We start from the raw sequence: 144,179 nt of genomic DNA, 5'->3' as shown, positions 1-144,179 counted from the left end.
TCCCCACGAGTGAGGAAATCCATAGGACCAGAGGCATGTACCCAGTTTGAATCAGTGTCTCTGAACCCCTAGATATCTACAGATATCAAAAATCAGGGAATTTCCTGCCCAAAGAGCTCTGAACCTGCTTCCAGACCTTATGAAAGCCTCTTCCCTGCTTCCATTTATCCAAGAATAGGCCACACGGCCAGTTGTGTGCACCACTAACCCTCAGGCTTGGCTAAGGAAGAGCTGTTTTGGGGGAGGGTTTAGATGAAGCCACACATGCATGGGAGTAAAGTTCCTTCCGCTTCAGACTAGAGCCCAGCGTGGAAAGGGAGAACAGGGCTCAAACTGATGACTAAGGGCAGGGGTTTGGCTTCCTTTCACCTTCATTTAAGGGGGAACGCTAAGGAGCACAAGAATTCTAACTTCGAATCTGGTTTTCCAGGACATTATAAGGGAATATATGTCAAGGTAGAAAGATAGAACTTGGTTTTATTCCACAGCTTATTAACAATGTATTTTGCAACTTTGAAATATTTAGTTGCTATTTGTCATTCTGCCCTGGGTTCTGCAAGTGTTAGGGGCAGATCTAGAAGGGAGTGGGGAAAAGGAGCATTATTTTAGTTCTGGAGCACTGTGGTCAAGGTTTATCAATGAAGGGTTTTAGAAATGTAAAGGCATATGCACCAGAGTTGAAAGACAGGAAATAAAGTGTCCAGAATCTGAGTTCGGTTCAGAAAGTAAGTTGTGAATGTGCCGTGGGGATAGTTTTTTTGTTTTTTAAATATTTATTTATTTATTTATGGCTGCTTTGGGTCTTTGTTGCTGCATGCAGGCTTCCTCCAGTCACAGAGAGAGGGAGCTTCTCTTTTTGCATAGCATGGGCTCTAGGCACGCGGGATTCATTAGTTGTGGCATGCAGGCTCAGTAGTTGTGGCTCACGGGCTCTAGAGGGCAGGCTCAGTAGTTGTGGCACACGGGCTTAGTTGCTCTGCGACATGTGGGATCTTCTCGGACCAGGGCTCGAACCCGTGTACCCTGCATTGGCAGGCAGATTCTTAACCACTGCGCCACCAGGGAAGTCCCAGGAATAGTTTTCTTTATAACGTTTTCCTAGATCTGTGAAACCAGATCCTTGTGTGCATTAAGGCACAGAGAGGCAAATGAGCTTTTGTATGTTTCCATACAATTCTTCATCTTCCCTCTTGCCAACTCTAGACCCCAACGTTTGCTGCCAGCATTTACTCCTAAATGCCTGATCTGTTTTAGAGAAAGAAACTCAGATAAGTTGGCACATGGAGATTTGAATCACAGTAAATCGAGATAGGTGATTAGAATTAATTGATCAATTTGAAGAAGCTAGATCAAACTCAATTCAAAGATAATGTACCAAAATAAGCTCTCCTCAAGGCAGGCAGGAATCTAAAACTATTGAAGAGGGACAGGATGAAGGGAGAGGATGAAATGAACTGTAAAAGTATTTTCTGAAAATAGTAGTCAGTGAAGTTTTTATGCATATAGGTTTTGTCATGGTATGCTATAAAATATCTTTTTCTTAAATTGTAGACTCATCCTCAAGATCCAAAAGTCCTTGGTGATCTATTTAATAGTCTGCAACATAAGGAGAATTTGGGTGCATAGATAGAACATTCAATCTCACTTTTCCCCTAGAGCTCAAATGACATAGGACATCCCAGTAGTTAAACAGTATTAAAATGTAAACAAGCAGAGTTTTAGAATTTAAACAGATTCTACTAGCACGGAAAACATCTATGCAATTAGAGAAATAGCAGGGTTTTGCCTGACTCTGAGGTGCTTCATTCATAGTGTTCTATGATCTATGATCTTTAATAGAAGAAATATCTAATGATGTTCTTCCTATTGGACAAGAAGCTGATATTTACTGGGTTTTGTAACTTCACAAAATTTAGTGTTAGTATAAAATATAATTTTTATAACACATAATTAATTTTATTCTATATAATTTCATTCTTAAAGAAAGGTATTGAGTTACTAGGAGTATCAATTTGCTTTGATAAATGGCTGAAGAAAATCCCTAGTAAAAAGGGGTCTTTCTGTAATTTCAAATGGGAGCCATTTTCATGTTCATGTTATTCACTGTAATCATTCACAAATATTCCCTCTTATGTGTGTAATTTTATGTACTCTGAATTATGTTAAGTATGTGTTACATAGGTTTTATTTATTCTATTTACTTTGCTTACTGAGGTCCTGAAAATCTTTTGATGCCACATTGGTAGAAATATAGTGTCTTAGTCAAAAAATGAAAGTGTTGTATGTATAAATCAGCCACTGCAAAACGTATTAGCCATATTTAATAAAATTTTAAATGCAGGATCTTTTTTTTTTCTTTTAGCCTTTGCATAGTATTTGATTCATTACTTAAAACTGAATACAAAGCCAAAGAGAACTTTGGAATGCATACCTTGGAGTATTAACAAGTACTCAGCTGTTGATGCAAATGTCAGAGAAAAAAAGAAAAAGTTCTGATGAACTCTCTATTGGTGAAATACTGAATTGTTGCTGAATAGAATTATAAATGCCACTGAGATAACGTTTCATCCTAAAGCAAAATAATTTTAGTGCCATTTACTTGCTATGTGAATTTTTGCTCAATAATTATAAAATATTGCTCTAGAAGTAATTTAGGAGGGTGGTACCACCGTGTAACTGTCCAGTTCACTCTTGTGTCATAATGTCTTAGGTTAGAAATTGTCCAGGAAATAATATGTTTTAACTATTGGAGTCTTTTTTCCCCCATCAAATTATAGCATCATAAGTTTTCATTTTCAACAATGTCTTTTCTGCTATAATAATGGCTTGAGGATTTAAATCCTATGCTGTTATTGTGACTTCAAAGACTTAAAACTGCAATTGAATGAGGCAGTTCATCTGTCATTATTCAAATATGAAGCAATTATGATGAAATAAAGATAAAATTCCATTGAGAAATACTCCAATCAATTTTCACTTATATTTAACTAGAAACATAAAACGATGCTTAGAAGAGTAAGTTTAGGTAATAAAATTGAAGAATAAAAAAACATGAATTACTGATCTATAACTGAGTCATTTGTGCAGATTGTGGGGCATGTAAATAAAATGTGTCACCAATATTGAGTGAAAGTTTGGTGCACGATAAAAACAAAACAAAACAAACCAAAAGCAAAAAAACCCAAAAAACAAAAAAACAAAACCCCTCTTATTACTTAACTGGTCAAAACAGTACCTAAACCTATGTTACCCACCAAAAGTCTTGCAGAATATTTATGTTTTTTATCAAATGTATCCCAACCAGTCAATACAAATTCAGTGAACTTACGTGACTTTTGTTTTCTTAGAAAATATGTTAAATTCAGTGAAAGACACATGCCATAATATCAAAAAATTGAACTTTTTATTTTTTTAATCTGACTGAGCATTTTATGTTCCCTCACTTATACAAACTTCATTGTTTTATAACTCTGTCTCTGTTATCGTTAACTTTAATATTTCCTCTTTAATCTAAATTTCAGTATCCCACTTAATTAATTAAATTAATAAAATTGACCCAAAGAGTCATCCAATAGAATGCTCAGCTATGTTCTAAAAAGAGCTCAAAATAGAAGAAAACTAAAATGTATAGCATTATGTCAAAAATTTGTGTCTCAGTTATATGAAGTTTCCTACATTAAATTAATAATAAATATTATGAGTATATCTAATATTTCAAGTGAACAAGGGTTCTGTGAATGCCTACTATGTTCCAGATCTCTGTCCAATACTTAGTACATGAGGACCAATACAATAGATAGGGGTGAAAACAGGGAAGTACAAAACTGCAATGGAAACACAGATAAAGAAGAACTTAATTTTGCTGAGAATATTTAGATAGCTCATGTTTCCCTGCTATGGGATGTAAGGATGATACCCATCAGCAACAGTTTCACTAGCAAGTTAAGTAAGACTCAGCCGAGACTTGAAGGAAGAGTAGAATGTAATCAGGGGACAAGGCATAAGGAATGTCTTCTAAGCAGAGAATGGCAGATAGCACAAATCAAGAGAAAGCACAGTTAATTCTAGAAGAGCAGTTTGGAGGAACAAATGAATGATGAAATATGAGGTCATGGGCTTCCCTGGTGGCGCAGTGGTTGAGAGTCCGCCTGCCGATGCAGGGGACACGGGTTCGTGCCCCAGTCTGGGAAGATCCCACATGCCGCGGAGCGGCTGGGCCTGTGAGCCATGGCCGCTGAGCCTGCGTGTCCGGAGCCTGTGCTCCTCAACGGGAGAGGCCACAACGGTGAGAGGCCCGCGTACCACAAAAAAAAAAAAAAAAAAAAAAAAAAATGAGGCCTGAAAAGGTTTCAGAATCAGATATGTATTCTGTCCCCAAATTCCTGGAAATAGTGACATTTTAAAAAGGGATCTAAATAGAACCTATTTGCCTGTTATATTTTTGGCTATAGTGTAGAGAACTCAAAAGGTAGGATGTACCTCAAGATGGGGAAATATATAAGAGGTTTGTTTTCATGAATCCAAGGCAAAAAAGAAAGATATCTACTAAACTATGATTCTGACAATGGGAGTGGAATAAAATGAAAAAAGAATTCTAGAGGTAGTAGGAGATAGTAACAGTAAAATTTGGTGATTGATTAGATGTGGGGCCATGGCCCCACAGGCCCCTTGAGGCTTGAGGAACAGTCAAATGAATAGCTGGTAATGCTGTTATATGACATAGAGGACAAAAGAGGAAGAGCAGAGACAAGGTTTATTTGGGGCAGTTGGAAAGACAGTAAACTTAATTTCAACCATGTTGAGAGCGAGATGTCAGAGTTTCACTGTAGACTTGTGTAAGGATAGGAGAGGTAGCACAGGAAAGTTGTGTGGATGCACTGGGTGATAAAAAGCCCTTAGGTGTTTGGAGGGTAAGGGGTGTATAAAAAAGTGGGGTGGAAACCTAAATGTCCATTGACAGAGGAATGAATAAAGAAGATGTGGTACATATGCACAATGAAATACTAATCAACCACAAAAAAGAATGAAATAATGACATTTTTGACAACATGGATGCAACCAGAGATTATCATACTAAGTGAAGTAAGTCAGACAGAGAAAGACAAATATCATATGATATTACTTATATGTGGAATCTAAAATATGGCACAAATGAACTTATCTACAAAACAGAAACAGACAGACACAGAGAACAGACTTGTGGTTGCCAAGGGGGAGGAAAGGAGGGAGAGGGTTGGACTGGGAGTTTGGGGTTAGTAGATGCAAACTATTACATTTAGTATGGATAAACAACAAGGTCCTACTGTACAGCACAGGGAACTATATCCAATCTCCTGGGATAAACCATCATGGAAAAGAATATTAAAAAATGAATGTCTATATGTGTATAACTGAGTCACTTTGCTGTACAGCAGAGATTGGCACAATATTGTTAATCAATTACACTTCAGTAAAAATATTTTAAGAAGTGGGTGGGAGGACATGGAGATCAATTTGGCATTTGTTTACATTTTCTTAAATGACTGGCCCAATATGAGGAGTATTACCTTTAAATCAATTTAGTTGAAGAATACAGGAAATTTGTTTAAAAGGTTCTATTAAGAATGCTCAGCATTTTGATAGGAAATAATTTCAACAATAAGCAGCTTTCAGTACTCACTTTATGATCAAAAGAAAGGCTCTTTCCTTTTATTACTGAAATCAGACCCACTAGGCTCCAAAATCTGTTCCTAACATTTGATCTTTGTCCTTTGACAAGTTCCTTAACTTCTTTAGTGTCTCCACAACAATAGTAATAGATAGCGGTTGTGCAACAAATCTTGGCAGGTTATTAAAAAGCTTGAATGAAATAAAGTGTGTGTTACTTTATTTCTAGTGTATTACAGAACTAATGCCTAATGCATAGAAGAACTAAAAAATATACATTTTAAAGGGTTCATTTTCTTCTCCCCCGCCAAGAAAATATCTCTTCTAAGTATTATACTAAATAACAAATGTGTTCCTTTTTTTTTTTCCAACGCTTTGCCCCATTCATTCAACAACTCTTTTTGTAGCACCTTCCACATATAAGGAGTGATGTGGCATTCACCAAGGAACTCCAAACGGTGCTTCAAACAGCTTATTGTATACTTGGTAATATAAACTCTGCAAAGATGAAATAGTAAAACAGAAATAAAAGGTCATTGGTGGAGATAAAAAAAGGATGGTGAAAGAAGTAGTGGACCACCTGTGTAACAAGATCTGGATAGTACACTTTACACTGATCACCTCTTTCTTGGTTGCCTAGAGTATTTAGAATAGAGGTTTAAAAAACAACCCTTGTAATCCATCATATCTGGCTTTAAATTCTAGCTCCACAAGCATTAGCAACATAACTATGGGCATAATTTAGCAATATGTTATATAACTAAGTAATAACTTGTGGTCTTGAAGCCCTGGTTCTGAAGTGGAGATTACTATTAGTCATCACCTAGCATTGTTTAGAGTTTTAAATAGATAATATTAAATCCCTCTTGTGGGATCTGCCCTATAGTGAAAACTCAATACAAGGTATTAGTAGTTGTAGTAAAAAAAAAAAAAATCACAGCAACACTAATTTTATTACAAAGAAATTTTGCATATATTATCTAATTTAGTGTTCACAACAAACTTGTGAGTTGTATCTTATTATTCTTATTTTGTATTGAGGAAAATAAGGTTTGATGAAATTGTTCTCAGAGAAGGGAAGCAAGAAGTTGAAGAGCTTAGGGGAAAGGATAACGTTCACAGAATGACCTTGGAAATTACGGTTGAATAATAACACACAGCCAGGAGAGACATATGGAATTAGTTTGATATAATTTTCATATCTCCTCAGTTTATAGAGTACTAAGATAATGTGAAATCCTTCAAGCTCATGGGTCTTTAGACCTTGAATGGAGACACGTGTCCATAGAAAGAAATGCAAAGTCAAATTTAATTCCTTGGTGTGGATTACAGACCTTGTTTCATTTGAAAATTTGATAATGATGAGACTTAAGTCTAAGAAAATGGTCCAAATGTCTACACATTTTAAGTTAGGAAGACTGTTGGATCCTCTTTATATACATGGGAAATCCATCAGAATCCCAGATAAGGATCCATTGCTTTTTGGTCAATATATTCTGGTCTCTAAGAACAAGGAAAGTGAAAGCAATTCCAAAAATTTCATGGGAAGGTAACCACCAAAAATGAGTTGGGTGACATAATTGTTTCATGATGTGCAGCATTTTTTTAAACTTGGGAAGGTTTAAAATTAGTATTAAAATGTTTTAGAAAATCACATCTATGACATTATTATTATTTTGCCATCTTTCTTAAGTAAATTGTGCACATTTGGTATTTTAAATATCTGAAATGTTGTGGAGAATTTAGTATATTAGGATGGGTCAGACTTGTGACTCAAGTTTAAAATATGCAATTGTGAAATCAATTTCATCTTGAGATCTTAACTTAAAATCTCAGTAAGTTCATATACAGTAGTAGAATGCCTTTTGGCACAGGTTTATTCTATTTTGAAATTTAATTTAGTAATTTTACGGAATTTTGTAAATACTTAAAATTTTTTTCGGACAATGTAAATATTTAAAGGTATTTAAATGTAAATATTTAAAAAATGAAATCAAGTATTAAATTCACAACTGTAGTTTAAAATGTTTAGGGGCTCTTATGTTTCTAAATGGGACCAAATATTAATGAAATACTTCCTGTTTGAAACTTTTTTCCCCAGAAAATTTAGTTATGTATGCTAATCAAATTTTATTTTTAAATTATTACAAATTCTAAATTGGACAACTTTTAGCTTTCTCTTTTCATACACACACATACACACGCACACGCACATACACACATACAAACATATATGAAAGAGTGGTAAGGTGTCATACACAAAAAGGGAAAAAAAGATGTCTGGTGAAAGATCATTGAACTCTTTGACTATCATTTGGCTGAGTGGGGTGACAGCTGGCTTCCCAGAAGAGGTCTTAATACCATTAAAAGTTTATCTGAAAATTGCTTTAGCAGTTTATCAAGAATGCTAATTTCTTCCCAGAAGAAGGTTGTGAATTAAAAAGTCTGTCCCAGACCATGTTAGGGACAATTTTCCCTTTATAAATCTTTTAAATTATTAAATTTATTAAATTTTATGGACACAGATAAAAAATAAATTTTGTGAGCTGATTCTAGTAGTTACAAAAGAACTGGGTTCTTTTCTTTTCTTTTTTTTAAACAAAAGCAACTTCAGATTAGACTTTTAGTTACCCCAAAACCAGCTTCAAGGACACTCCACACCCCAAAAAACTATACACACTTATCAAGCAAGGTTAGCTGTTTACACAGATTTCTGAATATATGTGTGTTTCCATGTGTATGTATACCTGTGTATATATATGTATATATATGTATATACTCACACATATGTGTAAATACATATATATGCATATGTACACACATAAAAATGGTTCATTTATATTTGATAACATTTCTACATTAAATGTGAAGTTTTGATGGTTTATCATAAAATACACATATATAAACATGTACCCAGACTTATTAGTTTAAAGATAAAAGATCAGGAACCATTCAGGGAGAGGGGGGATCAATGTGGCAGGCGGCAGGAATGAGATCACTACCCCTTTTCTTTTCCTGATAGCTGAGCCCCACATCTCCCATACACCTGTGCATACAAGCTACAAGAAGTAGAAGTGATTGGTATAGGAAATACTAGACTATCCCACCTCCATTTGATCCCAAATCTTTGATCTTATTTTCCTGACCCAAGTGTCATCTTTGTTCTCCTATTTCAAGGCCAATTTCTTACTCTTTAGCTGCAAAACACTCATTCCTCAAAACAGTTTTTACTGGGATTGTTGGGGACAGACATTTCTCGGTGAATTTCTGTGCCTAGCCTGAGGTCATGCCTGCCCCTCCTTCACTTCTCCATGCCCTAGTTTCTTGCACCTATGACAAGGATGTTGGAGCCCCATACAAGGGACCTCAATTGGAGGGCAATTCTCAAGGGTCATCTTGGTCCAGACTCCCTGTGGGATTGGTTGAGAACTTTGTTATAACTGTATTAAAGTTCATTTTCTCCCATCAGCACAGTCCTGCTTCCTTCGCTGTCCCCCAACCCCATCCCCACGTACACATGTTCATCCCAAGAGCATTTCCAGTAAAACTCCTGCACATAAATCTCCATCTGAGTTTGCTTCCTGCAACTAACAACTTCAAAGAGAGCATAGAGGAGCGCTCTAGAAGCCTACCATCCAAGGAAATATCTGCCTTTGGTTACTGAAAGGTTGTAGAAAATGGAGGCAAAGCACTTTAGGGTAAAAAGGCTTCAGGGATTCTACATGGGAGCAAAGCCAAAGTAGGAGAGAAAGGGAAATGCTCAGAAACCAATGGTGGTGAGCAATATAATAACCCTTAAAGATGTTTATGCCCTAATCCCCAGGAACTATAAATACGGTGCCTTACATGACAAAGGGACTGTGCAGGATGCAAAATTAATACACAATAATCTGTTGCTTTTCTATACACTAATAATGAACTGTCAAAAAGAGAAGCTTAAAAAAAAATCCCATTTGCAATTGCATCAAAATGGATAAAATACCTAGGAATAAATTTAGCCAAGGATGTGGAAGACCTGTATATTGAAAACTACAAAATATAATAAATTTAAGAAAGAAATATATGAAAGAAATTGCAGAAGACACAAGTAAACGGAAAGATATTTTGTGCTCATATTTGGAAGAACTAATGTTGTTCAAATGTCCATACTACTCAAAGCAATATATGGATTCAATGTAATCCCTATCAAAATTACAATGACATTTTTCACAGAAATAGAACAAACAATCCTAAAATCTGTATGGAACCACAAAAGATCTCAGATAACTAAAGTAATCTTGAGAAAGAAGAACAAAGCTGTGAACATCATGCTCCCTGATTGTAAACTATATTACAAAGCTATGGTAATTAGGAATGGTATTGGCATAAAAACAGACACATCAATTAGTGGATCAGAATAGAGATCCCAGACATAAACCCATGCATATGTATCAATTAATTTACAACAAAGGAGCCAAGAATATACAATGGAAAAAGAGTCTCTTCAATAAACGGTATTGGGAAAATTGGACAGCCTCATTTGAAAGAATGAAACTGGACCACTATCTTATACCATACAGATGACCCTTTTTAAAAGTTACTTTTAGTTTTGTTAATTATGAAATCTAGAAAGTATGTAGCTATTGAGAAGGAAGTACTATTTGAGATAAATTAGACAAGTTACTCCTGTGAGAATATCAGGTAATGGTTAAGGGAGAAGGCATTGTTTTTTGAACATCTAATATTAATTAGATTAATAATTTATTATAGATTAGATGAAAGTTGGTGGTTAGAGTGTGATTACTGTTTCCCCTAACTTCCTGTCTTTACGTTCATTCAAAACTTGGTAGGCTACAAGAAAAAACTGTCCAGTGTATTCCTAAGGGTTGAGGGGTTTTGACCTGGAGAACTAAGGTACAAGGGGGTACTGGTACTCAGAGAATGTTTCCCCTTCTCCATAGGTTTCAGGAGGTGGGACTAAGTTAGTATCTAGTATTTTCAATGGTAAAATGTTAGAATTATTGTTTACTTATCCTCCAAGTTAGTGTGAGAGCAGTGGAAACAGGTATGGGAGAGAAAAAACAAGGACTCCTGCTGGTGGTACACCTCTTCCTGGCTGAGATGGAGGTTCGTGTATGGAAAGGGTTGCTCATGAACTGCCTACAAATCAATGGATAGATCTTGCTGTCCCTGCTGAATCTCTCATATTTGAAATGTGTGTAGTAACTGAAGCCAGAGAATCCTCTGAGATGCTATTCTGTTTTCCAACAGTAGAGAAGCGGGTTTATGGGGACACTTAAGCAGCAAACAGAATCATCAGCAAGCCCCATTTGTTATCCCCACGGAGAGGGTTGTGTAGCAACTGAGAATTGTGGAATCCTCACAGAAATAGTATAGAAAAAGGAGGAAAAAGTAACATGCATAGAGTGAAAACTTCAGGGTTCTAGTGCTTGACTGTGCTGGTCCTGAGTTTCTACATCTGTAAGATATGGGTATGTAGGATGGATGTAAGTGACCCCTAAGCAAATTGCAGATCTTCAAAGAAGGCAACATCTTGGAGACCTATATTCTTTAAGTAAGTCCAGTGTGAATAGTTTTTCCTCCATTATTGGAAAATGAGATGCTTTGGTTGATTCCTAGATAAAGTTTATGGCTTATGTTTTGGAAAAATAAATACTTGGAAATATTTATTAAAAATAGACTTCATCTAGTCTTCAACACTAGAATCACATCTGGTGTGGGTCATGCTTATGTCCTGAGAGGCATCTAGAAAGTGAGGAGGGATTGCTGTCAATCTTGTCACATTCTATCTGGGTCCTCACCTCATTCTGTAGTGCTGCATCAGTCACCCAAACAATTTAGACTGTTTCTTATGTTTAATCTTTTTTGATTGAGCATAATTTAGTTGAGTTTTTGAAAGTGAACCCTAGTATATGCAGCGCCACTGTACTTACATGACACTGTTTCCTCCCTGACTTACTTGCTTCTTGCATTAATGATAACCCATGACGTTGGGACTTTTGGAGAATTTCAAGATACTATAAAAGAGAGGAAGTTTTCATTTATTCCCCTTAGGCGAGATTAAAACTCTCCTTCCTCTTCACTTTCATAAAACTTGGTACAGTAAATGCACTTCTGTTTAGCTCTTTCTGGCTTAGATTTAATCGTATTAATATCTATTTCTGGTTTTTACTTTTGTGGAATAGCAATAATGTTTTCACTATTTCAATATCTATTTACAGTGTTGAATGTACTGCATTTTAAAATATTTAAAAATTCAGAATTTTTAATGATGGCCTAATTAAATTAGTCCCTTATAGTTCTTCATTTAAGTTGATTCTATTTTTCTATCTTTATAAATAATATTTGGATAAGCTTTCCTGAAGATATGTTTTGTGAACACATCTCATTTGATTGTGGGGAGATTAAGGTGCAGAGACCAAGTAACTTTCCCACGATTGCGTTCAGAGTTGAAAATTGAACCGAATACTATGACTCCTAAAAATGACATGTTCAACTGCCACATAATACAGGCTCTCAAAACTTTATTTGAAACTTTTGGGTCCACTTATGATTTAGAATTTAGAATTTTTCGGAGTTTATAAAGTAATATAATATATACATCATGTAATACATAATACTTCCAGTGGGGTCTAGGACAGTATCACTTAAGTGCATTAATATAACTGTAACCAAATATATGAATATCCACACTAAGTGTAATAAATAAAAGCAATATATAGTCTTATGTAAATGCTGATCAAATGAGTTTGGACCAGATCAGGTTTTGCCGTCAAATAAGTTAATACCCTTATTAGCAGGCTTGAGTCCCTCCCACACCTACTCCCAGTTGCCTCATAGGGCTTTCGAGCAATAGACTTTTTGGGAGTGGGAGCTAAGAGTGTTATATTTTTTTTTTCTCGATTGGATAGTAATGTTTAAATTCTTACTCTTTCACTGTGCCGCATCTGTTGTCTACAACATTGAGGATTGTCCCAATTGTTCTAATTATCTCTTGGTGTTTAACAAATCACCTCAAAATTTAGAGGCTAAAATTAGTACACCTCATGAATGTTTTGGTCCATAATTTGGTAGAGCTTCTATTCTTTGTGGCTTCAGTTGAGGGTACAGTTATATTCAGCTGGCAAATGGACTGGTGTAGATGGGCCACATTTTAAAGAGATTTCTTAGTAGATATCATAAAGAATATTTCCATAATACAGAAACCAAAAAAAACAAAAACAATAGAGCAAGCATTATAACAAAGTTGAAATTTTCCAGTGAAAATGCTGTCTGTAATAATCCAATACTTTTTCATATACACACACTTACTAAATATTATGTAAAATACTGACACCTAATGTTAACTTTATGTATTATAATGTCAGAAAAAATTTCAATATCCTAAAATAGAATTTAGAAAGCTACCAAAAATTAAGATTAAACAAAAATCATATAGTTTTTCAAAATAAAATCATTTGATTGTCTAGTATGTTAACGAGATACTGTTCAGAAAATTAAAGGTAGAAAAAGCAGCTCATACACATTTAAAGCTTATGATAAAGCCATGGGCACACAACTGAACTGAAGATTAGTGGCATGAATGTGTTACTGATAACACCTCAACAAACTAATGTTTTAATGCAGAGGTCAGTAAACTTTTTCTTTAAAGGACCAGTGAGTAAATATTTGTGGAGGATGGTCTAAATGGCTTTGTGGATGATAAGGTCTCTGTCCCAACTACACAACTCTCACCTTAGAGAGTAAAAGAAGCCATAGATAATACATGAACAAATGTGCATGACTGAGTTCTTCCCCCCTCAAAAAAAAATAGTTGGCAATGAAATTTGAATTTTATGTAATTATCATATGTTTTTAAATATTATTCTTTAAAATTTTTTTAGCCATTTGGAAATATAAAAAACATTCTTAGCTCACACACTGAACAAAAAGAGATGTTGGATGGGATTTGGCTCATGGACCATAGTTTGCTGACCCTGGTATATGACTTGTAGTTGAATTGTCAGTGTAGGACAAAATAGAGAAACACTTATCTCCCTTTGGGGTGAGAACTGATTAAATAAAAGGAACATTCAAAGATCCAATAGATGTTTTGGTTCAAAATAATTACTACTCACCTCAGATTGATGTTGCCCTGCAGGTTATTTTATAGTCATTGGGTTAGCCACAGGAACACTCAAACTCATTTTTAAAAATACATTCACAAATTAATGTGTTTTTTCATTGTTGTTTCATCAAATTATATAATAAAAAAACTGGAAAAAATCTTTAAAAACTTAGAAAAAGTTTTTGAACTTTTAAATAGGAAATCTTGCCTATTAAATATGTTTCTCAAAAGACTGAAGCTTGTTTCTACATGAAGCCCTTTCTAACCTCATGGACTTTGTTTAGAATACTCTTTCTCTGCCCTGCATTCCCTGTTTCTCATCCTCCAGGTCTCATTTAATCACTTCCTCAATGGAAGCCTTCCCTGACCGACGTATAGGTGAAAATTTTCCCTTGGTCAGTCTTCCATTGCACACTCTGTCCTTTTTCTTTACAACCCTTACCAGAACTCTACTCCTTTACTATCTGGAGTACGTCTACATTATGGTGGCTATCTCCCCAGACTCTGAGCTCCCTTGGCTGGGATGATTGCCCTTTTTCTAATCTCTGAGCCTAGCATGAGGAAATGTCTGTAGTCAGGGCTCAGTTAACAGAGGCATACCTCGGAGATATTGTGGGTTCAGTTCCAGACCAGTGCAATAAAGTAAATATTTCAATAAAGTGAGTCACATGAATTTTTTTGTTTCCCAGTGCATATAAAAGTTATGTTTACACTATAGTGTAGCCTATTCAGTGTGCAATAGCATTATGTCTTTAAAAAAGTACATATTTTAATTTTAAAGTATTTTATTGCTAAAAAATGCTAACCATCATCTGAACCTTCAGTGAATCATAGTAGTAACATCGAGGATCAATGATCACAGATCACCATAATAAACATGGTAACAATGAAAATGTTCAAAAGATTGTGAGGATTAACAACATGTAATCAGACACAAAGTGAGCAAAAACTGTTGGAAAACTGGCATTGATAGACTTGCTCGATGCAGGGTTGCCACAAAACTTCAATTTGTAAAAAAATTCAATATTTGGAAAACACAATAAAGCAAAGCACAATAGAACAAGGTATGCCTGTACCTCTGAAGGATGAGTATGTGAATCAGACCAAATCATACTGTCTTTGATTGAAGTGAGCCTTTTTAGGGAGGTGAAGTCTGGAAACTTAATATAATTAGGACTACATTAAGAAATAAAAAAGATGACAGTTGAAAAGGTATAAGGCAGGGACATGACAAGATGACTTTAATACAGAAAAGAAACCAGAGGATATCACTGCCTGTGACAAAAGCCTTATGATAGAACTTCAGAGTTTACAAAATGCTTCCTTGTTTATTTTTTTGAGAAGTGAATGGAGTAAGTAGTTATTTTATCTTGGTTTACATCTAAGGAAATGGACTTACAAAGTTAGTATTTTATGAGTTTACCATGCATGTTATGAAAGGTGAGAAAGCTGTGAGCAATTAAAATAATCCAAATTATCAGTGTGCTTCAAGAGAGGAAATATTGCATGTTGGCTAAGTACGTGATCCCTAGATACAGACCGCCAGATTTGGGTCCCAACTCTACCACTTTCTAGTTGTTTGATCTTAACACAATACTTATCCTTTCCTTCTTTATCTAGAATGTGAACAAAATAATAGTATTTATCTCATAGGGTTGGAATAGGGATTAAATATAAAGTGTTAAGACAAAAATCTGGCATACATTAAGAGAACAATTAACTCTAGCCTTTATTGAACTATTATTTATCATGATATCCATTAGATACCTATTAGACTAAATAATGAAACCGATTATAAAAAAACTGGAAGTTTTTAACTTCTAAGAACTCAACCAAAATGAATAAGAGAGAAACAAAAGTAATTCTTGGTTGGACAAGAGTTTATTTTCACTAATGGAATTCTCATTTTTTCAGATAGTCTCCATATCTCAGAGATTGATCATTTGTCCTACTATGATTCACTCATTCATTCATTCAGTATTTAAGCTCTGTGTTAAGTCATTCCCAAGTGAATGACTATATTGTGGAAGATACTCAACTTGGCCTAGAAGGAAAATCTTCCAGGCAAAATAAAATCTTTATTGATTGGTGAAAGTGAATTAAAATTAACTAAAGAGATAAAGGGAAAAGAGCAGTATTCCAAGGTATGGATATACCACAGTTTGTTTAACCATTCATCCACTGAAAGACATTTGAGTTGTTTTCAGTTTTTCTCTACTATAAGTAAAGTTGTTATAAATATTTTTGTACATTTCTTTGCAGTAACATAGGTTTTAATTTCTCTGGTATAAATTTCCCAAAGTACCATTCCTGGGTTGTATTGTAAGCACATTTTCAGTTTTAGAAGAAACTGCTAAACTATTTTGCAGAAGTAGATATATCATTTTACATCTTAACCAGCAATATACAGGTGATTAAGTTTCTCTGCAGCCTCGCCAGCAGTTATTATCTCTATTTTTTTAATTTTAGCCACTTTGTACATATTTTTGCATTAACATAGGTTACACAGCTTAGGTATTCAATATATAGTGGATATTATAAAAATACCTACAGTATACAGGATTCTATATTAAGAAATGTTTCTCTACTAAATTCCTAAAAATTATAAAATGAATTGAACTTTCTTTATGACAAATGTTTCAAAAGAAAAGAAGCAGTTTACTTTCTCAATCCTTTAAATCCATCTTCCTTTCTTTTTTCCTATATTATTCTTTTCTTTCTTCACTTTCTCTATGTAATAAAACTGTGAATATGATTTTAAAGTATTCACTAAGCTATAAATAACTAAATACACTATGAGTTGAATGAACAGAAGACTATAAAGATTTTTTTTTATCATACGGTTTTCCTGTACTCAAACTTTCCTTAGTAGAAATGTCATTAAATGTTGTCATATGTTTGATAGCAATGACTGGATTAAGTTTTGTCCTTCAGTCACTTCTCTCTTTCAGTCATCACATACACTTATATACAAACTCACTCAATTTAATCTTTTTCATAAAATGTATATTATTCAAAATTTTCAGGATGTACCTAGATTTGCAGAGATAATGTCTCGTTGTGATTCTTCCTTGAGTTTCTGATATTCAGAATAAAAACATTTCTATTCCTGTGCTAGATGTATGATATTGTACATTATCATTCCGTATCTCTCCTCTTTTTCAGATTATGTATGTTAAACTCATAAAGGGAAGAGTAGGTTTCTATTTATACGACACCATACCTCCTCAACTTGCTCAAGCTTGGATTACAGTATGTTGTCTAGCTTCTCCAGAAACCTTCCTTTTTCGTTTACAATAATAAAAATTCAATTTTTTGTCCACATGTTTAAAATGTTTTAAAGCTGCCATTCACTAACAGCCTTAGTTTAGTTACACACAAACTGTTTGAATGTCATCGGAACTTCTTAAGTTACAGCTTTCTTCCAAATTATGAGCCATACATTATTGTCTATATCATCTATGGGATAAACAGCTTTTGTGCTTGCCAAAAGAATATCTGGAGGTATTCTAATTTACATCGCGTGTTGAAAATATAAATAAAAACAAAAACATGGTTTACTATATGTTACAATTAATAAAACCACCTCAGTCAACACATTACCTGTTGTTTCCCCACTTAATAGCATCTCTTTAAACACAGTTCATTTTTGAAAAAAAAAAATGTGTCCTTAATCTCTACTGAGGAGAAAAAGAAAAATCAGTATAGTTTTGTTGAAATTTTGGACTCACTAAGTGTATATGAAAGAGTAGTGACATATCTTAAGATATATTGAGAATTGAGGATTTTCTGAATATTAAGTTGAAGCATAGAGGGCATACCTGATATTATGTGAAAATATCAAAGCAGATATAGGACCAGTGTTCAGCCAAAAAGAAGAAATATTTGCATAAATATTAATTAGCCTTCTGACAAGTTTTTATTTTATTTATTTTATTTTATTTTTTGGCTGCATTGGGTCTTCGTTGCTACTCATGGGCTTTCTCTAGTTGCAGCGAGTGGGGGCTTCTCTTGTTGTGGAGCACAGGCTCTAGGTGTGCAGGCTTCAGTAGTTGCGACACATGGGCTCAGTAGTTGTGGTGCGTGGGCTCAGTAGTTGTGGCTTGTGGGCTTAGTTGCTCTGTGACATGTGGGATCTTCCCTGACCAGGGATCAAACCCATGTCCCCTGCATTGGCAGGCAGATTCTTAACCACTGCATCACCAGGGAAGTCCAATGAATATTATTATCAATTTTACTCTCTTCATTTCTTTCAGTGAATGAGCTTCTGATTTTTAGAAGCCAATTTCAACTCATATCTTATGCAATATGTTCATATACTGATAGTTACAATAGATACAAATTAATCTTTCATATGAAGCATAATTAATGAAATGCTCTTGTTTAGATATTAAACAGTAAGAAACATACTTTAGTAGTTTAAGGTAGTTTTATTCCATTGATGGCAATTCATCAATTTTTAGTTTTTAAATATAATGATTCTTATTTCTTGACTAATTTCTACGTATTGCACAATGTGTTGTGTTTTCTTTTGAATATTTTTTTTACCAGAGTAACTCATGTAAATACTTAACAGTTACCTAGAACTGCCAGCACTAGTAATGTGTGCCACATACTATTTAAATGATTTTGTTTATTGAACTACTTAATCTGTAAGACAACCCTGTGAGGTAACACCATTATTATCTAATTTTACAAAAGGGAAATGGAGGCACTGAGCATCTATGTCACAAGATCATATAACTAGTAGGTGGTAGACCCAATATTTGAGCCCTGTATCTTGGTTTCAGAGTCTGTGAACGTAACTCTTACAGCATACTTCTCTGCATGTTTCAACTTTTACACCCAAAACAGTAGTCCTCTGACCCACCCACACCTACCTTTAATTCCTGCTAACCAAAAGGCGACAGCTCTCAACTATTTTAGCTATTTCTATCTATATTTAGTCCCATATTTTTTTTTTTTTTTTTTTTTTTTTTTTTTTGCAGTGCGCGGGCCCTCTCACTGTTGTGGCCTCTCCCGTTGCGGAGCCCAGGCTCTGGACGCGCAGGCTCAGTGGCCATGGCTCACAGGCCCAGCCGCTCCGCGGCATATGGGATCTTCCTGGACTGGGGCACGAACCAGTGTCCCCTGCATCAGCAGGCGGACTCTCAACCACTGCGCCACCAGGGAAGCCCAGTCCCATATTTTTAAATAATATTAATTTATAGCTATTTCTTCATCTTCAAATTTGCAACATTATTTTTTCCTACTGTGAAAATTGAGGATTTAGTTATCATAGATCTCCCTCTCCCCCATGGCCCACAGACACATACATACAAACAAATACATATTCTCTTCCCCTATCCTCCACATATAGTGAAATCATTATTTAGATTGCCTCAATACTCATTGTTTGCATGTTTATAACCACATAAATATTATTTACAGCTGGTGTTGTGTGGATATGAAAGAATCAGGACATATGTTAAAATATATTGAGAACATAGCATTTTTGTAATATTAAACTGAGATATAGAGGCTATGTCTTTACACCGCATGTTTTACTCTAATCATGTTTCTTTTATTGTACAATCTTATGTTTTAGACTTAATAATTGCCTTCTTTTACATTTGCTCAATATTGTTGTCTGTTTACTAATTTGAATTCTCAAATTAGCTCTGACAGAATTTAAAACTTATCAGAATAATGAAAAATATGAGGCATTAGGTATTTCATCAGTTTGTGTGTGTGGTGGAGGGACAGAGAGAGGAAGTAAATATCCACCTCCTGGAGCCCTCTGAGGATTTATTCCAGTCCGGAGTGGTTCTGCTCTAGGGCTGTTGGCATGAGACCTCTCTTCATGCCCTCTTGCCTCAGTCTTTTCCAGTAGCTTCTGAGAAGTAGTACATAGAAAGTAAACATTCTAAAACCTTGCTCACCTGAAAACATCTTTATCTTCACATTTAATTGATAGTGTGACTTGTAGTCAAAGTCTTAAATGGAGATAATTTCCCATCTGAATAACGAAAGTATCTTCCATTGTTCTCTGTCTTTCAGATTTTGTAGTAAGAATTTCTTCATCATTATGGTTGCTGATTTTAATGTAACAATTTTTTCTATAAAAGTTTTTAGAATCTTCTTTATATCCCCAGTGTCTTACATTGTTTCCCATAATGTGATTTATATTTTAAAAAACAAAACAAGTTGATCATGTTTAGTACTTACTAAGCCTCTTTCTTCTGAAAGCACATCTTTGTTTTGGGAAAAGTTCTTGGGAGGAGTTTTCTTTTTTGATAATTTTTCGATTGGGTTGTCCAAGATGTAACATGAAAAAACCTGAACGAACTTTTTGGCCAACCCAATATTTTCTCTGCTCTTTTATTTTGCAGCCACTGTTAGATGGGTGTTGACCTTTAGAATTAACCTCCTAATTATCTAATCTATTTGTTCTCCTTTTGAGACAGTTCTTCAATTTTATATTCCAAATTTTCCTTTGAATTATTTCTGATATCATATTTGTTTTCATTTTCAAGAGCTTTTTCTTGTTCTCTGAACCCTGTTTAATTGTATAGTATTCTTGTTCCAAGATTTTTCTTTTCTCTTTGAAGATTTTTAGCTGTAGCTTTTTTTTTCCTTTTTCTCCTCTTTTTCTTCCTTTTTCATTGTATTACTTATTTCCTGTTTGTTCTTTTGGATTATATCCTGCATTTTAAATGTTATTGTTCAACGTATGGTGATACTCCATGTCTATTCATTTTAAACTTGGAACTGTAAAAATCAAGTGCAAGTATTTTGTGCAGGGGTGGAACTTTTTGATTGGTGGGTGGCACTATACCACAATGAGACCCATGTAAAGATTTGTAGTTCGTATCAACTGGACTAGACAGTTTTCCCAGAGAGAACTCTATACTCATATTCCTGGGGTGGGCTGGAGGGGAGGTGGACATGGACCTAGGCACATGCATAATTTCTTGGGAGACAAGTAAGGGAAAGGAATAAGGGCTTTCACCACTTATAATACAAAATTTTGCTAAATCATTCATCATTTAGTCAAATGGCTCATCCATCTCCTCAGCTGTCCTCATGGCCCCACGTCTAGAACTACACAAGTTCATCCTTTCTAGAAAGTGAACTCTTGTCTTTGTGGGTGTGGGGAAGGTGTAACATTCCAGTTGCACAGGCTGAGGAAAGGATCTGTGGTCCAGCTGCGAATTATATATACTTTCAACCATTTATTTCCCGTCCCACTGTGCATCCTGATCTTCAGAAATAACAGGTACCTCCAATTCCTAAACATTTCAATGGCTTTGACCTGAATTAGATTAATACTCTTTGATAGCTTCCCCTCTCATGTTGGCAGTTATATTTCAGTTTTCTTTGTCCTGCTAAGTCAGTTTACTTTCCAGTTTTGAAAGTGTATTGACATCTTCCATGCACTCTTGACTCTTGTCATTTTGGGGGTATTTCTATGTTTATGCCACATTTATTCATATACTATCATTTTTTGTGAGATAGATGACTAATATTACCTGGAAATATAGATTAGTATACAGTAAATTTGCTCCCCTAAAATGATTGTCAACTTTCCCAGAGAAATTAATTTAAAGCATTTAGTTTTCTTTTAGTCTTATTTTATTCTTATGTTTCTGACACAAATACACATTGAAATATTTAAGGAAGATGAAATTTTCTGATGGATAGGTAATCACACAGGTACTGGATATTGAACTGCACAGAAGTGCATAAGTTGATCACAATAAACGTGCCAAATTTGGCTGGATTGAAAGTCATTCAAAGGAAGTGTTCTCTAAGCTTTGATATGCTTTTCTTCAATCCTCCTAAGTATTGTTGAGAGAAAGATACATAAGAAAGAGAAAGATAACAGATATAGTATGTAAAAATATATGTAACAAGTTTGTTACAAAGTAAGTTAATATGGCCATCAATACAACCAAATAACAGTTATGAAATAGCAATATTACTTAGAATTCAGTGAAAAATGTGACATTTGGAGTCAGTTACCAGTTTCAAACAGTCTGGTTCTGTTGTTGCCACCTAAAAAAAGACTGTCTGTGATTCTCTCTTTCTGTTCTTTTTTTTCCTCTTAATTGCCGTTTTTTCCTAGACCAGCTGTAGCATCTACGTCCTGACTTTGATCCAACTACTTACTTTAACCCATAGAGAAAATGTCTCCCATAGACTCTGCATATATCATTGCAATGTCTCCATTCTTGACAAGCTTGCTGTTTTAGCACAATAGAGTGCAAGGAGAGCTGCATGAAATGAAGCTCCCACATACTGGGAAAGAGTAAATTAAGACCTCTGTTTAGTAAATATTGGCACCCAAATGCAGTTCTTTTCACCTAAAATAATATTATGAGTATATGTGATTGAAATTGAAACTGAGGCCCAGGAATCCAATGTTAGTTAGTTTCTTTGTTTTTCATGAGAAGTCATGCTTTAAAACACTATTCTCATTTGATTTAAGATATTAAATAGGAAGAAAAGACAAATATGCAAATAAGCATAGGATATATTGTTCCTTTCAAAATCCGTCATAAGGAAATCATGGAAACAACTTTTTGACACGTGAAGGCAGAAGGGGTTGTTTCCATCATAAAAATATGTAGTGGGAAATATTATATACATGATATAATAAGAAACTCTTTCTATTTTTTTGGGGGGGGAGGGAGGGAACAAAGGAATTTTAAAGCAAATTCCAGACTTCATCATTTTATTCCTATGTACTTGGTATATATACCTAGATATACTAACATCTTCTTACATCCACAGTAGCTATCACAGCTAACAAATTGAATAAAAATTATTTTCTCATTCAGATGTTCTCAGTTCTCTCAGCAATATATTTTTATAGTTGGTCTGTGAATCAAGATCCAAACTAAGTACACACGTTGCATTTGCTTGCTGTCTCTTCAGCCTCATAATCCAGAATAGTTCCTTCTCCCTCAGCTCTTCCCTATCTTATTCATGCTATTGACTTGTTGAAGAAACCCAACCAGTTGCCATATAGAATGGCCCATATTTGCTTCTCTGTGGGGTCTGTGGGGTCATTTAGCTTGTTCCTCCATTCCTCACATTGTTATAAACTGGAAAATAGCCCTAAAGTTTTATTGGATTCAGGTTTATTATATCCTTAGTAAATAGCCTGCATCACAGGCACATAGTTACAGGTTGCTCCATTTTTACTGGTATTAGTGATGATCAGTGAGTTTAGGCGGTAACAATCCAATGCCCCCACTATGTACTTTCTCGTCAACTCTTCCTATAATGTTTGATCTTTGCCTGAACCAATTATTCTAATAAGAATTGAAAATGAATTATTTTCTAATTCTATTATTCCTTAAGTATTAACTATAATTTTCTATAAAAGAATGTTTTTCCAAAGTGGAAGCAAGTATTTGTAACATGCTACTATATTTATTATATATTATATAAGGAAGGAGAGAAATATACATATATTTACCTATATTTATAACTATATCTATCTATCTATATGTAAAGTAAAAGAAAGGATAAACCAAAGCATGAAAAAAAATGTATAAATAGTGGGAGGAAATAGGATGAAGGGAATAGGGACAGAATCTAGAGTTTTCTGAATATACCTGGCTTGCAGATTTGAAGTTGAAATTGTCCAATTATATTACACAATTCTGAAATAATTTTTATATCTAAAATGAAATTTATAAAGATTGAAAAGATAATTCCAAAGTACTGAACCTAAATATGTATACAATTGGTGATGGAACCATACAGAGAAGAGTTATTACAAGTGCCTTTAAAACACAGTAATCTGACTTACTATTCCTAGTGAGATGTATTCTAAGGACAAAAAGAAGTTTCCAAAAGATCTTAAACTGTTTTCATCATATTGTTTATGATAGCTTTAGTATTACTAATTCTAAAACTATATATATAATATATATGCATATATATGATAGTGTATATTATATATGATAATATTATTAGAACAAAGATTTTCAGCACGAGATAAAAATATAAAATAGATAAAGTTAAATTAAAACTCTGTTATCCTAAATTAAATTGAAAAGATGAATATGAAATAAAGATATAATTTCTCATAAAAATATATATTTCCTAATGCTTTTACTGAAAATCGTGGAAATAATGATCAACCTAATTATAATGAGCACTCTTACTGTTAAGATTATGGTTTCTAAATGCCACTTTTCTCCAAAAGAAATTGCATATTCTTAAAGAAATGAGTGATGTCAAGTTTGAGGTAGGAAATATACAAAGTAAGCCTACATCTCGTCAGACCAAAAGCAATGAAGCTATCAAAAAATAGCTGAGGTAATGTCAAAAGGACTCAGGAGCCACTTTAAAGAGTCAAAAATCAGAATACTAGATCATTAATAAAAAGAATAATTGCAATAAGCCAAAACCACATCAGAAATGTTTAAATCCATTATAGTGATCCTCTTTATCATTTTGTCCTTTGAGAGTACATCTTGCCAAGATTAAAAATACTACTACTAGAGGGCTGGGTACATATCTTTGAGAGTACATCTTGCCAAGATTAAAAATACTACTACTAGAGGGCTGGGTACATATCCTGTACCTTTCTCAAACACATAGTGCAGATGCTAATGGCCCACACAAGCATCAAATCCATCATCTCAGTAATAGGGTGCCCTAATCCAGTGATTACCATGTTGTGCTTTATAGTGTGCTTTCAGGGTGTTTGCAGGTTTCTTTCTTAAGATTATGCCAAAATCCATTTACTTACAAATCAATGCTCTAGCAACTTCAATTTGTGAAACAAAGACATAACAAAATTTGAATGTAAACCCGTATAGTTTTGAACTCAAGAATAAGTAGAAAGTTATTGCGCAGAAAATAGCTGTAGAAAAAGTTTATTTATTTAATTTGAAAATAAGTTATTGACTTCACATCCAGCCTTTTCTCCAGTAAGCTTTGTATAATAATTTCACAATTACACAAACAGACCTATGTATTACAATAGCACCCAAGGGCATCGCTATAAAAGAATTGATATTTATATAGATGTGCATGAGTTACTGAGAAAGTGCAATTCATTTTTCACACATTCTACTTAAGAAAACAGGAAGTATATATATATATATATATATATATATATATATATATATATATATATATATATATATATATATACATATATATATATTGTTTTCAGTCATAAACCATTTCTTGACAGTTTAGCATGTTGTAGGGGATTAGATACCAGAAAGAAAAAAAAAAAAAGAATGACAACAAAAAAGCCTTTTAAAATGAGATGGCACAGAAGTGAGAAATTCTCAGAACCCCAAAATGAAATAAAAGCAGGAAACTGGGAAGTAAGCAAAGATCAAAGTAAGCTTAGGATCAAGGCATGGCTTTCATCCTCAGAATTTCTGCTGAATCCCAGAGTCACTGAGCTTCAGTGTTGATAACTAAATAGGACATGAGACAAGCCTAGGATTGGCCAAGGTAAGTAAGCTGATAGGAGAGCCTGGCATAATGTTGAGAACCAAAGACTATATAAAGGATCAGCAAGAAAAATTAATAACTTGTGAAGATTTGTAACTATTAATTGGTCCTCACATGGATTAATATATCCAGTTGCATGCTGTTCATGTGAGTTGAAAAACCTGAAAACAAGTCAGAATTGACCCTCAGCAACTGGCAGAAGCAAATGTGAATACCTTTCAAATAACACACTTTAACCCAGTTCCCAAAGAATTCCACAGGGTCAAGATAAGCGAGCACTTTAAAGTTAAGAATTACAATATATACAAGGAAACTAGCATTATATGTGAAAAGCAACAGAAACAGAACTGTAATTCATCATATCTTAGATATAGAATATAAAATACTTATGATTATTAAGACTAGTAAGGAAATGGTGTCTTAGATTTGGTTCCCTAGGAACTTGAGACAGGAATTTGGATACATATGTTTTACTAAATATGTTTTACACTAAGAATGTTAATAGCAGCATTGTTGCAATATTACAAATATTTGGAACAACTCACATCTTCAACAGTAGTAGAATGAATTATAATTCTAATTATACAATAGAATACTGAGCAGCAATGAAAATGAATGAAAAGCTATGTGTAACACATGAATGAATCTCAAAAAACATGATGCTGAGCAAAAGAAGTAGAAGAATATATACAGTACGATTACATTTATATAAAGTTCACACACAGGCAAATTTAGTTAATATATTTTTATGGGTACATGCATAGTTATAAAATTTGAAAGAAAGTAAGGGAATGATTAACACAAAATTTAGTTCGATGATTATCTCTGCGTTTGGGGAAGGTGGGGGGTGTAAGTGGGAGAAAGCGAGTTTCTTTTTTTTAATTTATTTTTATTTTACTTATTTTTTTATACAGCAGGTCCTTATTAGTCATCAATTTTATACACATAATTGTATACATGTCAATCCCTACCGCCCAATTCATCACACCACCACAACCACCACCCCGCCACTTTCCCCCCTTGGTGTCCATATGTTTGTTCTCTACATCTGTGTCTCAATTTCTGCCCTGCAAACCGGTTCATCAGAACCATTTTTCTAGGTTCCATGTATATGCGTTAATATACGATATCTGTTTTTCTCTTTCTGACTTGCTTCACTCTGTATGACAATCTCTGGATCCATCCACATCTCTGCAAATGACCCAATTTCGTTCCTTTTTATGGCTGAGTAATATTCCATTGTATATATGTACCACATCTTCTTTATCCATTCATCTGTTGATGGGCATTTAAGTTGCTTCCATGACCTGGCTATTGTACATAGTGCTGCAATGAAAATTGGGGTGCATGTGTCTTTTTGAACTATGGTTTTCTCTGGGTATATGCCCAGTAGTGGGATTGCTGGATCATATGGTAATTCTATTTTTAGTTTATTAAGGAACGTCCACACTGTTCTGCATAGTGGCTGTATCAATTTACATTCCCACCAACAGTGCAAGAGTGTTCCCTTTTCTCCACACCCTCTACAGCATTTGTTGTTTGTAGATTTTCTGATGATGCCATTCTAACTGGTGTGAGGTGATACCTCATTGTAGTTTTTATTTGCATTTCTCTAATAATTAGTGATGTTGAGCAGCTTTTCATGTGCTTCTTGGCCATCTGTATGTTCTTTGGAGAAATGTCTATTTAAGTCTTCTGCCCATTTTTGGACTGGGTTGTTGGTTTTTTTAATATTGAGCTGTATGAGCTGTTTATAAATTTTGGAGATTAATCCTTTGTCTGTTGATTGGTTTGCAAATATTTTCTCCCATTCTGAGGGTTGTCTTTTCGTCTTGTTTATGGTTTCCTTTGCTGTGCAAAAGGTTTTAAGTTTCATTAGGTCCCATTTGTTTATTTTTGTTTATACTTCCATTACTCTAGGAGGTGGATCAAAAAATATCTTGCTGCTGAGGGCTTCCCTGGTGGCGCAGTGGTTGCGAGTCCGCCTGCCAATGCAGGGAACACGGGTTCGTGCCCCAGTCCGGGAAGATCCCACATGCCACGGAGCGGCGGGGCCCATGAGCCATGGCCGCTGAGCCTGCGTGTCCGGAGCCTGTGCTCCGCAACGGGAGAAACCACAACAGCGAGAGGCCCGTGTATCGCAAAAAAAAAAAAAAAAAAAAAAAAAATCTTGCTGTGATTTATGTCAAAGAGTGTTCTTCCTATGTTTTCCTCTAAGAGTTTTATAGTGTCTGGTCTTATATTTAGGTCTTAAATCCATTTTGAGTCTATTTTTGTGTATGGTGTTAGGGAGTGTTCTAATTTCATTCTTTTACATGTAGCTGTCCAGTTTTCCCAGCACCACTTATTGAAGAGACTGTCTTTTCTCCATTGTATATCCTTGCCTCCTTTGTCATAGATTAGTTAACCATAGGTGCGTGGGTTTATCTCTGGGCTTTCTATCTTGTTCCATTGATCTATGTTTCTTTTCTTGTGCCAGTACCATATTGTCTTGATTACTGTAGCTTTGTAGTATAGTCTGCAGTCAGGGAGTCTGATTCCTCCCGCTCTGTTTTTTTCCCTCAAGACTGCTTTGGCTATTCAGGGTCTTTTGTGTCTCCATACAAATTTTAAGATTTTTTGTTCTAGTTCCATAAAAAATACCATTGATAGGGATTGCATTGAATCTGTAGATTGCTTTGGGTAGTATAGTCATTTTCACAATATTGATTCTTCCAATCCAAGAACATGGTATATCTCTCCATCTGTTGGTTTCATCTTTAATTTCTTTCATCAGTGTCTTATAGTTTTCTGCATACAGGTCTTTTGTCTCCCTAGGTAGATTTATTCCTAGGTATTTGATTCTTTTTGTTGCAATGGTAAATGAGAGTGTTTCCTTTATTTCTCTTTCAGATATTTCATCATTAGTGTGTAGGAATGCAAGAGATTTCTGTGCATTAATTTTGTATCCTGCAACTTTACCAAATTCATTGATTAGCTCTACTAGTTTTCTGCTGGCATCTTTAGGATTCCCTATATATAGTGTCATGTCATCTACAAGCAGTGACAGTTTTACTTCTTTTTTTCCAATTTGTATTCCTTTTATTTCCTTTTCTTCTCTGATTGCCATGGCTAGGATTTCCAAAACTATGTTGAATAACAGTGGTGAGAGTGGACATCCTTGTCTTGTTCCTGATCTTAGAGGAAATGCTTTCAGTTTTTCACCATTGAGAATGATGTTTGCTTTGGGTGTGTCATATATGGTCTTTGTTATGTTGAGGTAGGTTCCCTCTACGCCCACTTTCTGGAGAGTTTTTATCATAAATGGGTGTTGAATTTTGTCAAAAGCTTTTTCTGCCTCTATTGAGATGATCCTATGGTTTTTATTCTTCAATTTGTTAATATGGTTTATCACATTGACTGATTTACGTATATTGAAGAATCCTTGCATCCCTGGGATAAATCCCACTTGATCATGGTGTATGATCCTTTTAATATGTTGGATTCTGTTTGCTAGTATTTTGTTGAGGATTTTTGCATCTATATTCATCAGTGATATTGGTCTGTAATTTTCTTTTTTTGTAATACCTTTGTCTGGTTTTGTTATCATGGTGATGGTGGCCTCATAGAATGAGGTTGGGAGTGTTCCTTCCTCTGAAATTTTTTTGGAAGAGTTTGAGAAGGATGGGTGTTAGCTCTTCTCTAAATGTTTGATAGAATTCTCCTGTGAAGCCATTGGGTCTGGGACTTTTGTTTGTTGGAAGATTTTTAATCACAGTTTCAATTTCATTACTTGTGATTGGTGTGTTCATATTTTCTGTTTCTTCCTGGTTCAGTCTTGGAAGTTTATACCTTTCTAAGAATTTGTCCATTTCTTCCAGGTTGTCCATTTTATTGGCATAGAGTTGCTTGTAATTGTCTCTTAGAATGCTTTGTATTTCTGCAGTATCTGTTATAACTTCTCCTTTTTCATTTCTAATTTTACTGATTTGAGTCCTCTCCCTCTTTTTCTTGATGAGTCTAGCTAATGGTTTACCAATTTTGTTTATCTTCTTTGTTTATCTTTTTTATTGATCTTTGCTATTGTTTTGTTTCTATTTCATATATTTCTGCTCTGATTTTTATGGTTTCTTTCCTTCTGCTAACTTTATGTTTTCTTTGTTCTTCTTTCTCTAGTTCCGTTAGGTATAAGGTTAGATTGTTTATTTGAGATTTTTCTTGTTTCTTGAGGCAGGCTTGTATAGCTATAAACTTCCCTCTTAGAACTGCTTTTGCTGCATCCCATAGGTTTTGGATCGTCATGTTTTCATTGTCATATGTCTCTAGGTATTTTTTGATTTCCTCTTTGATTTCTTCAGTGATCTCTTGGTTATTTGGTAATGTGCTGTTTAGCCTCCATGAGTTTGTGTTTTTCCCTGTAATTCATTTCTAATCTCACAGTGTTGTGGTCAGAAAAGATGCTTGATATGATTTGAATTTTCTTAAATTTACTGTGGCTTGGTTTGTGACCCAAGATATGATCTATCCTGGAGAATGTTCCGTGCGTACTTGAGAAGAAAGTGTAATCTTCTGTTTTTGGATAGAATGTCCTATAAATATCAATTAAATCTATTGGGTCTATTGTGTCATTTAAAGCTTCTGTTTCCTTATTTATTTTCATTTTGGATGATCTGTCCATTGGTGTAAATGAGGTGTTAAAGTCCCCCACTCTTATTCTGTTACTGTCGATTTTCTCTTTTATAGCTGTTAGCAGTTGCCTCATGTATTGAGGTGCTCCTGTGTTGGGTGCATATATATTTATAATTGTTATATCTTCTTCTTGGATTGATCCCTTGATCATTATGTAGTGTCCTTCCTTGTCTCTTGTAACATTCTTTATTTTAAAGTCTATTTTATCTGATACGAGTATTGCTACTCCAGCTTTTTTTTGATTTCCATTTGCATGGAATGTCTTTTTCTATCCCCTCACTTTCAGTGTGTATGTGTCCCTAGGTCTGAAGTGGGTCTCTTGTAGACAGCATATATATGTGTCTTGTTTTCGTATCCATCCAATGAGTCTGTCATTTAGTAGGAGCATTTAATCCATTCACATTTAAGGTGATTATCGATAAGTATGTTCCTATTACCATTTTCTTAATTGTTTTGGGTTTGTTTTTCTTCTCTTGTGTTTCCCACTTAGAGAAGTTCCTTTAGCATTTGTTGTAGAGCTGGTTTGGTGGTGCTGAATTCTCTTAGCTTTTGCTTGTCTGTTAAGGTTTTGATTTCTCCATCGAATCTGAATGAGATCTTTGCCGGGTAGAGTAATCTTGGTTGTAGGTTCTTCCCTTTCATCACTTTAAGTATATCATACCTCTCCCTTCTGGCTTGTAGAGTTTCTGCTGAGAAATCAGCTGTTAACCTTATGGGAGTTCCCTTGTATGTTATTTGTCATTTTTCCCTTGCTGCTTTCAATAATTTTTCTTTGTCTTTAATTTTTGCCAGTTTGATTACTATGTGTCTCGGCGTGTTTCTCTTTGGGTTTATCCTGTATGGGACTCTGTGCTTCCTGGACTTGGGTGGCTATTTCCTTTCCCATGTTAGGGAAGTTTTCGACTATAATCTCTTCAAATATGTTCTCGGGTCCTTTCTCTCTCTCTTCTTCTGGGACCCCTATGATGTGAATGTTGTTGTGTTTAATGTTGTCCCAGAGGTCTCTTAGGCTGTCTTCACTTCTTTTCATTCTTTTTTCTGTATTCTGATCTGCAGCAGTGAATTCCATCATTTTTTCTTCCAGGTCACTTATCCGTTCTTCTGCCTCAGTTATCCTGCTATTGATTCCTTCCATTGTAGTTTTCATTTCAGTTATTGTATTGTTCATCTCTGTTTGTTTGTTCTTTAATTCTTCTAGGTCTTTGCTAAACATTTCTTACATTTTCTCGATCTTTGCCTCCATTCTTTTTCTGAGGTCCTGGATCATCTTCACTATCATTATTCTGAATTCTTTTTCTAGAAAGTTGTTACCTATCTCCACTTCATTAGTTGTTTTTCTGGGGTTTTATCTTGTTCCTTCATCTGGTACATAGCCCTCTGCCTTTTCATCTTGTCTGTCTTTCTGTGAATCTGTTAGTGTTGGAGGGTCTCCTGTAGAGGCGGGGGGTGACTGTAGCTCATGGTGTGGACAAGGACACTGGCAGCAGAAGTTCTGGGAAGTACTCTTTGGCATGAGCCCTCCCAGAGTCTGTGAGCAAGCGAGTTTCTACTGCTCTTTCTTCACCTGGGTGGTGAGGACAGAGTGCTGATGATGCTTTGAATGGTTTGTTTACATAATTTGATGTAATTTTAATGTGATTAACATGAAATATTTTAGAACTTTAACTGATAAGCACCTTCATATACCTTCCCTTATTCAACCATCTAGTTAATACCCCTAAGATTTTTCTCTCATAGTATCACCGTTTATCTTTCATAGAAGAAGTTACAGTTTGTAATTATATGTTTACTTGGATGTTTATAGGTTTACTATCTGTTTCCCCACTAAGCTACCTGTTACCTGAGAGCTGAAATTATGTCTTTTTTTTTTACCACTGTGATGTTCAAAAACAACTTCTTCTAGATGAAGTCATGTATGGTCAGATTTTAAGGTTTTGGCAATTTTTCCATCTATGAAAGATGAGTTTTGTCAAAAGTGGAGGTGGGAAGGTTTTCTAAAGCAATTATGCAACCACTCAATTAAGTGAGATATCATGTAAATAGAATAGCACAATACATGGTACATGGGAAGTACTCGATAAATATCAGTAGTTGCTGGTGTTGGTGTCAGAGCTCTGCAACTTTTTATTTAACTCTACCACTCAAAGTGGTTGGCTAAGCTAATACCGTCATAGTCACTCTTTCTTGCTGCTTATGTATGCAAATGTAGAATATTTTGCCAGTTCATGAATAGTGGTTATGGCATCAACAGCTGAGAACTAGGGGGATCTTACAGGGCTGAATGTAACTGTTGTGTTTTCATAGTGATTAACAAAGGTCCATAGATTTGGGTTAGAGCTTGAGTGATGAAGCACTTATTTCCTAACTTTAATCCTCAATCACAAGTATCTTAGAGTGATTTATTTCACTATTTTAGAGACATAGTAGCATCTAAAGTCTTTTATCAGGATAATTTCCCATTAAACAAAACCAAGAGATTATGATAACATTAAATAAGGGGACATCCTTGAAAAATGGATTAGGACCCTAGAGTGAGTAAAGAAATCAATTTAATGAGCTTCAACCAACATTAGTTGTAATGAGATAAAATAATAAATATGAAAGCACAAGCAAATAATTTATGCAACTTTTGTTTTTGCTATATATACCATTTTTAAAGCCAGATCTAGGATGATATCTACTCACTATGAAAATCATGGTAATGTCAGGGATGGTAACATGAAAGAATGGCCAATGGCAATTGTAAGAAGCTGCAGAATGAAAACTGAAAGACATTTCTTTTTTACCAGATGTTAACATACGATTAAAAAAAATGTGTATTAGAATCAATGAAATAAGGCTTGTACACAAATTAAACTCTGTTATTAAATGTATCCCTTAGTGTGGATTATGACCAAAATATTTGAAAGCCACTGCCCTAGAAAATGCATTTTCTTTTCCTCAGATTGGAGTTAGATGGAACATTGTAAAAAGCATACATACATCAGATTGTTCAACTACAGTGCCTATGAGAAACTCTTTGGTAAATTGAAATTAACGTTATATTTCTAAAATTGACACAAAATTTTCCACATACATTGTGAAGTTGTCAGTCAAATTATACATTAAACCAACAAAAAACATTTCATTAACAATGAAACATGACAGCTAATCAAGACTGTGTACATAATACTTGCCCTAGTAAAGACTTTGATCCACCGAACACCAAGAAATTGGACAGCCATACAGATATCTCAAGGCCACAGACCCTTAAAAAATTGTCTTGTTTTTCTGTAAAGTAAATAATTCATTGCCAGTTATGTGTAATCAGTTTTGAAGTAATTAAAACTTGAATAATAGTAATAAAATAACCACAGGCTTTCCATATTATTTGCTTAAGTTGCTATGGAAAACTCGGCTATTTTTTGTTTCTGCAGAGTCAAGTGCAGAAATGAGCAGATTGATAAATTTATAAACATCATGGAAAGAATTGTAGAGAGGAACTGGAGCCACTCGAATCCCATTTGGATCCCTTTTGTCACACTGTAGGGGAAACAAAAAGTAAAACCACAATAATGTTGGCATCATTCATATAATGGAAATCCACATTCAAGAGAAACTTACATAAAACATTCATACTGATTTCCCTAAAACTTAATATATAAGCAATTTTTTTCTCTTTAAGTAAAGCATAGTGTTTCTATGTTATTTGAAACTCCCCTCTTAATAATAATTAAAATATTAATGGGTTGGTACATGAATATCCTAAGTACTTTCCTGAAGTCCAGTCAGCAATGATCCTTTTTAAGCAACCAATGGATCGAGTATACAGTTTATCTGTGGAGAGACCCTGGAGAGACTGGAACCCTTGCACACATTTCAATGATTGAGAACCTCACTGAGATCTGGAGAGTTTTAGTTATATTTCCATTAAATTCAGTAATCCCTAATCTCATGAATTGGGCTCAGATAATTCAGCATAGTCTGAAGATCACTATGACTGTCTTTAAGAACCACGCCCTATAGGCTAGACAATATAATAAATGGTTTATGTGTGCTGGCACATTTTATTCCATAACAACTTTTGAGGTAAGTATTTTTGCAGCAAAAATACAGATGAAGGATCTGAAGTCAATAGTTGTTTACTAACTTTCCCAGGAGCACATGGCTTGTAAATGGTAGAGTGTGATTTGGAATGCTGATATTCTGATTTGTGTCTTCAGAATCTGGGGATACCTCTCCTAAAGGTTTGGAAGACTGAATGCAGCAGTTTCTAAATCTGGAAATAGATATGTTATCACCATTTTTCCTGAAATTACTCATTAAATACTTTTTAGTTCTCTTCAAGAGACTAAGAGGGCTACTTAGGCCCAACAGTTAAAAAAAAAAAATCCATACAACATTAACACTCTTAAGCTGTGTCTACATATCTTTCTTGACTGAAGTGAAAAAGTTGAAAATAATTTAGTTCAATCAAACAACTAAGTAAGACTGATTTCCTTTTTCTCCCTTTACTATATTGTATGTTCTTTAATTCCACTTATTCAATAAATATATAATATATTAGGGTTTTCACTAAATTTTTTTCTATCCAAACTCTAATGAAAATAATGGATAAATTACATAAAACTCTTTCCTGCAACCAAAATTTGTGGTTTCTTCCCTTTTATCAGAAATGACAGATCTCCGTGCCCTTCACTTATTTAGCACAGTGCTGAATACTTAGTTGGCATTTAACTTATCCTCACTGACTGATGTGAAATAACATGGAAAAATGAATAAACAAAAAAATTCAAATTTTGTGCTCAACATGTAACCCATAGAGAAAAACCTGGTAACAAAGCAAGAGATATACGTACAACCACTCCTCTTTTTTCTAGTTCTTGGAAAACATATTTAATTGGAATAGAAAATGTTAGGGTTAGCTGGCAGCCACGATCCTCTATACGGGATGGAGTAATTATGTTCACAACTGTTTTCTTGGTTTCTGCTTTATCCTGGCTGAAGTGATGCTTGATCATGTATTCCAGATAACCAGTTAGCAAAATAGATTTTCTCCTCAGTGCTTTCATAGTCGCTTGCCTAAAGATCTGCAGAATAAGAAACAATCAGGTTCACGGTTTCTTGTTGATTTATAAAGAAGCAAAATTTAACTGTAAATCACACATAAAAAAAGGGAAATGCCCAGTTTTGACCTTTCCAATAAAACATCCATTTTAGATAATCTTTTTGTGAAAACATGTCCTCTTTTAAGTGCTTTGCTATTAAAAATTAAACGCAAAGTGTCCATGACAGAAAAACTGTACAAATGTCATTTAAACAATACCTGCAAAAGCAGAAAAAAATAAGTGAACATAATGTTCCTTCAGAGTTATTTTAAATTAGCTTCATATAATTAGTACAAGTAAAACATACCTTAATAAATACATTTAACTGTTATAAATGTCAAAAATTTTCCTCCAAACATTTTATACAATCATAATCAAGATTTTTTTTCTATTCTCATATAAAGTTTGTTTAATCCACAAAATGGTGCAGTAAGAGCTAAATGCTTATGTGGAAGGCAATGTTACCAATATTATTTATATTTGTTTTACCAATTCCTAAATCTCCTTCAGTTTAACAGTATTCAGTTTAACAGTAAGAAAACAAATAGTTAAATAGTGATGCTAAGTTTTGTCAGAAAAGGAAATAATGTTAGATAATGCATGTATTATTACTGAAGCATTTGGTCTTCCTTTTTTTCTTCTTTCATCATTTTCTCCCCTGCTAAACTCTAACACTGGTGTGAAAATACTGCCAGTTGCTGCCTGAGGTGTCTTATATTAAGATGAGTGACAAAAGGGCACAAAATAACTGGTATTGGAACATTAGGGGTCAGAACAGACATGCTTTTCTAGCTTATCTCTTAAGGTCAAGTAGAGTTTAAAAATATATTCTACATATAAGAACTGAAATAACTGCAAACAGAGAATGATGCACTGGCAAGCCACTTAATGTCCCTTTTCTGTATCATGTTATGCCACTGAGCAAACATAGGGTCATTTGGTGATATCTATGCTTTTTGAAGTCTATGAAAATAGTTTTTTCTCTGTATACACATGGCATGTGTGGGCAGGCATTCTACTAGAACTCAACCATTCAGGCATAGATTTTCTTGACCTATTGCATGGAGGCTGTGGATGTGGCTGAAGGAGAGGATGAGAGTTGTATGTAAGGTAATGTCTTGAAGGAAGAGAGGAAAATCAGAGGATAGAAAGCTATCTGCCTCTCTTCCCAACCAGACGTCATGGACTGTGTCTGCAGCCTGGGAAGAGTTCAGCTGCAAATAGAAGCTGAGGTCTTTGAGGTCCATGTCAAAAAGCATCTGACATATTCAGTGCAAAAAAATGCTACTTTAGGCCAGTTACATGGAGTTTGGTAAGAGGCATCTCTTCATTTCCTGTGTAAAACAAAATGTCCATAGATTTGGCACAATGAAGACTCAAGGGAACACCTCCAAGTTTTGGATCAAGAGATCCTGATCCAAGAATCAACATTCTTACAGAGGGCAGGAGCAGGGACAGGTAAGGTGTAGCCCACCAGTGGTTTGGCTGTCAGGTTTGGAATTTAAAAAAAAAAAAAATGTGACAGGAATCTTTACAAATTTCTCTTTGGAGATTAATAATAATTTGAGGACATTTTAATTATTTAAATAATTCTAGTACACTTTCTGGATCCGCTTTGGGCCCCATAAGATGCAGATGGGGACAATGTATAAAGTAGTACTTTTAATGGTATTTCATTTGTATTCATAGGTTAGTAAGACTTTGGGGAATATTAAGTTTATAGGTTTTTTTTTTTAATGAAGTTTTTTCCTCTTGCAGATTTGATAGCAAGCAACCAATTTTTTTTTCATGACAGATATCTCAGTTTTAACATATCATGACTCTTTGTTAATAATAAAATAACTTTTAAATGTAAAACTAATTTCCACATTACAACCACAACAAGAGAGCTGCATTCTGAGGCAGTCTTAAGTTCTTCTCAGAGTGTAAAAGTCTCTACTGAGGCCTCAGATAAAAATATCAAGAGGGGATAATAGGAGTTAACAGTGAAGTAGAATAAATGTCCTTTTTTCTTTTTCTTTCTTTTTTTTTTTTTTTTGCTTCTCATTATTTTCATGCTTTCAGTACTGTGGAATATTTTTTTTTTTAATTAGGAAAAATGAAAAGTGTAGTTTGAAAATATTCAGCTTATAACAGAATTCTTGGCAGAGTTTCCACTATTTGGGTGAGTTTTCTTGCTAATTAAAATAAATGCAAAGCTAGAAAAGTTAGATATGTTTAAATAGGAAAAATAAGTATAGCATGATGTTTTCAATTCTTAAATTCTTAAAATTGGCTCCCTAATAACTCTGAGGAAAGACAGAGTACATTTCTTCTGACTTGCCCTGTATTTTAATTGAATGCTCTAATTTTATATATTTAAGGTATTTATTTAATTGTATATTTATGTACTGAAAAAGTCTAAAATTGTCTACCTAATCACTACATAGAAATATGACTCTGCAAAATACAATATAAATATTGTTTAATTTCAAGTTAGTAATTAGAAGGTTGAGGTGACCTCTGAAGTAATCTGGTCCAAACATCTTCATTAAAAAATTGAGGCAAATGAATTCAAGAGTAGTTGTCACTTGTTGAAGGTCACACTTAGTGTCCCAGTGAGGGATAGAGTATTTGCCTCCTGCTTCCTACTTTATTGCTCTTTCTCTTGATCCACAGTATTTTTTAAATTATTGTACAAAAGATTAAATAGGCAGCAGTATGAAGAAACATTTTGAAACTAATTATAAGGTGCTATTTTCCATGGTATCCATCAATCAATCAAATACACATTAATTGTGAACAAAGCCATAATTAATCTTTTTTAAAAATTCTCTGTATTGCAAATCTGAAATCATATCCATGTACATTGATTCTTAAGTATAGAATCTCTTCTTCAGTTGGCATTTGACTGTGTGAGAATATTTTTCGAAAGGGAAGTAGAGATAACAACGAAAGGTAGCTTGATTCATGTATTTATTTCTTTCATTTACTCAAACTTCAGCTACCTATCTCCTATATGCATAACTTTTAAATAAATAAGGTAAGTACTGAATCGGTTAATTCACTGACACTCACATGGCAAACTCAGAAACATCTAGAAAGTACAGTGTTTTAACAGTTAAGTAGAGAATGGGAAACAATGAAATGTATTATTTTGTAATTTCAGAATTTTGCAATTTATAATAGGAAGCAAGAATTTCCAAAACACCTTCTTTAACACAAGGCTTGATTACTTAAAGATAATTTTGGTTAGAACATAGCCTCGACAGTGAATGATTTAATAAGATATCTCCAAGAGGATGCAGGAAACGCTTAAGTGATAAGAAGCTCCAGAGCAGTGTACATACCTCTTCTGTGGCATTTAGAGTCTTTTTCTCAAGTTTAAGTTTGGATATTAAAGGAGAAGATAAATCAGTCTTCATATTCCAGCTGAGAATAGAAACCATGTCTAGGTGACTATAATACAGTGTGGAAGAAAACTATTGGTAGGGAAAATAGGAATAAGACTTCCTGTGGCAGAAGAGGTGAATACCGAACAACAGTCAGTCCACTGCAGAGAATACCAAAGTGATAGTGTCTAAAAGACATTTTCTAGATATGGCTAGGAAGTCATTTGCAAAGATAAAATCAGAGGAAACTTTAAGTACTAGTTTTTCCTAAGGTATTCCTTGGTGCCTTGTTTTTTCTTACTATAATTCATCTTCTCCCTGATATAAACTTTCAAAATAAGCAAAACGTTATCTTCTTTTAAAATGTTTAACGGGGGACATCCCTGGTGCTCAGTGGTTAAGAATCCGCCTGCCAATGCAAGGGAAACGGGTTCGATCTCTGGTCCGGGAAGATCCCACATTGCTGCAGAGCAGCTAAACCTGTGTGCCACAACTACTGAGCCTGCGCTCTAGAGCCCGCAAGCCACAACTACTGAGCCCTTGCGCCACAACTACTGAACCTATGCACTGCAACAACTGAGCCCGCATGCTGCGACTACTGAAGCCCGCATGCCTAGAGCCCGTGCTCCGCAACCAGGGAAGCCACCGCAATGAAAAGCCCATGCACTGCATCGAAAGTAGCCCTGGCTCGCCGCAACTAGAGAAAAGTCGGCTCGCAGCAACAAACACGCAATGCGGCCAAAAAAAATAAAATAAAATAGAACAGAATAAAATAAAAATGTTTAACGGAAGTGTTCCTCAGGTTGGATATTTTGAAAGCAAATCAAATATCGTTATTTGATTTGCCGAGTAGATTTCATCACCCCCCTGAAAAAGATTTTTTTAAATATGTATCACTGCCTGCTAAATCTTGTTACTGGGTCTATTTCAACTTAAAAACAAAACAAAACAACAACAAAAAAAACCTGCCCAAAAGTGAAAACAGCACAAGCTCCATCTAGTGGTCATACTGAGTATGTGCTCTTTAAATTGGGATGAAATGAAATGAGTTGATTACTACTATCTAGTGGTGAAGCTGTATAAAAACAGAGGAACGTGACGCTGCTGTCCAGTGGCCAAAATGAGAAACTACTGTGAATGTTCACAGAATTCTAGAATTTTAAGTTTGGAAGAGATTTTGGAAGCCTTTATCCGGTCACTCATGCCAAAATACGCCACAGTAGAATTTCCTAAACTAGATGATTTTAGGAGGCTTTCAATTTTTAAAAAAAACATAAAATCAAAATTTTATTTGAATATCTATATATTTAAAATCTCTATTAGAAACATATATGTATATTTACTTAAAATATATTTTACTTAAATGTATGTATATAAAATATATATTGCCTTAATATATGTATTAATACTATTATTATATAGATATAATTATTAACAATATATATTTACTTAGATAAATTTAGTCTTAATATGAAATTAATGAATATCCAATATCCAAATAATTAGTTAGGAGACATATATATATGCATTATATGTGTGTAAAAATGAATAGATATAGGTAAGTACCCTATTATTTAGGGTGAGACTAATTTTAAGTAGAAGCATGAATGAACTTAAAGAAAAATATTGAGCCAGTAATAGTAGAAATTAAACGTGGCTATAATGTTATAGAAACCCCAATGGGGAAAAAGAAAATCCACCCTACCTCATGGGACAACCTTACTCATCTTTGGTTTACTCTGACTATTCATACTCTCCCCAACCTCCTAAAGTCTTCCTATAGTTTTGTCACATGGCAGTTTGTCAGTTCATTGACTCACAGAACTAGAAGAAACAGAGTCCTCAGTAATCACAACATCGTCCAGCACACAATAATTTCTTAATAAGTAAGTGTTTGAATGAGTGAATTAATCAAGACTTAAATATTGCATGTTTGTTTTGTATATAGAGAGACCAGTAGAAGATTAAATAACTTATTCAGGTTCACACAAATTCTAAGTGGAACTAAAAATGTGTCACCCCAGGTAAGTTTCACTGAACATTTATTAAGTGCCAACAGTGTGCCAAGCCTTGGGTTGGGGGCTGAATATATAAATAAAAAGTGACATTAGCACACAGTCACTGTCCTAATGGAGAACCCTGCCCTTCCTCTGTTGTTTATGCACATTGCATATTAATCTAGCTGATTAATCAGCAGATAAACAACATGTCTCAGGTAAAGATGTGGGAAGGCTGAAGCATAGATCACTTACCTCTAAACTAGCATGTAAGGAACAGACCAGTAGAATGGGAGGATTTGAAATTCGGAATCCATTGACCCCAGGAATTAACTGCAGTTCTGAAAAATTAATATCATGTCATTTTTGTAGAATGTTTGCCTAAAAAGGTGTCCTTTATGGATTTTTTTTATGACAGTAAAGTAGAGAGGAAAAATTTAAGACTTAAAAACTTTTCCTCCTGGGATTTCTGAGATATTTAAGAGAAACGCCATGGACCTAAAATACGGGCATATTTTCCTTCACTTAAAACTTCCATCTCCTCTGCCCCCACCTTCATAGCAGCCTACCAAAAATTAGAGCCCTTAGACACAAGACAAACATAATGTCATCTAGAAGATTTTTGGCACCCCATCCTCTGCCCTCTCATCCCCAAGCCAGCATTCCTTGTTCTTCTCCATGCTTTGCCTTTCTATTATGAAACCATGTCAACAAGGGGAAGATATCAAGATTCGAATGGCTTGTAATTGTAATGTCACCCAAAGGCAGAAATATAAATGAAATGACCTAGGAAGGTGACTTTTAACATTAGGATTACTAGGTCAAGTAGCTTCTCTTGGGAAAGAAGAAAAAAAAAAAGCTTTAAAAAAAATGATCTGCCTAAGTATGATATATTAAAAAGGTAAATTAATAGCAGACATTATCCTAATTATAATTAATTAGATTGAATAGTTGCAAGTTAAATCCAAGAGTTAAAACTGCTAGTTAGAGATAAAGTTATAAACTAATACTGACTAAGAGTGAGAGAATTTTCTGGGTCTTTAGAGATGCATCTAATTAAGGCTAGTCAAACTATATCCTGTGGGTCAAATCTGGCCCACCACTTGTTTTTGTAAATAAAGTTTTATTGGAACGTAGCCACATTCATTCATTTATGTATTTTTGTGGCTGCTTTAGCACCACAATGGCAGAGTTGTGCCACAGAAACAGCATAGCCCCAAAAGCTTAGCATATCTCCAATCTGACCCTTCATAGAAAACCTTTGTCCACCCCTGATCTAATCCAGCTCCCTCATTTACAGATAAGAAAACCCACTACAAACAATTTAAATAACTGGCATAATAACAGAGTTCATTACTTCAGCGGCCAAGATGAAACACAGCTTTCCTGATATGACTGAAGAGCCCATCTTTATTCTTTGCATCTTGGTTGGTGCAAATGTGAATATATTTAAAATCATATCTCAGGGTTGGAAGCAGGCTGAAGGATCAAGTTTAAGTTTAATTCTCACAACATTTAGGAAGTTCTCTGTATCCCATGTGATGGAAGAATAAAGTCACTCAGGAAAAAGAAATAGGGCAATTTGATAACTCCCTGCGCATGGTGTACTTTCATTTCTACCCATTAGGGTTAGTATTTGGTATGTGGTGAAAGCCACAAAAGAAGGAAATTTTGGGAAAATAGAGGGATAAAAATGAACATTTATTAAATAGTATGCTACTTGGTTTATAGCTTAGAATGTGTCCTGCCCTCAAACGAAACCCTGAAATATTATTATTCACATTAGATATGTGAGGAAAAAACCCAAAAAATCCAAAATGATAAATATGTGCAACATCACAAAACTATTAAGCAGCAAAGTGGGTTTGATACCTAAGTCTCTCTGGGTCTGACCTCAAGCCAACAATTCCTTCTGTTTTCCCTGCCTGATGTTTTAGGTACTCCATATTGATGAGATCTGAGTACTTTAGATTTCACTTCTTCTTATTTCCCTATGAAACGATAGACTCAAAATCATGCTAAAATCTATGAACACTTAGTCTTACACTGAAGAAATGTCATTTCTTATTTTAAGAATTCTCAGTGGCATTTTCAAAGTGCACTCTCCATGAGGCATGTATATTACATATCATATAAAGACAGATGAAAATTGAAATAAAGTTAAGACAAAGTGACTTGTGAAGTAAAATTGAATACACTTACTGTTATCCATCTTAAATCTGGTGCTTAATTCATGGCCAAACCATCCCACTAACCTGAAACATAAATAATAACATTTGATATTTTGGTCTATAAAAATAGTCACAATTAGTATAGGCCAAACCATCCCACTAAGCTAAAACATAAATACTAACATTTGATATTTTGGTCTATAAAAATAGTCACAATTAATATAGGACTCTAGGGCCTGTGTTTTAAAATCATTTATGATACAAGTCATCAAATACTTAAGCATATAAATACTATATGATATCATAAGGCAATTAATATTTATAACCTTCTTGAGATTGAGTATAAAATCAATTTATTCTTGTTATTAGTTGTATTACCTTTGCAAAGTTAAATCATCTGGAGACCTGTACTTAATGACCTTGTTCTTATTTAAAATTAACTAAAATGAACAAAAATGTTGTTTTTTTTTAGATATTAAAACAAAGGTGAAAAGAAAGCTCAAAAATAAAGTGATTAATACAATAATGTATTTTTCTTGCAGTAAGCTCTCTAAAGAGAAATGGCATAAAAATAACCTATATAATTTTTGAAAAATTTAAAATAATTTTCTAAAGAAATTGTTACTTTCAGATTTTAATAAGAATGTTAATTAGCCAGATATAAAATACAATATATGTAGGACAAATCATATGTATGTGTGTGTGCTTATTAGATGAAAAAAATTACAAAATATCTAAAGAAAAATATAAAATTTGAGAAAGAGAAATACAATATTCCTGATAATCAATTCTTCCTAAATAAATTGCTAGTTTTAATACTGCCAAAATTAAAAATTCCAAGTATGTTGTTTTTGGATTTGGCAAAATGTTGTTAAGTTTATATAGAATATATGAGTGAAAATAATAAATTTTGAAATAGAAGAGTATAAAGGTGAATATGCTCTATATTATATAGTATATTACAAAATTCGTTAAATGAATGAGCACAATACTATTAAAAGAAGCATCAGGGAGATAAATGGAACATGGCAGAAAATATAAAAAACAGTCCTCAGATCATACAACAATTTAATAAGTGATAATTGTAACATTCCAAAAAATGCAAAGATGAAGAAAATATGTTCATATATTTATATGATTCTTAAAAGAAAAATTTCTAACTATGAAAACCAAAGAAAATATAAAGGAACATATCTATATATTCAGACACATTTAAAATTCTGTATTACAAAGAAAAAACAAATGAAAAACCAAAACAAAAACCAATGATGGGGAGAAGGAAGCTGTTTGCCACATTTAAAAGTTTTCACCAAGAGTTTTTTCATCAGAGAAAGGGCAGTGCCCCCAAAACTACACAGCCACGAAGCAGGGACAAGGCATTTATAAAAGGAGAAATGCATATGCCCCATGAATTCTGGGGGGGGGGGAACCCTCAATCTCAGTAATAATTAAAAATATGAAAAAACAAGAAGATCAGACCATGCTTCACATACCAAATTGGCAAAGTCATTTAAAATTTATATGTCTATTTGCATCAAGAATTTAGTAAAAAGGAAATAAGCTCTTTGTCTAATAATGAATATATAAGTAATAAAGCCTTTATGGAGTACAGTTTGAAAATATAAATTAAATATTGTATAGTTTTCTGTCCCAGTACTTTTACTTGTTCCAGTTTATCCAAAGGACTATTCGGATTACACTATTTGGAGTACACTATGATGTGTGTGCTAGGACAATGAACACAATACTATTTACAGTGTCACAGCAACCACAATATCTTGTAACACAGAAATAATAAAATAAATTATACAACTTTTATATGATGGAATATTATGTAGCCATTATAAAAATCATATTTGAAAGAATGTATATTCAAAAAGAATAAAATGGAGATACCAATATTTAAACTATGTTTCCAATTTTAGCATAAAATATATTGTATGCATTTATATGTAATTATGGCCAAAATGTTAAAATTTTTAATTTTTTCTTTATTCACATCCAAGTCAAACTTAGACATAATGGAGAAACACCAAAGTTACTTTCATTAGTACTAAGATTTTACAGTTATACTAATTGAAAAAAGAGGTAGTAAATTATCACTACTTTCAAATTAAACAATTTTGTAGCTGGTATGAACAAAAAGATAATTTAATTTGGTAATCTGGTACAAAATTAATATGAGAACTAAATATCTGAAGTTTACAATTTCAACAAGCTGATATATTAATAAGAAATATTCCAGACCTACATAAAAAAAGTTTAAATACTTCTGAATCTGTACAGCAAGAGCAAAAATACTTGAAAAATTTTCAACATCAAGAAAAACGACAGGACTTCCCTGGTGGTGCAGTGGTTAAGAATCTGCCTGCCAATGCAGGGGACACAGGTTTGAGCCCTGGTCTGGTAAGATCCCATGTGCCACGGAGCAACTAAACCCGTGTGCTACAACTATTGAGCCAGTGAGCCACAACTACTGAAACCCATGTGCCTAGAACCCGTGCTCCACAACAGGAGAAGCCACTGCAATGAAAAGCCCACGCACCGCAATGAAGAGTAACCCCCCATCACCCCCCGACTAGAGAAAGTCTTGTGTGCAGCAAAAAAGACCCAACGCAGCCAAAAACAAACAAACAAATAAATAATTTTTTTTTTTAAAAATCAATTCTCCTCAAATTGATGTATAAATTTATATAACCCCAGTAAAATATACAAACAGATTTTATTTTCATTTGGTACTTGCAAGCTGATTCTAATGCCATATGGAAAAACAAATAATTTTTAAAAATTCCTAAAAAATAACAGCTATGACATTGACATAACAGCTACAACATAACAGCTATGACAAAATAATACTATATTATAAAAATTCAAAATGAAAACAGTGTGGAACTGTGTTAACAAATCAACTAATATACCATTCATTGTATTAATAAAGCTGAAAAAGTTATAGAATCATCTCCATAGACCAATGAGTCATAAGAGAAAGTTCTGTCAAGTGATGTTTGCAACTTATGTCACAAGAGGTTAATCTTTGTAGTATAAAAATATCTAGAGGGCCTCCCTGGTGGCGCAGTGGTTGAGAGTCCGCCTGCCGATGCAGGGGATACGGGTTCGTGCCCCGGTCTGGGAGGATCCCATATGCCGCGGAGCGGCTGGGCCCGTGAGCCATGGCCGCTGGGCCTGCGCATCCGGAGCCTGCGCATCCGGAGCCTGTGCTCCGCAACGGGGGAGGCCGCAACAGTGAGAGGCCCGCATACCCCAAAAAAAAAAAAAAAAAAAAAAAAAAAAAAAAAAAAAAAAAAATATCTAGAGATAGGGCTTCCCTGGTGGTGCAGTGGTTGAGAGTCCGCCTGCCGATGCAGGGGACATGGGTTCATGCCCCGGTCCGGGAAGATCCCACATGCCGCCGAGCGGCTGGGCCTGTGAGCCATGGCCACTGAGCCTGTGCGTCTGGAGCCTGTGCTCTGCGATGGGAGAGGCCACAACAGTGAGAGGCCCGCATATCGCAAAAAAAAAAAAAAAAAAAAAAAATCTAGAGATTAATAATGCAAAAATAACAACCCCCCCAAAAATGACCAACATATATAGAAAAGGAAAATGGCTCAAAAAATTTTTTTTAAAAAGAGCTCTCCACCTAACTAATGATAAGAAAAATACAAATGAAAGCTACATTGAGATAACATTTGCTGTCCTCTTAGAGTAGAAAAACTTCCAAAGTTTTATTAAGGACTCTTTTAGTATTAACATGTTTTATAAGTAACGTTCATGTATTATTATGGGAATATGTATTATTGGTGCACCCCTCTAGAAAACAAATGAGTAACAGCTATAAAATTTACAAATACATGTATTCTTTGACCTGGCAAATTTAATTCTGGGAGTTTTTTCTCCAGTAGAACTTGTACAAGTATGAAGTGAATTATGTATAAGTATAGCCATTGCATCCCTTTTAGTAATAGTCCAAGATTGAAAATAACCTAAACTTCCTTCAATAAAAGACTAGTTTTATAAATTATGCTAAATTTATATTACAAAATATCACATAGTCATTATATCAAAAGTGAATGAGAATGAGTTCTGGGTCCTGAAAGGGAATGATTGCAAGAGATAAGAAACCAAAAAATAAAGATATACAATAGAACATGTAGTATCTTTTATGAACTTGATAATTATCTTGCTTATCTTCACTTTTCTCCCCCAACTGGAATGTAAACTCATGAGATCAGGGACTAGTCTCTTAGTGTTTGTAGAAGAGTGTTTGTAATGTGGATGTGTGACGAATGGTAAAAGATTGTTAGGAGAAGCATGAGTTCAGGCAACTGACTAGTGTGGTGATGGTCAGGGGAGGCTCTGACGAGGAAGCTGAGCAGAAGAATGAGTATATTTCAGCAAAAGAGGAATGAAAAAGTGTTCCAGATAGTCAAATAGCATATTCAAAGGCCCAGCACATATGAAGATTATGAGGGCAAATTTCACACCACCTCCCTTTTCAACTTTTATATTTTTGTGTGTGTTATAGTGTTTGACTTTAAATGAATTCTGCTGATTTTTTTATTGAGTTTACTAAATTTCTAGGTATAGACTTAATATTGAACTTCAGAATAGTTTTCAAATGATTTTTCCAGAATAAAGCTCTAAAACTTATTAGAAAACTGATGATCCAGTTTGGGTTCTGCTCCTGCTATGTATGATATTTTTAGTCACATATTAATTGACAATTTCTCTTGACTTGAAAAATCTATGGCTTCAGGGACAACTACTGACATAATATTGTTTGGAAAAAAATGTTTGGGGTGGTAAAAAAAAACTTTGAAGGTATTAATTAAAAATTTTTTCATCATTTGCAAATAATTTCCTAAAATTTTCTTCTCCACAGTGAATCAATAAATTTTATTGCTTCAGGGTCATTTGTTAAGTGGAGAGCACCAAAAGATGTATACTCCTTTTAGCTTTGAGTTCAAAACAAGCTACTGAAACTTATAGCAGAGTCAGTAGTCTTTAAAAGCCAAGGCTTTTGACTTGCAGTAGATAGACATTTTGGCATTCTAATTATCAAGTGTCTCATATAATAGCCTAGCATAAAGTTTATGCTGTAAACAGCAAAAAGAAAAGAGAATAATAAATCTAACCCATGAATCAAATTACATTTGTGAGTGCTGAGGAATGAGAAGCTTCAGAAAGGGAAATAGAAAGACTGGATTCATATTCCTAATACAGAGCTGGGCTGTACTCCCTACCCCCAGTTAAGTTCTAGGGGATGGGAATTGGGATGGTTGAGAGGTCAGTGGGAATTCCAGATATGTTTGGGAGGATCTAATGATACGAAATTCCTGAGCCATGTTCCCTCAGCCCTACGAGGCAATCCAAAGGGTTTGTAAGAATCCCTCCATGCCAGGTTGGTGCCATAATCTTCATACAAAAAAGGTTAGCAGAAGGGCCTGTGATAGCACCTCCATTTATAATTTAGGATCATACTAACCCAAGAGACCCAAGAGAGTATCCTTAAATTCCTGTTTCCCCAGAGAAGGAAATTGAAGTGACTGAGAAAGTCAGCATCCCCACTGGAGCTTGGGATAAAGGGCATAGGGTCATGGTAGCTCCACAGACATCTTGGAGGATGTAGCAGTAATGGGAGCAGATGACCAAGGGAGTGCCAGGTACATCTTAATGGATTCCAGGAGATGGCTGTAGACAAGATGCCTCTCCTTTATCTATGTCTGGGCACTCTGTACGTCACCCATCGTGCAACCTTAGATGCCATCCTAAGGAGAGAAGGACAAGAAAAGAACTCTGAACTGACAGAGCTTAAATTCTGAATTTACTGAGAAAAGTCACTAAGTATACCTCAAAGTTATAAGACAATTTCCTGAATCAAATGAGTTGATAGATGAAAACAAAGAAAATAAAATTATTTGTCCACCTAAGTTTATGGTCTGGTGACATTTACATATGTAACTTACTAAAAAATTATTAAATTTCTGATGACAACTGAAATCAATTATAAAATGAAAAGTATGTTTATCAAAGTTCTCATATATTTTTGTATTAAATATCCAGAATCAGAACCTTTCTTTAGTTAATCTGAACACATAACTGAGCTATATGGATGAGTTAAATTGAGTGGGAAAACAAATCACTGTACAATGTAATTGTTTATTTGAGGTACTTATATTTATCATGGTGTATATTTATTGAAAACCCATTCTTTCAGCAGGCATAGAACTGTGCTGGGTACTGAGGGGAACTCAGTATCACCTTTTCTATTGAGGCTAAGATTATGTTTGCGTAAAAAAAGAGGAATAAAGAAAGGAGTTCTAGTCTGAATGAATTAGATTCATTCACTATCATTTAATACAGAGGCATTGACTATTGTTTTATGTTATTTCTATCTTTTGAAAGAGAAGAAAATACTACAGTTTGTTAAAGAGAATGATTTCTTCTGTAGTTACAAATCAAAAAATAATGTATGAGCCCTTTTGCACGTAATGCTTTCTTTGGAAACGGATTCAAAATTTTCCTCTTGACATTTTCTTTTTTAAAAATCTGAGGCAAACACAGTGGCTATGAGACAGGGTAATGAAAAACTGGGAATTTTTTTTTCCATTTTTTTCAACGGGTTTAAAATAAAAATTGGGAGAGTACTTCAATACTTTTTCTCTTATTTAGCAACTTTTCCTTCATTTTTGTGTATTCATTAAAAAGACTAGGTATTTGTCATTTCTGTTTGTAGAGTGCTATTAAAAATTCAAGAGTATGAGTTATGATTGCTGGGCATATCTGACAGAAACATCAAAGACCTAGATACATGGTATCCAAAGTTACCATCAAAGACCTAGATATGAACGTGGTATCATAGGAGGAAATTATAGTTTGTGCTTAAAAGTACTGATGGCATGTTCATGGCCCAAATATGAAAGGAACAAGTAAATACACAAAGGGAAGAAGTTTTCATCTTTAGAGGAAAAAATACTTGGACCTCAGTCTATAACTGAGGTCAAGGCATCATTTTTTATGCTTTATTTACTGAATCCATAAAAGTGCTTTAACTTTTTATCTGAAAAAGTACAAATATGATATTGTAATTTTTTCTGAGTTGCCTCATTATTTGATGATAATATGCTTCTTTTGAATTTATTCACTAAAGAGATTATATTTTGCTATCCAATGGCTTAGTACAAAAGATACTGGGAGACTAACCTCTGGGCCAGCCGCATTGGAGATTCTAATTGTTTGCTATCCATCACCCTTAGCCACCACATCTATGTCACTTCTGGATGGAAATTATATAATCCTATAGAACATTTCAGAGTGATCTATCAAATCAGATTGCTTGTTCTCATGCCAACAGGAAATCCTATTCAAAAGGCATGGTTGGGCAAAGCTTTTGCATAGTGAACTGCTAAGGAAAAAAAGGGGCAGAGACAAAAACACGTTTGCTGGAAAATGGGCAAGATCGTTTCATGTCATCTTATTAGTCTTTGCAGCAACACTCTGATGTAGGTATTGTTTCCATCATTTTATATTTGAGAAAAGTAAGGCTTACAGAGTTTGAGTGATCATCTAAAGGAACATAGCTAGTTAAGCCCATATCCTGCCCAGTAAGTGAGCAGGAACACTGACCCACAGCGAGAAGCTGTGGTTGATATAGCGTCATCAGAAGGAAGTTGAAGGAGGGGGTTCAAAGCAAGTATCTTAACAAACCAATAAGTAAATAGAAGCTGAGATGGTCAGTCCCTGGAAGCTGAGTAGAAGAGCAAATGCTAAAAGTAGACTCAGGTAAAATAAAATAGTTTAAAGGAAATTAGTGTGAAGTTAGAGTAGAGTTGATGCTTGTTATAAGGGACTCTATTTCTATCATTTATGTGACTAATTAAATTATCTTTCTTTTATCAGGCTTATTAGAGTTTTCCTATATTTCCCTCATTAATTCTTCAAAAATAGTTGAGACACCTTGATAGAAGCAAGACATAGAAATAGTACAGTGAGCTGTACTAGAAATGGTTCCTGCCCACAAAGAGCTTAAAGTCCATTGGGTGTGGGTGTGACTCAGGGTATAAACTAATTAAACAAATATTAATTCAACAAAGGGTGGGTGGGTAGCCCCCCATCTCTGACTCCTGGTGTTCATGCCTTTATGTGGCTCACAATTAAGAATTGTGGGTGGGACCTGTGTCTCTTCCTCAAGAAGAATGGATTCAGGTGACATAGCAAAGTAAAAAGAATTGAGAGAGGGAAAATGGACTCAAACCTAGATGTCTGATATTAAACAAGAGCTAAGGAAGACAGAGTTGCTGACAGATTCTGTTAGGAGTGAGACATTGAGTGGATTGAAACCCTGAAAGAAATGAAATTAGAGACTCAAAAGGTAAGAAGTTTCAGTTTCATCAACGTGAATATTGAACTCACTAAGAGAAGGAAAGTAGAGTAAGAGAAACAGAAGAAAGAAAACACGGCTCTTCAGAGAGGCTATTTATACCATAATTCCCTAACAATTAGTAGTAAATTGGGTGAGAGTGCTCCAGAGCAGGAGGATAATATATATGGCAGTAAAGTCTAATATCTAGATGTGACAGTGGCATCACTGAATTCTGTTACCAAAGCAATTACTTGAAAATTTTCATCAAAACAACTCAACAAATCATAGTACAAACACTCTTACAGTTATGAAAAAGAGGATGGAGGAGCTATTCCATGTTGTATGTGCTTCAAAGTCCTGAAGCCAGTAGTGGTTAATTGTCCCAAACTGTCACTGATTTTCATGTGATGCTTTTCTTCCTCTATGTCTTTATTCTGATATAAAATATTAATAATTACCATATTCTTTTAATCATTTGTGGTATCTATAATTTAATGAAATTCTAAATATTATTTCTTCTGGAAATAATTACAACTTTCTAAAATTAATTGCTCTATACTTTCACTTGATAAAAATTAATAATTTAAATGGGGTGTTACAGCAAGAGAATGACATTTTTATCTTATTAAAATTTATTTTTACCCGTAATTACTTGTAAAGTAAAAGAATCTTAGAATCTCTTCTTTAACTTCTAACATTTTTCAGGTTATCCTGAATATTTTCATGATAAATAACATCAGTAATATATGTTTAATATAAGAGCCCATACTAATATAACTTTTACCATAACTAGATTAAAATTTTGAAAATCATTGTTAATTTAAATAAGAAAAGGAAAAAGAATTCTGTTTATTAAAATAGTATGTTCAAAAGATAAAGTATTTTCCCCGTATTATTTTCCAATGCTGGAAAGTGAACAACGTGAAACCAGGTGACTGACTCCTCAAACATCAACCAAAGATCTTGTAAAAGTACTCAAAAGAATTTGATTTGATTTTGTGGGTTCATCCTGATTTAGGTTCTTGTAGTTGTTTTATTAATTTTGAGAGCAACAAAAACAAATGTTAACTGAGATTTCATTATGAATCAGACATTGTTCTAAACAATCAATCTTCAAAAGAATCCTGTGATGTAGATACTATTATCATCCTCATTAAACAGATGAGAAAATTGAGGTCCCAAGACGCTGGATAAATAGTCAAAGATAAGGGAATTCTCTGACGGTCCAGTGGTTAAGACTCCGCTTCGACTGTCGGGGGCGTGTGTTCCATCCCTGGTCGGGGAACTAAGATCCCACATGCCTCATGTTGGTGGCCAAAAAAATTAATTTAAAAAAGTGGTTGAAGATAATACAGTTATTAGTCCTTCAAGCCCAAATACAGATATAGACCATCATGACCAAGTATATTCACAAACACATGCAAAATCGCCTGGGCAGTCTTTTTTTTTTTTTTTAATTCATCAAAGAGTCTTAAAAAAAACCCCAATATTCCTTAGATTACTTAAACACTACGCTTAAGGTTCTGACCTGGCAAAATGCCAGGCTAGATGACGGCCACATTTTTTTATATACAATGTTTTCCCTTCCTCAAAAAAAATGGTTTTTTGACTCTGTCCTTTCATAATCACTGTAGTTAGTTTCTCTCCTTCAAAATGCATGGACCTAGGTATCTAATTTAATGAATCTGAGTATGTGTATCAATCATATATTACACCTTAAAGTCTTGACAGATGGAATGGGGGCTGTTTAAAGTCAAATAAAGAAATGATTATTTCAAAGAATATTTATTCAAACTCAAAATACATTTCTAAGAACCTAGGGGAAAATTAAATTCATTTTAAGACTCCACCACTTGGAATGCAGGAAAGGGAAAATCAAAATACAAAAGAAATGTAATATAAATGAAATCGTGGCATGAATTCTAAAGACAAATATTCTAAAGCTAATGCAGTAAAGTTAAAAACCATTAAATTAGCTTATAAGTAGCTCTTATCACAAGCTCATAAATCATATCTACAAACTGAATATGAACAATAACAATTAAGATGCTTGGATCATCATCATACTTGGATAGAAATTTGAATCTTTTGCCATCAAAAATTAAAAATCAAGCAGTGAGGAAATTTACTTAAAATGAGGATGTTAACAGAATTTTGAGAGAAGGTGTTGGGAGAGATCCAATAAATAATAAAAAGTAAAGATTTTAATATGCTTTTTGTTCTTTGAACATCATAAATTTCCTAAAAGGAGTTTCAAATAAGTATTATCAAATGGAAAGCATCACTTACAATAAAGGCATCTTTGAGCCATGATATTCAGATTCAGTAAGAGGAAGCCACTAGGGATCCAATCAATATGATTTTGGATGCTAAGAGTTATGAAATGAAATATCAAAATGCTCCTTGATCTCCTTAGCAAACCTTTAATGGCAGAATCTCCAGTATGAATCCCTAAATATTTCATGCACTGAATTAATTTAACTTATTCTGCAAACCCCTTACCTCTCTTCACCCCATACCTCACCAAAACTAAACAAAACAACTTATCCCGATTTTCTTAGCTTACGTTAAAAGTGCAGTTATTCATTGGAGCAAAATCCCACATATAAAGAAATAGATCACAATATTTTCTAAGGAAGTACACTTGCATTAAAAACTGCTTTCATGATGTCCTTTAATTTGGCAATTTATCACCACACATTTAATAATTTAAGTCTGTGCTTAGGAATATAAACCTGACTGGGAGTTTCTTTTTTTTTTTTTTTTCTTTTCCTTTTCCTCTTCTTTTCCCTCTTCCTCTTTCCTTTCTTCTTCCCTCCCCTCCCCACCCCTCTTCTCTCATTTTTCTTTCTCTCTCTCTCTCTCTCTGTCTGTCTCTCTCAGGCACAACTTAGAACTAAATACAATTGTCTTACTGCTTTCATGGTTTCAGAAAATGTGTTGAATCAACAAAACTGTTGTAGCATTAAAAAAAAATGGAACATTTGGGGTACAGCATAATTGTTTATTTTTAAGCAAAATTTGTAATAGCAATTGTGAATAAGTTTGTCTGTCATCTCATATCCTAATGTCCTGTATAACCAAACCTCAAGTGAAAGTATATTACTTAAAATCCTCATCAAATAATCAGGTTTCACAGAATGAAAAGTTCCACAAAGGTTGTTTTACTGAGGATGTAATGAGAAATGTATTCATTCAAATAGCTTTTATATAGTCTTAATTTTCATAATAAAAAAATTGGTAGCTGAACTTAGGAAATGTGAACATGGTACTCTTTCATACTTGAGAAAAAGAAAATGATGAGAAAGTTATAGTAAAGTTTGTTATAAATTTGTATGAACTTACTGGGCATTACTGTATCCACCTATTACAAAAAAACAGAGGGGAAGAGGGTCATCAAACTCATTAATATAACTGATGATGCACAGATTTCCATTAAATTGGTTTTAATTTCTGAGTTATCCCTATCAGCAGTTTACCTTATTCCAAAGCTTCATGTTTATTACCAAAGAATCAGAGAGTTTAAAAACTGGAAGGGAATCTTAAAGATGCCCAGGCCTAACTATTTATTTTTCCCGTAATCAAACCAATACCTGGAGAGGTGATGAGACTTGAATTTGCAGTCTTGTTCCATATGAGCAGTCAATGGCACCCTTTTGTTTTTAAGATAAAAATCAAAACTCTTTAACTTGAAACACAAGGACCTCGATGATCCTGCCTGGAACACCCCACCACTGCCTGTTCCCTTTCAGTCTGACTAAGAGTTAGGAGGATTTCTCCAGTCAGTTCAAATATCACCTCCTCAGCAAAGGTTTCTCCAACGTCTCTCTTCCTTTTCGCTGTCACACTGAATGATAAATCCCAAGAAAACAGGCTTATTCTTGTCTGTATCCCCAGTGTTTGCATACTGCTTTGTCTGTAGTAGATGCTCAAGAAATATTTTTTTAGTTGATAGTTGAAATAACTGTATGACATTTGAGTATTTTAGCATCATTTGGACAGACATCAGTCTGATTCTCCCCTCATTCTTGTCCCTTTAAGCCAAACTGTTCTCTATGTCCTCTAATTTCCTAATAACTTTTAACTCTGTCCTGCTTTCTTTATCCCACTTGCCATTACTATATTTTAGACAGTGAGTGGCTCACTTCTGTGTGATTGCAAACATCCCTTAACTGACGTCCACATTTCTGTTTTTGACCTCCTTCAGAGTGCTGCCACCTATCTTTTGTAATAGATCTAGAAGCCTACAACTTCTTATCACCTCCTTTACTGCTCCCCTGCTTTGAATTGTTGTCACCTCTTGTCTGCATTCCTTAATGGTTCCCCAGCAGGTCTCCCAAAGTCTACCCTTACCCTCCTACAACCTATTCCCAAGAAAGACACCAGAATGATCATTTTAAATTTGCTATGTCATGTCACTTTTCAGCAAAATGGGCAATGTATCCCAAGTCTTTACATTGCCTTATAAGGGCCTGCATTTTCTGGACCACTTTGTCTCACTAATCTCCAGCTTATTCATTCTATTCCAGTCATGCTGGCTTTCTCAATACACTCTTGTCTTTGAGCTTTTGATAAAATACTCCCACTGCCTGGAACCCTCTTCACCAAATAATTATTTGGTCCAGTCTCCACCTCATTCACCTCTTCATCCACATCATATTTTCCCAATGGTGAGCTTTCCTGAATGCCTTTTTAATACTGTGCAATGCCAAGGATTCCACAGAGTATTCTTTTTCTTTTTTTTCTTTTGGCTGCGTTGGGTCTTCATTTCCGTGCGTGGGCTTTCTCTAGTTGCATTGAGCGGGGGCTACTCTTTGTTGCGGTACACAGGCTTCTCATCATGGTGGCCTCTCCTGTTGTGGAGCACGGGCTCTAGGCATGCGGGCTTCAGTAGTTGTGGCACGTGGGCTCAGTAGTTGTGGCTTGCAGGCTCTAGAGCGCAGGCTCAGTAGTTGTGGCTCATGGACTTAGTTGCTGTGCGGCATGTGGGATCTTCCCGGACCAGAGCTCGAACCTGTGTCCCCTGCATTGGCAGGCAGATTCTTAACCACTGCGCCACCAGGGAAGCCCCACAGAGTATTCTTATACCTACTTTTAATGTCCTGTTTTTCCAATTGTCTATAGGAATTATCAACTTCAAACATATCATACAATTCACTCTTTATTATGTGTATAATCTGTCTTTCCTTACTGGAATGTAAGCTCTATAAGGGGAGGGATCTTTGCTTTATTTGTCCATATATCCCAGACACTTAAAAAAAAATGCCTGGAATATAGTAGATGCTCAATAAATATTTCTTTAATGAATCTAAATGTGGTACAAGGACATTATGCAGCTGTGCCTTAAAAGATTATAAGTCAAAATTCTTCCACAATGTTCAGTGACAATATTAACTTCTTTTCATGAACAATTATATACTTTTTTCCTCTTTCTTTTCGGTTACTCCAAGCTCTATTCATCTATAATCAGCCAAGGTGTTTCTTCAAGCCTCCACTGACAGTCTTTTCTAAGCAAGCCATCCAATAGGATGACCAAATGCAAACAAGGGTGAGTTTGAGAATACTAAAACACTGCCTTCAGGGAAGTAATATCAGTTGGGTAGGATATGGGCATGGTTGCATGGGTACATAAGTATCCCAGAAAGTTTTTAGGCCATTTCTCACAATGAGGCATTAATATTGCTAAACTACCATGCAGAGTGAGAAGAAAGGCTTGGGAAACAGGAACACAATTGCTAAAGTTCAAGTTGATATTGAAATTCAAAAATACCAGTAGTTCAGGCACATGTAGGAAAGGTGGAGCTATAGCATAGGAATAAGGATCAGAGAAAACAGATATAAACTATAACAAAAGGCAAAAAAACAAAAACAAAAGCTCAACTAAAAATGAGAGAAGGAGCAAGGAAAACCTAAATCCAGGCAGTTGGTGAACAGCATATTTGAAGGAAAAGTAAACTTACGGCTAAGAGATAGAAGCAGATTCAAAGGTGCTAGTGACAATAAAAATCTTGACAAAACAGGATGTTTCAGTCCGTGAATTGTGCATTCATCCCTTGATGTCAGCAACTAGTACCTAAGCATGACTATTATAAGACTCAATATGGCCATGACATTAGACAGGTAAAATATTACCAACTCACTCTTAGTAAAGAAGATCTTTATCAGTTCCTAGTTTCTAAAAAAAATCATCTATTCACAATTGCTCTTCTCTGTTCTAAGTCAGCTGATTTAACACTGCTTTGGAAAGGAGTTGTGGATGTATGGGGGTTCAATTCCTTTTCCTCCACTCATTTGCCCAATCATAATGTAAATATCGTTAAGATAGAGTGCTTTACTTGGTTCTGTTACATATTCAATTACATCTTCAAATCTTACTCAAAAGGAGGCTTGTTAAAATATGTTCAGTGAGCTAATAGTATGATAAGCATAGTTATAAGAAAGTACTTCCTGTTATTGTAAGTTTTGGTTAATGAAAATTGTTTCCTGAAGATTCAGAATAATATGCTGTCCTTACAAGAGCTAAATCAATATTTTCTTGGTGTGAAAGCTTCATTAAGAAAAAATTTCTGCATATGATTTATTGAAATGTATTATTACTATAAAATATTGGTTTATAATCTGTGGAAATACTGATGCTAAAAGCACAAAACATATCAAGAAGATATCTGAATTTAGGACTTTAGAAAGAACTATTTGAAATGTTGATTAAAATACTCATGAAGGACTTTTGAAGTTGTATATAGCTGGTTTTCATGGATATATTTGGTCTTTGTAGAAGCATATGGAAATGCATATTTAATTTGACAGTATTTTGCAAATCATACCCACTTCAGAATACCTTGCAAAGTAGAAATGCTTCCATATGCTAGAAGATGGTTTGTCTGTTATGCTGAGAGTAAAGAAAGAGCCATATATCCAACAACAAATTTTTAAAAATATTTTCTTGGGCATTGTGGATTATGAAAGTAAAGGAAAATCAAAAGGACAGTGTCCTTGTACTTAAACATTTAGAATTAATTTAGTCAATTTTTCAAACAATCACATTGGACATACTAAGATGAATTCTCACAAGGATCGCAGGCCCCCTTAAAAAATAAAAAAGAATCAAATGGGCATTTTCTGCCTAGGTTTCCATGCCTGTGCCAAATCTTCTGAGACTCTGACTACATCTGATTGGAGCAAGGATTTATAAGAGAATGAAGGCAAGCTATCTCTACAAGATGTTACCATGATGGAGACAAACCTCCATTCTAGAGAAAAGGATAACTCCCACTCAATCAAACTCTCTCCTCTGGGGTGGAGTTAAAAACAAGTGATCAAAGAGAAAATGGATCATAGGAATTCAGACCTCTCTTCTGAGTAATGCATTCCAAGTATTCCTGTGGCCTGTGAAGTTGGCACAGCTCAGTCTTGGAAGCACCAGGACCCAGTGGGTCTGTGTGTGATAAGCAGTCTCCCAAGCTGCCCCACACAACAGTATCATTGCACCGTGGTTGTTTTGACAGTCATAAAGAGTCAGATGGATACATGTATTTTCTCAACAAGAACAAATAAAAGTTTAGCAATAGCTCTTCATAGTTTATATTAAAAACCCTTGCAGATTCTGAAGGTTACTTTAGGGACAAAACTTGAAGTAATTAAAACAAGAACTGAAGCTCTTTGACAAGTTTTACTTTTTGTGTTTAAAAGGTTCACTGACCTCATATATCTCCAGGGACACTAGTCTGCAATTTTCAAAGAGAAAATAAATTTTGAGGTTTCAAAGGACTTCAGTTTTCTCAAATTAGTCTTTATGTCATCATTATCTGAGAATAGTGATTTGCGAGCAACAATGGCTTTAATGTATCTTTTCATACTGATGATTACTATTTTGGTTTTATTTTAAGAGCCAGGATTCCTTTATCTCTTAAATTGAGAAAATCAGATTATTTACTGAAATTATTTTTAACTGTGATCATGCCTCAGTGCATAAACGTTATTTTTATGATCCCAGCCTAAATTCACACACGAAAATTGTCTAGATGATTTTGCACAGTAAAAAAGTGTCAAGCCAAGAAGATGAGGGATCCTTTTAGAGCTATTGATCTAAAATGGTTTCTGAATGAAAACAGGTATATGTTATATGCCATGAATCCATAAATGTGTTTTCTTCAATCAAATTGTCTTCTTTTGGATCCCTTACAATGAGGCTTTGGGGACTAAAATTTACAATAGGTATAACCCACTCGTGAGCATAGCTCTGGAACTAAGAGTATGAAGCACACTTGATTTTACCACTGTTTATAATTTCTAAAATATTGTAGAATAGATATAAAGAGCAATTTTATGATAATCGGCAGACTTTTAAATGTTAAGTCAATAACTCAGATTCCATAAAAATTCTAGTAAAGAGTATAAAAAGAAAAAGATCACTTGACATATTCCTTAAAGAAATGTCATTTAAGTAACTCTTTCTTCTTTATACTTCCTTAAATTTATGAAACTAATCAAGTGAAATCTCCCTCATAGGCAACAATTTCAGCTTCCAAAGTAACAGAGAGAAAATTTACTCACTTAGTTAACATAGCATTCCATTTTGCAGAGGAATTGTATCTGTAAGTTTCACCACCAACTTCTTCAAGCTTTTCCAAAGCAGCTCTGAGTTAAAGTTATCTATTCCTTCACTCTTCCTATGGCAATATCTGAAAATTCACCCAGCAATTATTAAGAAATTGCCTTGTGGCACATATTCTGTCCCTGTGTTACCTGTTATTTAAATTGTTTATTCAGCTATTGAAATGGCATCTCTCCAAATAGATTGTATGATTTAAAAATCATATGCAATAGCCTATATTTATTTCTATCTATTAAAGTTTCTCGTACAAAAATCTATGTTGTTTATATTTGCTCATGCCTCCTCAATTGACTTAGGAACATTCTCTCTACTTGAAAGCAGTGAGCACCTTAGAAAGGATACTCGTTTTGGAGTAGGATAAAATGGAAGGTTCATCATGTTTAATTCCTAAGATCGGAAAGATGTATGGATATATTGGAAGTCCTCATTATTTGATTACAAATGGAATACTGGGAAAAGGCCATTTAAAATACAACTATTTTAAAACAGTAAACCATACTTTTTGAAGTAAATAATGGAGGAAAAAAGAATAAAAGATTTGATTGAGATGCTCTTGAAAAATAAAATTTTAATTGTAAAACAAATATAATTTGACAAAACCTACATTAAAATTATAATATGCTAATTATTAAAAAGAATAATAAATTGTGGGGGTTTTGTGTGTATTTTAACAAATGTGATAGCAAACTACAATCTTTTTTGTATTATATTTAACTTTTTTAGCATGAGCATAAAGATGATCATTTCCACAAAATTTTTTGAAGCATTCATCACTTCCTTTTAATCTCTGATATTCTAGTCATTTGCTCTTGAAATACCGTGTCTAATTTCATCTACTTCATCTGTTAATGGTTCTGACTGACATATTCTCATTGTCCATGATTTTGTGATTCAGCAGTTCTTCAGTATCACTTGCATCATGAAATCCTGAATCTCTTGAAAAATTTTACTTTACAATTCATTTCCGTTAAGTTTTTATTGTGTTATGCTTATAATTCTATAATCAGCAAAAGTCCAAACTTTTTTATAATAACATAGAGATAAATGCTAATACTAATTGGGAAAGGGTGTTTAGGAAAGGCTAATTTTATAAGTGGGTAGTTCATTAGTGAAAATTTCCTACTATGACAGTTTTTGCTTTCCTACATTGTCATATATCTTTGGGGACTGGAATAATGCTTTGGTAATCAGGAACTCTTGCAATTTGCAATCAGATGAAAGTAAGGGCTAGAAAGTAAGCAAGTGGTAAAGCTGAAATGCAAATTGGTGTCTTCTACAAATGTCTGTTGTTGACATAATGACTGTGGATGAGAAACTCCTGGGCAAGAGGACCAAGGGTTGAGGCATTGAGAGAATCAATGAAAAAGTGAAAGAGAAAACCTTATAAAATATAGAAGAGTAATCACATACATTGGAGCAGAAGCAAGAGAAAGTGGTACACTGGAAGATTAGGGCTGTGGGAGGTACACATTAAGGACAAAGGGGATGGCCAAGTACATTTAATATGGCTGTCTGATAGGGCAGGAAGTTGTGGCTGAGAAGTCATCCATGTTAATTCATACTGAACATCTAACTCCAGAAACATGCTAAATAGGTAGAACAGATGCCCTGGGAGGTCTAGGTCATAGATCAACTAGGGATTCTGTGAAAACTCTCACTGAGAAATCTTGATACTGGTCTGGTCCATTTGAAAGCATTTGGAGTCTTGTGAATTCACACACCTACACTTCCTTGTTCTCTCAGCATTTAACAACAAGACCTTATGCAGGTAGTAGACAAGGATGTGATAAGTAGTAAGTCAGAAAGAATCACAGAAACCAAAACAAGGTTTAAATTATAGATGAGTTTTGGGCTATGGTATTCTCTAGTATTGCCTGGAAAAGTATGTAGAATCAAATATATCAAGTCAGCACTCCCCAGAACAAATGTGCATTAGATGATCTCTCCATATAACATTAATTGTACAGTTGGGTCAAGCATGGTACATGCTTATAATTCTTTAAGTCTTTTTACTAAATTTTCTTGATGCTTATTATTATCCTTTCTTAGACTTCCCTATATTGTTTTATAGGAAACAATGTTGTTTTCTTATATTGTTCCTCTTTTTTTTAAGTTCCCTAATAATAATAATAACCTACATTTCTGAGTTCTAAAATATGCCTTAACCATGTACTGATGTCAGCCAGCCTCTTCTATTGGTCCTTTTTAACCTGCAAATGACTTATTATAATAAAGGAGATGAGTCAAGTTCTCAATAAAGCCTTGAAAATGTTATCTCTACTTAAAGTCTTCAATCAGATACCTCTAGCTGTTTGTGGAAATGTGTTGGCATGATTTGAAATTCCGGCATTTAAAAAAATTATCAGTAGGCCCCATTCTTGGCCACTCAGAAAACTTAAAAAAAAGAAAAATTGTAGGGGAAACTAGCATTTCAAGATATTTACTATATGAGACCATTTGGAGGTTTTTTATGCCAGCATGGAAAGTGAGGAACAGCAGTTTTCTTGTATGTGTTACTTCATTGGACAGGGTAAAAAAGTAAGCCATAGAAGGAATCTTAATAGCTCACATAATCCACTCCTGTTTTCATGCTAGAGTCTCTCTAAAAAAAAAGAAGAGATGGGTGGTGGTGTCTTGAATTGCAGTCTATAGGCTCTCACAGAAGAATCTTTTTATGGTCCTCAGATATGCTTGAATTCCTTAAAACCAAAAGGTTAACTATTGATCTAAAGTCTATCAGAAAGGTCAACACTTATAAAGTTAAAAGGAAAAATTCAAGATTTTGAAGTACTTTTTTTAAAGTGATACATTTCTGATTGTCAAATTCTTACAATTAAAATATTTCCCTTCATATTTCAGAGCAATAATTAACTGTGTAGACTAAATTGAAGTCAGTCCTGAAGGAAAAAGACACAAGATGACATTTACTCACAACCAGTTCTAATTTTGTATAATTCTTAGCTACAGACAAGGTTTAGAATATGACACTGGAATGAGAAAAACTGATGATAAACTAGGAAAAGGTCAAATTCTAGTTGAGAATAATAGCTTTGAGTTATAATGCTTAATGCAGTGGACTGACTCTGGCCTCTACTCATTCTTTTGATTGGCAGAGTTTCTTGGAAAAAGTCTTAGGTCATCATCAGTTTTGAACAATGGCCAAAATGCCTATTTAAACAAAAGAAGGAAGTGAAATTTCTTGGTACAGATGTAATTTACCAGTCGCTAATGGGAACATCATATAAAGATACTTTGAAATTATATAATGAATATTAAGCTTTTAGAATGCAAGATTACATGTTCTGGGATCCACTCACTACAGCAGGTAGGCCAACCGCCAACCACTCCCATAATGCCCTTCTTCTCAGCCTTGATAGACATTTATGCGTTACGTTAAACCATGCACCTAGAATGCCCCTCACTAACTTCCACCTTCGTCCTGTCCTACCTCTTTATCGAAGGCTTTGACTACACGATCATTGCACTATAAATATGGGGTCAAATGATATAAAATTAAAAAACGATTTAAATATATATACTTAAAAAATACTTGATGAAAGGATGAATGGACCAGGAAAAGTTATATGCACTCTTTATTTGAAATAATGCGTTTAGCCACTAGATGTCACCCTTTTTTAAGCAACAAAGTTTACTTGACAAAGTTTACAACATCAATAGCAGTTACATTCCACTATAGGGTAGAAGTTGGTACCATCGGAATTAGTCCCTCTGATATCACATAAAAAGAAGCTTTAACAACAAACAAACGAAGAAACAACAAACAGGCTTTCCTGTAAGAAGGGCTACATGAGTCAGACTGAATTGAGTCGTCAGTCTCCAAAGCCAGGTAGTTAAAATGCAACAATAGTTAATAACGTATAATTTTCAAAAAAGTTAAAAGCATGGCTCTCATACAAATATAAAATGAACACATATAAAGATCTCAATCAACTCATTAATTAGCAAGGGAGCCAATTAAGATGGTGAGGCCAGTACGAGAGAGAATTCAAGGAATAGAGACTTACAGGGTCAGTCTGAACTTGGCAATAGGTACAAAACAGATTAATGTCCTAAAGGTCACAAGCCGTAATCTTTAAGGCTATGTTTCCTGCTCGAGAGAAATGATCTCTACTAGGCAAAATTCTACAAGTTAACATGCAACTTCACTTTGAGGCAACAAAATACTTAGCCTACATGTATGGATCACCTGTCATGCTTCAGTGGCTATGCTAAGTGCTTTACATGCATCATCTCATTTTAATCTCACAGTAATTGCCTATGAGGTAGATGCTGATGTTATCTTTATATAGAGGCTAGAACACTATGAAATCAAGGACATTCTTCAGGTTATGGACCAGCAAGTGAGTGATCAAGCTGGAATGTAAATCTGGTCTGTCTGCATGGTCTTTCTCTTGGGAGCATAGACTTAACAATTGCTTACTGGGTCTAGAGGATGTTGGGATTCTACAAGATGAGGCACATGCAAACACACTACAACCCCTCCACCCTCTCCAGTTCCTCATCCATTAAGGGCAAATAACAGTGAAAGAAATCTGAAGTGCAATAGAGATGCTGTAAAATCAGTTAAACTGCTAACACTTGCATTCTCTAGAATTTGTGTAGAATACTTACTACACCCTCGCTTCCCTTTGCTGATTCCTCTATTGCAATTTAAATAAGTGGAGAGTTGTAAATGCTCAAGGTAGTGAGTCTTCACACAAAAGCAAGCAATACCTTATATACCGTCTATATGGAAAACACTTATGCTAGGTAAAATGTTGTTAATGCGGTTTGCTAAAAATGAAAAAGAGACCTTTTAAAACATGTATGATATTCCTATAATATACGCTTTATATTCTTTTCAGAGAATTTGGGACAAGGGGAGAAATCTAATGTACTGACAATATACTCAAGGAAGATGTCTGCCTAACAAAATACTTGCCTAAAAAATGCTCTATTTAATTTTAAAACTTTAAAATCTTGTGGAAATTTTAGACATAATTAAATGAGCTATAGAAAATCATCTTAAATTTGTAAGATTTATATGCACAGAATCTCAAAAATGTGAGGTGCTCCAAGCTTTATTACTTATTCAGTTTCAATTCTTATAACGATTATACCACTCAGCCAGTGACTGAGAAGATTCAGAAAACTAATCAAATGTTATTATATTACCTATTAGGAGTCTAGACAGTCTCCTCATCACATACACTCTGATACAACTTTGAAAGGATCTTTTTTACAGAATATTATTTCTTTATCTCCATACCAGATTAAAAAAAGAGAAACACTTAAGAGTCCCCCAGTCAAATAAAAATGTGTAAATTTGTCGGTGTATCACATTTGCATTTATACTTGCTCTAAAAAAATGGAGTGCTATATAAAAATTGAAAAGTATTTCTTTTTATGTAGTCAGTCTGTTGTTCAGGGTTCAGCTTCTTCAGTTTTCATGGACTATAAAATTTTTTAGGACAGAAGATACTCCTTACAAGACCATCTTATAAGTTTCCAGCTTTAAAGGTAGATGTAGTTTTAATAATCACATACCACTTTTAAGCTCTATTAGGCACAGCTCTAGTTGCCTTTGATTTATTCATAAATGTGAGAAACCTGAAATTTTCTAAAGTCTAATTTTTGAAAAAAAGTTAAATAGTCTCTTTGCATTAAACCATCTGCTCTGCATGATTACAGGGACTCATTTTTAGCCTTAAAGCTTCCCTTTTGTGATTAAATTTCTTATTCAACCAAGTGAGCTCTTTGGAAACCATTTATTTTCGATAAAGCATATCATTGTTCATAGAGTAGTAAAATAATTATAATCAGTCCAGATTCTTATTGGATAGCATCTTAAAGAGCTCATGTAAATTTAGCATATTATTAATGCAAGTTCATTTATTCATCACCAAAGAAGAATCTAAAGATAGTACTCACGCAGGTTTAATTGTATAGGCATGCTTTTCATGGACAAAGGCACCAGCAAGACCTCCTGCTCCTGTATTTAAATACTGGATTGAAAAAAAAAAATTACTGGATTGAGAATAAATTAAACTGTATGAGTTTACCTAAATATGTATGACAAAAGTAAACAATATAATAATTTGACTTTTTTGTTATGAAACCAACTTCTGACAAGATCAGAATGTGTGACTATTTGAACTTTTATAATAAAACAGAATTTGGAGTTACCTTGTTTAAAGAAAAAAAATGAAACATAGCATTATTAATCGAGAATAAATAGCTATTACTTTTTTAGCCAAATTTTGCCCCAACTAGTAGATAATAGTTCCAGTGACATTTATCTCATTTCAGAGCTCATTCATTTCAATTATTTTGTCACAGAATATTTAAATAATAATAAAAGATTATATTTTTAAAACACCTAAATTAAAATAAAATTGGTTTTATTTCCATGCTCCCTGTCAATTAACTTGTCTTCAAATGTCAATACAAAGTTGATTCCATAAGAATTATCTTTACTTATGTAGAAATTTCACAACATATCAACAAAAAACTCAGATCAATTTGAATTAAGTTCTAAGTGTGGAGCTTTTTTTTTTTTTTTTTTTTTTTTTTTTGCGGTATGCGGGCCTCTCACTGTTGTGGCCTCCCCCGTTGCGGAGCACAGGCTCCGGACGCGCAGGCTCCGGACGCGCAGGCTCAGCGGCCATGGCTCACGGGCCCAGCCGCTCCGCGGCATATGGGATCCTCCCAGACCGGGGCACGAACCCGTATCCCCTGCATCGGCAGGCGGACTCTCAACCACTTGCGCCACCAGGGAGGCCCAGTGTGGAGCTTTTTTTCCAGAACCTCCTGACTTTTACAGAGCAGCCAGGGAATTGAAGGAATAGTATTCTATAGAGGATGGAATTTAATAACCTATACTATTCTATCATGTGACTCTACAGTTAACTAAAGTCAGAAAATACAGTAATGAAAGAAATGGAGGTAAGTCAAATACTTAAAATTGGCCACTGATCCAGTTTTACATTTAGATTAATGTCAATATGGAATAAAATAATAAAAATATATCAACTAGTTTGTTGATACCTTGTAGGAGCACCAGCAGGCAAAATCAACTCCCCACTCATGTAAGTGGAGTTCAACATTTCCAACTGCATGTGCCAGATCAAAGCCAACCAAACAACCCTGTGGAAGAACATAATAAATTTTGAATTCGCTTAATGATTTGAAATAGTAAAGACAGTATACTTAAGAAAATCTTTGACGCACTGCTATACCATAAATATAGTTCATCCTTTGGTACAGTGACTCACAAAGTGTGAGTCACAAAATCCTGGGCATTCCCAAGACCGTTTCAGGTCAAAACAATTTTCATACCAGGAAGAAGACATTCTTGGCCTTCTTCACTGTGTTGACATTTGCAATGATAATGCAAAAGCAATGATGGGTGAAATTGCTGGCACCTCAGCACAAATCGAGGTAGTGGAAGCTTGTACTGTCATTGTGTGTCAAAGCCATTCAGTTACAGCATGAAAAAGTTAATTTCACTTATATATCTCCATGATAAAAGTATAAAACTAATACATTTATATTAAATCTCAATATCTTAATTTTCCTATTTTTAAGATTTAATGTGGGAATTATGCATAAGACATTTGACCATATCCTGAAGTAGGATGGTTGTCTCAAAGTAATGCACTTATGCAATTATTTGAGTTGCAAGCTGAATTAGCCACTTTAGCTTACTGGAAACCTGTTTTTGCATGAAAGAGCAACTTATATACAAACAATAGTAAGTCATACTTAGGTATTTGATAGACATATTTTGGAAAATTAAATGAGTCTGTCAATTTAAGGAAAATAACTCACAGGATTTGTTGCCAAGGAAAAAAAGTAGTTACCAAGATAAAGTAGAATTTTGGAAAACTTGTATCCACTTTTATGAATATGACCATTTCCCAGTATTTAAAGATATTTCTGATGAGTTTAGAAGTAATATATAATTTTTTAAAAGAACATATACTGAAATATGTAAATATCAATGTTTGTAAATTATGCATAACAATGAACCAATATTTTCCAAATGACCAATGCTTATTGTTATATATCATGCATGGTTAAAAGATCTATTCAAAATGAAAGATCAGCCAATGGATTTTAATATAGCAAAGCATAGAAAGATCAGTGATTTGGTTTCACATTTCATACCACAACTCCCAAGAAGTTCTCACTTGTCAAATTCTGGTGTAGTATCAAAGATTATTCACAATTAACTGAAAAAGCTATTAGACTACTTTTGCTTTTTCTAAATATGTATCTGTACAAGGTCCAATTTTATTCCTGTGCTTCACAAAGGAAAAAAAATCAAGAGATTGAATGCAGAAGATATATAAAACCAGTTGCCTTCTATGAAGCCAAACAGTAAAGATCTCTCTATCTATATAAAATATCTGCCAAATATAAAACATTCCTTTTATTGTTTCTTTTAGAAACTACAGTTTTGCTTCCCTAACAATATATTATTTATGTCAATATGTAATGGGTTTGCCACTTTTGTCCTAAAATAAGTAAATGTATTTTAAAATTCTGTTTTAATTAGAAATACAGTAAATATAGATAGATAGAAATAAACAATATTAAAACCTCTTTGAGGTGATCAATGATTTTTAAGAATATAAAAGGTTTGCATTACTAAAAAGTTTGAGAACTGCTGCTGTAGTATATCCTGTTAACCTGAAAGAGTTAATAAAATTTTCAGTTTATCACTTAATCATGTCATTTAATTTGATCAAGTCTATTCATGCTGTAGTAAATTGCCTTAGTGGTTCCAATTCTGCGTCCCTTCCTGTATCCATGTCCCTTGCCACGTAACTTTTCAGTTCCTTCACTGCGAACAGGGTGCAATTCTCCGCCACTGGGATCAGTCAGGTGACTCGTTTTGAGCAAAGGGACATCAGCACATATAATACAAAGAGAATCTCCTAATCACTTGAGTGATGAGGCTTGCTCTCTCTTGCCCTCTGCCACCTATATGAGAAGGATTTGCTTCGGCCAACCTACTGGCCCAGATGGAAGATGAAAAAATTGTGGATCAGAGTCATCCTCCCCTGGGCTCAACCTGGATTCTACTCTCCCACATTCTCTTAGTTGGCCAGAGATGCATGAGTGACCTCAGCTGAGATTAGCAGGATCCCTGCAACCAAGTCCTGTCTAGATCAGTTGACACAAAGGTGACCCATAAAAATGATGCTGTTTTTGACTCTATACTGTGTTCTTCCTGTACATTGACTTGAGACCCTAACAGTCTCTTACTATCTGACTCTATTCTGTCTCAGTTAATGACATGAATTTTTTAGAAAAGCTGATCGTTAAATGGGGGTGATAGTTCACTTTGCAAACATGTGTTACCTCTGAGTTCTTCTGTTGTTAGCTTACTAAGAGCAAACATAATAATTACATTCTTAAAACTTGTAGACTTCCTGCAACTTTGAAGAAACACATCTATGGATTGAAGTTTTTGAAGTAAATAATTGCAGAAGGACCAATTTTAAATTGTTCTAACACCTCTTAAGAATAAATAACCCCAAACTGCTATTACAGGTACTTTCCCCAGAACAGAGGGATGCAAACCATGACCTGTTCTTAATGAATAAAGTTGTATTTGAGCACAACAATCTCATTTGTTTAGATATTGTCTTTGGCTGCTTTTGCAAGCACAAATGAATCACTGCAACAGAGACCATATGAACGAAAAAGTCTGAAACATTTTCTATTTTGCCCATTACAGAAAAGATTTGCTGACCCCTGCCCTATAGCATTGGTTTCCATAGAGAAAACTCAATATATTGGAGAGTCAGTTAATTAGAAACCTTACTGTAATGTGGCCAGAACTAGAACATCATAAAAGAAAAAGTTCTTACAGGTATTTTGTTTCTAAAACACAAAAAATGAGCAATACATGTCATAAAAATATGACAGATGCTTCATGCTAGCACAAATTTTTGGAGCAATAGGAAAGAAATACAGTTAATTTCCATCAAGATTTAGAGGTCATCAAAACTTAGGTTTGCATACTAGGTTCAATAGATATATAAACAGACACACACATATATGCAATTAGTTTGTATTTTAAGATACACTTTTAATATGGAAATTAAATTTTGGGGAAAAAAGTTCTGATTTTAAAATTCTCTTTTTTCTCACCAACACAGCCAATTAAAGTGTTTTTTTATGAAGAAATTTTTACAACTTAACTTCTCTTAGACAAGTTTTTACAACACAACTTTTCTTAGAAAACTCAAGGAATAAAAAGGCAGCACTTTTATTATCAATTATTTATAAAGAATGGCACAATGAAGAAACCATGAAACTTCACCTACTGTATCCTGTTATTAAAAGCCCTGTGGTCACATCTGTGGCACGATGTAAAATAATCACTTGTGGCTCCTACAGTATGTTTTAATGCATGTACAATTCTTTCCCCATGGGTGGCAGAGAACATAAATTATTAAAATGTGACTGTTTTTAGGAAATGACCGTAAGATACAAACTTGCGTGAGATCATCACAAAGGGATTTTACAAAAGTTTCACTAGATGGCAGCATCTTAAAAATAAAGAAAAAACTAACAGTTCTCCAAAACCTCTGTATAGCCATGCAGTTAACATTTTCATTATTTTACGAATAAGAGTAGGTAAAACAATATGAATGTGTGAAAACAGACCTCACCCTTGAGTGCATACTTCATGTAATTTTAAAAATAGAAATCAAATATTTTTCAACAGATTTTTATTCAAATTACCCACAATTGCTCAGACTCTCATTGATACAAGAACAGCAGCGGTGTTCAGCCACCGTGTCACCTGGCTTTACAGTCAGTCCCCAAACTATGGCAGTAGTCTTCTAACCATTCGGACTACTTCCAGCCTGCCTTCTTCCAATGAACTTTCTAAATAATACATTTGGTTATAAGACTTCCTGTGTCCCTTCAAAGATCTCCCCATTAACTTGAGAATGTAACTCATTTTCCTTGGTATGGCTTTTAAAGACCTTTATGATCTGGTTCTTGCCAGCTTTCCTGTCCCGGGTGCCCTACACCTACTTTCATTTATTTGCATAAACCGTTCTCTGTCTCTGGGGTATTCTTTCCCTCCTCATTTGCCTGGGTAGCTGAAATTTTGATCACAAGATAACTTCCATAGGAAGATACCTTTGCTAAACCCTCTCTCTTCTCTCATCTTACAGCCCTGGTTGCATAAAACTCTTGTAGCAATTTTCCAATCTTAAACTGTCTTCTATTTTTATATAATATGAACTCAAATAATTCAATTGTTGAATAAATAAGTAAAAAAACAAAGTCAAAGAATTGTCAATAAATATTCTGTAAACTGAAGCTAAATGTTAAAATATTATTTGATATCCTTTATTTCTGTTTCAATTTTATTGCATAAACCATTTATTCAGGCTTGGCATCTTTTAAAATGAAGTTTCTTGGACAGTCAAAAGTAGTTTAAAATATATTTAAAATCCCTTTCAATAAAACAAGGAATATCATGACTTTTTGTCTTTGCCATCTTTACAACACAATACTAAAAATTTTTCTAACCAGTGGAATAATACACAGGGTCTGTGCTGAGATTTCCAGGTAAAGAGCTAGATCACTGTCTCTCAAATTTAGTTTATTATTTGTTTATTAATTAAAATGAAATATGGAATAGTACAGTTTAATTTTATCCCTTGTAGCATTAAAGTCCTGATAACTTTATTGATTTATTCTATAACAGGTTGGCTTTGGACAGATATTATTAGTTTGTTCTTTCTTCAACAACAACAAAAAAAATCCTATAAATGATGAAGACCATCAATAAGTAGCAAATTTGGTGGGAAAAGGGATAATTATATATTTGTAGCTATACACAGAAATGAAAGTCAGCTTGTATGCATTTATATGTTCAAATAATTGTTAAAATAATAAAATACTTAAGATAGGTAAGTATAGGTAAGTAACCTTTGTCTTTGAGCCACTTGAGTAAGCACCCAGGTTACTTAGGAGGTACCTGCAAGAGATGCCTGTCACACAGCCTGTGGTCATTCATACATACCAGTTGGGTGCATGTCCAGACTTCAGTGGATACCCTTGGCAGTGGCATTAGCATCATGGTGGGTAAACTACAGGGGCCTACAAGTCCCTTCAAGGCTAGTAATTGGATACTAGTAATAGGAGTGTGACTTCTCTCGTGGCTGTTTATGGGAACTACAGTTTCCACACTATACTAAAGAGATCTTTATGTATTCTAAACATCACTCCTGTTTTGATATAAAGTCACAGGAAACAATTGAAGAAGTACATTGCTATAAATTTGAACAATATTACCTTAAATAGAAAAACTGATGGGAAAATTTGAGGACAGTGAACAAAAATTTTAAAAAATGATAGGAGTGTGTGTGTATGTGTGTGTTGTTGTTCAACTCTACATAGATGATATGGACAAATGGTGGATTAACAACAGGTTGGCTAGTTAGCTTTGATCCTGGGATTTCCCAAGGAAGCTCACAGTTAGGGAGGTGTTGAATTGTACTGGGGAGGGTGAAAATGAAGAAGAAGCAGATGAAAGGTGGTAGGGTCTCTTGCCATAGTCTTGAAGCACTAAAATTTGTAAAATTCATTCAAGTGCTATGATTCAAAAGAATCCACAGATGCTAAATCAAAAAAAAAAAAGTAATACCCAGTAAAGATCTCTGTAACAGGGGCCTCTACCATCTCTGTAAACATAGTATATCATTTCAGAGTGAATTTTTATTGTGAAAGTCTTTCCTTTCATCCTAAAATTTATTGTGGCCTTCAAATATCCTTCTCACTTTTTTTTTTTTTCCTTTTCATCCAACTCTGGTTATAAGCAGGAACTATGCATTATTTCTTATACTGTGTTTACTCTGCACTTAAAGTCAATATGTAATTTGTATTACAGTTTCCTTCCCCAAATTATTTAATACAGCTGTCTACTTTTTTTTTTTTTGTCTACTATTTTTTGAAGTACTATGTTAAGCCTTCACTTATTTATACCAGTAGTTTGATTGGAGTAACTGTTCCTCACTATTAAAGCATAAAACAATACAAAATGAGAATAAACTTTCACAAGTTAAAAGGGACAAAACACAATCTTCCAAGTGGAACTGCAGGGAATATTTTAGAAATCAAGTAGCTTGGCAACTAGAACCAAAACTTAAAATTTTCTGTAAGGCAGAACCTGAATGCTACTCGAAGTTATTTTAGTCCTGAGGCTCTTCTAGGTAATATATGATACCAGAGAAACATAAGTAATCAGCATATATACTGCAGGAGAAAAAAAAATACACACAGTATTCCATCCAGGAAGCTAGTGACTTGATAATTCTAAATGTTCATATTAAGTTCAGCAGCAAACAGGAACAGAAACAGGAAAAATTGGGAGGGTAGACAAGATTCTACCCTAGGCATATGAATTACTCCAAGGTTAAGGTCTGATAATTTCAAATGTATCTTCTATCAAAATATTATTTTAAAATGCAAGTGTACAGAGAAGGATGGTATCACAAATAACCCTTAGCCTACATGATAATTTGAGTAAGAAAGCTCCCCCATTGTCCTAGAGCTATTGATTGATGGTATTTATGCCAAAATGTGTATACAGCGGAGACAACAACTCCTGATAAAGTGAACATTGTTCTGTGCCTCTCATGTCGGCTATTGCTAGGGATTTGGGGAGCCATGACTATACTTCTTGGTTTCCACAGAGCTTAATTTGGAAAAAGATAAGATATCCAATAAGGGAGAGTTTTGAATCAAGAAAGAGTCTTTCATGACAAAGGCTGTGCATAGATATCAGGGAATTAATTAAATTAAAAATGAGTACCTTTAACTTGAAATCAAAATGAAATCAGAATGAATGCTTTCACTCGGTGACTTAAAAACTCTGGTTTGGATTCAAGGGTAAGCTAAAAAGTGAAAGTGGAATCCATTCTGAAATATTCATTTATTTGTCAACCTGTGCAAATTAGACTAATACAGTATTAGGATTTTATTACCCACTTATATCAAGCCATACTTCCATATTTTCAAGTATGGTATAGTATAGTATAGTAACTTATAGTTACCCAAAAGAAAATATGAAGGAAGTGTCCTGTTGGAAAAGTAAAGTGACAGGGGGTAGAAATTTGGGAAGAAGATGATGGACACAGGAAAACTAAGGAGCTTGTCTTTGGATGGAAACCTTGGAGTCCTGAATGGGGTGGTAGAACTCTACTCAGGTGCTGAAAATGGCCAACCTAGTGCATTTTTGGAGGCCTTTCTGGGATCTATTTATGTCACAGGAAATGGAACCTGTATGTTTTTTGAAATTAATATATAACTCAAGGTACCCTTCGTTTAAATTCCAAAAGTGTTTTAGCTGTGGAACTTACACAGCAGGCCAGGTAGCCCATGGGGAACACTGGCAACCAGAGTCTGGAATACTAGCTATGTCCTAATAGCTATGTCCCCTAGTTCTGTGAACAGATGCCTGGAGGAAAATGATAGCTTCTGAACTTGAGTGGGGATTTTTCCCCATACTATCTGACTTCTTCTTGAGTCAATTTGCAATATGTGGTTTTGACCCAATCATAAGGTAAAATGAATTGGAGCATGTATAACTCTGTTTTTTTGTGGTATTAGACTGGATTGATTTTCTAAGACATTTTCATGGATTTGTTTTTACCCTTGTTGAGCATTAATGCAGTCTAAAGCAGTTTTCTATATATATGTCTCTATGTCCCATATGATTCTTTAAAGTCAGACACAGTGGGGTTTTTCTTAATCTATTCTCTCTCTGTCTCCCTCGCTCTCTCTGTCTCTCTCTCTCCCCCTCTCAAATCCTGGAAACTGATGTTAAGTGAGGGGCCAATATACCTGTGAAACAATGAAATTTCTTGAGAATACTCTGCAACTCAGCTACCATTAGAAGGTTCAGTGGACTTCCTGTTGAAATTCTCCCTATTGTCATATAGATTAGCTTCCCAGTCATATAGGAGTTTGTAAGCTCTTAATTAGAGGGAGGGCACCTGCAAATACATCTAAAGGCTCTGAAGAGCTGCTAACAGGAATGACAATGGGGCCATCATTGGTGGAAGCTATTGCCAATAGAACTACCTAAGAGATCCATCAGAAGGAGACCCACCAGTGTCTTGGGGCATGTCTTAAAGAGAGCGGTTGGGAGGAGTGGGTTAGAGGTTCCGAGTTGGGCCACTACTGAATGCTGGCACTGAATAGAATCTTATTCAGCAATAATTCTGTTCCTTATACTTGACATCTAGGGGCAAAGTAAAAATTGTGGTTTTCAATATTCTCTAAACTGAAGAGACAATTATATCAACCATAAAGACAAAGGTTTCAGGCTCCCATGGAAAAAAATAACCAAGAAAGGGGGCTATATATATTTTCTTTGACTTTCCAAATGTTGAGACCTCTTTGCCCTTACACAATCAGTTTACAAATATAAAAGGAGAAAATGTAGTGGAAAGAGAGGTATGGTATCGGCGCCAGACTCCAAGTCCAACCTTTACTGGCTGGCTAAGTCAGCTTGAGCAAGTGCTTAACTTCTCTTGGACTCAGTTTCCTCAACTGAGCCATGGGAAGAGCTCCCTATTAGGGTAGCTGAGAATATTGTAAATACTACATGCCAAGTGCCTGAAGCACAGTAGGTCATCAGCAGCACCTAGTATTATTCACATCTGTACAAAGCACTATTGCAGAAACTAGATTCATCCTTTTAGCCTGGCTTTTTAAAAGTAAATATTGATGAGACTGGCAAATCCAGAGATGAGAAGTATAAAGTGGGGAGCATTAGGAGCATTTTGCTAGTGAAATTTAAGGAGGGAGGTATCAGTTAAGAAGGTTTGAGACAGAGCTAAGAGCTAACAGCTACATGGGGAGAAAGAGTAAAGGATTTGAGAGAGAAGAAAAGCAAAAAAACAAACAAACAAACAAAAAAACACCCTTGAGACCCTAAAGTGTTGTGTAATTTACAGGTAGAAATGTCTTACTATCTAATAGAGTGTGCTTTCAAGAGTAAATTTCAGCTATTTCTTTTACCAGGAAAAAACAGCAATTGTCTCCTCTGTTTATGGTCAGAAGTAAGTACAAAACCAAAGAAGAAAAATAAAACAAATCAAGTAACACTGTTCTCTTCTGGAGTCTTTCTCCAGCTGGCAAGGGTCTCACACAAAATATAGTTTGTTTGATTTATTTCAGATACTCAAGATGGGAAAAATAGCTCAAGGTAATTTTTCAAGCTTAATTTAGTTCATTTAATATTTAATAACTTAATGGAGTAGTCTGCACGCCCTAAGTGTGTCAAAGAGTAGAAATGGAGTTTGAAAAAGAACTCAAATTTTACAAGTATTTTAATTTTTAGAGCAATTGACCATTATAAGTAATTCTTCAGAATTTTCTGATTCTAATTAAATGGGAGCACAGTTATGTCTTTTATGAAATGTGTGATCCATAAAGTCAGCCTAATCCATTCTTGCTGATAACACACATTTATCCATTCACTGGCCAAACAGGTATGCATTTAATGATAAATGACTATGTATGTGTAAAGCACTAGTATAAGCCTGTGCAGTTTGTAGGGTCCACCCTCAATCAGTCATTGAACACACTACTGACAAAAGCTTCCTAAATTTCATAGTTAAGATAGGCATAGAAATAATTACAAGATATTGCAAAAGAGGACCAATAATACATTTTCCATCAAGCTATGGAAATACAGCAGGAAGACAGACTTAGCCTGACACAGAGGAGCAAGAAAAATTTTATGATGAAGGTCAAGGGTCACCCCCTCATGTTTCTACAGGAGTTAGTCAAGAAATATATGAGTTGGGCCTATAAGAAATACTCCACTTTACCGTTTTTGGTAAGAATGCTGCAATGTAAGCAGAAATATATACACCAGCTGTCATTCTGCTTCAGTGCTGAGGTCAGTAGGTAGACATGGGAGTTGTGTTGAAGAACTGAAGTCCCATCTAATGGGCAGAGCTATGATTCAGGCTTGTCACTTGTTATCCTACAAGAAAGATGGTCTAGTGTTGCCAAACCTGTAATTTGAAACTAGGAGTTTTTATATGAAATCTCTTGATCTGTCATTATTGGCATGTGATTAAAAAAATTTAAATGTACCATGTTTGCATATACAAAGAGGGTTAAAGCAAATCTCTAGGACAGATCATAACCTGTGAAGCAGATAGTGGTTGAGCTGAGCTGGAGGAACAGAATCTTCATATGTGGGAATTCTAGGAGGAGGGAAAGCTAAGAATAAAGGCCTAGAGACTGAAAGTATGACATCTGGACAGAAAACATGCAACACATTTGGTTTAGTTTAACTATTAGTATATGAAGGAGAGCAGAGGAAAATACGATACTGATAACTTAGGTATATGCACAATCATAAAAGGCTGAAGTGGTGTTTTTTTGTTTTTGTTTTTGTTTTTTGTGGTACGCGGGCCTCTCACTGTTGTGGCCTCTCCTGTTGTGGAGCACAGGCTCCGGACTCGCAGGCTCAGCGGCCATGGCTCACAGGCCTAGCCGCTCGGCGGCATGTGGGATCTTCCTGGACCGGGGCACGAACCCGTGTCCCCCTGCATTGGCAGGCGGACTCTCAACCACTGCGCCACCAGGGAAGCCCCCAATTAATTTTGTTTTTAAATTGTGTGGGCTGTAATTGTGTTTATTATTTATGGATAATTTAGGCAACTTATAGTTAGGTCTAAGAGATGTTTGTTCTCATACCCAGTAGAGAGTGACACATAACAAGGTAGAAGCTAATAAAGCAAAGCACAGGTTTGCAAAATTCAGTCTTCTTTTTGGCTGTCATTTGCATTTCAATTTTCAGTAGGCTAAAAGAAAACTAACATGCCAGCATCCATATAAGGTAGAGTAAGATAGTATAAAAGATGTGATAAATAAGGGAATCAATCATTCATTCACTCAAAAAATATTTATTTGACACCACTGTCTGCCAGGCACCATGAATTCCAGAGTGCTGTAGGCCATTTTATGTGGCATTGGAGAGGGAAGGTAGAAAGCAAGCAGTTGGCACTGAGTTTTTTTAGGGATAAGATTATTAAAATTTTTATCAGTCCATTACCCAGACTTTAAAGTTTTCAGTCCAGTCTATTGAGTCCTAACCATGCTGCTTAGATTATTGTTTTCTTTTATAATCTAGAGTAGAAGTGTCTAATGAGAGTCTTTCATTTAAAGTTCTTAATATTTCACTTTCTAAGGTTCATTATTTTTTTGTAGGTTGGATATGCCAATGTGATTTTTTAATATATTGATAACGTTTACTGATTACTTACAATGCACTAAGTACTAAGTGTTTTAGGAATAGTTCCTTGTTTTTCAGTAGAACAAACCAATGAAGTAGGCACTTTTACCTTCCCCATTTGTTAAGTGGAGAAATTAAGTCATATTGGTAAATGAATTAAGCCATTTAAACTATGCTAGAAACTAATGGAAAGATGTGGGTTCAAGGCCAGGTCTGGCTCTGTCTCTACTATCTAAACATTTCATTCATGCAAATGCTATACTGCATTTCAGAATAAGTATCCTACTCCATCAGCAACCAAAAATGCCTGAATTCCAGGTGTGGCAAGGCTAATAACTGTCCTTCTTAAGCACACAAATATACTTAATTTCCCCAAAATGACCATGTGTTAGTCGAGGGAATATAAGTGGAAATAAATTTTTTCATTGTTAAGCTAATGTTTTTAAGATGTTAGTATTCCCCTTTAAATCCGTTTATCCCATTTCTTTGGCTGAATAGTGACAGAAGCTCTAGGGTATGAAAGCCATAGGCTACAACCCTGAACCACTGGTAACCTGAATCATTGCACTGGAGAAAGCTAATCCCTGACTGCTGCATGAGCAACCAAAAAAAAAAATCTATCACAGTGAAGGCATTTATGGCTCTATTTAATTGTTACCAAGACTTAGTCTACCTTATACACCAAGAATTTCCATTGACAGTAATTTCTAATTACCTATTTCTTATCATAATTCAACTTGAGAAATTATAATTTGTGGGGAGCCTATTCATTTCACCAGATGATATAGATTTTCTCTTTATTTTGCTCTCTTTATATTTCATTATGGAGCCTAATCAATCTTCCACGAATTTTTTCAAATGCTTTGTGAAATGAGGCAAAAAAGAAAATAGAAGAAAGAAAAAAAGAAGGGAGGGAGGGAGGAAGGAAAGAAGGGAGAAAAAAACGAAAAAAATTAAAGAGGGCTAGAAGAGGAAAGAGGGAAACAGATTAGAAACAGTGATGCTCCATGGGGTTGTAATTGGGAAATGCAAGAAGTACTGTCGGTAAATTAACCCCAACCCCTCTTCTCAGCCTCTCTCTACTATAGGGCCATAAAAGCTAAAAACTCCTTTAGTCATGCTTCTTTGAAACTACTACTTCAGAAGGCATAAACAGGAAACTGCTAGGTTTTTCTGGGAAAGACTTTGCACTTTGGATGAAAGGGACAGATAAAGCTATACTGCTACTTCTCCCTTCGTCTTTCTCTCTGCTGTAAATAGAATTGTGCTATCTGGATTTGGGACAACTCTCCTTGTGACCATGACATGAAAAGACTGAAGAAAATCTAAGAAAGCCCTGGAGATGTCACACAAACACTACTCAGTTGCTGAGTGCACCCTAGCAGCCTCCTGCCTCAAGTCTTCTGTGGTGAGAAAAGTAAATCCCTAACCTTTGGCTAATTTTTCTCCGGGATTTTGTTTCTTGCAGCTGAAAACCTTCATAAGTGATTCAGGAATATTAAAGGAAAGACTAACCCTGAGGGTAGAATTAAGAAGTGATTGGTTGAAAAGGTAAAGAACAGGAAAATGTCAGAGTTGAGTCTAAAGGTCTATAAGGATGGTGGCATGAAACAAACAGTAGGGATATTCTGGAGGGAGACAAGTCTGGAACATACTGATCTCAAGGTGCATATAGGACTTCAAGGTGTAATAGGCAGATGCTCATAAATAACAATTTTCAAGTGTGTGAGTAGCCTGTAGCTTTTACTTGACAGTGAGAGCTGAGTCGTGGCAGTGGTTAAAAATCTTTAGGGATAGTAATTCAAAGGACAATGTGGAACATTCAGTGAGTGTAGACAAAAATAAATTATTAGTAGAAATAAGTAATAGTATATGAAAAATATATAAATATAGAAGTAAGGCAGAGCTCCAAGATGGTAGGTTGGCCAATAATATAAAATTAAGTAGATGGCTTCTAAGACAAAATATGAAAGTGTGTCTTCAAACTGATGTCTCTTTTCACATGCTGGCCTTCCCTTATAATATGGCCCTCTAGCCTGATCTTATGCTTAATTTTCCTTGGCCTCTCACACTTGCCACCATCCCAGGGCTTCTCCTCAGTTAAAAAACGTCTCAGCATTCCCTAAATTCATTATGTGAGTCAGAGCCATCCTACCAACTGTTCTTTTATTAATTTATTTATTTTTCCTTTTAGATGATCACTAGAAATCTTGTATTTTCTCTTTCCATCAGAGTCAATTTCTATACCACTTACAACAAAAAGACAGATAGCCAAATACAAAACTGGGCAAGACACTTGAATAAGCATTTCATAAAAGAAGATTCTGAGACAGCTAGTACACATTTGAAAGGTCCTCAACCTCATCAATAGTCAGAGAAGTGCGTATTAAAACTACAATGAATTATTATTACAAACTAATCAGATTTGCTACTGGTGAGAATGAAGAGCAACAGAAACTCATACATGCTAGTGGGAGTATATGACAAATTGATACAAACGTTTGGAAAGTTGGCATTGTTGATTAGGATTTAACATATACATACTTTATGTTCCAAGGATTCTAATTCTAGGTATATATTTAACAGAAATGGGTATGAAGGCATACCCAAAGAAATTTATAAGAATGTTCACAGTAGAATTTATTGTAATGGCCCTCAAATGGAAATGAAACTCAAATATCTATTCTGATTAGAATGGAAAAAAATAAATTGTGATCTATTTCATACACTATAATAATATAGTGAAGTGTAAAGAAAAACAGGCAAAACTGCTACATACAATATGGATGAACCTCACAAATATAATAGCAAATAAGCAAGACACAAAAGAATATATGTTAATCCATTCATATACAGTTTAAAGATGAGCAAAGCTTATATATTTTATATATATATATATTTTATATATGGTTAGAAGTCAGGAGAGGAGGTAATAGGCAGTATTTGGGAGAAGGAGGATTCTGAGTGTTATAAATGTTCTAGAAGTTTCTTGATGTGGGTGATGGCTATAAGGATTCAGAATAATTCATCAAGACACTTATGATTTCTGCTTTTTTTGGTATACATGTATTTCTTTAATAACATGTTTTTCAAAATTCCTATCCCCACTTCCCTTTCATAAGAAGTTTCTACTTCAGAATCTACTCTTGTTGACTTTTATTAATCCATCATTTTTGGTTCCAACCATACTTCTGGAAACTTTCATCCTTTTTATGTCACTTAGCCGTTCCTAGCAGTGGCTCTTTTATGACTTTTTTTCCCCTTGAATTTCCCAACTCTTTCTTGATTGACACCATTAATTTTCTCTTTGTCTCTCTCTTCAGCTTCATCTTCATAGACCACCCAAGAGAGCTATATAAGTCTACGTTATAAAGAAGTTTTCTAAATCTCCATTGAGAATGGAGGGGATTGTCTAGCCAGAGTATAAATGTCTGTTAAAATAATTTTGATAATGGATACACTGAAGTCTGCTAGATTGCCATTTCACTCACATAGTATCCATCACTCCTGTGCAGTTACATTTATATGGAACTGCTAATTCCTACCTTCCTTTCTTTGACTGAAAACTCAATGAGAGTTTTACCTGGTAGGCACTTACCATATTTTTTATGTGAAAGAAAGCTTGCAAAATACTGAGAGAATGGTTTTAGTAAGCAAAATAGTTAAGAATAAGAATTACAGGGCTTCCCTGGTGGCGCAGTGGTTGAGAGTCCGTCCGCCTGCCGATGCAGGGGACACGGGTTCGTGCCCCGGTCTGGGAAGATCCCACATGCCGCCAAGCAGGTAGGCCCGTGAGCCATGGCCGCTGAGCCTGCGCGTCCGGAGCCTGTGCTCCGCAACGGGAGAGGCCACAACAGTGAGAGGCCCACGTACCGCAAAAAAAAAAAAAAAAAAGAAAAAAAAAAAGAATTACATATAACATCTACTAAACAAGTTTATTTTGCTTTTTAATGGGAAATGAAAGGAAATGCATATTTAAGCCACTTTCTATAACTTCATATTTGTTGAGGACAGTGGAAGGTGGGAGGGAACCACCATTTAACAGTAGAATGTGTACAATCCAAGAGATATTTTATACCCTTCATAATCAACACTGCATTTATGAAGTGGGTCCTGTTATCCCAAATTAACAGTTTTGAAAACAGAAACTCAGAAAAGTCAAGTAACTAGCTTGCTTGAGATCATGTAAGAATTAAATGACCTAGTCAAGATATGAATTTCAGACTGAGTGATTCCAAAACCCATGATCTTTCTTCTTTACCATCCTGCCTCATTTCTATGAAGTTTAATGAGACATGCATGTATACTAAGGCAATCAGGGACTTCTGATTACTTGCATAACATTTTAAAATATATTTTATTGGCCTCCCTTTATTTTGATGATTAACATTTAATATCTAAATTAAGAAGACATTATCTTTATATCTTTTGTAATGCACCACTGTCACAGTTATCCATCAAACCAGTTGGAAGTCTTGGTTGGAAATTCCCAGAGACTGCTGATAACGGTGCTAAATTTCTTTTCATTAGTTCCATTCATTAACTTCAATAACTGAGTATATTAACTAGATATCACACATATATTAATCCCATAACTTATTAATGTTCAGAGTATAATTCAGTTGTCACCTTCTTAAATACATGATTTGATTGCTGAATCAAATAGAACTGTTATTTAAAGATTTTAAATACAAACTGTAACTGTTTAATGTTGTTCCTCTGATTTCTTTTTTTTTTCTTAGGCACACAAATACTAAAAACACTTTCTTACAAGCACTTATATATAAAGAGCTACTCTTTCACAATAGTAAACTATGTAAGTGTTATTCAGTAGTATTGAGGGAAAATTGCTTGTTATAGGCAGTATAATGGCTTCCTAAAGTAAACTGGGTAAAACTCCATCTACTGATAAACTTTTATTCTCCATCTCCCCTTTTTCAGGTAATAGTGTTAATGAGCATGGATTATATATAGAATGAGTTATAGTAATGACAAAGCACCAGAGTTGAGCTTCTAACAGTCCTAGTATATAGTTACTATCCTAAGTATTGTCTGCTTCCTGCTGACTGAGCAGCTCTGTACCAATGACATCACTTATAGGAAGCTCACCTATACTGCTGATTAGAGGTAGACATAGGGAGAGCAGATGCTAATAAGGAGGTAAGACCACAAAAGTGACAAAAAGAGGTTTAAATAGAGATGCCTAAGGCAAAATATATATATATATTCTAAAATATATTTAATATATTATATATATATGTCATATATCATATATATGTCATATATCATATATATGATATATATCTTACTCTTTTTTTAAACTCTTTAAATAATTTTACACAGACACAAACAAAGGTATTTTACTAGAAGTGCAGTTGAATACTCCTATAGAGTGATGTTCTGGACAAGGGGCAAAGGAGGAAATGACGTACATACCTTTGCTTGTCCGGCTTTTGTGATGGCAGGCATATTAAAGAGCTGGCCAGTATAAAAATGCAGACCACTGAACAGGATCACTGCAATAGAGTCACCTTCATTCTCAATTACTTCAAGGATATCCTCTAATCTCAGTGTTTCTTCCCCCTAAAGTCACGTTAGGCACAAGTTACATTATATCCACAATAACAAATTTGTCCCTTTACATTTCCCAATCTAAAATTCACCTTGAGATCTTTCCTACCGTAAGAAAAATCAAAGATTTTTTTTTCAAATTAATAATCTTCAAAAATCGGGCAAGAGCATGTATTTGAATATCTTTTTGTTATTAAGAAATGATAATAAAATAGTAAAAAAGGGGTTTATAAAATATCTTTGCAAAACCCTACTGCTTGATTTTATTCTTCAGTTTTTTACTTAATCTTTACTATTTACATACTTATAGATTGTTTCCTTCTTACTCCCATCAAATAAAATACCAGAAAGTACAGGATGTCCATAAAATATTAAATATCAAGGCAAATTTCTTGGAAATTAGTATTTTACTTATCAATCTAATATCATTTTTTCCAGAAAAAAAAGGCACATATACATCATTCATCTGAGTGTAACTTAACCAATATTTTCTATTAGTTTAAGAGTAAAATCTCCTCCATACCAATCTAAAGATCAAGATCCAAAATGAAGAAAATATCAATAAAACTCAATATTATCAAAGTTACTTTTCCCCCACAACTCCCCACCTAAGACTAGTGATCAGTGACTTTCTGAAAATTGTGAATGAAATTAGGTTTGGTCTTATAAACAACTTGAGTGAAAATAACTCACTTAGATATACATAGTCTATTTGTATCCTGATAATTCTCATCTATTTATGAAGTCTTCATTAATTTTCTACAGTGCTAAATCTGACATGATTATGAAGTCAAAGCATCATTAACTACATTAATATGTGGGGAAAACTCATTAAGGCATTAATGAATTTTCCTTCAATTATTTTTAATTTTTGGTAACTTACTATTTGCCAGTTACTGTATCCCACATTAGGCATATATAATATGTATCACAAATATAATAATGCTCTAATTTCTGCTAATAGTCTAAGACTTGTTTAAAAAATGATAATCTATAAAAATAGGATTGACAATGAAATCTTTGAATTATTAAGTGATGCATACTTTATACATAAAGAGAAGGATTTCAGTGATTCTAAGAAAAAATTCAGAGTAAAATTAATGATATCATAACCCCAAACTCTTTTTTCCCTTAGAAGAAGCTAATACAGTTTGTCCACCATAATTTCAAAAAAGTAAGGAAAGTGTTATATCTACTAATGCTTTATTTCTTTAAAGAATCAGTATTAAGCAAATAAGAAATATATATTTCAATGATAGATATGGTTCTCTCTCATGTTGACTTGCTCTAATCCAGTAATGCTAAAGAGTGGTCCCCAAATTATGATTAACTCATACAGCTCTACAACATTTGTCACTTTTATTATTTTTTTAAATATTGAGTATATTTCCCTGTGCTATACAGTAGGTCTTGTTGGTTATCTACCTTATATATAGTAGTGTGTGTGTTAACCCCAAACTCCTAATTTATCCCTCCCCTCCGCCCTGTCCCCCCGCCTTTCCCCATTGGTAACTGTAAGTTTGTTCCCTATTTCATTTTATTTACTTATTTGGCTGCATTGGCTCCTGGTTGCAGCACACAGGATCCTTGTTGTGGCGTGAAGGATCTATCGTTATGGAGCGCGGGCTTCTCTCTAGTTGGCGGCAGGCGGGCTTAGTTGCCCTGCAGCATGTGGGATCCTAGTTCCCTGACCAGGGAGCAAACCTGTGTCCCTTGCATTGGAAGGCAGATTCTAAACCACTGGGCCACCAGGGAAGTCCCCACTTGTCACTTTTAAAGTAAAAACTTGTGATATATTAGTGGCTATGCTCATTTTTGCTGGAAATAAGCAATTTATGTATAACATATGAAACAGATGTTGTTCCAAAGCTGTGAGAACTTTCTATTCCATTAATTTATTGCATGTTGGCAAATAGAAGTGAATAGAGTAGACCTTTAATTTCTCAAATTCGTTCTGGGTTGAAAGAAATAAATGTTCAAACATTTATATATAGAATGGTTTAACAGCCTGGGAGCATCGTACATATGTGAAACCTAAAATTTATTCTGTGTGGATCTCTTGGTGCCAAAATTACGCAAGATGCAGGGTTTATAGGTCAAAACCTGCACAACTTAGCCTTATATCTTTATTAATGTAAACTGCACAGTATTTTAGACCTTGAACACATGGTCAAGCCTGACTAGGTATTTCCTTCGTTGTCTGTTTAAATATAAAGGAATCTCAGAGATAAAGTAACTATCAGAAAGTCACATACCCAGTATGTTGGTGGGTCTGGGATTTCCCTGGGGAGTAATAGCGAGGTTCTAAGCCTAGTTTTTTTCTGCTACACCACATCCCTTTCTATTCCCCAGGCCAAGCTCAGAGGAAAATATTTGATCCTTAGATTAAGAGGGGCATAAAAGATAGGCATCATTCAATTTCAACAAGTATCACTAATTTTTAACATGATTTCAATGGCACCCACAGGCAATGGCATTTAAAATTGAAAATGATGTATGCAATTTGTCATCTCCTCCCATCTTATTGAAGAATATGGTAGACTCCAGTGGTATTAATAGGAAAATAGTTTGCTTGTAATAGCCCTTGAAAAATTAAAAAAAAATACACTTCTGAGTTAATTCTCTATTTTAAGCAAAATGACCTAACAGTAACAGAGTATAGGCCTTTTATACTTTCTTGAAACTTCCATTAAAGTAATGAAGATAATAAACTTTTGAAGAAAATGAAGAAAAAAAATCAATACTAAATAGAAGAATGATGAATATTTATCTTTCTCATATACCTCTCTTGGCTTTATAAGCCGCATACTTTTCTCAGTGTTAAGTCCATGAAGTTGAAGCTGTGACTCAATAGCATACTGGAAAAGAAAGATGATTTATTAAATCAAGTCCAGTGTACAGAAGTACATTGAAATAAGTCAGAAAAAATAATAAAATACAAATAAAAGCATATTATTGTATTAAGTGCAAGGTCAAGGTTAAAAGTGACTAAACAGAATATATCAGAGAAGAATTGCTTAACATAATTTACATGCAACAGTCTGAACATTCTTTGAAACACAAAATATTAGAAATGGATGGAAATGTAGGGGTCATCTAGACTTTAGGAGTACAATAGATTTTTAGAATAAGATATTAAATCATCTAATGCAAGTCAAAACAGAGTTTACAAAATAACCAAAGTGAGCAGTGGGGATTTGCTAGGCTCCAACAGAGAGTACAGAAGTGGCTTGTCCTAAGTAAGCTAGTAAAAGAGTAAGCTAGTAAAAGAAAAGGACATCAAGAAGTTCCCTTCATTGAGAGCCCAAGATATAAATGGGAACAAGAAATTTTAGGAACCTAGAAGTTTTTCAAAATAGGGGTTTGATCCTTTTTAGTAAGATCATGGTTATTAATTTGCATTAATTAAGTGCCTTAAAATTACAAGGTGTGGGCTAGAATACTTAGAAAAGACAGAAATCAAATTTCTCCAACACTAAAACTGAAATACAGCACTAAAACTGCAATATACTTTAATCTGTGTCTGTCTGTGTCTGGAACAATCATATTTCTTACCAACTGTGATTCCTGAAAAAGTAGCATGATTTTTTTTCTTGAACCACAAGAAATTCTTTTAGTCCTTAATACACTTTTTAAATTATAAAGTACCAGTAATTATGCTAGTGTGCTATGAAAACAAATGGACAAATAAATGTTTATATTCCTACTTTATGTACTTAAAAGGTTAAGTACTGGTATATGTATTGATTTAATTTCATAAAATAAAACAGCAACAAGAATTAATAAAACATTTATAACTGCACTTGATTTAGACCAGCGGTTTGCTCAATGTCTTTAAAAAGACTAATAAATCAGTGTTCCCATTCAATTCTTTCCTCCTTTAACACATGTTTTACTTGAACAAAAGAAATAAAGCTACAATCTATAAAAAAATACATAAATCAAAAACATTTGACAGATCTTTTTATTATAAGGTTACTAGGAAAAGACTAGTGAATAAACATTCAAGTCAGGCAAATGATATGCTGCTCCTTTAGGAAGAGTAGAAAGAATATAAATATAATTTGAAGAATCCTTACATGATCTGAAGGGAAGGCTTTAGCTTCTAGGAGAATTTTATACCGTTTGGGTGTAGGCTTGAAAAAGGATAACTGCAATGAAATGGATTTATTGAGATATGCGTTAATGCACAACTTAGACATTTGTTCATTTTATATATACCACACTTTCATTTTATAATCTCCAGCATTTTAAAGGCATTCATTAATTACACAGCTAGATATCTGTCAAAGGTACCTTCTCCGATTAGCCTTGTTTCCAGTAAATTCTAAAATGGAAGAAGATACTTGCTCATTATGTTTATCAATAGGAAAACAAATTTGGGAGAAAATGTGAATCAGATAAAAACACATTCTCAAACTTTACTTAAATGTTAATTGAAAAATTAACTTCCCAATGCGTTTAATGGCAATTTCTCTATTATGAGACAAATATCATGTTCTGTGTATATTTTATTTATATTGATTTATCTAGCACTGCAGAATTGGTTTCTAGTACATAAGATTTCTACAGTTTTATGATTTTATGAAATCTAATTTTAGGTCCAACTCAAAGTACTTTTGCCCTAATGAAACATTTGGCATTTCTAGAGACACCAGGGAGAAGTAGCTCATGTGTTCAGTGGGGCCTTTTCATTTCTCCACACAGTTCCTGGAGAAGCAATACTGACTGACAGTAATAACAGTGAGGATGATTTCTACTGTTAATTGGATGTTGACCACTGGCCAGGGTGCTAAAGCGATTTTCACATATTATCATGTTTCATGTGTACGAGGTAGGTATCATCATCCTCATTTTTACAGAGGAAAAAATTAAGATTTAAAAACCCTTGTCCAAAGTCAAACAGGTATTAAGTAGCCTAGCTGGGAGCCAAGCCAGAGGTGTCTGAACTGAAAACTATGCTGTTTACCATCATCGTTAACATACTCCACAAGTACTTTCCTTCAGGCATATTTAATAATCATGTCTATATTTTATCAATATAAAATATCAATATCTTAATTGTGCATCTTTGTCCTGTAGACGTTTTCAAAATCTCACTTAAGGGCCTCCCTGGTGGCGCAAGTGGTTGAGAGTCCGCCTGCCGATGCAGGGGATACGGGTTCGTGCCCCGGTCTGGGAGGATCCCATATGCCGCGGAGCAGCTGGGCCCGTGAGCCATGGCCGCTGAGCCTGCGCGTCCGGAGCCTGTGCTCCGCAACGGGGGAGGCCACAACAGTGAGAGGCCCGCATACCACAAAAAAAAAAAAAAAAAAATCTCACTTAAAAATGAAATACAAATTTTTCTTAGCATCAAACAATTACTATAGGTAAGATATTTCAAACCAATAATATATTTGACATTCTAAGGCATACACATTATTAAGTTCTTAGGATGTAAGAAACACCTAAACACAGTGACTCATTTAAGGTACCAGGTCCTTTTTCTCCAATTTAGTTTTATTTTCTAATTCTTTTTTAATCTACTCCCCCAAAATTAGTCTACAAAGACATACTAATCCATAGTCCCACCCTGCTAAAGCCCAGCATATTGGAAAACTGTCTTTCTGAAAAGCTCACTGTTTGCTACCATTCGTACATCATTGTTTTGAGTGTGTGCAGCAGTTTTGCTTTTTACCCACTGTGACTCTTATTCCTTATGTTCTGAGATAAGAACTATTCATTATTCTAAAGCTCTTTGCAAGAGTCAATTCTCCCATGGTTATGAAGAAGCCATTCTATCCTGGTCCAACATTTCCTGGTAGAAATGAAAATAACCTCACAACTTATTTTTAAATAAGTAAGTAAACCTCCAAATTCTCATGGATTAAAGATTGAAAAATGTCAGATTCTGTAAACAGTGTATACTAAACATTGGTGGAAAAGGAAGCTTACCAATAGAAGATGTAAATTAACAGTCAAACCATTCATTAGGGCTATTTCTTTCTCATTGGCTCCTGCAAAATAAATATATCATAATTTAGATTTTTCTATTAGTTCTAAGAGTACCTGGAAAAACAAACTATCACTCCTCATCCTTAATGTTTTCAGAGATAAGGACACATTTGATGTGTCATCACAAAGAAATGGAAGTTTTCCCACTTGACTCATTTTATCAAACGATAGCTGGACTCATATGCACATAGCTAGCTAAAAATTATATTTCCTTTTGACATAGTAAATAATAATAACATAATAGTGAAGCATTTGCTAAACTAAAAATGATTTATCCTATCATCAGCTAGGTTGCTAAATTCCCACAGAGTACATTTTTGTGGTAAGTGTATCTCCAAAAGGAATCTAAAAAGAAATGAAAGCCCATCACATTTTTAAAGCTGGTTGTTTCTAACATCAAATTAAAATGCACCTTTAATAAAAGAAGGCAATGTTGCTAAACATAATTCACTGTTATTACAGTGAGATATACAATACTGTAGTTCATAAGACAAAAGAGCTAGGAGCAAAGTACAAAGAGCTAAATAGCTATGGGGTTTATTTATACACACTCATATAAGATAATTAATAGATATGTATTGTCTGATGAAGAAAACACACAAAATTAAGATATCCACTACACAATCATAATCTGATATAATTCCTGTTAACAAGGGTTTTGCCACTGGAAACAGACCCAGAGACAAAGCATACATTGAATACTTAAGAACTCAGAGCACAATAACAAAGATAATAATACTTTCCCTATTTTTAGTTCTTATGATGTCTCTTAAAGGCAATTAGACCTGTTTAATAGGAATAATTTCTCTTTACTATCACTGAGAAAAATGGGCTGTGAGCTTTAATGTTTGTAAGGCTGTACTAGGTATTAGAGAAAATGCATCATACAAGTCTTGCACTTTGTATCCAATGAGATACTTCTGATAGCATCCCATTTTTACTAAAAGAATAGACAGTAAGTAGAATAATTAATCTAATAGATTAATTAATTAATAGATTTTAGGTTAAGTTCACTTGAGGCGAGGCCACTGGAAATAAGTGTATAACTTAGGAATTTATATTTCAACATAGCCATTTAAGGAAAGGCCTGTGTCTTCATTTAGTCAAGAAAAACTTTTTTATTGCATTTGATGGATGGATTTCCCCATTTGAATGCAAGGTTGGTAAATAAATGGTGGCTGTTAAGAGATGTATCTCTGGTCATTGTAATGTGAATAGTGTCTCAAGTCAAGGGACAATAACGACAACCTCATTCTGCATTCCTAGCACTAAATAAAATGTCTCAAACATACTAGAAAGCTTAATTTGTATACAGGGGCATATGTCTTCTCCTACAGTATAAAAGTCTTTTTGAAATATGGTGAAAGAAATGCTGCAAGCTTTATTTTATTTGTTTCTTTGCATTATGGTATGAATTTTTACTGTTATTTCTGAAACAAAACATTATCTATTATATCAATATTATATAACCCTTAACTCCCTGTTAGCTCTTTACACACATCTTTTCTGAACACTAAATTCATTTTAATAAAAAATATTCTGGCAGGGAGCGTGGAAGGAGAGAACGAAGGAAAAATAATACATTTGGCCCTCCTTATCTGTGGATATGAAACCTGCGGATATGGAGGACGGACTGTATTCATGGCACAACTCACTTTATATTAGGGACTTGAGCATCCTCCTATTTTGGTATCCGTGGGGGAGCCACGCCCCAAACATACTGAGAAAGCAGAATTAGTAGAAAGAAAAGCATTTGAAAGAATGTGGTGGGAAGAAAACAAAAGAGGAGAAAGTTCATAAATTTTATCACAAAATGAAAACAAAGAAATAGAAGAGACAGGAAGGGAGGGAGACTCTCTATACAAGGTCAGGCATTTAATTTTTGCTTAATGATTACCTTCTGATTAAAATAATTATTCATTCTTCAGGAATGTTAGTCCTTCAAATAATAGTGTTCATTTTGGATCACCTAAAATTTTTCTCACATGGAATGTGATGAACCACAAGTGCTAGGCTGAATTAATCTAGACATACACGTGGCCTTTCCTCCCCTCACTCTCAATGGCATGCTGACATTGGATCAATTCTTTGTAAATAATCCCTCACTGACTTGAATAATTTGTCTGCCCGCAAAAATTATCCCACCTTGGCACACTTTAAATTCAATCAAGCTCTTCACAAAATGCCCTCCTCACCTGCTAACGAACTTTGTCAAGGAGAGGTTCGGTGTACTTAACGTGTGTGTGCGTACCTATGTATATCTAAGGATGGTGCAAATATTAATGCTGCAGAACATTAACAGAAATGTTTATTCCAAATATGACCTAAAGGCACTAAAGAATCAAGCGTTGTTAACATGAAAGGGCCACCAGTCAGACTGATTTTTAGCCTATTCTCCAAAGGAAATATATCTAATTGACCTATCTCTTTTGGTCCAATATGTATTTCTGAAATCAACATTTGTTGTTTTAAGATATTTCAATATTATGAGCATTCCATAAGACAAAAATCTTTTTTTAAAGCAAGCTGAAATTATTTCAAGTTGTTTTTCTTTGTACCTTTTCTTTCTCCCAAGAACTTTTCGTGAAATAATGTTGAAACATCAATAACTAGAAGTATGAGCTGTAATTCCCTGTGCTATACAATATATCCTTGTTGCTTATCTATTTTATACATAGTAGTTTGTAACTCCCCTAATTTGCTCCTCCCTCATCCCTCTCCCCTTTGGCAACCACTTGTTTTTTTTATACATCCGTAACTCTGTTTCTGTTTTGCATATACCTTCTTTTGTATTATTTTTTAGATTCCACATCGGTGATATCATACAGTATTTGTCTTTTCTTTGTATGACTTCTTTCACTAAGCATAATATGCTCTAGGTCCATCCACACCCCTGCAAATGGCATTATTTCATTCTTCTTTATGGCTGAGTAATATTCCATTATATATGTATACACCACATCTTCTTTATCCATTCATTTGACTAAAATTCAATAAAAAAATAAAATAAAAAAAGAACTACAAGTATTGGGGGAAAATTTATTGGAGGCCAAGGTTTTTTTAAAAACTTCATGAAAACTTATGAGGATTTGAAAGAGTCTTTATTTTAGAAGATCATATAAAACTCACTGCAGTAAATGTAAAAATTTGAATTACTTCATCTGAGATGGGTGTGAGCCAGGGTTCTCATTTGAAGAGTGATTTCTTGCTTGCTTATTTATTGAACATAACTTTTTTTTTACCAGAAGGTGAAAGTTATGTACAAGCACTGCCTTCTTATCTCAATGCCTGGCATGCTAACGTTTATTGAGCCCTTATTATGTGCCAACACTTCTAATGTAACTTGTATTATTTTCACAGCAACTTGATAAGGTATCTACTTTGATTTCCATATTTATCAATGGGGAAACTGATGTGCACAGAAATGAACTAACTCACTTAAGGTCTCACAGATAGGAAGTAGGAGACAAAATCTTACCCTCTCTTAGAAAAAAAATATTAATTAAAATCTTTGTCCAAGGTAATATTTGGAAGTGTTGTCTACATTATCCACTCCCTGTAAGTCAAATATAGGAAGCCCATGTTCATTACCAACATCCCTCTGCATCTTTCTAGTCTTCATTTAATTTCAAATATTTTGCAAAGTGAGGTCAGAAGGGTTCCAGGCTGCTTAGTGTTTGATAAGAAGGTTAATGATGGATCTCATAACTGCCATACCATGTTCTGTATATTTTATCAAGCAGATGCAAATGTTAATTGTGGATTTTGTTGTAAGGTTTGTAGTTAGGCTAAGTCTGAGAACTTTGCACTCTGTTTTTCAAATAGCAAATTCCTATGGCCTTAGAGGTGGCTAGTGTGTGGTTGAGGATTTATGACTTTGGAGAGAGCTCCCAGGGATTATTGCTTCTCTGAGGGTCAACCACAAGTTTCATAAAGCAAATTTATGTTCACATTACAACATTTTTATAAGCCGAAATGTATGTATCTAGCCCTTTGTGATGTTTATGTACCCAGGGAGAAGTAGGCTTAATAATAATACTAATAATATTCTTCAGCAATTCTATTTCTAGCATCTTGATAATATGACATTAACTATAAGGGAAAGTTATTCCATGTTTTGCAGAATTGTTAGCTCCATATAAAATGTTTTACTAATGGTTTTTCTTCTCATCTGAAATGGAAATTCTTTTCTATGTCTATGAATAAGTAGGGTTGCTCACTGTCTCTTCCTCTTCTCTATCTACTCTATCAATTTGTACACATAATAATTTTTATTATACTCCTGTTACTTCTTTTTGAGAAATTTTATGGCAAAATACAGGTTGTGGTTTTAAGAACCTGGAATATTCAGTCATAGTCCAAAATATACAACTTGTCTTTTTGTTCATGACACATTTAGACAGCCCACAAGTAGCAAAAATCAATTTGACTTCTGCTACTCTCTTCTGTAGTTAATACATAATTTTAAAATTTATTTTGTGATTTATACAATATCTACTTCCAAAGAGGATTTTAGGTTTCTTGTATTACATGTGAGAAAGAATGATTTTAAAAAATTGCAACAGAGTACTATATATGTGGATGAGAAACAAATTAGGAGCTTTTAAAAAATTTTTTTTTATTAAATATTTTTGCTACTTCAAACTCTACCAAATTTTCTCAGAACTTACTAGTAACCAAGGCAAAAGGGAACCTGCATGGGATTTGCAGCAAAGAAAATAAACATGAACAGACACACAATACCTTCTAAAAGAATCAATTCCTACTAAATTGAACAAAGTGAACCCATTCATTTTTCAACTTAAATTAAGAACTGTTTCTTGGACTAATATATACAATTTTAAAAGTAAAGAAATTTGGGGATAGATGATAGCCACTGAAATTAAAAAAAAAAAAAGCTTTTAAAATATTGCTCATAATATACTTTTGCAGATACTGTCAACAAAAAAAAGTAGAAATATTTCTCCTGATACAACATAAACTGTAGAGAACAAAGTAAACATTTAATAAACTAATCATTAAACTAAAGATTTAGTTTAATGCACTGACAATATTTCAAATAAAATATGACAATGCATTTGTCATATTAAAGCTTGAAACTTTGAGAATATATATATACTGTATATATATATATATAATAAACAATACATATACTGTTTATTGAGTTTCATATGTACAAATGTGACTTTGCCCATTTCAAGACATAATTGTTATTTTTATATCCCGTATAATTAGGATCAAATGACTGTAATTTAATTTATACAACATTCAAGGACAAAAATCACAGAAAACATAATGAAGTTTGTCCCATACGTTACAGCTTTGTATGGTATTTCAAAGACACACAAAAATCCCTAAATCTAGAACTGATAAATATTCTTTAAACATTTTTAGTAAGCTCAATCTTCTTACTTATCTAAATAAATCTGAATATTTAATTGTTGTTGTTTTTTAATTTCCTTAGTAATCATAATGAGATGTGGGCTGGTTTAAATTTCAGTGATCATTCTGACATGTGTGTTTGCTGGGCAACAAAACACATGCACATTTAATAAGTTGCAATAGAGCTATAAACTTTTAAATGATCAAAGGAAATCTTTTTGTAGGTTTTATGGGCTTCATAAATAAATCTCAGTAAATGATAGCCTTACCACTTCCCTGGCCTGTATATAAACATCTGAACTCCTCTTTAGAGGATGATAAATACTAATCACAAAATAATAGGATTAGAATGCAATTTATGTTCTGAAAGCAAATCTAGCAAAGAAAGAAACAGTCCACATCTAAGGAAAACATATATGCTCAGGTCAAATTAATGCAGGATTTTTTTTTTTAATTTACATGTTAGGCATTTGAATGAATATAATAGGCATCTAAAAAATGAACATAAATGAAAGCATTGTCAAACAACTAATTAATACACCTGTAAATATAGTCCAGGATTGTTCAGGTGGGAATTCCCTCCATGAGAATATACACTCCTTTGGATAATGCTGTCAGTCTGATCAAATGCTCTGTGCTCCCAAGATCCTGACTGGTCTGGCAGGAGATGCTATGTTTTCACCTTTACCCACCCTGGCTGACAAGGTTCTGGCCTTGAGTTTGAGCCCCAAGCATCCAGGGCTCTGCAGATTCGCCCTGGGGCTTCTTGTGAGAGTCCTGGACTCAGGCCCTACACACTCCTGGCTCCATGCACTATCCCCAGATATTGTGCTTCCAGCTTTCAACTGCTTCTTTCTTCAGCAATTGCTATATTTCTGGTCAGTAGGGATTTCTATTTAATTTTTTTAGTGTTGCTATATGTGTGTTAATCTAAATTTTTTTTTCTATCATTTCTCTGTTTTTGGAATAGAAGGGAGCATTTTCAGTTTGTACTTAATGTGTTATCTTAAACTAGAAGCCAATCTTCTGATCCTACAATATAACCACATAAAACAGAAATGTGTGTAGTGTAATGATTACTCAGTAATAACTAGCAGCAAACAGAGCTTGTTGCTTTTGCTTGCAACCCTTTGATGGAGTGTTTTTTGTTTGTTTGTTTGTTTTTGTTTTAAACTTGCTGAATGGGACAGGTTACACATTCATATAGTTCATAAACTAAAAACAGGTTTTCCTTAAAGTCTGGTAGTTTGGGGTGTGTTAAGCACCCACTGTGTTCCCAGCTGTGCATGTGGTGGGGTTTGTCGTGCTATGAAAACCCATGTCAGAACCTTCAGATTGCCCAAATATCGCAGAGAAGACTTTTCCAGTCTCCTGCCTAGACACTGGGAGCTAAGTTAGCGTAGAGGTGGATAAATATTTATTTAACTCTGTTTTCACCAGGGAATATGTTATGGACTGAACTGTGTCCGCCCTGCCTTTACCAGTGAGATTTTAGTCTAATAGAGAATTCTAAGGACTAATTTTTAGTTGACTGAATACCTAAACTTGGGCAGTAGTCCTGCAACCTGGGCTGGGCCATCTAGGCCTGGTTCTCTACCATGTTGAGGCTTTCTGGGAAGCCAGCCACTTTGGGCAGGAGTAAAATGCAAAGTTGTTTAGTGAGGATCTGGTTTGGGGGGGTTGGTTGGGGCAGAGGACTATATTTATGCTGGGGTGACTCCCAGAAATACATAAGAAAAAGCTAGAAAAACAATGCCCCTAAATTCTTTGTGGTATGTTTGCAAACTGCCTTAGATTGTTTTGACTATAAGTTTGAATCTCTCCTTGTTAAACACAGTACAAAAGCTTGAGGTTTCCTCTCCCTCTTGCAGCCAGTACAGAGCATGTAAATGGTGGCTGAAGACTGAGTAAGCTTCACCTGATTGGTGTGGGTGCTGGTCTCTTGTCAAATGTGTCCCTAAACTTCCTTCTCCTCACAGGCAAGCCCCCAACCAAACATCTAAGGAAGTGCTCCTTTCTTCCTCTTCTCCCTACATGGGGTTACCAGCAAAGCCAATACAACCACTACTTAGATAGAATAATGACTTCTGCAAATTCAAGGGTGTTCCTTCTCCCAACCTCTCCTCTTTCCTTCCCTTACAAACCCTCTACCCTAGACAACATCCTCCCCACCACACCACCCCCCCCACCCCAGGATCTCTGCTTACCCTTCTAGTGTGGTCTGGTAATATCACCACCTTGAGTGTGAATTGCTATCCTTATTGCCCCTATTCAAGAAGAGCCAGCTGGCATGTTGTCAGGAAGCACTATTTAAAATGTGAATTGTTATAGAGCAAATGAATACTGTGTAAGAACATTAAAACAGAGAGATTTCTAGTTGTGGCCTTTTCTTTTCCACTTACAGAAGTTTCTTTCACATTTCTTATAAAGCAGATTTAGTGGTGCTGAACACTTCTAGCTTTTACTTATTTGTGAAACTCTTCATCTCTCCTTCAAATTTGAATGACAGTCTTGCCAGGTAGAGTATTCTTGGTCGTAGGTGTTTTTTTTTTTTTTTTTTTCCACCACTTTAAATATGTGATGCCACTCCCTTCTGGCCTTGCAGAGTTCCTGCTGGAAAGTCAGCTGACTGTTTTATGGGAATTCTCTTGTATGTAATTACTTGCTTTTCCCTTGCTGCTTTTAAGATTTTCTCTTTCTCTTTATTTTTTGACATTTTAATTACAATGTGTCTTGGTGTAGACCTCTTTGGTTTGATTTTATCTCTGTGATTTCTGGACCTGGATGTCTGTTTCCTTTCCCAGGTTAGGGAGGTTTTCAGCTATTATCACTTCAAATAACTTCTCTGCCCCTTTCTCTCTTCTCCTTCTGGGACCCCTATAATGTGAATGATAGTACACTTGATATTGTCCCAGGGGTCTCTTAAACTGTCCTTATTTTTCAATTCTTTATTCTTTTCTCTGCTTAGCTGGAGTGCTTTACACTACTCTGTCTTCCAGTTCACTGACACGTTCCTCTGTGTCATCTAATTTACTGTTGATTCCATCTAGTGTATTTTTATTTCAGTTATTGTGTTCTTCATGTCTGTTTGGTTCTTCTTTATATTTTCTAACTCTTTGTTTAACTCCTCACTGTTTTCATCCATTCTCCCTAATTCATTGAGCATTTTTATAATCACTACCTTGATTTTTTTTATCAAGTAGTTTACTTATCAACACTTCACTTAGTTCTTCAGTTTCATGTTGTTATTTGTTTGGAACATATTCCTCTGTCACCTCACTTTGCCTAATTCTCTATGTTTATTTGTATGTTTTAGGGAAGTTTGTTACATTTCCTGATCTTAAAGAAGAGGCTGTATGTAGGAAACTTACTATGGGGCTCAGAAGCACACTCGTCTTTGGTCACCAGAGCTATATTTTTTGTTTGTTTAATACTTTAAATTTCATATAAGATTTTAGGCAATACTGAATAATCAACCCAATTAAACAGATAAATTTTTTTGAAATGTTAACACATTTACCATCTAAAGCTACCTTGAATAGTTTTACCAAGGTAGATAGAATTCACTTTAAGGAATATATTATATACCAAAAAACAGCATCAACTATATTATTTTCAACAGCACTCAGCCTAATTTTTAAAAGATCACCATGAGTTAATTTGAAATGAACCAAAACATATTGGTGTTTTAGACCTTTAGCATGTTAAGGTTAATGTTTATTTTACCATATAATAAAACCTTAGAAAATTCATTTAAGTTGATTTTTATGAAACTTATTTAATTATAAATATGTGTGTTTCTTATTGGTGAGCAAATACTAGTCCTAGAATATATAAGAAAAAATAACATTAGCAATAAGTCTTAATTAAAGGCATGCTTATGCCTTAGTATTATGGATTAAAATAGAAAATCAGGACATTCTTCAATAAAATTTTTACCTTATAACCTATGTGTATAACTAAATGATTATATCTTTATGATTCTTTTGGAAAAAATTCATTTTATACTTACCTACAATGTCAGTCATAAGTCCTAAAATAGTCTCATCTCCTATAATCCAAGGACGTTTCCCTACATCATGACCATAGGCTCCCCTGAAATTGAAAAGGGAGATAAACAATCTTAGTTTATGTGTGTCTCTGTGTGTATCTGTGTGAGTGTGTGTGTGTGTGTGTGAGTTTTCAAATATCAGCATTAGCAACTGGACATTTCTAAATGAGTGTTTGTAGTGTTTCAATAAAAAGCATGCTTTTTTGAAAACCAAAAGTAATACTTGAGAACTCTGCTTTTTAACTTGTCATTTTAAAATATTTCTTTGATTTCCTTTTTGTTGGGGAGCGTAGGGGCGATTACCCATATATTTCATTATTTTTTTCTATTTTGGAGTCTAAGATGTTATTTTTTTCTCTTTTCTTTTGAAAATTTCAAGACTATTTGAATATCTTACTTGTATACCATACCATATAGTTGTACCTATACTAAAACATATTAACTGTTATTTGAGGCTAGAGATTAAAATGATTATTAATTAAATTTTAAAATATAATTACAATCTGTAAATTAAATAGAAGTATATAAAATGTGACTATACTCATGGTAACATTTTAAGTAGATAGTAAAACGTTGCAATAATCAAAGCCAACACTATTTCTTAACCTATTTTCTAGCAATTTCATCTATCATATTCTAGCTCAATTTTATTATTCTAGTAAGTATCCCAGTAGGCATAATGGAAAAAACACAAAATACGTAAGAGAACTTCAACTCTCTGGTAGTTTCTATCAAATGAGGAGGCAAAATATTTGAAAAATATAGGAGAAGAAATTAAAACAAAGGATCAAGAAGGGAGTGACTTTGTGTACTGTTACAAACATATCTTAGGAAGCTTTGAATTAGATTGTTTTAAATCCTTTTGGAATACAAAGACTCTGTAAACTTGGAAGAAAAGAATGAGCATGTGCTGTATGTATAGTGCTAATTGTGATGAATACATACTCTGAAATTAAGTAAGCTGGCAGTGGTGAGCTGGTAAACCTTCTCTCAGAGGTGAAGCGTAGCAGAACACACCACACTAAAATGTAGCATTGTGGTATATTGATCATCTTGAGCTGTAGGCACTTAAAAACAAAATGCATGGAGAAGCTTTCTCTGAACTTCCCTATCTGCCTAAAGACAGATCCTTCAAAAGGAATTCAGTTGTCATAAATCCCCTCCTCAGGAGTTTCATCAACCAGGGAAAATTGATTCTTAGCACAGAAGAGATTAGAAGTCAGTGACACCCCAGACAAACTTTGTCACAAACTATACCTCTTATCTATTCTTCAAGGACCATCTTTCATAGAAATCCTTTACTCTCCTCTAAGAGGCCTTCATCTCTCCTCCTCTTTCCCATTAACATGGGATTTAAGCTTGAATTCTAAGCCACTTTTGGGAGTTACTCATTTTTCCCTGGGTATTTCCTATCTATACATGAGGTATTCATGTTAATACACTTCTGTTTGTTCTTCTCTTCTTAATCTTTTATTATAAGCTCTCAGGTAAAAACTCAGTAGGGTAAAGGAAAATATTTTTTCTCCTCTACAGAGCAGTGGGGACCTGGAAGGGAGGAGCCCTGTTTTTTATCCCTTGCTGTTTTTTGCGGTATGACTACCCCCATTCACGTGGCCAATTTGGTATCAACAAAAATCTTGAATATTTAGCAGTTGGCTCCATCACATGGGATGAGACAGGTCCAGGGCAATATTGGGCCCAAGGCTACATTTATTAGAGGTTTATAGGGCCTAATTTTCCACTTTTATAAAAGTAAATGGGTTACAATATATAACTTAAAGGATAGCTATGAAAAACAAATAACATGTGAACAAGATTGGTACATGGTACCCCTTTTCTGAGTTTTCTTTCCTAATGAAAATCTAATGTTAAAACTCACTTCACCAGCATGAGGTGTAAAACACAACTTTTAAACTAATATTTCAATTACCATATAACCTGAGATGAAGGAAGAAGACTTTCTTTAAGAATAAGCATAGACTATAAGAACTAAGGAGGAAAAGAAGGGCAACTGTTAGTGCATATTATTCATATTATTATTAGATAGCCTGCAGCTTGCCTCTTTCTTGACTTCCAATATAAATACTAAAGACAAAAATCATTATCATTAAATAGTATTTAAAGGCAGATGCTTGGATACTTTTTTATTTTAATCATATAGAGTTCCATGGCCTTGCTGATAGCACAATACATCTTATTACATTTAGGTAGTAAAATTCTATATTCTGCCTCAGAGAATTTATATCTCAGAATATGATGCCACCTACTTCTCACTCTGGTAGACACCATGATAATAATCTTTAAGGATACTTTCTTCTTGCAATGCTTTTGTCATCTTCCTCCCTTTAAAATATCACACGCAGAGTCAGCTTCTTCATTTTGTCAGTCTCCTAACCTGAGATAGTGAAATGTATTTAGAAAGTGTTACCCAAATAAACTCAAGGTAAAGTGGCCTGTCATTAGAAAGAGCTGATATGGATCACACTGCAGTCATAACGTACATATTCAAGTTAAGAGAAAGATTATGTTGTTCTCATTCAAAATGGCTTAAAATAGTTGCAGTGTAGCTGCAATCTTCTTTTACAAATGCTGGAAAGGAAAAGAGAGCATAGGAAAGCATTCACTCACTACCATAGCATCAATCATTGCCTGAGTGGGCTGTCCTTAGAGAAGTCTAGAAAACGGTATTTGCTCAGAAAATTAAATTTCAGAATATAAAATCTAATTAGGAAGTTAATAGAAATGTGGATCCTCTTTGAAATACGACTGTGATTTAACCATCCTACAAAATGAAAAGTGGCCCTGCTTTTAAAAGCTCCCCCCAGTAAGTGAATAAATAAGACTTCACAGTCTTCCTTAATGATATCACAAGTTTTTTTCTGTGACCCAATTGTTGATTAGCCAACAGAGATGTCAGGAAAAGCTCTGTCACATGTCATACCACATATTTTCTTATTCATACTGAAGGGTGGCAGAATATGCCACACTAAAACTGGCCTCTTTGGCATAAGGATTATTTTGCACAAAGCACAAAGAATGCACTTGAGGGCTTCCCTGGTGGTGCAGTGCTTGAGAATCCACCTGCCAATGCAGGGGACATGGGTTCAAGCCCTGGTCTGGGAAGATCCCATATGCCGTGGAGCAATTAAGCCCGTGTGCCACAACTACTGAGCCTGTGCTCTAGAGCCCACGAGCCACAACTATTGAGCTCAGATGCTGCAGCTACTGAAGCCTACGTGCCTAGAGCCCATGCTCCACAACAAGAGAAGCCACTACATGAGAAGCCCACGTACCGCAACGAAGAGCAGCCCGCTCTCGCCGCAACTAGAGAAAGCCTGCGCGCAGCAACAAAGACCCAACACAGCCAAAAATAAATAAATTAAATAAATAAATTAATAAAAAGGAATGCACTTGAAAAACAGCAAATGCATGGGGAGGATATCTCTGAACTCCCCTTATCTACCTGAAGACAGATCCTTCAAAAAGGACTCAGTTGTCATAAATTCCCTCCTCAGGAATTTCATCAACCAGAGGAGATTTACTCTTGTCACAAGAGAGGAGACTAGAAGTCAGCACCACAGCCAGACAAACTTTGTCACAAGCTATCACACTTCCCATCTATTCTTCTAAAGTTCCATTCATCCTTCCTAAAAATCGTTTACTTTCCCCAGAGTAGCCTATATACCCCTCCTCTGTCCCTATTAAGACAGTATGTAAGCTCTCAAATCTCATTGCTTTTTTGGATATTCACTTTTTTTTTTCCTGTGATGCCGTCATGCACGTAATGTTAAAAGTGTACTTTTATGCCTTCTTTCTTGTTAATCTGCCTGTTGTGTTTATTTCATAGACCCAGCTAATGGATCTAGGAGAGTAGGGGGACAGTCTTTCCTCCCTTACAATACACTTTTTTTTTTTTTTTTTTTAAAGAAAGAAACCCATGAATTGAACCACTGCAGGTCTGCAGGAGCAGACCTCTCCCATGTGCTTTACCAGTACCTTTTCTTTACACACATTGCCATGTAAGTTAAGTCACTGTCTGCAAACCAGGCCTTTTGTTCCTAATATGTAATTCAGTGGGCTATTTTTCTCTTTAAATCATTCTACCTAATATGTCTCAGTTCTTAGAAGAATCCCTATAAAAACACAAATGTGGCAAGTTTTTGCTCCTATGAAAAAGAAAGAAATTTATTTATCTAGCAGATAAGACAACCCAGAAGACCTAAGATATAGTGATTATATCTTAGGGACACAATATACATTTCTCAGCTTACAATGTGCTCTTTAGGACTGACGTATCTTTCCTTCTAGCCGAACTTTACCACTATGAATATTAACCCATGTTATTCTCCTTTAAATAATCTGGACCATTGGTAAAATATATAATTTTAAATGTTCTCAAAAATTATTTAAGTTTATTGCTTATCCATCCTAGCAGACCCACAATGAACAAGCATATGATATTGTTGCTTCTTATTGTTTATGGTAGCTTCTTGCTGATAACTAATTATTATATATCAAAGAGTGAAATTACACTAAAAGTTTTCTATTTCAGAATATTAAAATTATCTAAAGATTATCATTTTACCAAACAAATAATATATTCTCCAAAGTAAAGTGTTATTAACCTACTTTAGAAATCACATACAGTTGAAAATGACTTTGGAAAATAATGATAATCATTTATAAAAAACACAGAGGTAAGTATTTTATTTTCATAGTTTTGCCTTAAGTAACTTGAAGTTTTAAAAGAAATCATTTGGGTCCTAAGGTATTTCTAAGTGTGCCTGTATCCTTGACTTTTCTTTAGTATAAATAATCAAATATGGTAGCCATATGAATTATAAGATTGGATGGCACTGTGACCAGTGATGGTTTATTTTGTAGATAGGTAGGTAGTATGTCTACAATAGGCCATAAAAGATGATGACATAGAAGATGAAAACCGTGAGCCAAATGTCATTTCCTACATTATAGGTCATGGATGGCCAGAGACTTGATATCAGTATCCCAGAGTAATATCTTGCTTAGAGCACTCAAATTTCTATGTTACTGTTAAGATTATAAATTTTTAATATTATTTTTTTTCCAGTAAGCAACTAATTTCAGTGTGCATTAGAGTGTTTAGTGACTGTGTAGCTCTCTTTGACTCAGTTCTTCTCAAAATCTCTCACTGATCTAGAAGAGGGGGAGACACTGGCCTGGCTTGGGTATCAGCTAAGAAGTAGGGCAGAAGTGGGGTTGGAGGAGATGAAGAGGAACAGATAATCAGATAGAACTCACCACAGTAATGGGAGGCCCTGGATCTAGAGGCAAATCAAATATATGCAGGGGAGATTTAGTACAAAAACAAAAGCAATAGCCAGAGAGGGAATTGAAGGAACCAACAGGCCACCAGAGTGGCATGAAGTTACTTTAAACTAAAAGCATGTGGACAAACAGCAGCCTAAGAAAGAAACATTATCTAGACTTGAGGAAAGCCTCCTGAAAATGCCATTGCCATTGACCCACCGTCAGAGAAAAATGGCACTTAGCACTAGGAGTTACACATTTACTTTCCCTCCATTTTCCGCTTGGGGGGACTTCCAGCCCAGAAAGATACTGCCCATTATCATCAGGATGGAAAAGCCCAACAGAACCTTCCATACTTTCCTACTGAAGCCCTAAAACTCGCCCCTTTTGTTAAGTTGGTTTTAAACCTTTACTCTGGCTGATCAGTGAATCACTGTTTGTAGAGTGCTTCTGCACACATGTGAAATAAACTTTTCTCCTGCTAATCTGTCTGTTGTCAATTAATTCTCAGGCCCCCAACCACTAGAATGTAAGTTAGTAGAGGAAAAGTTTTCCTCCCAACACAACCTTAGCTGGAAAAGGCCAGAGTGGAATTTTAAGCTAAATATTTAGGAGCAAAGAGTAATGAACAAACCCATTTGAGATGAAAGATCAAGGATGGGATAGGGGAAAACAGGATTGCGATCATGCACCTCAAACACCACTGACATCGGGCTGGCAGGGCTATGATGTTGACTGGGCCACCACAGTTTACAGCAAAAAGACTAAAACAAACTAGCTACCTAATCTTTTTCTCAGAAGAAGTCTTTTCAAAATTTAGTTTACATTGCTTGAAGCATTACAGTGCACCTCCTTGCTAAATTGTCTGTCTGATGAAAAATAGGTAGAAGGGTTTAAGATTATGTAATTTTCTGTTGTCACAAGGTAAAATATAAAATTGAAAGGTAACAACGGTAGAAGGGCATTATGACAGAGAGACACTTTCCTGGAACATAATTGTAATACATGTCTTGAGAAAAATCAACCAGTCTTTTAATAAAGTAGGGTAATCATAAGAATATGAATAGGATAGAAGAGCGACATCTTTTTAAAATACCTGAAGGATGAAAATGCACAGTCTTGCTGAATGAATATCCAAGAGTCAAGGACACTCTCCAAAGTTCAAATTCAATCTAATTCTTTGGTATCTTTTACGTTAAGGCCAAAAATGAATATTAACCATTTTTATTAACTATGACCCTCATTTTTTAAATACTAAAGCCTGCTAGTGCAAAATGCTTCCAAATATGGTCATATTTATTTTTCAATTTATGCATAAATGTTATGCAGATAAAGTTATAATACGCCTAATAAACTATATAAAACTCTATTATTCTTGCATTGAGTTGTGAACTTACATTCTTAACCACTTAAATTAAGAAACTTTGCAATGTTATCTAATAGCCATGGTAGTAATCATTGGCATAGTCAGTGTAAACTAAACTTTATAGAAGAGGTTTTGGTCCCAATGTAAAAGACCACTGGCCTAAAGAATATAGAAAGCTGGAAAAGACATTCTGAGTTTCTATAAGAACCAAATATCTTGCTCAGAATTCTTATCTGGTTTGGTTTCATCTTCCTGAATTTTTTTTTTTGCCTGTCCTTCAGGTTTAGCTTCCCCTTCATATCTATTTTTCAGATTCTAAGAGTCAAAAAATATTTTTAAAATAGTTATACTATTTTTAATATTTTAAATATAAAATGTTTAAATATTTTAAAATATTTTAAAATATTTTCAGTTCCAGCTTTATCAGTAATCACTGGGGAAGGATAAGAAGTAGATAAGATTACGTTATTTTCCTTAAGGGATTTACAATATAGGTAAGAATATGTAACTAATGAAAGTAGACACCTCTAAACTGCCTATTGTAGAGCACTGATTATTAATGCAACAGACATTCAGGGAGGGCTAATCAGTGGTTGAGAAGGTTGATATTAAAGAGGGTAAGCATTGAGGTAAGCAGAGAGTATGAAGGGTTTCATAAGCAGAAGTGTAAAAGCAGAACATAAAAGAAGGAGAAAAAAATGAATCCTAATTTAAGATTCCGGCATGGTTAGCTAAGCCCAAATGGAGCATCTTCTCAAAAATCATGTTCAATTTGGGGAGGGAAGCACCTTCTGTTCCACTCAACCTCCTGTCCCCACCTCAACAATTTTTTATTTTCTTATTTATAAAAATGAGTGTGGTAGAGTTTAGCCAAGAACTAATCATGAAAACACCAAATTGAATCCTAAATATTAACTGCCTTGTTAATCATTTCGAAAATAAAATAAAATAATTTCATAGTGTCAATTCAAGGGAGAACTTAAATTTTTAAATATTTCAAAAGTTTTACTATTGATTCTGCCACTAACTTGCCATAATACCTTATTTACTGATCCTCAGTTATTTCATCCAGTATTGAATTACACAATCCCTCGGGTTCCCTCTGCTCTAAAATTCTAAGATTCTACTATACACCGTTCCAAATATTAGACAACCTGGCGTGATTTTTAAAATTCTTATATGAGATGTTGAATGATAGCTTTTGAAATAATACTTACATTTTGGCCCACTTATCTAGTTCTTCTTCCAGATATGTTTTAACCATTTTTGGTTGAAGCCCAAGAGAATTTCCCAAGAAATAGATGGCTTCTTCATCCTTATTCACTAAAGATAAATCAACTGAAATAGAAGAAAAGGAAAAAAATACTTATTCAATTAATTAACATTCTTCCATTTGGCATTGTTAATCCACTACAAACAATAAATGTAATTAACTCCAAGAAAGGTGATACATATCTTACGATTCCTCCCAAGGATAACATCAGGTTCTCTGAAAAATAATCTTTTACACTTATATTTTAAAATACAGTTTAAACAGATAGATGCTTTTGTTCAGATCTGTCATATTTATTATGCTCCAAGAGGAAATCTAGATTAACAGCTACTCCCAATCATAAATAGCCAATAGAAAAGAGTTAAAACCAGAATTTTTACAGAAATTATATCAGCCTATCTAGTTATACCAGAAGATTACCAGAATTTAGACAAGTAATAATCCTGGTGTTGTAGATCAGGCAAATTAAAAAAATCTAAATGATTATACATCTGAAGAAGATATATTGAATTTATAGATTTTTGTCCTCTTTGTATGCATATAATATTAATACATATGTAGGCAAAGATTGTTCTCTATATCTACTTTTTATTCAAATAAATCAGAACTTTAGTGATTTGTTTTATAATCCTTCCTTGATTGCAGTAAATGCAATTTCATTAGCAAACCAATCTATATGCTTAAAGTATTTTCTAGAAATGCACAAGTTTATAATTGTGTTCTACTAAGTTTTATCTTAATTCTATGGGAAGAAAGATTAAGCTTCTTGCTGAAATTTGAATCATTTGGTAGTATACTTGTCTTTATTTAGACTACTTAAATCTTTGCAGGCTTTTTAAAAGCATACCATCTAATTCAATCTACTTTTATAGATCCTGTGTCAGTTTTTCATTAACATTTCTTAAGTCAGACCCAATCAAAGAGGTGTAAGTACTGTTCACACATTTAAATTGGATTAATTAACAGTTCTTTGTCAATCTAGAGAACAAATACTGAAGGATTTAATTTAGAATCCAGAGGTTTTAATTGGTGTACCATGGCTCACATTTCAACTAAACATTCAAATACATAGTTTAAAGACTAAACACATTCTGTGTGTGTCAGCCCTATCAACAACCCAGGAAGAGGAGGCAACCACCCAGATCTCTGCTCCCATTTTTTTTTTTTTTTTGTCTTGTTCTTTCATTGGTGACACTTTTACAGATAAATAAGTATTGGGTTACTTTTACTTAGAAAGTCATTTTTAAAATGTGTTCAGTGTGAAAAAAAAGCAGAATTGTAAACTGAATTATCTCATCTCATGCCTCTGCAAAGTGTGGTTCACCATCTTCAACTATTTTCCTTTTACTTGGTTGAGTTTTTTTGTTTGTTTGTTTGTTTGTTTGTCTCAAAGCACATCAAATGTCACCATGTGAGCATTCAGTTGGCATTATGTAAAGAGGTAGAATAGAGTATCAAGAAAGTGCCTTGGTAATTACCCACAAGAATGAAGAGATAATAACACACCCCTCTCCAACCTAATGCCATCAGATCTTTACAACATGAAAGACAAACAGGACTTTAAGCTGTGGGGGCCTAGGCTTCTCTTCTCTGAAGAATGATAAGAAAATTTCTTATTAAAAGTTGGTACTCTTGGCAGTCATGGGGTTCAGGACATGCTACCTCAAAATATGGCACCTTGGACTTCCCTGGTGGCACAGTGATTAAGAATCTTCCTGCCAATACAGGGGACATGGACCCTGGTCCGGGAAGATCCCACATGCCACAGAGTAATTAAGCCCATGTGCCACAACTACTGAGCCTGTGCTCTAGAGCCCACGAGCCACAACTAGTGAGCCTGTGTGCCACAATTACTGAAGCCCGTGCACCTAGAGCCCGTGCTCCGAAACGAGAAGCCACCACAATGAGAAGCCTGTGCACTGCAATGAAGAGTAGCCCTTGCTCACCGCAACTGGAAAAAGCCTGCACGCAGCAACAAAGACCCAATGCAGCCAAAAATAAATAAACTAATTAATTTTTTAGAACGTATTTTAAAAAAATACGGCACCTTGGCATATTGGATGTTTTAAGCTGAAGGAATTTGAGAAATGGCGAGTGTAGGAAGAACTTTCTGACCTTCACCTAACCAAGTCATAAGATACTCACATCATAAGATAGCTGCCAGCACACCCTGGAAGAAGGCGTGACTAGTATCCATATCAAATCTAGCTCTCCCACCAAATGCATTGGGCACACACAGTCTGCATAGGGATGATCCCACCTAAGAACATCCCTTCAAGACCACAGTAGGTAACTGTTTCATGTAAATTCATAGAGGCAAAGTTAAATGAACTGAAAAGTCAGAAGAACTACCCACAATTGAAAGAACAAGAGGAAGCCATTGAAAAAACTAATAAAACATAAATAAACAATTTACCAAAGAATTCAAAACATTGATAATAAAAATGTTAACTGAATTAGAAAAAAATAATTGATCTAAACACTGATATTTTAACAAGGAACTAGAAAATATAAAAATGACCCAATCAAAAATAAATAATTCAGTAGCTAAAATAAACACATTAGAAGGAATGAATAACAGACTAAGTGATACAGAAGAATGCAAAAGTGATCTGGAAGACACAATAATGGAAATCACACAGTCGGAACAGCAGACAGAAAAGTAAATTTTTTAAAAAATGAAAGCAATTTAAGAGATATCTAGGATAACATTAAGCATTCCAATATTCACATTATAGGTATTTTAGAACAGAGAAGGGGATCAAAAATGTATTTGAAGAAATTATGGAGATTGGTTCAAGATGGCAGAGTAGAAAGATGTGCTCTCACTCCCTCTTACAAGAACACCTTAGAATCACAACTAACTGCTGAACAATCATCGACAGGAAGACACGGGAACTCACCAAAAAAGATACCCCACATCCAAAGACAAAGGAGAAGCCATAATGAGACAGTAGGAGGGGCACAATCATGATAAAGTCAAATCCCATAACTGCTGGGTCGGTGACTCACAAACTGGAGAACACTTATACCACAGAAGCCCACCCACTGGAGTGAAGGTTCTGAGCCCCACGTCAGGCTTCCAAATATGGGGGTCTGGCAATGGGAGGAGGAATTCCTAGAGAATCAGACATTGAAGCCTAGTGGAATTTGATTGCAGGACTTTGACAGGACTGGAGGAAACAGGGACTCCACTCCTGGAGGGCACACATAAAGTAGTGTGCTCATCGGGACCAAGTGGAAGGAGCAGTGACCCCATAGGAGACTGAACTAGGCCTACCTACTAGTGTTGGAGGGTCCCCTGCAGAGGCAGGGGGTGGCTTTGTGTCACTGTGAGGACAAGGACACTGGCAGCAGAAGTTCTGGGAAGTAATCCTTGGCATGAGCCCTCCCAGAGTCTTCCATTACCCCCACCAAAGAGCCTGGGTAGTTTCCAATGTTGGGTCGCCTCAGGCCAACCAACCAACAGGGAGGGAACCCAGCCCCACCCATCAGCAGACAAGTGGATTAAAGTTTTACTGAGCTCTGCCCAACAAAGCAACAACCAGCTCTATGCAGCATCAGTTCCTCCCATCAAGAAACTTGCACAAGCCTCTTAGATAGCCTCATCCACCAGAGAGCAGACAGCAGAAGCAAGAAGGACTACAATCCTGCAGCCTGTGGAACAAAAACCACATTCACAGAAAGATAGACAAGATGAAAAGGCAGAGGTCTATGTACCAGATGAAGGAACAAGATAAAACCCCAGAAAAACAACTAAATTAAGTGGAGATAGGCAACAACCTTCCAGAAAAAGAATTCAGAAAAATGATAGTGAAGATGATCCAGGACCTCAGAAAAAGAATGGAGGCAAAGATCGAGAAGATGCAAGAAATATTTAACAAAGACCTAGAAGAATTAAAGAACAAACAAACAGAGATTAACAACACAATAACTGAAATGAAAACTACAATGGAAGGAATCAATAGCAGGATAACTGAGGCAGAAGAACGGATAAGTGACCTGGAAGAAAAAATGGTGGAATTCACTGCTGTGGAACAGAATAAAGAAAAAAGAATGAAAAGAAATGAAGACAGCCTAAGAGACCTCTGGGACAACAATAAGCACAACAACATTCACGTTAAGGGGTCCCAGAAGGAGAAGAGAGAGAGAAAGGACCCGAGAAAATACTTGAAGAGATTATAGTCGAAAACTTCCCTAACATGGGAAAGGAAATAGCCACCCAAGTCCAGGAAGTGCAGAGAGTCCCATACAGGATAAACCCAAGGAGAAACACACCAAGACACATAGTAATCAAATTGACAAAAATTAAAGCCAAAGAAAAATTATTGAAAGCAGCAAGGGAAAAATGACAAATAACATACAAGGGAACTCCCATAAGGTTAACAGCTGATTTCTCAGCAGAAATGCCAGAAGGGAGTGGCATGATATACTTAAAGTGATGAAAGGGAAGAACCTACAACCAAGATTACTCTACCCAGCAAGGATCTCTTTCAGATTTGATGGAGAAATCAAAAGCTTTACAGACAAGCAAAAGCTAAGAGAATTCAGCACCACCAAACCAGCTCCACAACAAATGCTAGAGAAACTTCTCTAAGTGGGAAACAGAAGACAAAGGGAAACAAAAACAAACCCAAAACAATTAAGAAAATGGTAATAAGAACATACATATCAATAACTACCTTAAATGTGAATGGATTCAATGTTCCAACCAAAAGACACAGGCTTGCTGAATGGAAACAAAAACAAGACCCATCTATATGCTGTCTACAGGTGACCCACTTCAGACCTAGGGACACATTCAGACTGAAAGTGAAGGGATGGAAAAAGATATTCCATGCAAATGGAAATCAAAAGAAAGCTGGAGTAGCAATACTCATATGAGATAAAATAGACTTTAAAATAAAGAATGTTACGAGAGACAAGGAAGGACACTACATAATGATCAAGGGATCAGTCCAAGAAGAAGATATAACAATTATAAATATATATGCACTCAACATAGGAGCACCTCAATACATAAGGCAACTGCTAACAGCTGTAAAAGAAGAAATTGACAGTAACACAATAATAGTGGGGGACTTTAACACCTCATTTACACCAATGGACAGATCATCCAAACAGAAAATTAATAAGGAAACACAAGCTTTAAATGACACAATAGACCAGATAGATTTAACTGATATTTATAGGACATTCCATCCAAAAACAGCAGATTACACTTTCTTTTCAAGTACACACAGAACATTCTCCAGGATAAATCACATCTTGGGTCACAAATCAAGCCACAGTAGATTTAAGAAAATTGAAATCATATCAAGCATCTTTTCTGACCACAACGCTATGAGATTATAAATGAATTACAGGGAAAAAAGATGTAAAAAAAACACAAACACACGCAGGCTAAACAATGTTACTAAATAACCTAGAGATCACTGAAGAAATCACAGAGGAAATCAAAAAATACCTACAGACAAATGACAATGAAAACACGATCCAAAACCTAAGGAATGCAGCAAAAGCAGTTCTAAGAGGGAAGTTTATAGCTATGCAAGCCTACCTCAAGAAACAAGAAAAATCTCAAATAAACAATCTAACATTACACCTAAAGGAACTAGAGAAAAAAGAAGAGACAAAACCCAAAGTAAGCAGAAGGAAAGAAATCATAAAGGTCAGAGCAGAAATAAATGAAATAGAAACAAAGAAAACAATAGCAAAGATCAATAAAACTAAAAGCTGGTTCTTTGAGAAGATAAACAAAATTGACAAACCATTAGCCAGACTCATAAAGAAAAAGAGGGAGAGGACTCAAATCAATAAAATTAGAATTGAAAAAGGAGAAATCACAACTGACTCTGCAGAAATACAAACTATTGTAAGAGATTACTACAACTAACTCTATGCCAATAAAATGGACAACCTGGAAGAAATGGACAAATTCTTAGAAAGGTATAACCTTCCAAGACTGAACCAGGAAGAAACAGAAAATATGAACACACCAATCACAAGTAATGAAATTGAAACTGTGATTAAAAATCTTCCAACAAACAAAAGTCCAGGACCAGATGGCTTCACAGGTGAATTCTATCAAACATTTAGAGAAGGGGCTTCCCTGGTGGCGCAGTGGTTGAGAATCTGCCTGCCAATGCAGGGGACACGGGTTCGAGCCCTGGTCTGGGAGGATCACACGTGCCGTGGAGCAACTGGGCCTGTGAGCCACAATTACTGAGCCTGCGCGTCTGGAGCCTCTGCTCCGCAACAAGAGAGGCTGCGACAGTGAGAGTCCAGCGCAACGCGATGAAGAGTGGCCCCCGCTTCCTGCAACTAGAGAAAGCCCTCGCACAAAAACGAAGACCCAACACAGACCCCAAAGATAAATAAATTAATTAATTAAAAAAAAAAACATTTATAGAAAAGCTAACACCTATCCTTCTCAAACTCTTCCAAAAATTTGCAGAGGAAGGAACACTCCCAACCTCATTCTATGAGGCCACCATCACCCTGATACCCAAACCAGACAAAGATACTACAAAAAAGGAAAATACAGACCAATATCACTGATGAATATAGATGCAAAAATCCTCAACAAAATACTAGCAAGCAGAGTCCAACAGCACATTAAAAGGATCATACACCATGATCAAGTGGGAGTTATCCCAGGGATGCAAGGATTCTTCAATATATGCAAATCAATCAATGTGATACACCATATTAACAAAGTGAAGAATAAAAACCATATGATCGTCTCAATAGATGCAGAAAAATCTTTTGACAAAATTCAACACCCATTTATGATAAAAACTCTCTAGAAAGTGGTCATAGAGGGAACCTACCTCAACATAATAAAGGTCATATACGACAAACCCACAGCAAACATCATTCTCAATGGTGAAAAACTGAAAGCATTTCCTCTAAGATCAGGAACAAGACAAGGATGTCCACTCTCACCACTGTTATTCAATACAGTTTTGGAAGTCCTAGCCATGGCAATAAGAGAAGAAAAAGAAATAAAAGGAATACAGATTGGAAAAAAAGAAGTAAAACTGTCACTGTTTGCAGATGACATGATACTATACATAGAGAATCCTAAAAATGCCACCAGAAAACTACTAGAGATAATCAATGAATTTGGTAAAGTTGCAGGATACAAAATTAATGTACAGAAATCTTTTGCATTCCTATACACTAATGATGAAAAATCTGAAAGAGAAATTAAGGAAACACTCCCATTTACCATTGCAACAAAAAGAATAAAATATCTAGGAATAAATCTACCTAGGGAGACAAAAGACCTGTATGCAGAAAACTATAAGACACTGATGAAAGAAATTAAAGATGAAACCAACAGATAGAGAGATATACTATTTTCTTGGATTGGAAGAATCAATATTGTGAAAATGACTATACTACCCAAAACAATCTACAAATTCAGTGCAATCCCTATCAAATTACCAATGGCATTTTTTTCAGAACTAGAACAAAAAATCTTAAAATTTGTATGGAGACAGAAAAGACCCAAAATAGCTAAAGCAGTCTTGAGGGAAAACACTGGAGCTGGAGGAATCAGACTCCCTGACTTCAGACTATACTACAAAGCTACAGTAATCAAGACAATCTGGTACTGGCACAAAAACAGAAATGTAGGTCAATGGAACAGGATAGAAAGCCCAGAGATAAACCCACGCCCCTATGGTTAACTAATCTATGACAAAGGAGGCAAGGATGTACAATGGAGAAAAGACAGTCTCTTCAAGATGTGGATGAATCTAGAGACTGTCATACAGAGTGAAGTAAGTCAGAAACAAGTCAAGAAACAAGTCAAAACAAGTATCATATATTAATGCATAAATGTGGAACCTAGAAAAATGGTACAGATGAACCTGTTTGAGGGCAGAAATAGAGACACAGATGTAGAGAACAAATGTTTGTACACAAAGGGGCAAAAGCAGCAGTGGGTGGGGGTGGTGGTGAGATGAGTTGGGCGATTGGGGTTAACATGTATACACTGATGTGTATAAAATGGGTGACTAGGGACTTCCGGGTAAGATGGCGGAAGAGTAAGACGCGGAGATCACCTTCCTCCCCACAGATACACCAGAAATACAGCTACACGTGGAACAACTCCTACAGAACACCTACTGAACGCTGGCAGAAGACCCCAGACCTCCCAAAAGGCAAGAAACTCCCCACATACCTGGGTAGGGCAAAGCGGAGAGATTCCCGCACGGAGGAGCGGTGCCGAGCGGCACTCACCAGCCCGAGAGGCTTGTCTGCTCCCCCGCCAGGGCGGGCGGCACTGGAGCTGAGGCTCGGGCTTCGGTCAGAGCGCAGCTAGAGGACTGGGGCTGGCGGTGAGAACTCAGCCTGAAGGGGGCTAATGTGCCACAGCTAGCCGGGAGGGAGTCCGGGAAAACTCTGGAGCTGCCGAAGAGGCAGGAGACTTTTTCTTCCCTCTTGGTTTCCTGGTGCGTGAGGAGAGGGGATTAAGAGCGCCGCGTAAAGGAGCTCCAGAGACGGGCGCGAGTCGCGGCTGAAGGCGCGGAGCCCAGAGACGGGCGTGGGACGCTGGGGCTGCTGCTGCCGCCGCCAAGAAGCCTGTGTGCGAGCGCAGGTCACTGTCCACACCGCCCTTCCGGGGGCCTGTGCAGCCTGCCACTGCCGGGGTCCCGGGATCCAGGGGCGGCTTCCCTGAGAGAACGCACGGCGCGCCTCGGGCTGCTACAACGTCACGCCGACCTCTGCCGCTGCAGGCTCGCCCCGCACTCCGTGCCCCTCCCTCCCGCCGGGCCTGAGTGAGCCAGAGCCCCCGAAGAGGCTGCTCCTTTAACCCTGTCCTGTCTGAGCGAAGAACAGACGCCCTCTGGTGACCTACATGCAGAGGCGGGGCCAAATCCAAAGCTGAGACCCAGGAGCTGTGAGAACAAAGAAGAGAAAGGGAAACCTCTCCCAGCAGCCTCAGAAGCAGCGTATTAAAGCTCCACAATCAACTTGATGTACCCTGCATCTGTGGAATACATGAATAGACAACAAATCATCCCAAATTGAGGAGCCAGGAGTCAGTGCTGTGCCTCTGAGGTGGGAGAGCCAACTTCAGGACACTGGTCCACAAGAGACCTCCCAGCTCCACATAATATCAAACGGCGAAAATCTTCCAGAGATCTCCATCTCAACACCAGCACCCAGCTTCACTCAACGACCAGCAAGCTACAGTGCTGGACACCCTATGCCAAACAACTAGCAAGACAGGAACACAACGCCACCCATTAGCAGAGAGGTGGCCTAAAATCATAAAAAGTCCGCAGACACCCCAAAACACACCACCAGACATGGACCTGCCCACCAGAAAGACAAGATCCAGCCTCATCCACCAGAACACAGGCACTAGTCCCCTCCACCAAGAAGCCTACACAACCCACTAAACCCACCTTAGCCACTGGGGACAGACACCAAAAACAATGGGAACTACGAACCTACAGCCTGCAAAAAGGAGACCCCAAACACAGTAACATAAGCAAAATGAGAAGACAGAAAAACACACAGCAGGAGAAGGAGCAAGATAAAAACCCACCAGACCTAACAAATGAAGAGGTAATAGGCAGTCTACCTGAAAAAGAATTCAGAATAATGATGGTAAAGATGATCCAAAATCTTGGAAATAGAATAGACAAAATGCAAGAAACAGTTAACAAGGACCTAGAAGAACTAAAGATGAATCAAGCATCAATTAAAAACACAATAAATGAAATAAAAAATACTCTAGATGGGATCAATAGCAGAATAACTGAGGCAGAAGAACGGATAAGTGAGGTGGAAGATAAAATAGTGGAAATAACTGCTGCAGAGCAAAATAAAGTAAAAAGAATGAAAAGAACAGAGGACAGTCTCAGAGACCTCTGGGACAACATTAATCGCACCAACATTCGAATTATAGGGGTTCCAGAAGAAGAAGAGAAAAAGAAAGGGACTGAGAAAATATTTGAAGAGATTATAGTTGAAAACTTCCCTAATATGGGAAAGGAAATAGTTAATCAAGTCCAGGAGGCACAGAGAGTCCCATACAGAATAAATCCAAGGAGAAATACACCAAGACACATATTAATTAAACTGTCAAAAATTAAACACAAAGAAATCATATTAAAAGCAGCAAGGAAAAAACAACAAATAACACACAAGGGAATCCCCATCAGGATAACAGCTGATCTCTCAGCAGAAACTCTACAAGCCAGAAGGGAGTGGCAGGACATAATTAAAGTGATGAAGGAGAAAAACCTGCAACCAAGATTACTCTACCCAGCAAGGATCTCATTCAGATTTGATGTAGAAATTAAAACGTTTACAGACAAGCAAAAGCTGAGAGAATTCAGCACCACCAAACCAGCTTTACAACAAATGCTAAAGGAACTTCTCTAGGCAAGAAACACGACAGAAGGAAAAGAACTACAATAACGAACCCAAAACAATTAAGAAAATGGGAATAGGAACATACATATCAATAATTACCTTAAATGTAAATGGACTAAATGCTCCCACCAAAAGACACAGATTGGCTGAATGGATACAAAAACAAGACCCATATATATGCTGTCTACAAGAGACCCACTTCAGACCTAGAGACACATACAGACTGAAAGTAAGGGGATGGCAAAAGATATTCCATGCAAATGGAAACCAAAAGAAAGCTGGAGTAGCAATTCTCATGTCAGACAAAATAGACTTTAAAATAAAGACTACTAGAAGAGACAAAGAAGGACACTACATAATGATCAAGGGATCGATCCAAGAAGAAGATATAAAAATTGTAAATATTTATGCACCAAACATAGGAGCACCCCAATACATAAGGGAAATATTAACAGCCATAAAAGGGGAAATCGACAGTAACACAATCATAGTAGGGGACTTTAACACCCCACTTTCACCAATGGACAGGTCATCCAAAATGAAAATAAATAAGGAAACACAAGCTTTAAATGATACATTAAACAAGATGGACTTAATTGATATTTATAGGACATTCCATCCAAAAACAACAGAATACACATTTTTCTCAAGTGCTCATGGAACATTCTCCAGGATAGATCATATTTTGGGTCACAAATCAAGCCTTGGTAAATTTAAGAAAATTGAAATTGTATCAAGTATCTTTTCCGACCACAATGCTATGAGACTAGATATCAATTACAGGAAAAAAGCTGTAAAACATACAAACACATGGAGGCTAAACAATACACTACTTAATAACGAAGTGATCACTGAAGAAATCAAAGAGGAAATTAAAAAATACCTAGAAACAAATGACAATGGAGACACGATGACCCAAAACCTATGGGATGCAGCAAAAGCAGTTCTAAGAGGGAAGTTTATGGCAATACAATCCCACCTTAAGAAACAGGAAACATCTCGAATAAACAACCTAACCTTGCACCTAAAGCAATTAGAGAAAGAAGAACAAAAACATCCCAAAGTTAGCAGAAGGAAAGAAATCATAAAAATCAGATCAGAAATAAATGAAAAAGAAATGAAGGAAACGATAGCAAAGATCAATAAAACTAAAAGCTGGTTCTTTGAGAAGATAAACAAAATTGATAAACCATTAGCCAGACTCATCAAGAAAAAAAGGGAGAAGACTCAAATCAATAGAATTAGAAATGAAAAAGGAGAAGTAACAACTGACACTGCAGAAATACAAAAGATCATGAGAGATTACTATAAGCAACTCTATGCCAATAAAATGGACAACCTGGAAGAAATGGACAAATTCTTAGAAATGCACAACCTGCCAAGACTGAATCAGGAAGAAATAGAAAATATGAACAGACCAATCACAAGCACTGAAATTGAAACTGTGATAAAAAATCTTCCGACAAACAAAAGCCCAGGACCAGATGGCTTCAGAGGGGAATACTATCAAGCATTTAGAGAAGAGCTAACACCTATCCTTCTGAAACTCTTCCAAAATATAGCAGAGGGAGGAACACTCCCAAACTCATTCTATGAGGCCACCATCACCTTGATACCAAAACCAGACAAGGATGTCACAAAGAAAGAAAACTACAGGCCAATATCACTGATGAACATAGATGCAAAAATCCTCAACAAAATACTAGCAAACAGAATCCAACAGCACATTAAAAGGATCATACACCATGATCAAGTGGGGTTTATTCCAGGAATGCAAGGATTCTTCAATATACGCAAATCAATCAACGTGATACACCATATTAACAAACTGAAGGAGAAAAACCATATGATCATCTTAATAGATGCAGAGAAAGCTTTTGACAAAATTCAACACCCATTTATGATAAAAACCCTGCAGAAAGTAGGCATAGAGGGAACTTTCCTCAACATAATAAAGACCATATATGACAAACCCACAGCCAGCATCGTCCTCAATGGTGAAAAACTGAAACCATTTCCCCTAAGATCAGGAACAAGACAAGGTTGCCCACTCTCACCACTCTTATTCAACATAGTTTTGGAAGTTTTAGCCACAGCAATCAGAGAAGAAAAGGAAATAAAAGGAATCCAAATGGGAAAAGAAGAAGTAAAGCTGTCACTGTTTGCAGATGACATGATACTATACATAGAGAATCCTAAAGATGCTACCAGAAAACTACTAGAGCTAATCAATGAATTTGGTAAAGTTGCAGGATACAAAATTAATGCACAGAAATCTCTGGCATTCCTATATACTAATGATGAAAAATCTGAAAGTGAAATCAAGGAAACACTCCCATTTACCATTGCAACAAAAAGAATAAAATATCTAGGAATAAACCTACCTAAGGAGACAAAAGACCTGTATGCAGAAAATTATAAGACACTGATGAAAGAAATTAAAGATGATACAAATAGATGGAGAGATGTACCATGTTCTTGGATTGGAAGAATCAACATTGTGAAAATGACTCTACTACCCAAAGCAATCTACAGATTCAATGCAATCCCTATCAAACTACCAATGGCATTTTTCACAGAACTAGAACAAAAAATTTCACAATTTGTATGGAAACACAAAAGACCCCGAATAGCCAAAGCAATCTTGAGAACGAAAAATGGAGCTGGAGGAATCAGGCTCCCTGACTTCAGACTATACTACAAAGCTACAGTAATCAAGACAGTATGGTACTGGCACAAAAACAGAAATATAGATCAATGGAACAGGATAGAAAGCCCAGAGTTAAACCCACGGACATATGGTCACCTTATCTTTGATAAAGGAGGCAGGAATGTACAGTGGAGAAAGGACAGTCTCTTCAATAAGTGGTGCTGGGAAAACTGGACAGGGACATGTAAAAGTATGAGATTAGATCACTCCCTAACACCATACACAAAAATAAGCTCAAAATGGATTAAAGACCTAAATGTAAGGCCAGACACTATCAAACTCTTAAAGGAAAACATAGGCAGAACACTCTATGACATAAATCACAGCAAGATCTTTTTTGACCCACCTCCTAGAGAAATGGAAATAAAGACAAAAATAAACACATGGGACCTAATGAAACTTCAAAGCTTTTGCACAGCAAAGGAAACCATAAACAAGACGAAAAGACAACCCTCAGAATGGGAGAAAATATTTGCAAATGAAGCAACTGACAAAGGATTAATCTCCAAAATTTATAAGCAGCTCATGCAGCTCAATAGCAAAAAAACAAACAACCCAATCCAAAAATGGGCAGAAGACCTAAATAGACATTTCTCCACAGAAGATATACAGACTGCCAACAAACACATGAAAGGATGCTCAACATCTTTACTCATTAGAGAAATGCAAATCAAAACTACAATGAGATATCATCTCACACCAGTCAGAATGGCCATCATCAAAAATTCTAGAAACAATAAATGCTGGAGAGGGTGTGGAAAAAAGGGAACACTCTTGCACTGCTGGTGGGAATGTGAATTGGTACAGCCACTATGGAGAACGGTATGGAGGTTCCTTAAAAAACTACAAATAGAACTACCATATGACCCAGCAATCCCACTACTGGGCATATATCCTGAGAAAACCATAATTCAAAAAGAGACATGTACCAAAATGTTCATAGCAGCCCTATTTACAATAGCCCGGAGATGGAAACAGCCTAAGTGTCCATCATCGGATGAATGGGTAAAGAAGATGTGGCACATATATACAATGGAATATTACTCAGCCATAAAAAGAAATGAAATTGAGCTATTTGTAATGAGGTGGATGGACCTAGAGTCTGTCATACAGAGTGAAGTAAGTCAGAAAGAGAAAGACAAATACTGTATGCTGACACATATATATGGAATTTAAGAAAAAAAAATGTCATGAAGAACGTAGGGGTAAGACAGGAATAAAGACACAGACCTACTAGAGCATGGACTTGAGGATATGGGGAGGGGGAAGGGTAAGCTGTGACAAAGTGAAAGAGCGGCATGGACATATATACACTACCAAACGTAAGGTAGATAGCTAGTGGGAAGCAGCCGCATAGCACAGGGAGATCAGCTCGGTTCTTTGTGACCGCCTGGAGGGGTGGGATAGGGAGGGTGGGATGGAGACGCAAAAGGGAGGGGATATGGGAACATATGTATATGTATAACTGATTAAATTTGTAAAATAAAAAAATTGGGAAAAAATAAATAAATAAAATGGGTGACTAATAAGAACCTGCTGTATAAAGAAATAAATAAAAGTAAAACAAAAAAGAAATTATGAGTGAGAACTTCTATGGGTTGCAGTAAAAGTAGTTCTAAGTGGGAAGTTTATAGTGATACAGGCCTTCTTCAGGAAATAAGAAAAATCTAAAATAACCTAAACTACCACCTAAAATATTTAGCAAAAAGAAGAAGAAACAAAGCCCAAAGTCAGCAAAAGGAAGGAAATAATAAATAACAGAGAGGAAATAAATAAAATACAGATCAAAAAAAAAATAGAGAAGATCAATGAAACCTAGAGCTTGTTCTTTGAAAAGATAAACAAAATTGATAAACCTTTAGCCAGTCTTACCAAGAAGAAAAAAGAGAAGACCCAAATAAAGAAAATAAGAAATTAAAGAGGATATATAACAACCAATACCACAGAGATACAAAAGCTCATGAGAAGAGTATGAACAGTTATATGCCAACAAATTGGACAACTAGAAGAAATGGACTAATTTCTAGAAACATACAACTTGCCAAGACTGAATCAAGAATAAATAGACAACTTGAAGATACCAATCACTATTAGTGAAATTGTGTTTGTAATAAACAAACAAACAAACAAAAACTCCCAGCAAACAAAAGTCCAGGGCCAGATGGCTTCACAAGGGAATTCTATCAAACATATAAAGAAGAACTAATACCTATCCTTCTCAAACTATTTCAAAAAACTGAACACCCCCAAATTCACTCTATGAGGCAACAATTACCCCAATATAAAAACTAAAGGGCTTCCCTGGTGGCGCAGTGGTTGAGAGTCTGCCTGCCGATGTGGGGGACACGGGTTTGTGCCCCGGTCCGGGAGGATTCCACATGCCGCGGAGCGGCTGGGCCCGTGAACTATGGCCACTGGGCCTGTGCGTCCGGAGCCTGTGCTACCGCAAAAAAAAAAAAAAAAAAACCTAAAGAAAACCAGTACAAAAAAAGAAAATTACAGGCCAATATCTTTGGTGACTATAGATGCAAAAGCCCTCAACAAAATATTAACAAACTGAATCCAACAATATATAAAAAGGATCATACACCATGACCAAGTTGGATTTATTCCATGGTCACAGGGATGGTTCAGTACTTACAAATCAATTAGTGTGATGCAACACATTAACAATAGGAAGGATAAAATCACCTGATCATCTCAGTAGACGCAGCAAAAACTTTTGACAAAATTCACCATCCGTTCATAATAAAAACTCTCATCATAGTGGATATAGAGGACCATATCTCAACATAGTAAGGCCATTTATGACAGACCCATGGCCAACCTCATACTCAATAATGAGAAGCTAAAAGCCTTTCCTCTAAATTCAGGAACAAGAAAAGGATGTCCATTCTCACCACTTCTATTAAACATAGTATTGAAAATTCTAGCCACAGCAATCTGACATGAAAAAGAAAGAAATGGCAATCAAACTAATAGGGAAGAGAGAAAATTGTCAGTATTTGCAGATGACATGATACTTTATATATTCTTTTTGTGTTCCCTGAGTGTCTGGAGTTGTTCTGCATTTGTGCCAAGAGAAGCTCCTTGGTTAGGATGTCCATTATTTGCTGGACCTCAGGGTCAGTCATGACTCATTGGTTCCCATCTTTAAATTGTCAATTGTCATGTCAGTTGTTCTTGATTGTCACACTGATCATTGCTGATAATTGTCTCCTGCTTCCTATAGCTTGAGTCCGAGTCTAGAGTCTTCTGGAATAAATCCATGAGAATGGATGGGCTCCAGGTTAGAACTTATTTCCTATTCATTCAGTGCCAGTGGTCTGACTGTTACACAACTTTGACATCTTGTGGGGTCTATTGGGCAGCTTGTTTAATATTTCCATGTTCATGGCCTGGGGAGAGTTCCCTTTCTGAAAACATTCATTGCATTTATTCTTTATTCCAAAGTTAAGTCAGGTTTGACCTAAACCAGTCAGTCTTGTTCTTCAGGATATTTTCTGTCTGTTTACAATTTTTTAGCTTATTGAGGATTTGGTGTTCTGCCAGAATATGTATTTTAGAAATGATGCCTTCATATTACTTTTCTTTGAAGTAGGAGATGTCGATTTGGGCATAAGCTTTTATAATTTCTCAGTAGTCCTCTTACATATCTCCCCATTGGTCTCCAGATATCCCCTTTTTATAAGTCATATTGTATTAAGGTCCACCTTATTGAGTTCATTTTAATCTGATTACATCTACACACTCCATCTCCAAATAAGGTTACTTTCTATGGTACTAGTGGTTAGGACATTTAAATTTTTAGGGGACACAATTCAACCTATAACATCCTCCTTAAAGGTTCACTTGACTTCATATGGTCTTAGAACTCAAGAGTTTCAGCTTTCTACAAACAGGCCTCACCTCATTTGTCTGGAAGTCTCATCTCTTGACAGAGGTTGTGCTATGATTGCTCTAGAGTTCATGATTCTGGAAATTCATTTGTTTGCTTCTTAGTAATTTCAATGCATCAAAAATGTCCATCACTCTGGACCTTATTTGTTTATTCTTTTAGTTCCTTTATATGTTTTGAAACCTACCCCAGGAACCAGTTTCATTTTTGCTTCTTAAATATGAATCAAAATTTCAACATCACTTCAGATTCAAAGTTTTCCCCATCCCCAGCTCAGGGTTGACCTAATTCAGAAAATTATAGTTTGGAACAGAGGAATATGTCTATTGTAGTTTGTTCTTCTTGTTCCTCACTGCTGCTGCTTTTAATTCCTTCAATGAAGTGAGAAAATAAAGATAAGAAAACTGTAATCTGGCTTTAGTGCCTTTATATTAGTAGATCTTTCCTTTATGGGTCACATTTCGGTACTTTTTTCTTTAGCAGTCCTTCCTCATTGGAGACTTCCCACATCCAGTTGCCTAAAGTAGTGAATGCACACTTCTGCTGATGTCTTTTGATCCTATCTGTTACCACTGCCTGCCACATCTTACAGTATATTTCTAGACCCTTTCTGCTGTAGTTAAAATAACCCAATGAATAGCCCTCTCAGGTCAGGTGCTTTTGGAGTGATTTAAATTCTGCTACATTTCACTAGGTTCAGGTAACTGAAAGGAAACATGCCCCCTTAATATATTAATTATTGTCATGCTAATGAAGCTATTTAAAATTTTGAGTTGTAAGTATTTTAGAGTCTTTGAGTAGAGTTTTATGTCTTCAACATATATAAATTTCCTACTCTAATGCTTTCCACAAAAAGAGCACTCAGTGTGTTTGGAGCATCCAACTAATATTATCAAAGTTGTCCAAACATGATCCTAATTGCAAATATGTTGTTAGATACTAGTACCAGATATTCTTCTGCTTTTGAAAGAGGTAATCATTTTAAAATTATAAATATATGGGTATAGTACTTTTTAAACTAGTTATGATAATCTATTCATGAAATGTTAATTTTTAAAAATAATATATATATCCTCATGATCTTTATATATTTCATTTGAATTTATGTACTAGTCTATCACATCAGGAGCTTTAAAAAAAATATGGTGCCTGGGCTTGACTCAAAGATTACAATTTAATTGGTCTGGGGAATTCCCAGTGGTCCAGTGGTTAAGACTCCACGTGTCCACTGCAGGGGGCATGGGTTCAGTCCCTAGTTGGGGAACTAAGATCCTGCAAGCTGCGTGCTGCAGCCAAAAGAAAAAATTGGTCTAGTGTGAGATGTAGGTATAGGCATGTTATTAAAATTTGTCCAACTAATTCCTTATATAGTTATTTCAGAAGGTCTGGGACTAATCTTCTTATTCAAAACAAAACAAAACAAAGCTAAACAAAAGCATGTGGCTTCCAAGTGAAACTGAGGGTAGTCATCAGTTAGATCCATTAAATGATAACTTGCTTAATGAATAATAAGCTGTAATCTGCCTTCACTGATTAAGTTGGCTGTCTTTTTTTTTTTTTTTACAAACGCTTGCATATCCTCTAAGCAGCATGTAACCTAAACAATAAGATATTTGCCCAAGTCGTTTTTTCAGGAACTTGGAGTCAACTCAGTCCAGTTTGAGCTCAAACCAGTTAAGAAAGGTTGAGACCACTGGACCTGTGCCAGCATCTGATGGTGAGCTTTTGATGTCAGAGGGCAAAAAAGTCCACCCTCAGAACATCTGAGGTCACCATTTTGTGAACATGTGTCCCATGAAGAAGCATGTAGCTCAGTTGTGCTGCCACAGAATTACAATTACCTCACCTTTTTCTTATCTCCAGTCACCTTTCTCCACAACCCCCATGCCCCAGACTACCCTGCTTCTTTATCCCATAAATATCTAAAGCCCTTCACCTCCAGGGAGGAGGATTTGAGATTTGTTTTCCTGTCTCCTTGCTTGACTGCCTTATGAATAACCCTTTTCTTGCAGCAAATCTTGGCATCTCAGTGTTTGTCTTGATGCAGATGAACCTGGTTTGGTAACACAAGCATAAAAATGATGTTACACTCAGTCTTCCTTGCAGAGAGATGGGGTCATGGCATGGTGGGTAGGTGGATATGTAATAAGCCTACTTCTGGGAACCTTCTTCAAGGGAGAACACACACACATTCTTCTTTGACCCTACCTGCTCCTACTGCTTGAAACACAGTTACCAACTTCTTGGACTCCGAGGTGAAGGCTCAAAGGGCAGAACAACAAGAAAGAAAAAAAAAAAAAAAAAACCTGGGTTCTCTTTAAACAGTTTCCGAGTAAGTTATTTAAGTAACTAGTTACCACTAGTTACTTAAATCAGAAAGTTTGGCTCACACTATGTTTCTCCTACTTAATAGTTTATCCAATGGCTAATGATTCAGGCTTATTCAATGAGTCTTCCAAATATCTCTTGAGTCTCTTCCCTTTTTTCCCCTTCAATGCATTTACTTGGATTTTCACAATCCCTTTTGGATTTCTGCAAAGATATTCTAAATCATTTCTTTAATTCTATGTTCACCCTCTTCAGTATGATTCTACACTGTTGATGAAATGATATCTATAACATGAATATACTATTTTGTTGTCACAAGCTTATTTTTCACAGCTATGTATAAACTCAGCATAAATTTCAAACACTACAAAGTATTAATAGTTAAATTTTTTTGAATAATTTAGTTTATTGCCAGTTACCCACACCCACCTATTTTCTATTTATACTATTATAGTGATTACCCTCTTATCCTATTTACCCTATTGTATATATACTATTTACTGTTTACCCACACCCACCTATTTACATAGTATCTTTTGATCATGTCTGTAACTTTGCTTTCTCTTGCTTGTGTCTTTGCACATGCTCTTCCCTCTGAAGGATAAGATCTTATTGGCTGCCTCCCCAACTAGGGTCTGCCTAGATGACACCCACTCAGACAGAGAAATCAGACAGTCCCTACTCTCAGGGAGCAGATAGAGTAATAAAAAAGAAAAGAGAAGGATACAAGTAAGTCCATTAAATTATAGAATACAAGTGCCATGAGAAGTTCAAAATGTCTAGAAAATTTAGTTTTTAAGTAAGAGATACTCCATTGTTTTTCTTATGGATATTATTTAAGTCATTATTAAAATCACAATCATAAATAGATGTCTTTTATAGCTGGATAAAGCCTTTATTTAACACAACATTAGCTATCATTAAATAAAGGATTCTAGTTTATGTTGAAAAGCACACTTTCCTTTATTTCGTTTACTGATACCTCATACTTGTCACTGTCTTCAGAGACTAACAGTAGTTGTACTGAAGAGGCTTTGTTATGTTATATTGAATCCCTGGATACAAACTCAAGCATGATAGTTTTCTATGTCAGTTTTATCTAACCAAGGCTAAATATCACGGAGTCAGACTAATAGTAGATCTTGTTTGGATAGCTTAAATTTAACTTACTAAAGATGGTTGGCAGGGCAAACTTAAACAGCCACCAGGCTTATCTTCACCTCTGTATCCTTAAGGCTCACTTTCACACTTTATTCTTATCTCTGCTCAGGTGTCATCTCATCAGTGTTTCCTTCCCAGACCACGCTGAGTAAAATGACACTCCTCCCACCCTCCTGGCTCTTAGAACACTACCAGATAGAGTACACATTACATTGTTTGTAATTTTGTTTATTATCTGTCTCCTCATACTTGAATAAAAGTTCAGGAAAGTGACAACTTTGCTCTTTAGTTCACTGATAAACTGTTTTGAGAATAATGTTTTGAACAGATAAAGTGCTTAATAAATATTTGTTGAAAGGATGAACCTTCAGAGAGTAAGGAACTCCTAGAGTGAGAATAATGAGAATAGAAGTTAATTAATCCAACTCTCTATGACACGTGTCGGAAGAGACCAAGTACAGATGACTGGGCTCTCCTCAGAGTCTCTGATTTAGTAATTCTGGGGTGGTACCCAAGAAATTGATAGTTCTGGTAAATTCCCTGGTGATCCTCATGTGCTGGTCAGGAGACCACACACTTTGACAATAACTAATTTAGAAAAACTCTTGGGGTTAATGAAGTAAATTTTTGTATCATTCAAAACTGTATTTTTTTAACAAATGAATTGTTTAAATTTTTATTGAATCAATTCATCTTCTTTCCCCTTATATTTCTTTAAGAATCAGCAATAACTTAACCAAGATTGTGATTTTTAAGTTATTTTCTATTTATACAAATGTGATATTTATAATCAGGATACTAGAGTCAACTCTTAAGTATAATGAAGTGATTATATGTACATTACTATCTTTATCTGAGTTCTGATTAAATTATCTCAGAGCTTAGTAGAAGAGTCCTGTGTTGATCTGCCTCCCAGGACATACCCTGTGAGTTTTGTTAGTTGTTCATTCTACAAATCCATTGAGCTGGGAATGGGAGAGTTGGATTAAAAAGTAAGTTGCAAGGCATGAGGGGGAATGTGTAAAGGTAACTAATAAATATTTGTTGAATGTAAGTGACTCAACATGAGAATGAGAGTTATGTTAGTTAATGAGGCTTAAGTTCAGTAACAGAAAAAGTGATAAATTCAAAATAGCATTTTAACTTTCTGTGTACCCATTCATTTCAATAGGTTTTATACCTGAAAATCCAGAGTTGGGTCCTACATCAAATCCCTAATGGTAGTACACAGAAGAAAGACATCTTAAGAGAAGAAAGACAGACAAAGAAATCAAACCCTAATGTATCACCCCCAGTGTTGAGGAAGTAGCCATTGTTCATAGATGGGTGTCTAGATGTGGCCATTGGTTAGCATTATTTCCCAAGAAATCTCGGCCCAGGCTGCAGCTACTATGTACCACTGGCCATTTTCTCTCCTCAGTTCTTCCTTCTCTCTGATACCATCATCTTCCCTCACTAGAAAGGTCTTGTTAGTGTATTTATTTGCTTACTTTGTTGTGTCTGTTTTTCTTATCACTCATGAAAAGGAATAAAATATTTTTTTAAATCATGGGGAAATTACAGCTTTCAATAAATGGCAGAAAGTTCTAGAGCCTTGATTCCCAATTTATAGTTTTGTTGTGTGCTGAGAAGGCAATCTTAAACTCTGTGGCACTCCAGGGTTCTGCTGTCACACCTGAACTAGGGGCTTATCAAAGCCCCAGGCAGCCCAGAGGCTGGAGAGCACACAGGGGCAGGGTCAGCAGAGCTAACTTGTCTTAAGTGGGTCCTGGGAATTTTTGAGGTCTTCCACACTGTGTTCTGTATGTTACGAGGCCCCTTCCTTCCCATCACTGATAGAATATTCCTAGATTTAATTTCATCATATTTCACACATTAATATTTCTCTTTATTCCTTAAGTTTCAAATCAAAATGCCCTTGCATTTTAGATTCCAGAAAGACATAGAAGATTTTTTTCCTGTGATCCCAGATCACTTCACTTACAACCCCATTTTATCTGGTCTCATCAATGTCTTCCTCAATTGATAGTAAGCAACTTTAAATTGGATACTAGGCTTCCTTTTATTTTACACTTCCATAATTTTACAAGGTGCCATCCTGTGTTACATAAAAAAATATATAAGCAAAATATGACAGTTATGTGACCGAATCTCATCTTAAAATCATATTAGCTAATGCTCTTGGATTATGAGTATCCAAAATTGTACCTGCCACAGTTAATCTGAAGAAAAAAGGAAATTAGACTGAATTATTAAGTATGTGAAATCCATTTTGGTGGATCAGTTCTATTCAACTTGTAAACTTTTTCATCGATGGAAAATGGAGCTAAGCCAAATATGAAAAATTGTTTCATTTTTTTTTACCTGTGCTACCTATTTTTTTCTAAACAGAACATCCTCCAAAACAAGAACAAAGTCAGTTTACTGTATTAATTTTTTGAAATGCAATATGCATTTATTAGGCATTGATTTTATTTATTTAATTATTTTTTGTAAGTCATACATGCCGCAACACACAAAGGCTACTTATGTAACATCCTTCCTAATATATCCAAGTCCCAAAATAATATTCTCTCTTAGACAAATATGTTATCATGAACTAGGTGCCACAAAACAAGAGGTATTCTAATACTGTATTGAAAAAGAATTGTTTTGAGCTCTGAGTGCTTAAGAGAACAAGTAAATGCATCTGCTGCAATTTTCAATCAGTAACTCTATTGTTCAGAGAACTAGATGACAATATAAGAACGCTGTATTTTCTTCAGAAGAGGAGAGGAAACACATAGAATCTGAGACTAAGGTAGGCCGACAGGTTGAATTAATACCACCAGGAGCCTGCTGTTTTGCAGACACAATTGCAATGGCTCTATTATGTAACAGAACAATGATTTTCAAAGATTTATGATGAACACATGCAGTAGCAAATATGTTAATAAATTGATTAAGAAAAGTAAAACCCTTTCCAGTGTTCTTACTTGGAGGCAGATCCTGCATTTTGGGAATATAAAAACACTCCCTGAAGTGCCTCAGCTTATCTTCCTCATCGAGGCGGAGGGCAACCCTCTCATCTGTTGGGTGACATCTAAGTTCAGATGCGATGCGTCGGACTGTGTCAGCTGGTAACTCAAGAGGTGAAGGGTCCATTATTAGTTCTCCTCTAAAAATTAATTTGAAAAAAGTTAAAACGAATCTAGCCACCATCATTTTTTTTTTGGTAGAAAATTAGCTTTTAGGTAAAACACCTTTGGTTTTAACTAAGCTTCTCATCTTCCCAACCTTACAAATAATATAATTAACAATCAGCATTAAACCCCATGCCTGAGTTTTTCTCATGCACATAATAATGAAAATAATAGTAACTTAGGGAGGCTGAAAGGACTGAATTAGGTAATGGTGCTCAAGACAAAGTAAGCTCTCAATAAGTGTTAGCTCTTTCCATTCTTATTTTCTGAGAAGTTGTCCAAATAAATGATATTCAAACATATATAATGTCAGCACTTTTCCCTTTAGGTGTCTTACTAGGAGGAGGTAACAGTAAAGATGCTTTTGTGAAAAGTATAAAAGAGCAGTGCCCCAACTACCTTATCCTCCTTCTCCCTAGCCCACCTCCACTCTCCCCTCCCCAGTGATTCTTGGATTATAGTTCTAAAAATATGAACATATATACAATAAAACCTTAATAAGTTCTTTATTGTAAATAAAAACAATATCGATGAAAAAGTATTTAAACACCTTAAATAATGTTAGTAATTTTTGCCATATAAAGACCAAAGAGATCTACCTGCTGCTGCTAATGAGAAACTTCTCTTTCACAGTCATACAGAACATCTTTTTTTTTTTTTTTTTTTTTTTCATTACGCAGGCCTCTCACTGTTGTGGCCTCTCCCGCTGTGGAGCACAGGCTCCAGACGCTCAGGCTCAGCGGCCATGGCTCACGGGCCCAGCCCTGGGCCCAGCCACTCTGCGGTATGTGGGATCTTCCCAGACCGGGGCACGAAACCGCGTCCCCTGCATCGGCAGGAGGACTCTCAACTACTGCGCCACCAGGAAGCCCATACAGAGCATTTTTGAACAAATCAGGACCCTGTGGTGTTTCTTGAAACCACATCCTGCTTCCTTTAGTCATCATCTAACACTTCCCACCTTTTTGGAAAGAAAAGTTAAATTTTGGAAAGGGATAAATGACAATGGAGATTTATATTTATATTTATTTTTTATTTTTTTATATTTGTATTTATTTCCCAAAGTTTTAGTTTTTGGAATTAAGCAAGAATAGGAGAGGCTTCCTGTTTAAGATGGCAGCGCAGGAAGATAATGAACTCACTTGACCCCACAGACACACTGAGTCTACAACTACATATGAAGCAGTTTCCTCTGAAAAAACCTAAAGGCTGGCTGAGCATCAACTACACATCAGGAGAACGAGGAGAAAACCACACTGAAGTGAGTAGAAGAGGCTAGGACACAATCTAGCCTTAACACCCTCTTGCCTGTGTGGTGACCCACAATCTGGAGGGAATCAAAACCTGGAGCTTCTCCCTGAGAAGCAAAGGATTCAAACCCCACATCAGATACCTCAAGTTTTAAGACATGCATTTAAGAGACAAGCCCCCAAAACAGAAAATTTGGAAAGTCAATAGGGCTGGAGTCCCAAGACTCACAAAAGAGTAGGGACCTGAGTAATAGCTCTTAATGAGCTTATGTGCTCAGACTCACCTGTCCCAGGGGCCAGCTCAGAGGCAGCCGATTGTGCTTAGACTTACAGTCAAGGAGGCTCACCTGCTTATATTAAAACTCTGGCCTGAGAGGTGGGCATCTAATTTAACACACACATCTAAGAACCTTTTGGAACCTGGTGGGTGTCAAGAAATTTTCTCAGGCTAGCTTTACTTACATACTTGTACTACTGTCGACACCACATATACAGTCTTCCATTTATTTACTCTTTTAACAAATATTTATTGAACAACTGCAGTGTAGCTCCAAACACTAGTAGAACAGCAGTATCTAAGAGAGTATATAAATAGTGACTTTTGTTGAGTTCACTTTTTAGTGGAGGAAGGGAAACATAATTAAATAAAATAATGTAACTTCAGATAGTTTCAAGAGCTGTGAATAGAGAGAGCAGAGAATGGGATAGAGAGTCATTGGGGCATAGAACTGTGACCTTAGAGGGGTGGGTCAAGTGCATCTCTCTGAGGCAGGGATATAGGAGCATTTCTGAATCATGTTACAAAGTTAGGCATGTGAAGATCTGAACCTGGAGGAAGATGACAGAAAGTGCAAAGGTCCTGAGGTGGAGATGGGTTTGGGCTGTTCAACTAATGCAGTCATGGAATCAAGGAGAAGGGAAGACTATAAGGTAAGCGAAGCAGAGGCAAAAGTTTATCATAAAGAACTTTGAAAGCCAGAAAGGAGTTTGGCTGTTTTTCTGTTTAATTGGAAATCACTGTAGAGTCTTGAGTAGAAGAGTGATATGATGTTACTTTACATTAAATAAAAGTCATTTTTTCTGCTTTCTGATGAATTATAAGAGTGAAAAAAAGAGAGGCAAATTAAGGCTACTTTAGTAGTTCAGGGAAAAAATGATAGTAGACTAAATGTGATGAGGGGAAAAGTAGAAATGTGTGGATTTATGACATATTTTGGAGAAAAAAGTAGATAAATTATTTCTGGTGAGAAGAAGAAAGGGAGTGACTTTTAGCTTTGGGATATGAGCAAATATGTTCAAAGTGGTGAAATAAGAAATATCTAGGAAAGAAGAATTTTGAGGAGGAAAATCAGAGTTCTGTTTAGGACATGTTAAGTTTGAGGTGAGTATTAAACATCCAGGTAGAAATATCAAGCTGGGGATTGAATGTTTGAGTCTGTAGCTCATGAGAAAATTGCATCACAAGGTAAAAGTTTGATATTTTTCAACTCATAGACTGTACATAAAGTCTAAACTCTTAGGGACCAACTGAAACTAACAGAGATGAGGTTCTAGAATCTCAGTTCAGTCATCTTTCTTCTGCCCCTCACCTCTCCTCCCACCCCAACCAACACACACAGTGTTAAGCAATTAAGAGTTGTATATCTGAGTGTTTTACAATAGACATACTTCCTGTATTCTGCACTTAAATTATCCTGCTTATTTATTTGACCTCTTCCTTTTTCAATGGCCAATTGTCTCCCCTGATGAGCCATTCTTTATATTCCCAGATAAGGTTACTGAGCTTTATCTGAGTATGTTTTTTAGCTTTTTTTAGTTAATAGTTTCCAGTTGCTCTGATTCATGCTTTTGTACGAATGTCAAAGCTTTTGATATTGATGTTGATGGTTCTTTTAATACCTGACCAAACTAAATTATTTGTCCGCTTCATGAAATTTTCTGTCTCTGTGATTTTTCTGTCCCTTTGCTTAAAATGTTATACTTTCCCTTTTACATATTTAGATCCTAGTCACCCTTCAAGCCCTAGCTCAAATACTGTTGTTTTTCATGAGGCTTGTCATGTTATCTGAGCTAAAAGTAGTCTTTTCTTCTGGACACCTAATAACACCTATGAGCACACCTCTTATGATAATATATTCTGCTAGGTACTATAGTTATTTAGATACATATGCGTGTGGGAAAAACCAAACATGCTTGCCATGCCTACAAACTTGATTTTATCTGGGTCTCTACCTATAGTTTTCTGATGAAGGAACCTGCCTTTTTTTTTTTTTTTTTTTTTTTTGCGGTACGCGGGCCTCCCACTGCTGTGGCCTCTCCCGTTGCGGAGCACAGGCTCCGGACGCACAGGCTCAGCGGCCATGGCTCACGGGCCCAGCTGCTCCGCGGCATGTGGGATCTTCCTGGACCGGGACACAAACCCGTGTCCCCTGCGTTGGCAGGCGGACTCTCAACCACTGCACCACCAGGGAAGCCCAGGAACCTGTCTTTTAAATAGCAATGACTGTGTCTCCACTGCTTGACATTATCAATTGCCTGGTCACAGTAAGTAGATCAGACCTTTGCTGGACACTCGACCCACTAAAGACAAGGCACTGTTTTGTTTTCTTCCAATTCTTCCAAGAATCTGAGCTGTGAGATATAGCTATTTATTCAGTTAGAAACAGAAGCAAAAATTTAAAAGAGTCAAGACAGGAGCAATAAAATGTTAGGGTCTAGAAGGAGTATTGTCATGAGTGACTCATTTTTCGGACTCAGACCAAACCAGTGATTGTTAAAACATGAAGTGATTCCAACAGCAAGTAAGAATCACTTAGTTACATGATGGCAAGAGATAAAACAGCTATGCCTCCTGAAAAGGTGACAAGACAAGCCAGTCAGGAGAGTCATTGAATCTTTTTGTGCAATAAACTATGTGCAAGGCCTGGGAGGCTGCCTGCTTGACTGTTCCAAGAATCCCATGAGCTGTTTTACTGTCTATCAAGTGTGTCTTTACTATAAACCCATTATTTATGGTAGCTTGATTGAGTTGCTATTGAACTGTATTCTACCTGGGCACCTGAATCTTGTTTAATTTATCTTTGTAGCCAACCCATTCCTGAGCAGTGCCTTTTAGATAGAGTGTTCCCCCCCAAATGGCAATTGAATAAGATTCACAAAATAGCTTGGTGAATTGTTTGACAGGATTAATGACTTGTTACTAGAGGAATACCTTCCTCATTCCAACTACAGAGGAAATAATAAAGGAACATTTTCAATGGGATTCAGAATCAAGAGAGCTTGCCTTACATTTGAGACTTCCTTTGGAGAGTCAGCACTTTCAGAGTTCATCAGGGTTGACTCTAAACTCTAACTGGGTTATCTAAATCAATACACAAATTAATTTTCTACCATATTAGCAATAAAATTCAACTTCATTTAAAAAAATATTTGTATTAACTCATTAGCCTCTTTATATTTGTTTCTTATTTAATCCCTTAACAATTCTGAGGGATCAGAGTCATTTTCCCCTATTTTGAGACCAAACTCTGGAATCAATAGAGTAGAAACAAAAATGAAAGAGAAGGATAATAGAGCTCACAATTTGGGACTGCACTTGCCTGAGGAGCTGAGTCAAATTGTGCTTGTCTTTGACAGGGCATGTGGGTGGAATGTGCAGAGAAGAATTCCTGACCCAAGACTTGAACCTCTCACTTCTTTTTCTTTCAATCTTGTTTCCTGATTTTCCTTTCAATGTTTCTTTGGTTCATTCCCTTTCTCTCCCTTTATTTCTTTTTTCAGCCCTGTACTCAGTCTGCAAAGCACCACAGGCTATAAATCCATCTACTCTTTTTACTCCTTTCAGTCCCAGCCAGGCAAAGGTTAAAGTGCTGGTCCTACTTCTGGGCTTGTCATAGCCCAGGTGTCAAAACCTCACCTGCACTGACAGTAAGATACCTGCTGGTGAAATAGTCTTTCCAGAAGAGCAAACTGAGTACCACCCTTCCAACAGGCACAGCTCCCAACAGAAGTAAATAAAATCGTCAGTGCCCATGATAACACAGTGCCCTTACTCCAAGAAAGCAGTTTATTAACTCATAACAATTCCTGCTAAATTCTGCACTCACCCCACCACGAAGACAATTAGTGCTTAATAAACTGTAATTTTATGCCTTGTTTAGGTTTACCATTTGCAGGTAAATTGACATGCTCTGATATTGAAATAAAGAAATTCAACCCAAGTTTTAAAAAATTCCAAATTTTATACTTCACGTATGTAGTGTTAATTTTATTTTAAAAGTGGACATGTACACATATGGTCTTAGGTGAGTCACCTAACATTTCTCTGCTGCAATGTTATGTAAAACTATCTTAAATTCTACTTCAGAAGATCATGGTTAGGATCAAATAAAATTATTTAAGTAAATTCCTTTCTAAAGAGATAAAAGATAGTCTCATAATGTGTTTTCATATTAATACCTTGTGATGGAAATTGCCATTTTACTGTCAGTTTAGCTTTTGAAATTTTGTAAATTGTGTTTTTAATTTTATTTAGACAGCTAAAACTTTAAAGCTGAAACTCTTATAATCATAAAAACTTTTTTATGGAATTATGGAATTCAGGATCTCCTAGTTGCCCACAGGTCTAAGGTTAAATAGTTAAGTAAATGACAATGAGTACCCAGTAGTTAATCTTTACACAGTTTCAGGTTTCATGCCTGAAGTGAGCAAATTATTCACTTGAGTCCAAAGATTAGAACCTGGTAAAGCAAATTATGAAGAAAGTGTGTAGCTTTTCACTGAGAAAGAAAGTATTACTTAATATATGTGCATAGAACAGTGTTCTTTAAATATATCATTGTTTGAGGAATGAGTGACATCACTGACATAGCTGCATACTTCATATCTAAGCTTATATGAATTATATGCTGAGTTTCACATTAATAAGTTCAATGCATTTGCTCCAATATTACTACCTAAAAAACACTCCTCCGTCCTCAAAGTAAAAGCAGGAAAGAAAAAAGGAAACTCTTTTAGCTATATAGAAAAAATGTGTACCAACCTTCCATTCTTAGGCAAACATTTCACAGAGTGAAAGGGGAAGAAATCTTACTCAAGAAATAGACATTTTCACTTCTCTAAACAAAAATTGAATATGACTAACAGCACCAAAGACAACTAGAATTACCAGAAAACAAAGGACCTAAAGCTTATTTAATAATCTGAATTTTGATAAAATCTTACCATTTAAACTCAAGTACCAAGATTAATTTATAACTATAACTATCTTTTAGTAGATGAATTGCAGTATACTATTGACATCAATTCTTTTTTTACTATATTGGTAAAAATCTCTTAATTTAACTCACAAATTTAAAGGTGAGAACACTTTTAGGGTGTTGCACCGTTTTTATGAAAATAATTTGGAGGAGAAAAAGAGAAGAAACTGGCAGAAGAAACCTCTAAAGCATTATGACAAGAATTCTAGCAGAATATCCCTTCAGAAAAATCACTGAATGTATATTTGTGTACAGAGTATATATATCAGTGTCTCAGGGCTTACCAGCTAGGATTCCAGTGGGGTCCACAGCTCCCAGTGTTTCTCCTTCAACAAAAAAAACCTCTCAAGAGTTCCTTACAAATTTATAGGCCGGACTTCTGGGTGAGAAATTGAAAGCACTTCTGCTCAGACTCCACCCTTCGGGGAATCTGTGAGCTAACTTTCCTTCTTCCCACTCTGTGTATGCTGATTGTAAATCTCCAGTCACTGACAAACATCTAAACAAAATGATGCTCCTGGTCTCTATTTCAAACACTAGGGGCTCTGCTTAGGGCAATTCCCTAAGGAGCTCTGACCTTTACACTTAGGTAAACACTTCTTTGTCCTCCAACTAAGACCTTTGAGAATGTGAGCTATATCCTATAATAATCCTATAGAGTAAATAGATTATCCTTATTTTTGTGTGAAATGAACCAATGAGTTTGTCCAGGAACTAAATCCCCAAATTTGCATTCCTTCCTTGCTTTGGGCTATGGAATACACTAAGGACTGGAGAAAAGTTCTTTCCCAACTCTCAGAGATAAGGAAAACTTAGATTTTGAGGCAGTACCCCACTGTCAAAAGCATTGTGAGTTTCTAGTCTGAAGGTAGAGTTTGATATTTAATGAATTAACATTTTAGTGGAAAGTTTAATATTGGCCCTCAATTCTAGAATATACTTTATTGCCCACTAGGTGGATTTTAAAAAGTCCTAAATCATAAATCTAGACAGTTAACAAAACAATCAAGGAAGAAAGAGTTAGAGTTTGAAGATCAAGTGGAAACTAGCCTAGGAAACTTCATAAATGGAAATTATTCCTTTAAGCCTTGGGCTATCTATTGTTCTACCTTCATTATCTCTTTACACTTTTTCCCGAGCTTGAGTCTTTTAGTGAATATCCTTTTAGGTATCAAAAACCAAGAGGAAAATGTTTCAGAATGAAGATCAAAGATAGAGACTGGGCCTGAATAATTAACTCACTTGTACATCTACCCCTTGTTGAGCCCCACACCATACCAGGTATAGCATTATTTGATTCAGTCATCTCTACCATATGTTTGCTGTGTAACTCTGGACAATTTACCTCACCTGTGCCGAGGCTCATGTCATCTATCAGATGGAGACATAAAAGTACCTTTCCATCAAGATTACTGAGATATAAAGCAATGCACCTAGAGAACCATTGTACCAAGACACATAACTTAATGAGTAACACGTCCCTATTTTTTTTTTAGTTAACCAGACCAAAAGCATTACCCTCCAGTGTATGAGAGATGGAGATAAAAGACATGAAGTCACTTTCATACAAGTATTTGAACAGTGAAAAGAAAATGTATTTCATCACATCAATCTTATCATTACAATAATACTATAGAGTAAGTAGAGTGTCTTAATTTTATTAAGTTGGAAGAATAAAACTTTGAATCCAGAGTATCTCAAATTTTGTGGTTTTTTTTCTATTTTGCTTATTCCTTATGCTGTAAGAGTGTTAGACAATTTGTCCAGTTCTAATATCCAGGAAGTGAGCCTGAGAGTGAAGTCTGTGTCATTTTTGGTAGGAGAATTATACTCCTTTAACTACAGGAGACAGATATAGATACATATAGATGTAGAGATAAAGTGTCTTGCTTTCACACTACTTCTTCTAAAGTCTTGATAATGTTAAAGACCATGCCATAAAAATATTGTCTTAAAAACTATTGTTTAACATAGCCACTTTTAAAGAACTTGCTTGGAGGTCTAAGCTGTCATTCTAGTTCTTATATTTTGTATATCTGTCTTTTTTAATCTGTTACCTTCATTCATTTTTTAAAAAGTATTAAGAATATTCTTTGTTCCTGGGGATATAATTGTTTTCCATTATAAAATCTTTATAATATTCACATAAGCCCCTAAAAATATAAAGCATTGTGAGATAACAAGTTGTGACAGGAGTGGTGAAAGAAAGATCCACTGCAAGGCCAGCTGTGGAGAGAAAAGAAAGAACAGAGTGAGCTTCCATTTCTTCTTTTTTTGGAAACAGAAAGAGGAAACATGTTGCCAGGATAAATGTTGTACCAATTCAGAGTTGTCTGTTAAGTTCCATGTATGTCATCTGGCCTGTAACATGATATGTCTCTGAAAGGCAGAATATTTGATTTTATCCTCTTCAGAGTTTGCCCATGAATAGAGCTAAGAAAATATCTGTTGAATTAGGTTGTTTTCTTCTTTTTGTTTTTCAGAAGATGATTCATTTCCTTCCATCAAAATTGCTGATTGGGGATATGAGGGAAAGTCTGTTCTCGCAAAAACTAATTCTTAAACAGTGAACTTTATATTTACTCTTCAAGGCTTATTCACTAAGGCTGGGCCAGTGCATGGCATAAAGTAGTAGACTTCAATGGGGGCTCACAGTATTATTAATCAAATTAAATTCAGTGTAGCAAACTGTTTCTGTAAGAATCCAAGGCTACAGATCCAACTATGAAGCTCTAATGCTAAATGTTCAGTAAGTAAAAACGAGTATGTGACTAAGACAAAGATGCTGGTTGGTGGCCAGTTCAGGTCCAACTATTAAAAGTGTTCTGTAGAAGTAAAAGAGAACCTCGGGGGCCAGTGAGGACGGACTGATAAACAGCTGCAGTCTCAAACTTGAGTGTCGAAGGGTAGCAGAATATGCCACCCCAAAATAGAACTGTAGTAGTTCAGAACATGTCACCACAAAACATGCCACTGTGGCATATTGACTATTATGAGCTGTAGGCACTCGAAAAACAGCAAATGCAGGGAGAGGATGTCTCTGAACTCCCTATATCCGCCTAAAGATAGATCCGAAAGGAACCCAATTTTCATAAATGCCCTCCTCAGAAGTTTCATTAACCAGGGAAGTTTGAGTCTTATCACAGAAGAGACTAGAAGTCCGCACCACACACAGACAGACCTTGTCACAAACTATTGTATCTGTCACCCTTTCTTCTAAGGGCTCATTGATCTTTCCTAAAAATCATTTATTCTCCACGAAGTGGCATACATTCCTCTTCCCTTCCCTATTAAGATGGGAATTTAGCCTGAATTCTAAGCCAGCTCTGAGAGTTATTCATTTTCTCCTGGATATTTCCTATGTATACATGAGGTATTCATGTTAATAAACTTATTTTTTTTTCTCTTGTTAATCTGTCTTTTATTACAGGGATCCCAGCTGAGAACTCAGAAGGGTAGAGGGAAAATTATTTTTCCTCCCCTACAGTATATAGGACCTTTCACCTAGATCTATTTTTTCTAATTAAGTAAGAACATTTAGGAACTCGCTTCTCACTTCTGTGGAGGGAAATTTAATCTGAGTCATTATTAGGACTCTCCTTCTTTCTCCTTCCAAGGGGGTGTTGGAAATACCCCAGACGTTTTACACATAGCAAAATACTCTGGGGCCAGCCTAGTAGCTTCCTTCTCTCTCTTCCCTTCTGCCTCTCCTTTGCCAGCCTCATCACCCTGCACTGCCAACAATCTTTCCCCTTCCTCTTAGGGTTAACCAATATAACATAAGTTCTCTCAAAACCCAGGTCGGGGGGTTCTTGTCAAGCAATTTCATTCTGAAGCCAAGGAATGCCAAATCTTTTTTATATGGGTAGGGGAAAATATTGGAACAATATCAAGAACAGAACACCCCAAATTCTCTCTCCTCTGTTCTTTCCCCTCCCCTTTCCTTTTCTCCTTCCTTTCCTCCCCTTCCCTGCCTTCTTCTCTTGCCTTCCCTTTTTATCCTTCCCCCTTCTTACTCCCTCCCCTCCCCCCTCTTCCTCTACTCTCCTTAATCCTCCTCCCCTGCCTTTTCTCTCTCTTGCCGCCCTCCCTTTTCTTCTTTCTTCTCCATTCCCTCCCTCCTGTCCTCACCCCTTCTTGCCCCTCCTCTCCTTCTCCTCCACTCTTTTCCCCTCCTCTCTTCCCTCTTCTCCCTCTCCCTCACATTTAACAGGGAAAGCAAATAACAGTAAATCACTAGGCTAAATAGATAATCTGTTCTCTCTTTCGTATGAGATATATATTCTGGTTATTAGAAAAATTCCCCAGTAATGAGCACGGGCTTTCCTAGCCTCTATATGCAGTATTTTAGTTTTTTGAGGTTTTTTTTTTGAGAAAAAATAAAAGGGTTTATTATAAGCAGATGACATTTTGCCAGTTGGTCCTTAAAATTCATTTGTAGGGACTTCCCTGGTGGCGCAGTGGTTAAGACTCCAGGCTCCTAATGCAGGGGGCCCAGGTTCGATCCCTGGTCAGGGAACTAGACCCTACATGCATGCCACAACTAAGGAGCCAGAGAGCCTCAACTAAGGAGCAGGCAAGCGGCAATTAAGAAGCCTGGCTGCCGCAACTAAGACCCGGCACAATCAAATTAATTAATTAATTAATTAATTTAAAAATTCATTTGTAAACTAAAATTCCTATAACCCACTCACTTTTTCCTAGATCAAATTTTCCCCCTCACTGTTAAATTCAGAAGCATTCAAGGCAATCTATATGTTGTGCTCTAGCAGGGGAACTTGAGTATTTTCTATTAGATATGTTTGCATATTGATTTGCCCAAATATCTGATTGTGTATATGAAGAACTGGAATTAACAAAATTATCTATTTTTTCCTCTGTATTCAGATAGTAAGCAGATAAAAGAATCAGAGCTGAGCTACAAAGAGTTTTCAAAACAGTTTTGAAATAGGCAAATGCTTTTAATATTGCTGGCCCTATTTCAATGAGTCATCACATCTGAATAGAGGGAACTTTAATGAATTAGAAAATGACCATAAAGGATTTTAAAACTCCCACTCTAGAGCAAGGGCTTGCTTTCAAATAAACCATTTTTTAGTAGTAGTAGTTATGCTTTTACTCTTTGTTTATTTAATAACTGATTTTCTCAAAGTAATGTTGTTACTGCTATCATCCTCTTGATAAAGAGAGGTTTTCTGAAGTTTCTATAAAATAGAAGACACAAAATAATGAGTATATTGACATCATTAACTTCATGACAGCAGCACTAAAGTTTTGATAACTGCAAAATGGGAACAGGCAATGCAAACGTTATTTTCTTCCTTCCTTCCTTCCTTCCTTCCTTCCTTCCTTCCTTTTTCTTTCTTTCTTCCTTTCTCTTTCTTTTTTCTTTCTTTCTTACTTTATTGAGATAACATTTGTCTATAATATTATATGTCTCGTGTACAACATTACATTTCAACCTCTATATACACTACACTGTGCTCACCACCAAAAGTTTAATTTCCATCTGTTACCACACAGCTGGCCCTCTTTTACCCATTTGCCCTCCCCCCACACTCTTTTCCCTCTGGTAATCACTACTTTGCTCTCTGTATCTATGTGTTTGTTGTATTTGTTTTTGTTTGGTTTAGTTTGTTCATTTATTTTGATTTTTTTGTTTTTTTTGTTGTTTGTTTTTTATATGCCACATATGAGTGAAATCATATGTTATTTGTCTTTCTCCATCTGACTTACTTCACTTAACATAATACCTTTTACGTCCACCCATGTTGTTGAAAATGGCAATATTACTTTTTTTATGGCTGAGTTGTATTCCTTTGTGTGTGTGTGTGTGTGTGGTGTGTGTGTGTGTGTGTGTATATATATATATATATATACACACACACACATCTTTTCCATTTATTCCATAAATGGGCACTTAGGTTGTTTCCATATCTTGGCTATTGTAAATAATGATGCAATGAACATAGGGGTACATGTATCTTTTTGAATTAGTGTTTTTGTTTTCTTCAGATAAATACCTGGAAGTGAACTAGCTGAATCGTATGTTAGTTCTATTCCTAATTTTTTTTGTAATCTCCATATTGTTTTCCATAGTGACTGCACCAGTTTACGTTCCCACCAGCACTACACAGGGTTCCCATTTCTCCACATTCTCTCCAACACTTGTTATTTCTTGCCTTTTTGATCATAGTCATTCTAATGGGCATAAGGTGATATTTGTGGGTTTGATTTGCATTTCCTTAATAACTAGTGATGTTAAACATCTTTTCATGTATCTATTGGCCAACTGTATATTTTCCTTGGAAAAATGTCTCTTCATGTCCTCTACCCATTTTTTAATTGGGTTGTTTGTTTTTTAGTTGTTGTTGAGTTGAATAAATCTTTCATATATTTGGATATAACCCCTTATCAGATGTATGATTTGTAAATGCCCCATTCAGTGGGTTATCTTTTCATTTTATTGACAGTAGATTTTGCTGTGCAGAAACTTTTTAGTTTGATATAATCCCACTTGTTTATTTTTGTTTTTTTTCCTTGCCTGAGGAGACATATCCAGAAAGATATTACTAAGACTGCCATCAAAGAGCATACTGTCTAAATAACAGTTTTATGGTGTAGGGTCTTGCATTCAATTTCAATCCATTTTGATTTTTCTGTATGGTGTGAGATAGTGGTCTAGTTGCATTCTTGTGCATCTGGCTGTCCAGTTTTCCCTACACTAGTTATTGAAGAGATGATCCTTTCTCCCTTGTATGGTTCTTTGCTTCTTTGTCATAAATTACTTGTCCATATATGTGTGGTTCTATTTCTGGGCTCTCAATTATGTTCCATTGATCTATGTGTCTGTTTTTCTGCCAATATCATGCTGTTCTGATTACAATAGCTTTATAATATAGTTTGAAATCAGGAATGTGATATCTTCAGCTTTGTTCTTTTTTCTCAGGATTGCTTTGGCTCTTTGGGGTCTTTGGTGGTCCCATATAAATTTTAGGAGGTTTTTGTCTTATTTCTGTGAATAATGTTAGGGCGTGCATTGAATCTGTAGATTGCTTTAGGTAATATGGACATTTTTAACAATGTTAATTCTTCCAATCCATGAGCATGAAATATCTTTCCATTTATTTATGTCTTCTTCAATTTTTTTAAACAACGTCTTGTAGTTTTCAGTATATAGGTCTTTTACCTGTTTGGTTAAATTTATTCTTAGGTATTTTATTCTCTTTGTTGTGATTGTAAGTGAGATTGTTTTCTTAATTTCTCTTTCTGTTA

General features: G+C 35.4%; 1 protein-coding gene across 1 annotated transcript; it reads right to left on the bottom strand.

Annotated features, from left to right (window-relative positions):
* Positions 1-33,267: 33,267 nt before the first annotated feature.
* On the bottom strand, positions 33,268-134,976 carry KYNU (kynureninase). The gene is given in 15 exon segments (XM_060106815.1): positions 33,268-33,297; positions 33,299-33,415; positions 34,732-34,962; positions 40,604-40,689; positions 42,551-42,603; positions 65,424-65,497; positions 66,540-66,638; positions 83,227-83,373; positions 86,145-86,219; positions 87,441-87,512; positions 89,296-89,357; positions 98,750-98,832; positions 106,661-106,781; positions 130,190-130,371; positions 134,930-134,976. Coding segments are annotated over 15 exon segments (1,479 nt in total).
* Between the last annotated feature and the right edge of the window lie 9,203 nt (positions 134,977-144,179).

Source organism: Mesoplodon densirostris, chromosome 8 (genome assembly GCF_025265405.1).
Source record: "Mesoplodon densirostris isolate mMesDen1 chromosome 8, mMesDen1 primary haplotype, whole genome shotgun sequence".
NCBI lineage: Eukaryota > Metazoa > Chordata > Mammalia > Artiodactyla > Ziphiidae > Mesoplodon > Mesoplodon densirostris.
This window is presented reverse-complemented; position numbering and strand designations above follow the sequence as displayed.